Source organism: Linepithema humile, chromosome 3 (genome assembly GCF_040581485.1).
Source record: "Linepithema humile isolate Giens D197 chromosome 3, Lhum_UNIL_v1.0, whole genome shotgun sequence".
NCBI classification, from domain to species: Eukaryota; Metazoa; Arthropoda; class Insecta; order Hymenoptera; family Formicidae; genus Linepithema; species Linepithema humile.
Window position 1 is genome coordinate 20,221,779 of NC_090130.1, and position 139,008 is coordinate 20,360,786.

At 35.0% G+C, this 139,008-nt stretch overlaps 16 protein-coding genes and 1 non-coding gene across 39 annotated transcripts; 7 read left to right on the forward strand and 10 right to left on the reverse strand.

The window, feature by feature from the left end:
• Positions 1-6,076: 6,076 nt before the first annotated feature.
• Rab7 (RAS oncogene family member Rab7) lies at positions 6,077-11,950 on the forward strand. 7 transcript variants are annotated; one of them, XM_067351693.1, is made up of 6 exons: positions 6,234-6,388; positions 7,808-7,993; positions 8,073-8,291; positions 8,462-8,599; positions 8,688-8,821; positions 11,811-11,950. In XM_067351693.1, exons 2-5 carry the CDS (start codon positions 7,814-7,816, stop codon positions 8,772-8,774), a joined length of 624 nt encoding a protein of 207 aa, XP_067207794.1. In that variant the 5' UTR covers positions 6,234-6,388; positions 7,808-7,813; the 3' UTR covers positions 8,775-8,821; positions 11,811-11,950. The 7 variants fall into 7 exon arrangements, with proteins under 7 accessions (XP_012221247.1, XP_067207794.1, XP_067207793.1 ...); XM_067351692.1 differs by lacking the exon at positions 11,811-11,950 and adding an exon at positions 9,876-11,449; XM_012365822.2 differs by lacking the exon at positions 11,811-11,950 and adding an exon at positions 9,876-11,449 and having other exon boundaries at positions 8,688-8,788.
• On the reverse strand, positions 10,901-17,166 carry LOC105671554 (endoplasmic reticulum lectin 1). 2 transcript variants are annotated; one of them, XM_012365818.2, is made up of 7 exons: positions 16,835-17,165; positions 16,560-16,733; positions 15,923-16,447; positions 15,388-15,441; positions 14,749-14,910; positions 14,436-14,675; positions 10,901-14,150 (listed from the first exon to the last, which is right to left on the reverse strand). In XM_012365818.2, exons 1-7 carry the CDS (start codon positions 16,970-16,972, stop codon positions 13,902-13,904), a joined length of 1,542 nt encoding a protein of 513 aa, XP_012221241.1. In that variant the 5' UTR covers positions 16,973-17,165; the 3' UTR covers positions 10,901-13,901. The 2 variants fall into 2 exon arrangements, with proteins under 2 accessions (XP_012221241.1, XP_012221242.1); XM_012365819.2 differs by lacking the exon at positions 15,388-15,441 and having other exon boundaries at positions 16,835-17,166.
• LOC105671555 (mitochondrial import receptor subunit TOM40 homolog 2-like) lies at positions 12,451-14,079 on the forward strand. The gene has a single exon (XM_012365820.2). The coding sequence runs from the start codon at positions 12,451-12,453 to the stop codon at positions 13,426-13,428; it is 978 nt and encodes a 325-aa protein (XP_012221243.1). The 3' UTR covers positions 13,429-14,079.
• Positions 17,167-17,559: 393 nt separating the features above from the next.
• Positions 17,560-25,700, forward strand: LOC105671538 (protein CASC3). 2 transcript variants are annotated; one of them, XM_012365783.2, is made up of 9 exons: positions 17,560-17,871; positions 19,062-19,492; positions 19,562-19,691; positions 19,770-19,921; positions 20,009-20,415; positions 20,745-21,050; positions 21,223-21,255; positions 21,563-21,822; positions 21,908-25,700. In XM_012365783.2, the coding sequence occupies exons 1-9, from the start codon at positions 17,773-17,775 to the stop codon at positions 22,529-22,531; spliced, it is 2,442 nt and encodes an 813-aa protein (XP_012221206.1). In that variant the 5' UTR covers positions 17,560-17,772; the 3' UTR covers positions 22,532-25,700. The 2 variants fall into 2 exon arrangements, with proteins under 2 accessions (XP_012221206.1, XP_012221207.1); XM_012365784.2 differs by lacking the exon at positions 21,223-21,255 and having other exon boundaries at positions 17,561-17,871.
• On the reverse strand, positions 24,216-58,374 carry LOC105671542 (orexin receptor type 2-like). 3 transcript variants are annotated; one of them, XR_001100615.2, is made up of 8 exons: positions 58,040-58,374; positions 52,800-53,936; positions 35,430-35,577; positions 34,605-34,823; positions 32,425-32,584; positions 31,253-31,365; positions 29,861-30,169; positions 25,463-25,603 (listed from the first exon to the last, which is right to left on the reverse strand). XR_001100615.2 is itself a non-coding variant. In XM_012365798.2 (7 exons), exons 2-7 carry the CDS (start codon positions 53,256-53,258, stop codon positions 25,377-25,379), a joined length of 1,326 nt encoding a protein of 441 aa, XP_012221221.1. In that variant the 5' UTR covers positions 53,259-53,933; positions 58,040-58,374; the 3' UTR covers positions 24,216-25,376. The 3 variants fall into 3 exon arrangements, 2 of the variants coding, with proteins under 2 accessions (XP_012221221.1, XP_012221220.1); XM_012365798.2 differs by lacking the exon at positions 29,861-30,169 and having other exon boundaries at positions 24,216-25,603; positions 52,800-53,933; XM_012365797.2 differs by lacking the exon at positions 29,861-30,169 and having other exon boundaries at positions 24,216-25,603.
• LOC136999180 (U11 spliceosomal RNA) lies at positions 49,864-50,003 on the forward strand. The gene has a single exon (XR_010889581.1). It is a non-coding gene; the product is annotated as a U11 spliceosomal RNA (small nuclear RNA).
• Positions 58,375-64,078: 5,704 nt separating the features above from the next.
• Positions 64,079-74,366, reverse strand: LOC105671541 (protein croquemort-like). 9 transcript variants are annotated; one of them, XM_012365796.2, is made up of 10 exons: positions 74,079-74,151; positions 73,881-73,945; positions 68,632-68,764; positions 68,376-68,539; positions 68,153-68,294; positions 67,870-68,073; positions 67,567-67,778; positions 66,961-67,255; positions 66,795-66,868; positions 64,079-66,703 (listed from the first exon to the last, which is right to left on the reverse strand). In XM_012365796.2, the coding sequence occupies exons 3-10, from the start codon at positions 68,743-68,745 to the stop codon at positions 66,436-66,438; spliced, it is 1,473 nt and encodes a 490-aa protein (XP_012221219.1). In that variant the 5' UTR covers positions 68,746-68,764; positions 73,881-73,945; positions 74,079-74,151; the 3' UTR covers positions 64,079-66,435. The 9 variants fall into 9 exon arrangements, with proteins under 9 accessions (XP_012221219.1, XP_012221215.1, XP_012221214.1 ...); XM_012365792.2 differs by lacking the exons at positions 73,881-73,945; positions 74,079-74,151 and adding an exon at positions 74,162-74,366; XM_012365791.2 differs by lacking the exon at positions 73,881-73,945 and having other exon boundaries at positions 74,079-74,366.
• Positions 74,367-74,516: 150 nt separating this feature from the next.
• IFT57 (intraflagellar transport 57) lies at positions 74,517-78,073 on the reverse strand. The gene is made up of 8 exons (XM_012365800.2): positions 77,443-78,073; positions 77,032-77,237; positions 76,673-76,954; positions 76,136-76,301; positions 75,932-76,040; positions 75,647-75,843; positions 75,133-75,277; positions 74,517-75,061 (listed from the first exon to the last, which is right to left on the reverse strand). Exons 2-8 carry the CDS (start codon positions 77,187-77,189, stop codon positions 74,895-74,897), a joined length of 1,224 nt encoding a protein of 407 aa, XP_012221223.2. The 5' UTR covers positions 77,190-77,237; positions 77,443-78,073; the 3' UTR covers positions 74,517-74,894.
• Positions 78,074-84,239: 6,166 nt separating this feature from the next.
• On the reverse strand, positions 84,240-85,808 carry IFT43 (intraflagellar transport 43). The gene is made up of 6 exons (XM_012365803.2): positions 85,594-85,808; positions 85,277-85,458; positions 85,158-85,187; positions 85,057-85,097; positions 84,877-84,949; positions 84,240-84,678 (listed from the first exon to the last, which is right to left on the reverse strand). The coding sequence occupies exons 1-6, from the start codon at positions 85,630-85,632 to the stop codon at positions 84,456-84,458; spliced, it is 588 nt and encodes a 195-aa protein (XP_012221226.1). The 5' UTR covers positions 85,633-85,808; the 3' UTR covers positions 84,240-84,455.
• Positions 85,809-86,052: 244 nt separating this feature from the next.
• LOC105671544 (isthmin) lies at positions 86,053-90,050 on the reverse strand. Its single transcript, XM_012365801.2, has 4 exons — positions 89,633-90,050; positions 88,126-88,510; positions 86,605-86,950; positions 86,053-86,319 (listed from the first exon to the last, which is right to left on the reverse strand). The coding sequence occupies exons 1-4, from the start codon at positions 89,723-89,725 to the stop codon at positions 86,220-86,222; spliced, it is 924 nt and encodes a 307-aa protein (XP_012221224.1). The 5' UTR covers positions 89,726-90,050; the 3' UTR covers positions 86,053-86,219.
• Positions 90,051-94,810: 4,760 nt separating this feature from the next.
• On the reverse strand, positions 94,811-98,398 carry LOC105671539 (bone morphogenetic protein 2-like). Its single transcript, XM_012365785.2, has 5 exons — positions 97,775-98,398; positions 97,399-97,555; positions 97,138-97,283; positions 96,916-97,017; positions 94,811-96,725 (listed from the first exon to the last, which is right to left on the reverse strand). Exons 1-5 carry the CDS (start codon positions 97,982-97,984, stop codon positions 95,700-95,702), a joined length of 1,641 nt encoding a protein of 546 aa, XP_012221208.1. The 5' UTR covers positions 97,985-98,398; the 3' UTR covers positions 94,811-95,699.
• A 1,239-nt stretch (positions 98,399-99,637) lies between these two features.
• LOC105671545 (uncharacterized) lies at positions 99,638-107,175 on the reverse strand. Its single transcript, XM_012365802.2, has 8 exons — positions 106,892-107,175; positions 105,317-105,421; positions 103,561-103,664; positions 101,409-101,622; positions 101,092-101,145; positions 100,844-100,986; positions 100,391-100,545; positions 99,638-99,858 (listed from the first exon to the last, which is right to left on the reverse strand). The coding sequence occupies exons 1-8, from the start codon at positions 106,968-106,970 to the stop codon at positions 99,801-99,803; spliced, it is 912 nt and encodes a 303-aa protein (XP_012221225.1). The 5' UTR covers positions 106,971-107,175; the 3' UTR covers positions 99,638-99,800.
• Positions 107,176-111,023: 3,848 nt separating this feature from the next.
• Positions 111,024-118,986, forward strand: LOC136998644 (ATPase family gene 2 protein homolog A-like). 2 transcript variants are annotated; one of them, XM_067351688.1, is made up of 5 exons: positions 111,024-111,740; positions 115,359-115,540; positions 115,611-116,566; positions 116,624-116,905; positions 117,713-118,986. In XM_067351688.1, exons 1-5 carry the CDS (start codon positions 111,706-111,708, stop codon positions 118,316-118,318), a joined length of 2,061 nt encoding a protein of 686 aa, XP_067207789.1. In that variant the 5' UTR covers positions 111,024-111,705; the 3' UTR covers positions 118,319-118,986. The 2 variants fall into 2 exon arrangements, with proteins under 2 accessions (XP_067207789.1, XP_067207790.1); XM_067351689.1 differs by lacking the exon at positions 111,024-111,740 and adding an exon at positions 114,468-115,285.
• A 1,207-nt stretch (positions 118,987-120,193) lies between these two features.
• LOC105671577 (ATPase family gene 2 protein homolog A) lies at positions 120,194-123,922 on the forward strand. The gene is made up of 6 exons (XM_012365860.2): positions 120,194-120,410; positions 120,626-120,828; positions 120,897-121,082; positions 121,178-122,598; positions 122,656-122,919; positions 123,408-123,922. The coding sequence occupies exons 2-6, from the start codon at positions 120,627-120,629 to the stop codon at positions 123,768-123,770; spliced, it is 2,436 nt and encodes an 811-aa protein (XP_012221283.2). The 5' UTR covers positions 120,194-120,410; position 120,626; the 3' UTR covers positions 123,771-123,922.
• A 240-nt stretch (positions 123,923-124,162) lies between these two features.
• Positions 124,163-127,993, forward strand: LOC105671558 (transmembrane and ubiquitin-like domain-containing protein 1). 2 transcript variants are annotated; one of them, XM_012365827.2, is made up of 4 exons: positions 124,163-124,683; positions 125,374-125,702; positions 125,774-126,047; positions 126,233-127,993. In XM_012365827.2, exons 2-4 carry the CDS (start codon positions 125,390-125,392, stop codon positions 126,687-126,689), a joined length of 1,044 nt encoding a protein of 347 aa, XP_012221250.2. In that variant the 5' UTR covers positions 124,163-124,683; positions 125,374-125,389; the 3' UTR covers positions 126,690-127,993. The 2 variants fall into 2 exon arrangements, with proteins under 2 accessions (XP_012221250.2, XP_012221249.2); XM_012365826.2 differs by lacking the exon at positions 124,163-124,683 and adding an exon at positions 124,690-125,050.
• A 202-nt stretch (positions 127,994-128,195) lies between these two features.
• IleRS (Isoleucyl-tRNA synthetase) lies at positions 128,196-132,699 on the reverse strand. Its single transcript, XM_012365825.2, has one exon. The coding sequence runs from the start codon at positions 132,519-132,521 to the stop codon at positions 128,646-128,648; it is 3,876 nt and encodes a 1,291-aa protein (XP_012221248.2). The 5' UTR covers positions 132,522-132,699; the 3' UTR covers positions 128,196-128,645.
• Positions 132,700-133,540: 841 nt separating this feature from the next.
• On the reverse strand, positions 133,541-137,542 carry LOC105671536 (zinc finger protein OZF). Of its 3 annotated transcripts, none has more exons than XM_067352018.1 (5): positions 137,123-137,542; positions 135,875-136,199; positions 135,496-135,774; positions 135,235-135,432; positions 133,541-135,043 (listed from the first exon to the last, which is right to left on the reverse strand). In XM_067352018.1, the coding sequence occupies exons 1-5, from the start codon at positions 137,285-137,287 to the stop codon at positions 134,673-134,675; spliced, it is 1,338 nt and encodes a 445-aa protein (XP_067208119.1). In that variant the 5' UTR covers positions 137,288-137,542; the 3' UTR covers positions 133,541-134,672. The 3 variants fall into 3 exon arrangements, with proteins under 3 accessions (XP_067208119.1, XP_012221202.1, XP_067208120.1); XM_012365779.2 differs by having other exon boundaries at positions 135,235-135,417; positions 137,123-137,539; XM_067352019.1 differs by lacking the exon at positions 137,123-137,542 and adding an exon at positions 136,793-136,922.
• Between the last annotated feature and the right edge of the window lie 1,466 nt (positions 137,543-139,008).

Below are 139,008 nucleotides of genomic sequence, written 5' to 3' on the forward strand. Positions count from 1 at the left end.
ATTTTTTATTTTTACGAAGCAAACTGTAATGAGTCATTTGCACACACCGAGCTTTCCATGATCAAGGCTGTCGCAAGTCAGTTTGTTGTGTTTAAAGGCTGTATTTCATGATGATCAACAGCAGCTATCAAGATTCGCGACGGCTCTTTGACGATACTTAAAGATTGTTTCTAGAATACTCCATAAAATAATATTTGTCAAAATAGTTATACGCAATAAGCTTTTGCACGAGATGTATCAAGTGCAACAATGATTTATGTAATTCAATTCGATTTAATTTAATTTGATTTATTTAATTTGGTGCTTTTTTCGATACTTTTTTATATTCCGAAGCTTTTTGTATCAAAATTGATGGCTTTTAATAATTGGTATCGTAAATTTTTTATTTTAGTCCTAATATGAGGATTAATGCATAAATAGTACATGATATTTGTAGAAAAAAAATCGTGCAATTTTCCGTAAGAAGAGATTTTTTTCGAAATGTAATCACAATAAAAATTTTCTTTAGTATGCTACTTAAAAGTGCAAGTGTAATTCAGTAAAAGCCAGCATTTCTTATTTTTATGAATTTTTTATTATAATATAGTAATAAGTGTATGTTAAATGGAATTTGTAATTATACAAAAATAATTATTTATAATATTATATCTTGTTTGCAAATATTATTTCTTTATGTCAAGAAAAGGAAATTATATATCTATTATATGTAAATCTCAAATGCAACTTGTAAAAAATTTTAGACAAATGTACTATCTTTGTTTCTTCCTTTCGTTCTATTGTATGTGTGATAATCGTTATAAATTAACATTAATATGAATACATTGCACACGAACATGATTATGGAAAAGATAGAATGGCATAGTTGGAAACAAATACTTTCGCTATTTTTCTTCCAAATGTTTTAGTCCGTATCTGATTCAAAACATTTTTGTTCGAAAATTAATTGTAAATGTAATGTCCCGACAAAAAAAATAAAATTTAAATTTTCGGAACAAAGTACTCTGAAATTTAAATTACATAATTGATGCGATTTTGACTTTAATTTCGTAAAATTATTCTTTGAAGCACAACCTGATGTAAACTAATAACATCACAATACACAGAAATCTTTTATGAGGAAGTATTACAATTTCATGCACTTTTCTTATGCTTGCATCACTTGCTAGTGTAATGCAGAAATAATAACATAACAAAGTAAATTAATAAAATTGATCATTATTCAGCTGCAAGTTTATTGCAATTTTCTTAGCATGTTTTTAATTAATGTCCATTTATGTTAATATCTTTTTTAATTACAATTTATAATTTAAAAAAGGAATTATTTTTATATCTTAACAATTTATCAAAATCTTTAAATAATGAAAAAAAGGAAAACATATCAATAAAATATGTACCAATAAATTAATGATGTTTCAGCAACACAGTTTTAACGAAATTTTTATAAATTGTTCAAAAATCTAATTACAAGTTGAGTATAAATAAATTTATCGCATATCATTTTCATGCAACATGTTAAAAAGTATAAAAGTAAATGCTTATTTTCATATTTCTGTAATCAAAGTAGCAATTGTATTTATCAGTATCAATAAACTGTGCAAATTACATACAATATCCTTATTATTTTATGTAAGTAGTAAAATATTTATTTCGTAAAAATTATTTGCGTATAATTTGTAACATGTTTAACACGGAGTTTTGATTGCCACATAAACCGAATATGCTACCGCGTCTCTTGATATTGATTGGATGGATTTGGCTGACGTATCAATATTTACATTGAAATAATAAACTATACGTCTTCCTTGTCTCTTCTATCGCGCACTTTTCGGTAGAAAGTCTCTTCGATAGAAAGGTTCCTATTCAGTTATTAGTCTCCTGTAAGTTGGAACGGACACAATGTCAATTGTAGTAACTAAAGAAAACTTATGGCAATATTACATAAAGTTGTCGGATTACGACGCAAAATGCAAATTTTGCGAAAATAAATTTAATTATGTGTCCGATACTCAATTTTGGAATAATCATATAAAAATAAAGCATAAAATAATATTTGATCAGGAAAAAGCAACAGGACGACAAGAATGGCCATGGATATTTTTCAAATACGTGTACCGGCCTACGTTCTACGATTTTCGTTCAGAATGTCTTTTGTGTGGTGCAGATTTTTCACCTAGATTTCTATTTTTAATACATCATTTACACGAGCATTCGAACAAAGAAGTGGAGAATTACGAAAATCATAGTTGGTTTTGGAAATATGTTAGAAGAAGTGATGATTTTGAAGTAGAGTGTAGTATGTGTCCTGAAGCTAGAAACAATCTTTACTTGAATTTGACTTTATATTATCATGTAACTGAACATAAAAGCGAATTAGAAAATGCGCAACAAACAAACGACATAATTTTTTCATTAAAATGTGTTTTGGATTCAAAAGTTATAGAAATTAAAAATAACATGTGGGAATATTATAATAATATTCAGCATCATGTAAGCTGCAAATTTTGCAAATATGACTGTCCTTACTTACATTCACAAAGCATCGCAAATTTTCGTAGACATATAAATCATCTGCATACAAAAATTTTTGATTGGGAAAAAGAACACAAGGAACAGATATGGCCATATGCATATTTTAAGTATTGTTATCAATATATTGACGATAAAGAAATATTGTACTCAAAATGTTTAATCTGTCGTGATGTTTTTGTATTTAATGATGTATTAGCAGAAACTCACTTTAAAAACTTGCATTCTGAAGATATAAAACATTTCTCAATCTATGCAAAGGACGATTGGATATTAAAATATTGTCATCAAAGTGGTGATAAGATGAAGTGCAATATTTGTTACAGAAACACGTCTGTCCAGATGTTACTTGCTCCTCTTAATCATACAATTGAAAAGCATTCGGATATATTGCAGTGGAATATGACGCAAAAATTGTGGCAAAATTTCATAAATTTGCGGAATTTTCAAGCAAGATGCCGATTTTGCAATTTTCAATCTTATTACATCGATACAACAAACTTTATTAAACACGTAAAAGAAGAGCATATTGGCGCATATAATTACGAAGAAGCAAACGGGGAAGAATGGCCGTTTAAGTTTTTCAATTATATTAACTCAACTACCGTACAATGTTGTCTTTGTAGTGTTATTCATGAATCTACTGATAAATCAAATTTGATAAAACACATGTGTGAAAAACATATTTCTGAGCAACCGGATTACTTTATCAACTACGGCTGGATATGGAAATACTGTACAAAAGTTAGTGATTTTGAAGTGCAATGTCTTTGTCAGAACAAAATATCTCTTGATGTTCCGTTACAGTATTTCAATCGTCACATTGAAGATCGACATCCGAACAGACTGACAATTAAACAGAGAACGTACGACATAGCTGGACCATCAGGAAGTCAACCTAACTGAAGGAAACAGACGGCTGTAAATTTTATTGATAGTATTGTTAATATCATTATATATAAATAATTTTGTACTTTTTTCGTATCGCGTTCAATTTACGCGTTATACATGTAATGAGCAAAGCAAGTGTCGCACAATTTCTTTTTATTAAATATTTAAAAACATTTATATAGGTTTATCCAGAGTTTAACAATGGAAGTGATGGTAACGACGTTCAAGTAAAATCACAATCGGCGATAACGGCATTCTCTTGATTTTAACGATTCAAATAAAAGTAGACGAGAATAATGGCTTAACTCTGAAAATAGACGTATTTGATATAACGCATGCTGTAACAGATTGAAAACAATTTAATAACATACAAAATTTTGTGTTATAATTGGTTACATTAGTTATTAATTTTTTATATTTTTAATTTATAATACAAGCATATTTAAATTACTTATTAGTTTTATTGGATAAATTAATAAATTCGTTTTTTGTATGTTTACTAAGATATTTTTTTAATTATTAATTTTTAATATATATTTGTATGGATTAAAACATTTTAAAGTACAATAATTTTTAATCTTAAGTTTGTTTACAAATGTATAGTTATTTATATTTAAAAAATGAAAATAAAAATTAGAATAATAGGAATAATAGTAAAAAAATTTAATAAAATGTTAATAAAATTAAACATATTATGAATAGAATGTTAGATTATGTGTAATATAAATAATGTATAAATCTTTTTTAAAGTATTACAAACATATAAAAAATTGTGTTATTTTATTATTTTTATTTATTGCATATTTAAAAATTTATGTCCACTCACATAATGTTGTAATTGTTTGCATGTTAATTTAGTTTCCGTCACATGAGTTTTGCTCATAGAAATGACACATATTTGAATGATGCGTATATAATAATTTAAATATAATTTGAGACTGATAATGAGTATAAACTTGGATATACTTATGGCATGTGATAATAATTTTTATTTTTATAATACGTATACATACATCAAAATAATCGTATAACAAAATTGTGTTTTATTTTATTATATTATGCTTATATTCATTAAACGCATTTCAATAATTTATTTACAAAATCATTAAAAAAATGTGATAGAGAAATATCCAGTTTTGGTTTATAAATATAATGACATCGTGGTAAAGATATTTTTTGTTCTAAAAATTGGCAAACCAATGCGAATACTACTTCGCTAATTTAGTGCAATTTTGAACAAATTGTTGTTGTATGCCTTGATCTTTTCTTGCTTCTCGACTTATTTTGGCAATATTAAAATACTCAAATAATTCTAAAACATTTCGTACATTTTGTTTGAAGTTTGTAGATAATTAAATTAAATTAATTGAATTGAATTGAAAGTGAATTATTAATTAAATGTTAAAAATCATTTGTTTATGTTTTTTGGGCCGGTCGTATAATTCTTTTCGTACATTTTAATTTTATAGCATTTTAGTTTTTAGCAATATCAAAGTAGTCAAACTATTCTGTTAATTGTCACACATTTTTTTTTAACTCTTTTAAAAAATATTTAACGTTTAAACAATTACAAAAGTTTAGTTAGGAATAAGTGGCAAATTAAATAAAAAATGTCTTTCTAAACGCAGATATTCCGACTGTGTAATTTTTGCTGTGCATATTGATTGATTTCTGCTATAAGTATTGAAAAAAATCGAAAACTATTAACATTGATGCGATACGATTTATGCTGTTCTTTTTCATGTTTCTAGAAAATACTTAATGTTTAAAAAATTTTTTTAATAAAGCAGAAATTTGGCCGTTAAATTAATACAAAGCGTGGATTTTTTTATCTTAAATCGATCGACCATGCATTTTTTGTTGCGCGTGCATATTAATTGATTCTATTGATTTTAAATGCTAAAAGAAATCAAAACTATTTTAGAGTTTTTAGAAGATTATTAACGTTTAAAAACGTTTTAACGTTTATAAAAATTGTCACAAAAGCTGCTAATTAAATATCAAGTGAGAAGTGAATGGTTTGTGAAATGGGCAAGCTTTATGATCATTTTTGACATTGTTGAATTGCTTAAAAAATGTTTAACTTAAACAAGTTACACATTTTATTGGAATTATTTCTTATTTTATTGAAAGTATAACTAATAAATTATTAAAAGTATCAATCGGTAGCAAGCTACTAATCTAATTTCAAGAATCGTACTTTCTTCTCTAAATATCGAGAATTAAAATTTAGTTTGTTTATTAATAAAAAAAAATAACGTTGGAAACGAGCTTATTTTGCCAATAAAATACATTTTTTCTTGTAAAGTTTTTTTTCTACTTTATTCGCATTAAAAAAATATTTTTTTTATTTTTATTTACTTGTATATGTATGAATGTATGTGTATATATTGACTGCAGTATATGAACTCAGATCTGTTGGTTTGCTAAATCCAAATAACTGTGCGGTCTAGACATCCTTGTAGGAAATTACGTTTATATTTTTTTATAGTATAGTAGACGACATCTAGGTGCAACGTGCATTGTTAATTGAACAATTGCAGTTTAGCTGACAGACAGCTATTGCCATCTAGTCGCAACGTCAGTACGTTCTGTCACAGTGCAATCACATCTCCGTGGCTTGCGTAAAGTCGCATGTTACTGCGTGATTGATGTGAAAAGGAAACATTTTTTCCGCGACTTAGCCTTGTTTTTAATTTCTTTTATATTTACGTACTTCTAGATTTGCTCGTGAGGCTGATTGACGTTGATGCGATACGATTTATGCTGTTGTTCGAGTATCGATAGACTAACATCGACCTTATGTGAGTACAGTGCGCGAGTAATGCACTCGATTGCACTCGGTCGATAAGGGAGGCGAAGAACAGGTGACGACATCGTTGTCATACTCGTGATTTCATAACACGCCATTTTCTTTGTGTAAAGTGTTGGAGCTGTGGCTTTTCACTCCGTATTTTCTACCGAGTTCCAGGTAACGCACGCAGTGTTTGACGTTTTCGTCGCGCCACCGAACGACGCGCGTCGCACGTACGTGCGTACGATGCATTTTGCGTAGCAATCGTTGCGTGATCAACGTGCTGAATCGAATCGAATAGTTGGCTCGCGTGTGACAGGTTTCGGAGCATCGCGCAGTTGAACGGATTCTGCTTGCGGTGCTACGTATCTCGCTCGCGTTGTCCCGCCTTCTCGTGGTTATTCGCGTTACATTGTGATAATATCAAGGCGGACATCGCGGAATTTCCAGAAGTGTGGTTTAACGGTGACCGCCAAAAAGTCACGCTCAAACAGCCTTCAAAAGAAAGTCATTCCTTCGCTTTTTTTTTCACGAGTGCGTTGTACATACGTCATTGTTATCCGGAGATTCGCTTTCTACATCAACGTCGTTAGATGATTCATATGATCAATCATTTCTTCAAGACACTCAGCCTCGAATTCTTGATGCTGGCATAGTTACTGCTTTATTGTTTTGGTATATACATATAATATATTATGTATATACACAGGAAGATATGGGCAGAATGCAACAACAAAAGCTGATTTTTCTTAATATTTGCAATCTAAAAGGATTTAATGCTTATTCTTTATTATTATAGAATTGTGTAAATGACAAAATTAGAAAAGCTGTTGTTAAAATATACATGATATCTATATGATAATGCAGGATGTAACAAAATATTAAAATTAGATATTGTTTGGAATTGTATCTGAAAAAACTAGATTTAAAAACCTTTCAGCTATTTTAATGTCAAAGTGATACTTAAATTATTAGTCTTGTAACATTATTAAATTATATTAAATTGTAGCAAATTAATCTTAAAAACATCATTAATTAACATCAAATAGATTATAAAGAATAAAAATTCACAATTGCTTGCAAAGATACTTAGAGTTGTTCGAAAAATTATATTTGAATTAAATTTTTAACAAAAAAAGTCGTTTCTTAACTTGTTAAAAAAGTCATAAATATAAAAATGTGTCCAATTTTTAAAAGATCTGTTATATACACATAAAAATAATTAATTATCTACTTATTAAAAAATATATTTTAATATGTATATACTTAAACTTTCATATATATATATGAATTATATTTTATTTCTTACACAAACAAAAATCTTAAAGATGATGGTATAAATTTTTAATAATAATTTTTATTTTTATATATTTTTTCCTTTCTTCTGAATTATTTTATAAATGAGTGATTATGAATCATTTAAAAGTTGAGATTAGAATAATCTATTGTTTCATAATTTGATATGATAATAAGGATGTTATTCCGTATTTGAATTAGTCATATGTATCTATTTAAATTGTATCGTAACAGTTTCTGTTCTAATTCCAAATATTTATTAGCAATAATTAATCTTTAACATTGTTTGATTCTTTACAGTAAAAAATGGCATCCCGCAAGAAAGTACTGCTGAAGGTTATAATCCTTGGAGATTCTGGAGTCGGTAAAACATCTTTGATGAATCAGTATGTCAACAAGAAGTTTAGTAATCAATATAAAGCAACGATAGGAGCAGATTTCTTGACCAAGGAAGTGATGGTAGAGGACAGAATAGTTACTATGCAGGTAATGTTCAGGTTTGATTTAATAATGTTATCCTATTCTTAATATTGTTTTTCTAAAGAAACTTTTTCTTCTACCTCAGATCTGGGATACCGCTGGACAAGAAAGGTTTCAGTCCTTAGGAGTGGCTTTTTACAGAGGTGCAGACTGTTGCGTGCTCGTATTTGATGTATCCGCTCCGACTAGCTTCAAATCTTTAGATTCATGGAGAGATGAATTTCTAATTCAAGCTTCGCCTCGAGATCCAGACAACTTTCCGTTTGTCGTGCTCGGAAATAAAGTAGATCTCGAGTCAAGAGCAGTGAGTAAAATCAATCATTATATTTCATAAATAAGATTTTTAAAATAATTTAATATTTTATATATAATATAGAATAAACTCGCCAAATTTTGACACAAAATTTATAATCTAACCCTTAATAATCTAATTCTTTTATTGTACACGTATTCTTCCTGCGTTTTATATTCTAGGTGTCGAGCAAGAGAGCACAACAGTGGTGTCAATCAAAGAATAATATTCCATACTTCGAAACTAGTGCAAAAGAGGCTATCAATGTCGAGCAAGCTTTCCAAACGATAGCTAAGAATGCTTTAGCTCAAGAAAGTGAAGTAAGTACATTAGGCGCAACAAAAAGGTATCTTGATTTTAATGCATTCGAATCTAATCTCTACATTTCGTGAATGTCGAACGTTACAGGTCGAACTTTACAATGAATTCCCGGATCAAATCAAATTGACCAACGACCAAAGAAGCAACGGCAGAGGTGATTCATGCGCTTGCTAGGTCTTGGCACGGTGGTAATATCTGGGATGACTAATAAATATGCACAGGTCAGATTGTACATTCACGTCATCCGCGCGTAAAGGACGTGGGGAATATATTGCGATGAGCTTTATGTGTGCGGGAAGTCACGAGTACTTTTTCTTTACTCTCAACGTATTATTGTACACATGCAAAAAAATCCTTCTCTGTCCATATAAAAAAATGTCTTTAATATTCTCGAAATAATTTTGTTGAAAATCGTCGTTAGTGCACAGCAAAAAAGTTAACACGTTTAATTCATACGTAAACAAATGTGTACAAACTCATATCGACATGCGTGTATACATATAATTGTTTTTGTAAACCGTATGTGGGAGGGGAGGGGGGGAGGGAACTGACTTCCTGTCCTGAGATATCGCAATTTTGAATTATGTACTCCCGCTGGACTTGACTTGTCATATATAGGTCCTCTATCTCTATGTTATTTCTTAAGTCAAGGATTCGCATTCTCGTTTTTAAGTATTATAATGCTCTCTTATCGGGTATGGCAAAACATATAAACTGTCTTTTTTTTTTTCCTTTTTATCACGGTCTTGATTTACTGTTGATCTATTTTTATCGAAACAATATACAACAAGGTTTTCAGACGATATACAGGAGTCGTTGTTGCACCAGAGAGGATAATATATGGGTCGGGAACACAGTTAGCGGTACTGTTAGCGAATTATAAATAAAACAATTTGCTCATAATTTGTTAAGTACAATTGCATTTACAGAGGAGCCCTAGTACATAGCTTATTATTCTTAGAACTGAATATTTGCTGTCAAAGATGATTCGTATGAAATAGAAGAAAAAAAAATTAAGATAAAGTTACAATAAAGTTATTAAGATACTTTGTAGTGTGTCTGGTGTAAGCCATTTTAACAAGTTTGAAATGCAGGCGGATGCATGGTGTGAGCCTCCTAAAACCATTCTTTTTTATTCAAAGTCCACAATTGTTATATTGAAAATATAAAATTATATTACAGAAATTTCGACTTGTGCATATATATATATATATATATATTAATAATAGATATATTATTTTGTTCATATAAATAATTATGTTACACCGTTTCTAGGGATGTTTATATGGCCATCTCGATTTAGAAAGAAGAAAAAGAAAATTCGTTGCAAATGTGACTTAGAAAAAAAAAAATTACCTGTTGCTGGATGTGTTATCTGTAACACTTTCTACGGAAAAATACTTTTGAAATTTTCAAGCGCTTTTGCGAAGTCCCGGATTCTTCTCTTCTGAAGTGAGATTCCTCTTCTCGTACCGCGATGCACGTCGTTTTTTAAGATTTTTTACTGTAACGGAAAACAATGAGATCCCGATGCGCGGTGAATTAATCGTCAATTGTATGGTCTATCGAATAATTCTACGCAGACTATATTTTGTAAATAAGACAACATATATAACCCACTTAGGACAATTTAACGTTATAAAAGATGAATCTTTATATCCTGATAGCCATATCAATAAGTATGCGCTTGTAATATTTTAATTCTATCTATATAGTCCTTATTAGAGCAGTAATTAATCCTAATGGCGTGTGATATTTATTTTGATGAAAGAAGCGAGCTTTTACATAGTTCATGCAGACACGAGGAATATTTACATGCTGTATCTCAGATTTTTGTAGTAAAAATAATTGTGCGCCCATTAAGATGTGTTAAATGTCTTAAGATTCGATTTCCTCGAAAAAAAAAGGAAAAGAGAGAGAGAGAGAGAGAAAGCAAGGTAAGCATACTTTCCGCAGTAGTATAGCACGATAGTATTATGCATCGCGGTACCGGTAATTGCCATCCAAGTTGCGATTGTGATCTTAGATTGATCTCCAGATTATAGATTAACTTCGCAAGTTGTACCAATTATAAACATACGATCCCTAATCCTTTGGAATTACGTTCGGTTAACGAGGATCACACGGCCATCAGTGGACGGATTGACGCTGAACGCGCGATTTCGCACTAAATTTTCCCCTGTGCGAATCTCCCACGAAAATCTCCGACTCCACACACTTGAACTGCTAAATCTGTTCCAAGCTTCGGGCTTGCATGAAATTTTCACTAAGAAGCAATCGAACTCAATTACTGATATCCGCTATTTCTGGGCAACCCTGTGTATATAATATTCTTACGAAATAGAAAGAAAAAAAAAAAAAATTTAGCGCGTGAAATATATACATATGCAGGGTGTCCCGAAAATTGCGCACATTTTCTAGATTATAGATACTGGACGCCGAACGCTGCTAATTAGCCTGATAATTGTAGAATAGCTTTTAATCGTTGAACGATTAGCATTTAAAGGGTTTTGAGCGAGTTGCGAGTTGTTTTAGAAGCGCAAGATATTTGATACGCGAGGTGCAATGAGATGTAAAGGACGACGTCGAGTTAAATTTTTACCGAGGAAACTTTTTGAATCTGTTCGAGGAATCTGTAGTCTGAGAGGTGTGCACGACTTTTGGGACTATTCTGTATATACGATGGTGGAACACCCGCAAAACACTGTCGGGTGTGCTTTCATGGGTCTACGCATATATACGTATGCACGTGTATATAAGTGAAGATAATCATGACCATGGCGATTATAATTAATGATATGTATAATTCTATCGAAGTATGTTAATGATAAATATAATTATAAATAATACTATTGTTATTATTGCTGTATCTACTGCTGCTGCACTATTGCATTCGCTAATTAATCGTAAATTGCTATTATGCATTTTTTTTAAGTGAACAATAGGTGAAGAGAAAATTTAAAATAAAAATTTTTCCGCAAAAAGAAACATTTACGTCATTTTGCAGTGAATTTATGTGCATGCTTACAAATTACTTTCTAACGTTACATTTCTACGGAAAACGGAAGCGTTTTGTAATGTAACAAAAATACAAGCGAATTATGAAAACGTCAGAATTAACGAATCTATACGATGAAGAGATAAAACTGGATCGAATCAATTGAATTTCTTCCCTGAGAAAAATCTTAATAAATTCTTTTTTTTTTGCAGATGGAATCACAAGAGATCAAAAGTTTAGCATTCCTGTTAACTATTAACCGTTTCTTCTACAATGTTATGTTGAAAATAATTAATACAATTGCACCTGCGATTCACATGAAGATTTATTACTAATAAGTTTCTGTCAGTAATTTCTTGTAAAGTATTTTTCTTCCGCTGCATTTGACGAATTTCATATTGCATGCACGCATGTATAGCGCATTCTACATGATAACAGTATCGCCTGAGAGTTCGGTAATCTTCTCTCGCATCCATAGAAAAGTTCTTCAGACTTTTTCCATACTTCAGTTGCTTCAGTTTCCGTACTTCCTCAAATAAAATCAAAAGCTCACACAGCTTTGATCTTCTTGTGAAGTTTGTAATTTTATATCTGAAAATCACATTTTTTGAGATTTGAAAAAAAACAAGATTTCTTATTAAATTACTATTATTAATTTATTATTTATATAGATCGTGAACATTTTTTTAAACCGTAATAATACATCACCTCAAAAAAAAGAGTTAAGGTCAGCAATATATCTTTAAAAAAAAAAATACAGAATGAAGGTCGACGCGTATCGAACACGTAGATTGATAGAGCTGCTAATTAAGATACATCGGCCGCTCGTTGAAAGCCGATATCCCCGTCATTATGGGCATCGTGCAGGCGCTTATCAGCAAACGCGACGAACTTTTCGTGACCCCCGTCGGTACGGACGGTCCGCCGTGTGTTCCCTGCTTCGAGAAGGTGGACAGGAAACCCGGGAATCCCAGCAGCTTCGAGGACCTTCACGCGAAAACGAAGGAGCTCTATCCGCAAAACTTCGAGGGCGCCTACTTGCTGCTGCGAAAGACTCTGAGCAAGCACTTCAATGTGACGTATAAAATGACGCTGAGCTCCGTGACGCCGTACGGCCTCAAGTTCGGCGTGAATTACGTCGGCACCAAGATGGTGGGATTGTCGGAAAAGTATCCGGTGATCTCGGGCGAGATCACGCCGGGCGGCAACATGAACGCCAGCTTCGTGCACACGCTCGGTTGTAGATACAGATTCAAGCTCGCGACGCAGATCGTCGACAAGAAGTACAGGGCGTTCAGTTCCGGTTTGGAGTACCGCTCGGACGACAGCACGCTCGCGTTGACCCTGGCGAATCCGGACTTCTTTAGGGGCCACGGCACGCTGGTGCTGCATTATCTGCAGGCCGTCACGCCGAGGCTCACCCTCGGCGCGGAGATCGCGTGTCTGCGCGGCTCCCCGATACCAGGCGGTCAGCAGACGGTGATGTGCGCCGCGTTCCGGCACAGCACTGGTCCCACCACGCTGTCCGCCACGTTCGGCGAGGCGGGCATACACGTCTGCTACCACCGGAAGGCGAGCGAGCAGCTGCAGCTCGGCGTCGAGATCGAGACCAATACGCGAATCCATGAATCCGTGGGCGCAATCGTGTACCGGGTCGACATACCGTACGCGGACTTCGTCTGCCGTGGATTCGTCAATTCGGAGACCAGCGTGGGCGCGGTGTTCGAGAAGAAGCTGCACCCGATTCCCGAGGCGTCGTTAATCATAAGCGGCTTTTTGAATCACAAGAAGCAACAGTTTCGCGTCGGCATCGGCCTGAATGTCGGATAGCGATTAATGTTCTTTGAGGTGATCTAGAATTACAAACGTTCGACGCCTCAAATTTTTAATGTCTCTGGAAATGTCGCGCCTTCACCCGCTATTAATTATCGCCCCTGATTTAGCCTAAAAAAACAAATCGAAACATTTATTAAAAATTGCGGCTCACATATCGCGGCATATTTTAAAACTCCATTGCACGTTTAAGAACTTTTTGATATGCACTCATTTTGACGTGATAAGAGAAAATATCTATGGCGCGGAAACCATTTATATTGTTAGACGGTTTTTATGGAATGCAAGTCTTTTTACAATGCTATCAAACGCAAATGTGTCATCTAATTTTAATTTCGATCACACTTATTAATATTTTATAGAATGTAATTTTACACTGAAATATATACTGAAGACTTTTATAATTACGACGCCCAACAATAATGTCTTTGATGATTTCTCATCGGCATCGTAAAAATAAGTTAATTGTTCTAATCGTCTCCGTTAGCTATCCGTTCGTCGAAATTATCTTGCTCCACATGTAACGACGCAGCTTTCAGTTTGAAATGTGCTTCAAACTTTTCACTTAGAAGTCCATATTCGTCGGCGTACTGTAAGATATCACAGATCACCGGTGATTCAACTCCCAGAACATATTCACAAGTTTTTGGTTCCAATAAAAATAACGACACACTAGACGGACTTGCTATCGTATGATTCTCCACGCATTTTAGTTTCACCTGAAACAAAGATAAATGATGAAGAAAGCGTACGAATAAAATTACTCAACAAATTAGTATAATATTCATTAAAAAAAATATTTTAGTTGAGAAAAAAATACAAAACTTATTAATTCAGATAAATCATTTTAAAAATTACTTGCGATAAAAATCTACATGATTTTTCATCCTTATTTAGAAAAATAAGATTTTTAAGAGAATTTACTTCCTCATCGCAATCGACAAAATTATGAAAATGAAAAGGCAATAACATGCCGTTTTCAAATTTGTAATAATAACGCGTACTTCAGTCTGCCTAGCAATTCCAGTCTTATCACAGCTACTTCCGTCACTGTAAAAGTGCGAAAGATGCTTCCTCAATTCTGGCGGTTTGGGTTTCTTGTGTGGATGCGCGGCGATCCACTCCAAGTGTTTCTGTTTGTCAAATCTACCAAGATTGACAATCGTCTTCGTGCCATCTCTTTCTACATGATATTGAACGACAGAGCGTCCATAGCAGAACTCGTACTTCCACCAGCCATTGCCCTAATAATGCATAAAAAACACCGTTAAGAAACGCTTGATAAAAATTAAATAAATAATGACTGCGAATACTTGCCCCGTGCAGACAATTCTTTCCACTGAGAAAATTTTGAACAGGACTAACTTGGGCAGGACTAATACTCTGATCAACTATCAAGTTAACAGGTTCATCGGCATTGTTATGTTTATCCGAAACATCCAGCGGATGTATCTCGACCCTAACTCTCTGCTCCCCATCCTGTAATCAATTCAATTCAATTAAAATAGATTCTTTGTAATGAACAATTAACATATGTAGAAGCACCATTTCTTACTTGATTTAAAAAAAAAAAAAAAGATTATTATATTGTGCATACATACAATTAATATGCAAATTGTAGCATATAATGACATAACGAATCATCCAAACACATTCACAAAATGATTGTATATTGTTATCACAATATCAATGCTCGTTACTTTGTGAGAAGAATGATAAGGACATATATAACTCTATAATGTATGTAATGTAAGGATATGGAATTATGCATTTTATGATAATGACAACTTCACGAATGATAAAAAATTGAAATTTAACATTGGTGGAAAAAAAAATGTTGAAGAATGTAGATAAAGAAGGGACAGAATGGAAAATACCATTTGCACAAGCTAATGATGCTACATAATGATCAACAAACGTTAATCCCGTATTCCTATATATGCAAAATATTCTGACCTGGCCTTCCTTATCTACATGGATGATTGCATACACTTTCTGCTGCTTGTCATCCTGTGCAACAAATAATTAAGAGAGTAAATAGTGAACAAACTGGAACGAGAAAAAAGAAATTATATGTTTAGTGTCTAAAACTAAAAATGTTAAGGAGAATGCTATTGCATAGGTTATTCCTCAAAATTATTCAAACTTTAATTAAGTTCCAAATGTGTTAGTTATCTGAAAGATAGAAATAATATTAAAAGCAGTCTTTCGTAGAGTTCTCAGAATATATAAAAACGTCGAAACACTCTAATATGCAAGATACTTATGCTACGTACTAAAAATATTTCTATCGCAGGCAAAAATTAATAAAAGAAAAGAAAATCACGAACTACTAACACACGTAATAAAAAGTACGTACACTTCAAAAGTTACAGAGAATCAAGGAAATGCTTAATAAGATATGGAATATAAGACAATACAGATAATAGATATTGATAAAATCATTAAAAAATTCAGGGAGCATCAAGTGCTCTTCGCATCTTTGATTTACCCTTGCTTGCTGATGTCGCATTTTTAAACTCTCTTGTTCCATCGCCATGAGCGACTTGGGTTTCTTTGGCGCATTACCGACAGGCTGACATGTGATCTCATTTTCTCCAGTGTCTGACGGTTTATAATCTGGATGAGCGCACAGTACCGGCGAAAGTACTATCGCTTCATATTCACAAGTCATTGTTTCCTTCAGCGAATACACATCGTGTTTACCATGCTTATAACAGACATATAATACCCTGATAATTCTCGGCTTGTTATTCAAATCGCACATTGTACCATCAGTCATCTCAATTTCAACATATGGCATATTGATTCCATCGATCTTCTTAATTGGTATATTTAACTTTCTACTGGGATTCTTTGCTTGCTCATCATAATAAGTAGAAAGTTTCATCTTTTGCGCTTTGTCCAAGGTACCAAGATAATATTCCTGCATTTTAATTTTCTTCCCTTCCCTGTCTTCATGATATTGCCGTACATATCTGCCATGGCACAATTCATAAGTCCAGTATGACTCTAGCTGCAAAAATTGAATCAATTTTGGGATAAAAAGTTATGTAACACACAATAATGCTAAATTTGTTAATAAAAAGAGATTGATAAGGGATCGATTAGTTTCTATAAACATGTACCCTATAGGAGCAACTATTTTGAGCAAATATTGGCTGCAAAAGCTGGACTGGATTTGGTCCGCTATACGTTTCACTGTACTCATGTTCCTGTTCCGTTGCATCAGGAATTATGCATTTATATCGTTCATTATTGGCTGTAGTTATAAAATATGGTTCCACATTCGGATGAGGTTCCTGCAATAAAAACAGAAATAGAACGTTATTTTTCTATCCAATAACGAGAAATACATCACACGCAGAGTCGAGTCAAGTTTAATTGCTCAGTGCACACTTACTAATAACTCCGTGTCACTCTTCCCAGGCCAGTTTATTTTAAATATAACCGTATCGTCGAAGTGCCGAAAGTCGTGTCCGTAAACAATAGGTATTAAAACACACAGTACATTGTAAATGCCCCAATGATTTCTCCACATTTTTCTCAACTATTCTATCATGTTTCGTTTCTCGCATATACGGACATGTGTTAATCGTGTTTAATTGACAACTGTGCCTTGTTTAATTACCCGCACCTATTACGACAAGTAGATGACATCGACAGGAACGAAGCAAATCAGCAAAAAATATCCTCAAACGTTTATTATCACGCTAGAATTTTCCAAGCTGATATCACACTAGTGCGATTGCACGCTTATTTGTCCAGCGAATGGATTGGTCGTTGAATAGAGAAATTTAGATTTTACTTAAAAAACCTAGAAGTTTTTGAACAGCTAGCCGATAGAGTACACAATGGTAAATCAAAATCTACCTTGAATTAAAACTTTGTTTCCAAAACATGCTGGTAAAATTTAATTTTGGATGTATCGTGTATTTGCTATGCGATATGTCGATGATATTAGAAATCGCTATGTATTAATTTTTGCATAAAAAAGCGAAATCATGCCGCATAACACGCCAACCAATAGTCTCTTGATACGTGTCTATTATGTTTAGAAACCAGCAGGGTTGTACGTTACCAGCATTGTCGCTCGCGCGTGGCATTATCGAAATGTTTCCAGAATTTCGCCGCGAGATGTCTTCAAGATCGTCGCAGAGTCGGCTGTCGGCTCATGTCGTTCGTCTCGACGGTGCACGGCCGTTAATTCGTGACAAGAAATTCGGCCTGACGCATTGTGAGCTATCAGCGATCAGGTTTTTCCTTTGCGCGTTTACGATTCTGCACAAGAAGAAAAAGAACGTTTGAAAAACGTAATCTCCTTCGGCCGGAGAGCAAAACATGTCGGATACACGTCGACGTCGAAAATCCGATCAATCGTGCGGATCCGACGATCTCTCGGACTCGTACGAGGAGCTCAATGCGACAAAGGAAACCCAAGTAAGTGTTCGCTGAATGTTTTCCGCGATTGCGGGAGAAATCTCGTTTCTCCCGCATCGAAATATCTACTGTAAACCCATGTACGATTGCGTCACATGATGCTGCGTACGATCTGAATTTATCGCTCGTCAGTCGTGTGCGAACGCGACAGGCACGAGTTTACGATTATGCCGACTTGCATCATCGAATTGCCAATCGAGGACAGACTGTGATTAAATAGGCCGAAGTATTGTGATCGGTTATTATGAATTTTATTATCTCATCACTTAAATTATTATTGCCATGCTCGCTCCTCTGCTCCTTTGATTTATCAGTCGATAATTTTGCTAATATAGAATTCTATAAAAGGCCATGCGTTTGATGGCCCACATTTTTTATCTATATTTTCAAGCTCCAAAAGTGTTTTATTAAGAAGGTCCATTAACAAAATAACCTAGTGTTTGTTGCTTATTGAAGTCAATTTAGTTGAATGTGTCTCTTGACTTCTGTATGTACTGATATATCCAATATACATTCTGGATGGTTTGCAATCATTATCAAAAGTAAAATAATGAAGAACATAATTGTTTCCATTATTTGTTTAAAAGTTTGGATTATAAATAATTAAGAAATAATATGTGAATCAAGCTGAAACAAGATTTTATTTTTTTGTTAATATCAAGTAAGTTTTATCTTAATCACATTTAGTTTTAAACTTAATCGTAAAAATAATTATTAAGATCGATGAAAAACTATTATTTTTTTGCAAAATATTATCTCGTAATTTATTTTATTGTAGAGAAGAATTATAGAGACTAATTACAAAAAATTCACTGATATATATTCTATATTCATTTATATTCACAAAAATATATTAAAAACAACAAAGTATTATTTTATCATTTATTTGTGATTTGTTCTTTTAATTGGCTACAAGATTATTAATGAAAGCATTGTTTTTCTGTGTTTCTTTTGCCAACATGAGTAAATACTGAATTAACAATAGCTAATTGATGAATAGGATAAAAAAACAAGTACTAAATATAAACATAAAGAAAGAAATATTATGTAATATTACATATTATAATTAATGCTAAATGCATGTTAAAAATCTATTATATATTTATGCTTGAAACTGATACATTTTTATAAAGCTCTTGAGGACAACTAATTTAGACATGTCACTGTACTGACTAATCATTTTTCAACAGAGCAGCGAACAGACTGATGGACATCAAGATTCAGAATGTGACATTTACGAAAGTGACTCAGATACCGAATCACAGGAAGGTGGAGAATTGCGAGAAAGTGGGGACGGTCAAGAAGAAGAAAAACCACAGAAAAAGTTGGATGATGATGAGGATAGACGCAATCCGCAATATATTCCTAAACGAGGAACATTTTATGAGCATGATGATCGTACGACTGACGAAGTAACTGATAATAACACAGAAGCACAAACAACTGTGAAGGAGACTAAGGAGAAAAAAGTATGGAAGGATAAAGAGGACAGGTGGGACCACGATCGATACAACGACGAAGAGCAGGCTCCAAAAAGACCCGAAGAATTGATAGCAACATACGGTTATGATATCAGAAATGAAGAAGGGCCACCTAGAGCTAGGAGGAGAAGAAGATATGGGTAAGTAACGTTTTGTTTCTCTTAAATTGTAATTTTGTTAAATATCACACATATTATGTACTTATTTAGCCGTGGACCCAACAAATACACAAGGAATTGGGAGGACGAAGACGCTTATGGAAAGACCACTCCTGGTAGAGGAAATAACAGACGCTTCTTTAAAAATAACGAAGATTTTCCTGCTCTTGGTAATAGTAAGGTAAATGTTGCGAAAGCTGTGATGTTATTTATCAAAATTAATTGTTACAATTTTACTAAATGTCTCTCTTTTCTACAGACCGCTTCCAATAAAGTAGAAGAGCCTGTAATTTCGTCAGCTTGGTATAGCAGCAAGAATAAAACACAGAGCAAAACGCAAAGCTTTCCGCCGCTTCAGTCCCAACAGGATAATACAAAAGCTAAGCCTACTACTGTCCCCAATACAGCCACGTATGTAGCAGTTATTTTTTTGCGCTATATTTACAAAACAGATGTCTCGATGAAAAAAAAAAACTCTAAGCGAAAATATTGTTACAGAAATGAAAACAAAATACCGGATGATCCTACTAATACATCTTGGAAAAAGGATGGCAAACATGCGGGTCAAAATCAAAATACTAATGGAAATGGTGGTGGTGATGCAGAAAAGTCAGCTAATACCAAATTATCACCAAGGGATAATAGCAAGAGGAACGTCCAAGAGTCTGTAAGCTTGGCCACGAGTAGGACGCGCGGAAGAGGTTTCAAGTCCAATGCTAATAACAACATGGTCACCAACAGAATAGTTGAGAATAAATCGAAGGGACGCGGTCCTGGGCCGGTTACAGTCGAGAATAGGAGAAACAATACTGCGCAACACAGTGACGAGCATCAGCTTTCTCATGACATGAAACAAGTCAACATTAACGATGGTAATCAATACCATCAAGCTGCAAGACATAACAGTGAGTTTTTATCAAATATAATAGTATCGTTAAATATATATATGTGTGTGTATATAATTTTTCACTTTCTTGACACTTTGTGACAGCAAGATCTATTTTAAAACAAATTTTTAATTTTCTAATATATATTTGTGAACAAATTAATTTTTAAATATTGTACAAAATAGTTAAATGGTGGAAAAAATTTACTTCGACAAAAGAATTTTTGTTTTAGTCAAAACTGTTATTGCAGTAGCTTAAGCTTACTAGATTTAGGTTAGATTAGGGCTTACACTGATTGTTGGATTGTCTGTAGATTAATCTTTATTTTTTTTCTTAATTTTCTGTAGAAGGCTTTTTTGCATCTTCCAATCAACATAGATCAAGTACAGTACCGCCTAGAATGCAGCAGCAACAATCACATCAACAACAAACGCATTCGCAACAACAAACGATACAACAACAGCAGCAGCAACCACAGCAACAACCTCAACAGCAGCAGCAGCAGCAGCAGCAGCAGCAACAACAGCAAGATGGTTCTGGAAACAGACCTAAACGATACTCCAGTCTTCGTCAGCGACCTACCATTTCTGAAACTTCCGCGCAACAAAATTATCCTTCTCAACATGCCCAGCATGGATATTTTCCACCTCAAGGTAATAATCCATATTTGATACATTTTGTTCTAAATTTACTTCTTATATAAAGTAATTACAATAAATGTATTTCGCACATTGCTGAATTGTTTCTTACGACATATATTCTTATATGATTTAATACAAACATATACTTAACATTAATATGTCATTTGTGCATACACATACGTAGCTGGAAATTCAAGAGCCGTTCTAGAATCACAAGGTAAGAGAGGAAAGTACATATATATATATATATATAAATTATTCTTTTATAAATAAATATCTGTTGAATCTTAAAATTATTAATAAAAATTGTTTAAAATATTACTAAATTGTATGGATAAATGGAAATTATTAATTTACATCAATTTTTCAATGATGATAAGACGCACAATGCCTTTTATGTGCAAATTTATTAGCTAATTAAAAATATTTTTAATTATTTGCATTTATTTTCAATTATTTCACTTCAATTTTAGTTTTAATCACACTTTTATTACATTTTGACTGATTTATCATACCGTTTCCAGGCTATCCGCAAGGTCACTTTGAACAGTCTCCCCCAGTCGCTCCAGCAGCAGCGCCCATGGCAGGGCAACCTGTTATTTCTTTACAACCTGGCGGACAACCTGGTAGTTACGCACCACCACCCTTTCTGGTGCCACCACCGCAATTCATACCACCTCCTCAAACGGCGCCTCCTAGTATAATTAATTACGTTCCTGGTCCGAACGGTCCAACATTTCCACCGAACTTTCAAGGTTATCAGGGATACAATCCTTCGGTTCAGGTGAGAATAATAAATGGATAAAGTAATCTTATTTTATATTTTACAAATTTCAAATCACACTACATAATATTTAAAAATTTTCTAGCCTCCAGGTCCACCGCCGCCCCAAGAGCTGTTCCAACCGCAAGGATGTACTTACTACAGTCCCGCGCAGCAGCAGCAGCAGCAGCAACAGGCGGCCCCTATACGACGGCCAAAAGCTGCGATACCTATTCTTCCGCCACCTGATAATCAGCAGACTAGCCGAGGAAGAGGTAGAAGCACTCAGCAGTATCAACAAAATAATCAATCTGCCGGTGGTGGTATGCAACTGACTGAAAAGGAAATCAAGATTGGTAATATTGTGGATAGTGACGAGAAATCTGTGCCAGGACAGTTCGACAGTGTGCAGATCGAGCAGTTGAGCACACCGGATGAGGAGTCCCCAAAAAGTCAAGCTCCGGATATGATCAGACTAGTGAACGACGCTGACGAGATGATAGAAACGAGCATCGACATTGATGCTCATAAAAAGATTGACGCACCGGCCATTCAGGAAATACAGGTGGACGATAACGTGAGTGTTAAAGAACTGTTAGAAGTAACGTCTAACGAAAAAAATACAGTCTCGCATAGTCCAACGGTGCTGGCAGCTGAGACTGAATGCGAATTAGGTAATATTGAACCCGCGATTCCCGAAAGTACTATTGTCGAAGAAACAGCAGCCTAAAAAGCGTGAGTATTATTATTTTCGCTTTACGTCGATCGTTTTTACCTTGGAATTATCGCAATTTGAACAGAATATCGTGTTATATTAATATGTGTGATGGAGAAAAGTTGCTGTTGCGGAAGCGTTTAAATATTAATAATGTAAAAATGTGGAATAATGATTGATATCTTTAATTATTCAATCATTATTAATTTTGATTATTTATTTTTAATGAAAAATAATTATTAACATTTAAATGCTTCGGGCACGCTTCGGGCACTGTATTTTTTCGCATACGCATCTTGAATGACCTGCAACGCAATACTCTGTTCAATCGTAATAAGTTTGAAGAGAAACTTTTTGTTCAAAACAGTGCATGAATGCGCTACATTGTATAATGGATCAGCAGATTCTAAAATGGTGTTCTTGATCGCAACAACACGCAGTAAACTATTTGAACTAGATATATTGTCTAGTACTATCTGACACATATGTATGTTACGATATATAGTTTTAAAGCCATTGATCTAATACTCCAGTCATATCCTATTATGGCGTTAAAAACGAAAGATTTACATTGCGTCATATATCCAGATAAATTAGTCGATTTGTATTTATATTATGAATTATTTCATATGTAAAAATGCAAAAAAACATGCAAAGCGAATATTTTCTATTTTATTTAGAAAGAAAAGCTTTACTTGGATATAATTGAAGGAAAAGGTTTGCACGATCTCGGCTTTCACGTCATAATCCGACATGGCTTCAGTCACGGATTACGCTGCTTTAAAAGGCTATTCACAATTGTTAGGAGTAAAAAAAAAGTTTTTCAAAGAATCGAGATACGCCAATGATAATATTAATTACGAGTTTCACGCATGTGAAAAGAGAGCGTATTTAACTTATGGTAACTCTAATTCATATTTGTAATAATATCTAAATAGCAGCCTTATAACGCTGACATTATTATTGCCTGGTATAAAATAACTGATGATTTTTTCATATGCGAAGTCTACTTATAACTGGTCACTATTTAGCGAGGAACAGTATCGTGTACTAATGTAATATACTCGGCAGGCTGCGTGGGCCATGACTGTGACACGATATGTAACTGATATAATTCTATATACATATACTTTTTCAATGTTATGACTACTTACAGTGCAGAAATGTTTGTAATTATAATATTAATGAAATACATTTCATTGAGTAACGCAAATGTGCATCTCTTTGCCATGTGTGTAGAAATAAATTTTTGTTTTTTTTAGTACGCAATCAGGAAAATTTAATTTTATGAATACGTCTTCTCTTTCCCTCTGCTTTCTTTACGCATTTCTGCACTCCTTCCTCACGTTTCTTCTCATTACTCGAAAGGACAGACGGACTACGTTAGTTTTACTTTGCAGAATAGAAAGCGTGAGAAAGCACAGTCGGAATGAACAGATCTACTTACACGCTTTTCTTTTTTTATATTATAATAAATCTCTTTCTTCATAATATTTTATTTACATTAGATTTTCAAATTGGCCATTTTCATAAATCCTAGTGAGATACAAATTGGCCATTGTCACAAATAAAAGTGACAGTGATTTCTTTTTTCTTTTATGCTATTTAAGATACGAATGTTAAGGTCTGAATCGAATATAGTAGAGCGCTTTTGAAATGAAAAGATATTATTTTGAAATAGATTAAAACACAGAGCGCATTAAAGTAAAAATAATCAATTTATTTCCTTTTTAACTTATCATGCTAATTATAGAAGTATACAATACGACGGCGAAGTTGTGCAAAGCCTTAAAGAAACAAAATTCTATTAAAAGAAACTTTTACTAGACAATTTATATATGATGAACAACATTTCTGCGTAATAAAAATGTAAATTTCCGTGCAAAATGAATTGAGGAAGAATACGTCATTCGCTGTAGCATATTGTACAGTTTATAAAACAAATACCATATGTAGCTTTATATAATAACTTTAAGATATAGGATTACATACACTTTATTAAACTTTGTAGATATATTTTGATTGATATGTTCAAATGTATTATAGAAAATAAATAATTACAAATGACATAAGAGGGAACGTATTGAGATGCTTTAAATTTGCCAGATAGATAGAATACAACGCTTTATATTTATACTTGCGTTTTATTCCTTTAAATTTTATTATTGTGTTTAAGAGTCTCCACTTTCAGTTATCGTTCTGTGATGTGTACATTGTTATCTACATATATATCTACAGTATAATAAAGTAAAATGTTTAAAGCAACACACTCGACGGTATATTGTGCGGATTTATAATTTACAATAGCCTATTTACATAGCAGTTCAGCACAGTATAAGATTTAGTTTATCTCAATTCAACAAAATTTAAGGAAACATTTCTTGAATGAGATACACTTATCCATATAACAGTATATAGGAACAATTTGATTTCATCTAAGGATACTCTGGCAATTTTACAGAATTATCGCTATACAAAGTGTCCTAAGCTATTAGATGTTTTTTTTTTTAATTACATTATTTTCTTTGACCAATCCAGGTACAATTTTCTCTCAAAAATGAGGAAGCAAGGATCTTTAATACTATGTAGAATGTGTGGAGGAATATTGAATACTGTATATATAATTTTGTCAACTTTAAATTAAGACTCTGTTCGAGTTAATTTAAAATTGGCTAAAAAAAAGATGGCTTTTATGTATTTTTTTTTCTTTCTGAAGCTTAGTTTGTTCTAAAACTTCTATTTCTAATTGTTAATTGTTCAAAAAAAGTATAGATGCTTAAATATTTTTTTTTAAATTGGTCAAAAATCTATTGAAAAGAACATCCGGTATATTTTAGAGTAAAGATACTCTGAAGCATGATTATTCTTGTTTCTCAGTTTGCGGTATATTAACTATAGCACTAAGAGGTATGACTTCAGTACTCTGTCGCACATTATTATTGTTGGATAATGTGTGCATTGATCTTGTGTAAGTCCGAGATCTCAGTTTAGAGGGATCCGAGATGCCTGGGACTCCACGTTTATGGACGCAACTTCTACTATCGTGGGAACATCGGAAAGTACGTTTAAACTCTTTGCGAAATTTTCCTGTAACAAATTACATAAATATTTAGATTACAACGTAAAATGTAAAATGTTATATGGAGTGCCGAAAAAGATACATAAATTATACACAAAAGATTTACATAGTATAAGACTGGATTAAATCCCTGATTTTTATCATTTTTCTTTATAATATAGTATTAATATTTAAGTTTCAACAAATATGATGGATTTTCTAGCATAGAAAAGTAAGTCCACTGCAAAATTAATAGTATAAAATATGAAACATGCAAGAGAAGTAAAATATACAAAAAATTTATGATAGAATTTAAATATTCTGTATGTCAGAAATGACACAGAATATTTTGGAGATCTGTATGTTATTTAGAAAGTTAATCTTAATAAAAAGTAAATTATTTTATTATGCTGGAAGATTTAGAGCAAATAGAAAGAAACAGTTTAATTTTCAAATCACACAGTTTCTAAATTTCGAAGATTAGATATTTAACTTTACAAACGTCTGAAATATTTTATGTGATTTATTTGAATGTCTACAATTAACAAATAATTTAGAAGTTTTGTATTTGCCGCGCTTTTAAATACTATGAAATATTTCAAATCTAGTTCCCATTTTAAAGAGTTACTGTGATTGGCCTGCTGTTTCGACCGCTTCGGAAATACACAACTTCACGCCAGCAGTAACGCAACGCGTAGTGCAACGAGTCGCGGAATCGCGTGCAAATCGCTCTGTATTTTCCGCGATTATCATCAATTAAAAATAAATTTCCGCGCGCAAAGTGTTACCGAAAGTGTCTCATAAAACTCGTCATTAACGTAGATACCGTGTATTATCATTATCATACGCCTACATCACGATTTCGGTATTGGCTCGATACATTCTCTCAGCAAGCGAATCGAAATTGTATGTTTACATATTTCAAATTCTGGAGTGCATCGAAAATGTAATTAGCCCATCGCCAGGTATATGCATTTTCATTGTTGCATTTGATAATGTACTTTTTGCAATAATTCATTATTCTGAATATTTTTAATATAATTATTGAAATATTTCCCATATTTATTTTCTTGTTTTTTCTTGTTTCCAAAACTAGTTTTGGACCGCAGTAGATCGTACAGTGCTTTTTGCGTTGGTATGTGGTTTTTCGCGATTACTGTTGTAGATCGTAATTATCTTCGATCGTAATGGCTTCATATATTTCAAATTTTCACTGAAAGGGTGAAAATGCATTTCGTACACGATTATTATCAGGTTATACACATCGTTTTAGCTATATCGACTACAATTTCGTAATAATTTACTACATATTTTATCATATCCAATATTTGCTAAAATATTTTGAATTTTGCTTCTTTATTTAATATCAAGTTTTAATTGCATTTATCGTGCTCGTTTTCTTCGTTTTTTTTCTCTGTAGATATATGATCGTAGCACTGGGTTGGTGAACAAAAAGGAGTGGCAACATCATAAAATAAAAATCGCGAAGTCAATTTTTATCTTACAATGTTGCAATCTTTATTTCACGACAGATATGTGTTCGTTTTCATTGCGTGTATGACATGCAGTAAAAATGAACAGATCTAGTTGCTGCGTCATGATTGGTTGAGCGCTTTAACTTTATCGACAATTGCAATCTCGCAGTTAAAGATTTTGAATCAGTTAACAGAATTCAGTAACGGAATTTCGCGGCGGAAATTCGAGCCATTGTTATTTCTCGCTATTATTACTGTCTAATAATGAATCTCTGTCTAATAGTAAATTTTCGGAAGTGTTTTATAGAGCATTCGTCGTAACATAAATATCGAGTAGAGTCATCAACAAATATCGTAAGTCGAGTATCGATGATGGATCGGTGACATTTTATATTCGGAGAGTTACAACGCCATTTTTACGTGCTTCATCTACTCCACGTATCATCGAAAGTAGAATTGATGAATAATCATTATCAGGTATATACTGAACGTTTCTATTCTGTAATTAACTGTATCTATTGCACTTTCTGTATAATAATTTTATACAGGGTGTTTCATAATGTCCGTGCCAACGTTCGTCTGCGGATAGAGTGCGGTAAACTGATAGAAACTGATAGAAACCGATAGAAAAATCCTTTACCGTTTTGCAATTTTTGCAATAATAATTAAGTAATTAAAAAGGATTGACGAATAATCGCGCGTTGCACGCGGCTAGACCGTAGGCTGTACACTCTAGGCGTGACAGCAACGAGGACGGTAACGCACAGTAATGAAAATTAACACGTTACTCCTGCTCTCGCCACGCGTTGTCATTTTTCGTTACTCTGCGCGATCCTCGTTGCTGTCACGCCTAGAGCATACAGCCTATCGTCTAATCGTACGCAACGCGCGATTATTCGTCAATCCTTTTTAATTACTATCTCAATTAATTGAGATAGTTCGCAATAATAATTATTATTGCGAAAATTGCAAAACAGTAAAGGACTTTTCTATTCAGTTCACCGCACTCTACCCGCACACGAGTGTTGGCACGGACATTATAAAACACCCTGTATGTAAATTGACTTCGCGATTTTTATTTTATGATGCAACCCTTTTTGTTTACCAACCCAGTGCTACGATTATATATCTAAAGAGGAAAAAAAACAAAGAAAACGAGCACGATAAATACAATTAAAACCTGATAAATATAGAAGCAAAATTCAAAATATTTTATACGATCCAATATTGGATCGATATATTGGCAAATATTGGATACGATCAAATATGTAGTAAATTATTACGAAATCGTAGTCGATATAGCTAAAACGATGTGCCTAACCTGATAATAATCGTGTACTAAATGCATTTTCGCCCCTTCAGTGAAAATTTGAAATATATGAAGCTATTATGATTGAAAATAATTACGATCTACAACAGTATTTTCAAGCAGAAGTGAATTTTCCACATAAAACATTACAGCAAATATTTCGTGTAAAATATTAGATGTTATATCATATTAAACATCAAACGCAGTCACTAATCAATATCATAATTTCAGAATCAACGATATCAATGATTTACTTCTGCGTGGAATTCTGGAATTCTGTGCGGAGTTCTGGAATTGACGTGACCTTTGCAGAGCTTTGTAGAATATCTCAGGATTTTGTAGGATTTCACGTCATTATTTATTAACGTCAAAATGTGCAGCGAAAGTACAATTGATATATATATCCAGGTATGTGCATAATCGTCTATAATCATTTGAGTGGATATTATATTTCCTGCATTATAATTACTAAACATGTTATTGTCATAAATAATTATATAATTATAACAATAATTATATTTCTTTTAATAAGTTATGTAAAAGATAGATTATTATCTCTGAAATTATTATTCTTTTTCTATCTTAAGAGGGACTTCTACTTTGCGGAACAAAAAAAGGTAATTTTTGGAAATTTTTAATAAAAAACCTACTCGACACATTGATCTCAAATTTGGCAGGTTAATTTATTATATCTTTCACAATATTAATAAATGTTTATATCTGAAAAAAAATGTAAAATATAGAAGATAGAGAGCACTAGGGACCTTTCAGAAAAGGAAGACGCGATTTTTTTAAACGTCCCTATTGAGCGCTCTGTATCTTCTATATTTTACATTTTTTTTCAGATATAAATATTTATTAATATTGTGGAAGATATAATAAATTAACCTGAGATCAATGTGTCGAATAGGTTTTTTTATTAAAAACAATTATTAAAAGGTTCGGCTCATAAAAAATTAAAATAATAAAACAGGAGGATCAAGAGCCAATGCAGAGTTTTGGTTGCAATGTTAAAATCCTCTTTTATTCAAAGTGTTCAATGGTAACTTTACCATTCAACCATTACAACCATTGTAACCAAAACCCTGCATTGTCTCTTGGATCCTCCTTTGTTTTATTATTTTAATTTTTAATTAAAAATTTCCAAAAATCATTTATTTTTTTGCTCCACAAGCTAGAAGTCCCCCTTAATATTTGGAAATATAGCATTCATCTCAAATAATACAATATTTCATGATTATTATATAATTATGTGTTTACATGTGGCTAAATCTGAGTCGATACATGACCATGCAAAACTATGGTTATCTATGATTAACCATGTTAATTAAGAATCTCATCTCTGAACCCCCAAGCCTATCTTGATGTAATCATAAAATCTTTATTGGATTTTTGATAGTGTTTTGGAGTTTGAATGTCATGGATGTCAATGATTGATGTCTATCAAATCAATACTAATTATAAGAGGGAGATCAATAACTATCGTATTTACTATAGCTCACCCTAAGCACGATCGATTTAACGAGCCCCGATTTCCGAATCCGTTCTCATTCCGACGTCGAACGCTGTCTCGGCCACGACACTCGTTCGTGCAGGTACGTCGAGGTGTATTTTCGTCGATTTCCACGATAAACGATTTCCTCGTTCCGCCGCGTGTCAAAACGGTTGTGTTCGCACGCTCGTGCCGCAGCCCTTCGTGTATTCGTTGCTACATGTCAGCAGATGCCGGCGGGCGGCCGGCAGCGTAATCATCTGCTTGCTCGGCGAACCGCACTCCCGAAAACTACGACGGAACTCTTGCCGGAACTTACCTGCAAAGTAGAGCACCGTATAATTCCGAGTGACTCGATTTAGCGAGCTCGTTGACGACGTGTGCGCACGGCCTTGTTATGCTTAATTCCGAATTCCGTATCACACGTTTAACTCTTGTTTTGCATAAACCGCCCGTCTGCGGTCCATTAAAAACTTACGTCTCTTTCCGCGCGGAAAACTTTTCTATTTTTTTTTTTTCCTCAATGTCTTGCAATTTTAAAATATTTAATAATCTTATGACATCACATATGCGTGTGTATGTATAAAATATAAAATTGCAAGAATTTATTGTTTTAAACAATTTTATATTCGTACTTGCGAAGAACGTATATATCCTTAATGGACTTGTGCTGTAAGGTTTAATATGATATATAAACTTTATAAGAACTAGCTGCAGTAACGAGAATTTAACTTGTAAAATTAAATAGCTAATCTTCGAAATCGGAAATATCAGACTTTATAACTGAATTACAATTCCTCTCTATTATTTCTAAAAGCAGAAAAATCTCGTGAGAATCGTAAAAAAATTCGCACTTTTTCTGCTCCCTTCTTTGTATTCTTTCAACATAAAAAAAAAATTATAGAAATTCTTCGATTCTGATTAGTTTCAAATATTTGTTGCCAAGAATTAAGTTACATTCGATAGTCAGAAAACACATTCGTTTGCGGTGTGCAGTACCGCATAAATTCATTCAGTGTCTAACGGACTTCGCGGTTTTTTACAAAGCGAAAAAAAAAAAACGGAATGAAATTTTTGGCAAGCGTAGCCGCGAGAGTTAATTCGGCGTGAAGAACGGGCCGGTTTTACACGCCGAAACAGCAGCCGAAACAACCAAGCATGCGAGTGCATTGCGTGCCTCCGACGCGTCATGCATTTTAATAGAAGTCTCGTCGTACATTTGGTAATCTTGTGTACGCCTGTGCACATAAAATAGTACCGCGCACATCCGTACAGGATATCCCGCAGTAAATCTGGTTAAACTCTCGAAGTCGATTTTTTTTTTTTTTTTTTAACAAGGTTCAAGACTCGTGCTAGAGCTCGTGGCATTAAAAGCATCGATTAGTAAAGGCATATTTTTTACCGCTCATAAAATTATAGATGACAGGATTCACCGCGCTGTTGAAATAGCAAAGCCAATGGGCGATTAGGCTAAGGGCGATCGTCCACTGATTTGATGGTAATGTCATGGTACATCTAAAACAGTAAATTCGTTCATGTTAACCGCGAATAATGTAATTGTGTCACATTAGTATAATAATATACGATTTGCCATTGTGGATTTGCGATAAGGTAATACACGGTGGAGTGAAGTGAAATTAAATTAGTAGGTCAAATGGGGGGGGGGGGGAGGGTGCTTGTTTTTATGAAAAACATTACAACAAACAACATGATATGTTGTTAAAAACGCATTTAGCAAGTTGTTTAAAACATTCAACTGTTCAATTTTATTCCTGGTTTCTTTTAACTCTCACGAAAATAAGTCGATACTCGTGTTAATTCATTTATTTCACGTTTCTTTATATAGAGTGTCCCAGATTTAGCCGATCTTTTATCTATTTCTTTGATTGACTTGGAATCAATATTTTCTTAATAAAAGATATCCGACACGATGGTTTTAAGTTAGACATAATAAAAATGGGAAATTTTTGGACTGAATCATAGTGAAAGAATCATAAAAATAAAAAACGGCTACGTCTGGGTTTCACCTTGTAGAGACCATTTCGTGATAAAAAAGCATAAAAAATGATAAAATATGATACGAACAAATATAATTTATATCATATCGGAAAAGCCTTGGCGAAACACCTGCGTTCCGAAAAACTGGAGGTATCATAAACATAAAACCATTTCTATATTTCACGTTTACGTATTTTTGTGAACCGATTATTGCCACTTACAAAGTCGCTTACGGGATCCTATGCGATTAAAGCATATGCAAAGGCAATGAGCCTTAATGATAGTGGTACTTTGATTTAATACAGTGTTTCATCTGATAATATCGCTTTTCCGAAATTAATAAAATATATATCGATAAAATGTCATTTTATATATTATATAATCTTGATGCAATAACAATGCAGGTTTCTCTATCGATTTATATAAAATAATGACAAAATTCCACATAGATAATTATTTAAACGTGATAATTATATAATGTATTAAAACACATTAGCGAAAATTGTGCGCAAGATATTAATGTTATTGTGATACTACATGAGAATATAATAATATTGCAAATATCGCGAAACGCACCTTAGAATAGAGAGCAGATGCACTGGAAAGAAACATATTGCGAATGTAGCGACTACGGCGACTAACATCTTCGCTGCCTTCCGTCGAGATCTTAATTGACCTTCTGGATTTCCACCTCCGGAAAGTGGAATCTCGGTCGAATTGCAGATTCTGGTGGACACTGCAAAATTCAGTAGTGATTAGTTAATGAATTATTTTATGTTTCAAATAAATCAACGTAAAATACATTCTGCTTTCTGAAAGGCTCTTTCTCAATTTCGACAAATTTCTTAAAACTCCATTTACATATTTCATGTTCTAATTAAGAATTGTTTTTTGCAAAATTCAATAATTCTACAAAATTAGAAATAACAACATAGATGGATTTATGTATTTTAAATTTTAAAAAAAATTTAGCTTTTTGAAGAACGATAGATTAAAGTTGTATAAATATTTAGATAACAAATTTGGAAGTATATGAATTAAAGAAATATATATAGTTCTGTTTGGTAAATATAATAAAAAAACTCTGAATTGATCCTCAAATATTGTCCTGTGAAAAAAAAATCGAAGGTATGCAATTGTCGCGGCATATACTTCAATAGCAAGTATAAATAACGAAAAATATCGTAAATTTAAAGAAATATGCGTTGCATTTATGATACGATTTTACCATTCATTAAAAACATTTAATTTTAAAATTGAAATTAATAATTCAATATTAATATTAATAAATGGTAAAATCGTGTAAATCATAAATACAACGCATAATTTCTAATAATATTTCTTTAAACTTGCGATATTTTTCATTATTTATACTTGCTACTGGAATATATGCCGCAACAGTTGCACATGTTTAATTTTTTCACAAGATAATATTTGAGGATCAATCTATTAAATCTATAATTTTGTTTATTGAAAAAAACTTGTTGAGAAACTTCTTGTTGATAAGTTAACAATTGCTTGCAAAAAAACCTAGTACAAAATTCTTAAAACTGAGAAATACGAATTATATATGAAATTATATGAAATATATGAATCAATACGTTCTTAAACAAAAAAAAATAATGTCTAAAGCTCATAAATCCACATTTTGAAATATAATCCCGATAATCTGACCACTTCTCTCATTACCGAGATCATACTGTATTTCAAACTGGGATTTACATCGTGTCACAAATGAAGCAGCTTATATTGTAATCTGAACATTGATGATGCTTCCAATTTCAATCAAAATCGATTTGTCATCACAGATGATCGGGTAGAATTTCATTGGACCATTCTGCGTACCATTTATACGAAATTGCTTATAATCCCACATAAAATCTGTTCATAGATTTCCAATGAACTTTACTAAATATAGAGCTTTATTTATTAGACTTTTAACTTGTACACACGAATAATTGATTCTTTTAATAATACCCTGTTTTGACATAAAAAAATGCAAGTTATATAATTATTTTAATACGTTTATATCATAAGATTTAATAAAAAATTTTTAGTAAGGCTTTGCGTGATTGTCACAATCAATAATGGTTGTATAGAAGCAAAAGAACCAAAGCAAGATTTTTCTTCGTGTATATCGTTTTTATATTCCAATCGTTATATCAGTATTTCGTTATATCAGTATTTATGTCAGATAATCCTTAGTGTCTTTACAATCTGTCGCATTTAGAATGTTTATAATGCACATGAATGTTCAAATCACATATATTTATTCGTAGTGCAATGTAATTAATTTCTTACAGTTTCATATGCTATTATATATGTTAAGACAAAATTTGCATCATAATTTTCAATGGAATAATATATACAAATTTTTTTATATATGTATATTTAGATACATTTCAGCTTGTAAATATTTTGCATCATATTACTTTTCTATTACTTTAAACGTAAACATTTGTTTGAAGTTAAAAACAACAGAAACGTTTGAATATTGATTCATCTCGTTCATAGAAATTTATATTTCCACTAGAATTTCTCAAATATATTTTGAAATGTTTGCCAACAGCTTCAAATGATTTAAGGAAAATAATTTCATATGAGCATAGTAAATAGATCGCGATTCTATCAGCAAAATTAAAATTTTGGAAAGAAACAATTTGCAATAAACTTAGAGAAATGCATTATATTATCTGGAATATCATTTCAGATAATTATTAATGAGAATAATTGTGTTAATGCAAAATCTTGCTCACAATTATGTCCTGGAATATTACTCCTCCAAAGAACACACACGATCTGCCAGTACGCTACGCTCATAAAGAGCAACGGTACGGTGTACAGAAAAATCAGCTTGACAATCGTGAAGGTGGTTTGACTCTCTTGACTCCATGACCAGATACATTGCGTGAATAATATAGTCTGCACTCGACTGTTCGACGGAACTGTATGCAACACTAGCAGTTCTGGAATGTCTGCGAAAGATACAAAATATTAATAGCCTTTTCATCCCACTTGCCGATAAAAGAAAATTTCCCTCATTCGTTCTTGCTAGAAAAAATTAATGCGGATAAATACTGATTTTATACGCACAATTAACTTCCCCAACTTAAATTTATGGCATTTAAAGAACGGAGTTTAAATATTTAAAAAATCGGAAACAAAATACAGCTTCTGCCGTCGGGCAATATGCAGCATGTGCAAAGTTGCCCAGAATCCACATAGAGTGAACACAGCATGTCCTATAAAAATTTGGTGTTACTTTTTTTGTAACAAAAACTGTTTGAATAATAAATTCGTTAAATTTTTTAAAGCGTAAATAAGCAATGGAAGATGTTCACTTCTCATAAATTCTGTATATTCTGGAGAAACTGCATATGTGGATGTTAATATGTATCGTATTTAATTTAATTAAAAGTTATAATACAAGTTATAATTACAAATGATATTCCAATTAATTAAAAATAACATCACTTGCTGCATGTCACAAGTAATAATTCACAATTCAGCGTCAGTTATGCTCAACAAGCAATTGAAATAATACGTAGTTTTAATAAAAGTACTTGTGCATAAATGATTACCAAAAAGCAGCGCTATCATCCAAATTAGTATTATAGCGGTCTTCGCTCGTCCCGTCGTAGATTTGAACCTCAACGGAAAGCATATAGCATACCATCGGTCAATCGATATGAAAGTCAACGTCAAAACGCTGACACTCACCGATACTGTCTGAAACAATAACCGACCATTAGGATAATTATTATGGCGTTGAATCTGTGAATTAAAAATCTTCATTATTCAAATCGCTTACAGTATCATTCGCAAATAATTCGAAAATAATTTATAAAAAGTAAAGAAAATACGACAGGAGAGAAATTTATTTATTTAATTATATTTTTTCGTATTTTACTCATATTCAGTCATTTATGTTTTCACTTATTTATACAAATTAATGATTCATTTTTATTGATATTATTTGTACATAGTATGAATAAGCTTAAGTAGATTTTATGCTATCTCACTTGATGTGCGTCAGAGTGAATACGGATAGAGGAATGGAGTTGTAAAACAAGGTGGAAAGCAGTTAATGAGAATCTGAGATTCGCAAATGTACGCGTTTAATTTTCTCGTTTCGTCTTTCTGCTCGGCGACGAGAAACTACCTGTGACTGTCGATCGACTCGCCAAACAGACTGTGTTCCCAGCTTTGTCTATGTTGTAACTGTCAAATGCAATTGAACAGTTTGACCACGAAATTTGCAGGAAACACCAGTCATAGTATTAGAAGGCCTTTACAATCCTTTACTAATTGGAATAAATTTCAAGCGAAAATAGTAATTACAGCAGGTTTCAGACATAGCAGAATCGTAAAATTTTTTTAAATATCTTGATATTTAGAAATTTGTAATGTGCAAAATATTGAAAAAAATTGGATAAATGAAGAACAGTGACAACAATTAGACAAATTAAACAAATGTTAATTCAACTATTAATAAACTTAATTAGACGAATTAATGTAGAAAAATTTCTCACTTTCTTTTCTTGTTGTAGAATTTTATCTCCAAATTAAAAATGCAGCGATAAAGTGAAAAGATAGGGGAATTAGAAACAACTAAAACAAAATTATAAATCCATACAAATGCCTTTCTCGAATTCGATATTACGAGCCTCGAGGATCGTGTATCCTCGAAATTCTTGAAATTAGTTTGATTTTGTTTGCGTGGCTTCAGCATTTTTTTTTCTTTCGATGCAATTTCGTCGATTTCTTCCAAATATTTCTGTGTATTCTAGAAACACACTTATTTACCTCTTTGTTCTTGTATTTATGCATGAATAATTCATAGATAATGCATATTTAATGAGCTGAATATAAAATAAGTTACACTAATTAAACAGATTAGTATTACATACTTAATCTGATAATGCATACATCTGATTTGTGACACAAATAGTTTGGATAATAAGATTGACGGAAGAGAACATACTCGTTCAGCAAGAAAACATTATGATGCTATATTATTTTAATATACACATACTAAAGTTAATAATAATCAATTAATATTCCTAAAATGTTTTAAACTCCAAACTATTCAGCAAAGATAAAAAATTAAAATTTATGCGCAAAAAAACTTATAAAATTATGATAATGAAAGAAAATAAGAAAATCTGAAAAATGAGAAAAATGCGGAAAATAAATAATCATAAATCATATTTTTATAGTATTTTATCCAATACGGTTTTTGCTTGAAAAGTTTAGAGGTTTCAATCAATCCGGCGTTTTATTGTGTTTTAATTTAGTAAGAAAATATCCGAAAAATTTCCCGATTGACAATCGCAAGCAAACACTTGCGAATACAAAAAATCGCGGAAGAACTAATATTTCTCAAGCGACTATTGCACGTGCGTTATAACGGGATGAGGTGTATCGCTTTTTTAGCCCCGTATCTGACACGAAACAATTTCGCGAACGCTCGCACAACTCTATGTGTGCGGCAATGTAGCAGTTTTAATTAAATCACAGCTATCACTTGCCGCTCGCACTCGCGAGGTATTATGCCACGCTAGTACACGTAATTCGTACGATAGCAGCAATGCCACACGTGGCATGTAATACACGTGACACTTGCTGCGGCGATCACGTTTCTTTGATCTGAAATAATACTCTGACTCTATTACAATCACTGACGAATCTTTTGGGAATTTTATCATTGCGCTTTAATCGTGAACGAATGTCCAAACATTCCAATTAAATAGAGTAAACAAATCAAATTTCTTGCTTAAATGAAAGGGAAACGTTGAAGTAGTGTTGAATATTCAATAAATATTGAAAAACATAAAAACAACCATTATGTTTACAAATCAATTTTTAAGTAAATTAAATTTTAAAGATACAAATTTAATTTCACAAGTTATCGAGTAAATTTTTTTCTTTAGTAAAAATGTCAATAGTTTTTAAATTATAAATGAACGAAAGTAATGAAAGTTAGTTTTTGCACGCTTGTACGCCACGAATAATAACGAAATACATAACATCTGCCAAACAAAATTTTCAAATTTCGCTCACCGAACAATTTTAATTAACTTGTTGTCATCCTAATATAATAGTATCACGCGGAGCGTATTAAAACTTATTTTCATATGTAAATAGTTCCTGGATTAAGTCAAAATTATTTTATATACTCGAAAGCTGTAATCTCGGCGGTTACGCATCGCATTAGCGGAATGATCACGATGATAATTCGCATTGCTCTCAAAATACGGTCTCATAACGCGAAACGCAGCCCGTTTTCCCGATAGCGCCGGGGACGTCGAAATGTTTCCCTGAAAAATTCATCGCGGTCGATCGCGTCGCGAAATAGAGATATTGCGTGTAAAATATCACTCCCGGACGTCGAGCATTTGAGTTGGCATCTGCGTTCTTGATACGACATGCCGCAGTACCTACGCCGCGAGTTTATGCGTTAACCGAGCCGTATTTTTCACACTCTTTCTCTCTCTCTTTCTCTCTCTTTTTTTTTTTACGAGAAACCGCGCTCTCGTACTGGCGATTCGTGGAGTTTAGCACTATCGCGCAGTACGGACTTCAACTTGCCTACAATTTAAACGTCGTAAAAGATGAATGACGCCACATACGCCGCATATGATTCGAGGTAACGATGAAATTATACGCTTGGAAAATGAGAGCGCGTCGATTATACTTTGACTGACGGTTATCGATCCACGCGCAAGGGTGTTTTAACGTCAATAGATGTTTTCTTAAACTGCGGAACCTAATTTGGAATTATTGCGAAGGATAAATTCCTTATACGAGGCTTGTTTCAGGCCCCGTAATTTGTTTTGCAAAAATACAGAGTCCAGCCGAGAAACGTCAGTGTTAAGTATTTACATTTCGGAACAATTCTTATACGAAAAATTATCCTTTTGTCGTATTAAAAAAAAAAAAAAAAAATTTTATTCATTTTTTTTGTTCTAGGTAACTTTATGTTAGAATACTCTTAAACTCTTGTTTTAAAATATTTTAGGATATGTTTATGCATTGAAAGAAACGAAATAATTATTCGAGCAACGTCCTATTTTCTTTATAACCAATTCTTAGTCTTAGTTGATTTAATTTTCGTAATACGGAAGTGAGGTACCAATTTGAAGAGAGTTCAAACTGTGAAATTGGATTAATATAATCACTGTTAAGCGGTACGGACGCGAATCCCGCACGCGGCAATTTCCGCTGCTCTCGTTCGAGTTCATCCGGCCTGGTGTGACGTCAGAATTTAGTGCAACTTCGATCGTTCGCGTAGTTAATGATTAAATTATTCGGCATTTATAAATATATACACAAATAAGTGTATATGCGTCCGTTGCAATTCTGTGCCACAATATTTATATTTACTCCCACATAAATTAAGCGCACGTATTTTTATCTTTGAATATCGCGGAAAAACGTTCACCAAAAGTAATTATTGAAAAATAAGCGAAAAGAAAAAAAAATAGCGAGAACACATAATGCTTGTAATCTTTTCCCCGGCAATTGTAATTATCCTTGCGTTTCTCTTGCTGACATTTCTTCTGACATTTCCGTAACGCGTAGGAAGTTTATTTATTTTAATGATCATTAACTTCAATTGCACATTAGATGTACTTTCAATAGCGCCTTTTGTTTTGCATCATTTAACATTTCTAGATGACCAAGCTCGGACCGTTTATCCTGTAGTAATATACAGAAACCCCTTGTCCTTTATCTTAATTGCATGGCTGTAGATAGCCTCCTTTGATGTGGCGAATTTCATATATCTTGAATGCCGCAATACTCTGTCCTTGCAGTGCTTGCACGAAGCATATATCCGATATCGATTGCTAACGAGACAGATTTTACAATTCCGTAGTTTGTACACACAATGTACAATACGTTTACGCACAAATCAGTTTTCAAGACAGCTCATAGCTATTCACTCCAACATTTTCACCGGCAATCTTAAACGCGCTGAAAATAGAAAAAAAAAATTTAATAAATTCAGTTGATTTAATGTACCATAAAATTCTTTCATCGAATCTGCTCAACTCTGAAATTGAAGTCGTAAAAATAGCTATTTTCTCCATATTTTCTCTATCGCTGATAATTCAAATAATTTTATACTTTTGCCTCGGATTTATTAAGGAATGCACTTTTAACAAATGCTGTATACTTGCTTGTTGACATTGCAGAGTTACCTACGTGTCAAAACGCATAACGTAATGTGTTACGTGTATTGCATTCGTCGACAGTAAGCTCCATCTTTCATTCCGGTACGATTAATCAAACTATTCACATGGGTGAAATCGCCGCAGTTTTGTGCGCTTCCACGTGTCAGCGCTGTGATATATAATATTTCGAGCGAAACTTCTTACTATAATATCTTCTTGTTGTTCGGACAAATCTGCTGTTACGTTCGATTCCTTGTAACTGCTTTTCCCTTTCTTCTGCTAACAACGCACGTTATTTTCTGCTGTGCAATACACGTGCAGTACTTTTTCGAAAGAGCGCGCACCGTTATTCATCATTATTTCATCTTTCGCAATATAAAAGTTATATGTCGTTAAAAATATTTGTATCTCTATTTGAAAAAATAATAATTCGCAATTATTACTAAAGTTTCTTTCTGATATTTTTCCTTTACGAAAATGTAAAAGTCTTTTGTAATTTTGTTGAGAAATTAGTACTTAGTTTGGTATGAAAAACTGTATTTTAACTGACAATTTTTGAATTGCGGCAGTTTTCTTCGATGTCTACGCTACGTGTACGCTCTTCGTTGCCGGTAGTCCGATCCTTTATTTTTCTATGGAGACGATCAATCAAACTATGCATGTAGCGGAAAGTACCGCAATTTTTCCGCACTTTTACATTTCTACCCGATGATGTATAACATTTTAGTGAGAATTTTTGCGCAGCTTTTACTTACTCGATTAATTTACTGTCTTTCCAATTTCTTGAGTAAAAAAAAATAGTTTTATGTTTCTCTAGAGAATCTGTAAACTTTCTTATGATATTACGTGCAAAGTGAGTTTTTCGAAATTGCAATCTATTTCTTATCTAATCCGATATTTCACAAGTATAACCTAAAGAGTTTTCATTAAGACTTATTATTTTTTTATCTTTTCGCGCATGTATAATCTTAAAATATTTTCTTCGTTCAAAACTTCTTGCTAACCGCAAGGCAAGTTTTACTATATTTCGCGATTTTTTAAACATAATACGTTAAATGTAAAATGCATTATTGGATTAAAAAAAAAACATACGCAATTGAGCATACAATATGATAAAAATTATGTAGCACATTTAATACGTTTATACATGTTTTTAATGTTTTATTACATTAAAATTTATGATCTATCATATGACATTTTTTAAACTTTACTTTATCTCGCTACATTTCCGCACATTTTCCATTTGAAAGTTTAGTAATTAAATTAATAACGTGTCACATGCGATAAAATTCCATCTACGTTACCATCCATAAAAAAATCCAACAACAAATCATATTTCGCCCACATGAAATACACGGTTAAAAATAAATGTATATCATTCTTGGCAACGTCATAGGAACGGTATGTTCATTTTAAAGCTCAGACAAAAGATCGGAATATTTTGTCGAATTATTCAAACAATTTGAGACAAAAAAAAATGAACGTCTCGGTAATTCGAAGAATTCGAATATATCTTCAGCACGAAAGATCCAATTTAAAGTTTGATTTCGCGAAATCCAAATTATTAAAATTGCTCTGCAATTTCCAAGTATTACAAATAATAAACAAATGATATTACTCATCTTAAAGTTATTCCCGAAGTTGTTGAAGCTCGACGTTCCTTCTGCTCGTTCTTTCAAAAGTCCATTGATATCTACTCTTTCCCGGCACTTGCGAAAATATTGCGCAATATTTTGTACGACACGCGCAAACTTTATCACATTATGACAAAAGAAAAACCCGGAAGAGCACAAAATCGCACGGAGTTGATCCGTTCGATACTCACGGCGTCCGGAGCAGGCAAACAAGCAGCGGTGGAAAATCGAAAGTTATATATACACAATTAATTTTACGTGTTCCCCCGCGGCTAAGCTAAATCCTGTAAGGTTGCGCCGAGATCGGCCATCAGGCGGCGTCAGCTCGTGGCTGCCCAAATTCGGCTATCGACAAACGGAGCAAGGATCGATATTGCGCGAGCGCGATCACGCGCAGTAATCAAGAAGAAAGGATCGAACTTTCCCGATATTTCGAGAAAGTTCGATGTAGGTTTCCTTATAGGATCAATAATTGGGAAAATCACTCTCTATCGCCGAACGAACAGAAGCGGTCGCAAAACCGAAATTAATAGAGAGACAGTCGGATCGGAAGATTAGCGAATTAGAACATAATCGAATTTCTTGTAAGTATTGTCTAGTTGAAATTATAAAGTTATTAGTTTTCTTAAACTCAGTGTTGAATCATTATAATACCATCGTTTCCAAGTTTCATATCGCGTTGAAGAACATTCGTTTATTTCTCGACCCTAAATAAATAAGGTCGTGCAATGACAACGGTTAAACTTTCGAAATTATTGACGAACGGTATAGATATTTTATAAGTCGTTTATTCATAAATTACAATCGAGTCGGGTCGAATAAAACTGTCGAACGAGATATTACCCTGAAGGAGGTAATAATCTTACAATCCAAAGTATTTTCGTGAGCTTCCGCTCTTTCCAGATATAAATGTCTAGAATATATATCTGCGTTTTAAAGCGTTTACTATTTTGTATCGTAATAAGTGAACAAAACACACAAGTCGCTAATCGCGAGAGCCAATTAATCAGCAGTTCTTTGTAGGAAATCTTACAATATTTGTCGCGATATGAGAGAAAAATAATAGAGCGATTCTTGCTGTTGTCTCTTCCGTCTCTTGAGTACGTCGTGCGGCAGCAAAGTGATAGCTCGCAGACAACAGCGTGTGTATAGGTCACAAACAAGAACAAACAAAGAACAAACTCCACCGAATAGCGCGTTCAAGTGTTTGGTGCTATCTCACGGTGGCTGTTTATTTTTTTTTGTGACTAAGGCGCCGATGTATACAGCGCGCGCTGTTGTGTTTACGCGTTTCACATCATTCGCACGGCGAATATTCTATGAGAGGAAACGACAGCGCAAATTATTTCGTATTATTTCTTAAATTACGATGACACGATACAATTACAAGATCATTTCTTATGCAAATAATTATTGATTCACTGGTTGCACTTAATAAACTTCCGCAATTACCTACTCATAATTAAACACTTCATTCCGGATGAAATGCCGATATCTTATTTGCGTAAACAGCAACGAGAATCGTACGGTCGTTATATCTGAAATTGCGCGACTGCAGTATTAGAATATTATTTCGGACGATCGATTGCTGATTCACAGTGTACGCAATTAACTAGCTTCCGTAATTATTAACTAATGTGAAATAGTTTGTATTGTAATATTATATAGTATTAATTATAGCTCGTGTGTTATTTATATTGGTTTGCTTAAGCAATTGCATACAAGATAATCAATCAAATTAATTATTAACAGTAAGTACTTTAAAATGCAGATATATTCTGTTGTTTATATTCGATAAACACGGAAGCTTGCGAAAATATTTTGCATAGCCGCAATGCATGGTATGCAAAATTGCGTAGGTTTTTCTGCCGTTTTTTTTCAAATATCGGGGATATCGAATGGATCCGTGCGATTTCGTGTTTTTTTTCGAGAAATTTCTCCTTTGTCAGGATGTGATAAAGTTTACACATTGTCGTACAAAATATTGCAAACAGATCATATTTTCGCGAGAAGTGCTACGAAAGAGAAGCTGTCGATGGACCACTGAGAGGAGAAGCAAAAGATTTGAAGAACATCAATCTATGACACAATTTCAGAAATAACTTTAAAGTAAGTGATTTATTATTTGCTTATATTATTTGTAATGCTTAAAAATTTCAGGTGATCGAGCAATTCGCTCGGACAGTTCGGACAATATATGATAAATAAGTATTTATTAATTTTAACAAAATTTGAAGTATTATTAAAGTATTTAATTATGAAATAATTAAACATTTCTCTCCTTTCAGTCTCTCTTATTTTCTGAATTATTTTCACATTCTCTTCATAACTTTTTTTTCTCATTCTTTTTCATATTTTTCATAGTTTCTTATATTTTATTTTAATGTAATTATAAATTATTAGTAAAAGAAATATTAAATGACGAAAAATATATTTTTCCACAAATTAAAAAAAAATGTACAGTTTTAAAAACCGTCGATATTGGCAACGTGATAACATCTGCAGAAAGTTAAGTAAAAACAAAAAGCATTCCGTTTTCAATATTATTTTTGCTTCGCTTTTCTGTATCATCCGAACTGCTTGAAACTGCTTCAGGCAGTTATGAGTTAAACGTTACAAACTTGACCACTGCTTACGTTCGAACTGTTTCAACTATTCGACCATTTCAAAAATGGTCTGAGCACTGGTTCATATCTGATATATATATCTGACATATATAACAACGGTTATTTAAATTAAATTTATATCACATTGTTTTGCAAATAAACAATACGAGGAGAAAATATGCTGTCAATTAAATGCAATATACAATCGTTTTAATAGGTTCATGAAAGTAATTTTTAATTATGTAAAAATTGTAAAGTGAGATGATCTTTTTATTTCTGATTGATCTTTTCTTTCTTTTTTAATGTGGAATTTGTGATTTACGTCACTCACACCTGTTTACGTTACAAAAATTACGTATTTCAGTTTAAAACGATTGTTACGAGTAAGTCAAGATCTAGTAAACTGTGCACAATTTGTCACGAATAACAGGAAAAATAAGTGCTCCTTTTCTAAATGTCACTCTATCTTGAAGAAAATATTTGTTCCGTGTCTCGTGTGATCTCACATTTTAGTATGATCTTTTTACTAGATGAAGTTTACGAAGAATAATGCAATTTATCGTGTATATTATACTGCTCCAAAGCAACGATTCACAATTCGCGATACTGACACGACGGTAATGAATGGAGTCTAATGAGATGGCCAATGATGAGAGACAACACGTTGTAAGACAGTGTAATGTTCATTGATCGTCGGGACAAAGCTGTAACACGAGACACTGTATTTTGTATCTCAAAACCGACATTACATCCTAATATGTGATTGCTATAAAGAAAAAACTTCTCATAATTGAGAATACAACTTTATAAAAAAAAATATATTAAAAAATTGAAGCTTAAACAAAAATTTAATCATACTTGCTATATGTACGAATTTATTCTTAATACTTTATTTTTAATTACAATGTTCTTCCAAAAATTAAAACGGATTCTATATAACTGCATTCGATAAAGAAATGGCAAACAGATGTGGCATATAGAGTTTTGCGAAATAGAATTTTATATCGCATTTTCCTGTATACATTTTCCAGTATGCGCATCATTGTAAATAGATATAAACTAGAATGCATGTTGTATTTATTGCGTATTTACAAAGCAAACAAAAGAATGAATCAGAAAAACCGCTCTGAGCTGTGAAAATCCAGTTATTTATAGCGTCTAAACTTTATTTTTTTAAACGTAGGTTTTGAAGAATGGAACCGGTATATTTTTTTTGTGAAAGTGCGAAATAAAAATCTGGATTTCTGCATTCATCTTACTATTTCTCTGACAAGATTTATCTGCTCGCTTGTGCTAACTGTACAATTTTTATTTAAATTTACGGTTTTATTTACTTTTTTCTTTATTTTCATTTACTGTTTTCTTTACTTTATGAATCCCCGAAAATTTTTAACCATTTTTATGATCACCTTATATGTACGCTTGTGCAGATTGTTCATTCATATCACGCTTTAGAGCGCGTATTGTTCGTAATGTACCGTAGAAATGATAGGTCTTCGATTAATTTACCGGACGACGTTACTCACCGCGCGATCGCCTTTGCTGCCGCTTTCAGCTTTGGTGCTGCGACCACGCAGTTCTGTGAAGGCTGTGGTGGTAGCATTAATGGCCTGCATTATTTTGCCCAGACTCATTAGCGAAAAGGGAGGGATTTTTGTAGACATAATTATGAAAGCGCCAAAAACACAAACGTGTTTTTCTGAGATGAGAATTATTATACAATGTGCGGCGATAAGGATAAATGGGAAAGTTTAAGAGCAAATAAAAGTTTTCATAAATAATGTTTTGCTAATAACGTTATTAAAATATGCAACAAATTGAACACGAGTTTTCATAGCAATTTACGTAACTTTTATATTGATTGTTCGACGAATTTAAAATAAATTTTTTTCCGATATAATAAAACGAATTTCGATATATGAAATATTAGTTTATTATCTTCGGACATAAATCAGTTTAATAAATCACGCTGTGTATGTGGTATCATAATTTACTACTGCGCGGCATCTTCGCACTGGAAGCTGATAAAATATCCTGAAACAACGGGTGATAAAGCAAGTCGATAATACTAGCTAGACATCGTAAACGCGAACGACTTCACGACACGAATATCACCTCCGCACGCATCTAATTGTTTTGCCTCGCGTTGTTATGACTTCACTTTATGTTATCACGATTTCTTCCTCTTGTTCTCGAATTAGAGATGGAATGGGGAAAATATTTATTTAAGTTGATTTTTATCTTAGAAACACGTGAATTTTATAAGAAATATTGCGGGACACCCTTTAAAAAAAATAACCATGCTCGTTAAATAGGATTTACGTTTGCATAAATTAAAAATCGGCGATACTGCTAATCTAGTCCGGAGACGGAAATCAACAATAGAAGACATGAGAGAGAGATTAGTTTTTTTTATTTTTTTTTCTTTGCGATAAAATATACAGAAGATATCTCTCTTGGGTGAAATTGACCCAAAAGAGAAACATCTCTTGGGTCGAAGGGATTATCCGAGAGCTAAGTAGTGTCAGGACCGGTTAGTTAGTGCTTACTGGACAGCAGTCCGCGTGGGAATCCCACGTGCCATTAGCTACATGTGATATTTTCTTCCCACGGATACAAAAACACACATTTTCTGATTTTCACGTTACACTTTTCGATCGAAAATGTCGGATCGCGAGAGCTTAGTGCATTCGTAATACTCGCGCGCGGCGTCAACAATTTATGAAGCGCGTACTAATTCCGATACACTCCGGTTTAATAATTTTCAATGGCGTTAATCAACAAGTGCGATCTGAAAATTGGAATAGCCATGGAAGGATTCTCCTGAATCGCGCACGCGGACGGATCGATACTGAACGCGAATGCGGACTTTCCACCGGTAGTATTTCCGTTCACCGCTTATGGGGCGGAATAATGGTTGTAAAGTTCGTTTGTTCCGAGCCCCCGCGGGCGGTTATTGCCGTGACTTTTATCCGACAACGTTACGTGACACATGAAATATCGGAACTGTCTATCATTCGTATAATGCATATCTGACAGCTCCCGACAGTATTGACGATCCATCTGCCGATACGGAATATCCATGCTTATACATCCCGCGCGGGATTTATGTTAAATGAACGTAAAAACTTTGCAAGTCTTTGCGGGATATCACGTGCACCGCGATTTCGCGGACCGCTGAAAGTACGACGTCGTTTGCCGCATCGTAAAACGGCGCGGAGTGACGTCATGCGATACTTTAGGGCCACGTAATAACGGAGAAATGTCATCGTCCCTCACGTATCTCTAATCGCTTAATCCATTTTCGCGTGTTAAGGATTATCGCGATGACTAATGTGCCGTTATTTTAAAGAATGTGCAATAGGTAAACTTAAGTAAGGTAGGGAAAGTATGTGTACACAAAACGCTTTGGACACATAACGCACCTCGCGATACGTACGCACCAGATTAGAATTTACGTGAGAGCACGTACGCACGTCTAATCGCGACTCTTGTAATCGAGTGAAGTAATAAACATACAAATTCTTGCACTTGAATGCGATATAATAATCGATTAGGGCCGCGACGAATTTCGCTACGATGCACTTGAAAGTGTTCATAAGTTGATTCTCGCGTCGCTTTTAGAACATGTATATTGCACACTTCCATTACTCCGTACTTAACTTTGAAGTTTTTTATAGATACTTTAACTGAGTTTGCTCAGAAAACAATTTGCATACGTCGCAGTACGTGTCGTTTTTACCACGTAACGTAACGTGGTTTAAAACTGTTTTAATTATATATAGCTACTATTAATTATTTGATTATATAGAATTACATTAACACATTCACTTAATCATTTTCAAAGTAGCTAATCAGAATTGCAAATATTTGGAAATACTGCAACAATTTACATTATGATTCGTAAATACTGATATAAATTAAATTTGATATAAAAAGTTATTTAGGAAGAATTATGGTATAAGCTTTATAGGCGTACTCGTGTTGATAGCATACATAATTGACTTATCTGATTAATCAATTTAGCCATACATATAATGAATTTGCATTTATACCGCGCTTGAGAGGTGCACGTGCTAATTATGAATATTCAATACGGACAGTATTATACTTTCTGCATTATGGGATCGATATATCAGAACATACGTCATTTATGACGTACATGATATTTGGTCATAGATGGAAAGATAAAAAACACGCATCAAATGCGTTGCATATACAGAAGTCACGAATTGGTGAAATAATATCTCGATTGTGTCATTGAGTTTTATAGCTCATACACAGCACGCTTAGATCCTTATCTTCACGAATATATATGTCCTACTTGCATTTAAATTTATGTACCACACATTTTAATATATCATGCTATTATTTTATCGTTTAAATAACGTTTAAATAACGTGATCGAATTACTTATGAGTGATCTAGGATTATTATCTTTGTCAATATTATCTTTTTATTATCTTTTTCAACAAATAAAGTACTTATTTTTTTAGTATTAAAGTAGAGAAAAAAAATTACGTGCTAATTGATTATTTAAAAAATTTTACTTTCCCGTATTTAAAAAAGAATCTGCTTTTATTTGAAAAAATTTCATTTCATTTATTCTATTCATTTTTTTAATAGTTTTTTATCTCAATTATTTTTATAACTTGACACGAAGTGTCAATTATCGTGGTATCAGTTTAATGCCAAAAATATCATGGTTTAAAAAACTAACTGCAATACAGAGTTTCAACGATACAGAATTTCGCAAAATAATACAGGTATCCATCGTATCTTTTTTAAAGATACACATATTAATATGTACATATTAATTATAATATTTTTGCATAAAAAAGTATGGATTGTGATATTGCATTTCTATATTTTTCTTTTGATAAAATACAATCTCGATGTATTTGATATTGAGGACATTAATATGTACATATTTTGCATGTGCTCAACATAGCATAACTCAATCAAATTAATGGCGTTGTATAAAATTCTCTCTTAAAAGGTTTCAGCAAACGATTAATTTCTTTAAATAAATCTTTTATTCGTTATATTTGAATCTAACGTCAATATAAACTTAAATTACCAAAAGCTCTTTCTTGCAATCTATATTCAGAATGCATATTTATCTTTTTTAATATATATGGTAATGTTAATCCGAAAGATATTAAACACAAAACAAACCAAACTTCATGCGAATCTTATATGAAGTTGATTTTATCTATCTTTTAATAAATACATTCGTATACATTTTTAAAATTATTCCTTTACTCTTCTCTTTTACTTATTCTATCATTTAATATCCATTTTATTATTAACAAATTTAATTATTACTAATGTTAATCCTTATATTTGAAAACATAACCTGATCAGATGAAACGCTGAATGTTTTTTTTCTAGAAAATAAATCAATAATGATATCTCAGATTTGAGTATAACAGGGAATTATGTCGTCGTAATATATGCTATATAGTATATATATGTAGCTCTCCAATGTAGTAGTTTGTCAGACACGCAACAGATGGCCGAATGAGGTAGTAGCTATCTCGCATTTATTTTTCAAGACACGAGGCTTATAACACGCCGGTGTGCGACGAGCACATCAAAAAGGGTGCTCGCTACTTCAATAGCGCGTCATGGCATCTTAATGGTGTTGTGGCGGGGTATGGCTATCAAGACATACCCAGTACATAATTTTTGGAAACGTGAGGCTGTTGGCTGCCAATTTTAGCACCGGCGCCTCCATAAGCTTTATTTCAAAACAACATATTTAAGCGTTAGTTGCGGTCCACTTAGTGTTTTCACTAGTTCTACAGCAGCAATTTCTGTAACAATTGCTTTTCTTTTGCATTGAAAAAGACTTTTTATATGGTTTATTACGATCATCGTGTTGTGTTGCGACACAATACGACCGCTTTGTCACAATAAATCGAGAACTTTAATTACACGACCGTGTTTTGCAATAACAGTCATCGACTAAAAGCGTAGAATCTCAAAGCGTAGAAAGTATGCTTTCTATAATAAGTCAATTAACTCTCAGATTTATTAGCTCTCTGTGAAGAATTTCACTGCGAAAGCTACAATACATTGACCAAACAAAGTTAGCCATGCACTCAAATAAACATTACTGAAACTCGTTCAAAAGAGCAATTCTCGTAAAGTAGCGTAATTCGTGTGTAAAATGGTAATCAACTTAACAGACTCTGAAAAGGATTTTTATTGCGCAAACTGATTTATCAGCATTGCATGTCCCGGCGGGAGTAAAGTTTTCCCGTAAATTTACGTCTCTATGTCATGCTGTATCATAATTAGGTGGAGACAATTTTGCACGTGGATTAATTTTACGTCTGCGCATTTAAGTTTCCGTGGGACGAGTCTAAGGATAGTGCCGGATAATGTCGATTATCTGAATTGCCAATTATGCAAATCGCTGCTTCAAGTAAAGTGTCTTGAACGCGTTAATTTGTAGCGTTCATATTTTATCAGCACTTTTATATTCATATCTCGCGGAAATTATTTTTTAAACGATCTTTTTTTAAATTTTCACAATGGAACGCACGACAGTAATGTATAATAGTGTGTTTCGCCGATAAGTATTTTTTTCCCGCAGGATCGCTGCGGTCGATTTTGTACCACTGTCCATCTAGATACGTATAACGGTTAAATTATACATGCGGCAAGCGTAATTTGACCTCCACTGGTGACCATAGTTCGTTAAAGAGTTAAAATGTTAATAATATGCAAATGCTGATACAGTTGATACAAGATTCGGGCCAAATGCCAAAATAAATTGAGCGTGAAATATCTTTTAAAAAGTATAACGCGATCCTAGCATACAAAGTTTCCACATACAGCACGTAGGTGTGCTATAAAGCCATACTTTTTTCTCGTCTGAGACACAAAATCGTTCCTTCGATCAAATGTGATTATAAGAAAGAGACGAAAAATTTATGTATTTTAAGAGATCAGCTGCTCATTTTTTAAATAACATTATTCGTGAGGCGATTTCCATTTCCATGAAAATTTTAAATGTTACACACACACACACACACACACACACACACATTTACAATTTCATTTTAGAATTTTTTAAATTTCACTATAGAACCATGGTTGCTGTAGCGATCGATGTCGAAATAGAATAAAAATATGTAAAAGTACCACTGGAGGTGGAAACCAGTTTTGCAAAGTGTATTCCGCTTGGCTTCCTGTCGGAAATTGTGAATTCCGAGAAGGACGAGGACGCGCGTTTGGGAATATCAAGGGGTTTTCTAAATCTGTGGAAAATGCCACGTGTTATCTCCCCGCGGTGTCGAATGCCACTTCTTGTCGGTTTCATCGTGTGCGTTTCAAACCGCCGTATCTGTGAGTCTGTCTTCCGAGGTATTAAATCCAGTAGCAAAAGCGGAGATTAAACCGTAAATTTCTTAGAACATACACATAGGTGGAAATCGCCGGGTCTCACATTACGATGATTTTTATTTCGGATCCTTATCATTTCTACTTCAAGAAACTCTCATATATATATATTACCTTAGAGGACTTCTTTATCGCCACATCCGTACTAAAAATTTTAGAAAGTGAGAAAATATATCTCTTGATAGTAAAAAGATAAATAAAAGTGTCCTTGAGATGAAAAGATATTTATTATATATGTTATAGCGTTATTTACAATGTATCTGTAGCATGTGGACTATTCAAATCATTCGCGACAAGATCTTTCGTAACTAAAAGCTCGCGTAATCAAATAAAAAGAAACCCAATATCAAAATATATTGACATTAATAATAAAAAATTTTTTTAATTTCTTAAATAAGTAAAATACTTTAAAAGATGAAAGTAAGATCAATTAGCACAGTTAATCTATCTAATTTCGGAATATATAAATTTATGATATCTTGAAATTTAATTGAAATTGTCGAAATTTATAGAAAGATTTTTAGAAAATGAATTCGATTTTTGTTTTATTTTTTGTTTGATTACCTCGTTCACACGAATTTAATTTTTGAAGTAATTTTATTTCTCAACGTAGCAGTCTGAGTGCGAAATCCAAGAATCACTAGGCTGTGCTCAAGTAGGTCGTACGAGAATCTATTGCCGAAAGGGGATAATCTCTATTTGTCAACCGCAGACAAAGAGCAATTTGCTAAACCAAGTACCTCTCCAATTCTCCTCGAAAAGGGGTACCAGATATACTAGAGGCGTAATGAGTTCATTTAAATTACAGAACGTAAGACGGTGAGAAGTAATGAGATGTTTCTCATTACTTAAATTTTTTTACATTATTACAAAATCAAAGCGTTAATTGTCTCAAAAAATATATTTAGATGTAACGCGTATAGAAAAAATTATTATTTTAAATTTTTTCTACTATAGTAGAAAATTTATAATAGTATATAGAAATAGATTTTAATTCAGTAAAAATCTACTTGTAATGTGTGTCAGAAATTTTCCACGATCGATTCGATTCGAAGTCGATCCGAGAACGATGCGGAAACATTTTCGATGATTCTCAGGGTAAGAAATTAAATGACACTCACCTGGAGATAAGGCACCGTCTTGCAGAGCCTTAATCCGAGAAACCAGGTTTCCGTGACGTCCCAGAGAACCGTCGGCGGCAAACAGATTAGCAGAACGAGGAGGTCGGCCACCGCCAGGTTGACAATAAAATAATTGGTCACGGTGCGCATCGAGTGATTCCGATAGACAGCCATGCAGACGAGCGCGTTGCCGATCAGGCCGATCACGAAAACGACGCTGTGCATTCCGATTAACACCCAGTCGGAGAATTTCGGGAATATGTGCTGCATCATCAGCCCGATATAGTCCTCATCCGGGATGCAATAGTCGTTGGTGCAGTTCGTGGCGTTGTTGTACTCGAAATCCCCGTCGTCCATAAGCGAGTAGTAATCAGCCGTCTCGTCGAGCGCGTCGCTCGAACGAGGCGTCGCCGATGCCAGCCAGGCGACGATCATCGATTCGAGAACGGCGAGATTCATGTTTCCAATTCTCTTACACCGCCGCGATATTACTGCATCTTCCGCGTGATATATTCAAAAGTCCCACAAATCGCCGCCCGCGCGGCGATGTTGCATGTCGCGTGAACGATTTAAGCGCGATTCGTTTTTGACGTTGTATCGCACAGCAGGAACTCGAAGCAGATAAATCACTTGTCAAACCGAACATTGATACGAGTCATGCTGGCACTAACGTAGATAAATAAAATAAATGTCTTTCACACAGATAGAGTCTTCGGATAAAATCGTGAACGCGCGGGCAGGAATTACGCGGATCCTTACGAATACAAAAGTCTTTAAAACTATCTCTCAGCAGCAATCAGCCGTTCTCAAAGTTCGTAATTCTCTGTTCCCTCTTCTTTCCACGGCCATGACTGTACCCACACGACCTTAGCGTAGAAATTCTTTGAAGCAAGAATTATGCATTCCACCGCGCTTTTCAAAGCGCGATTGTAATCAGCTTTGTCTGCTCACAATAAGGAACACAGTCTGGAAATCCAATCGTCCGTTTCTTATGCCGCGTAAGACGTAATATTTCCACTTTTTGTATTTGAGCACTTCGATAGAGCCACAGGCTTGTTTCCAACAGCACTACGATATGTCAATAGCTGAATATTCCTGCCGAAGACGTCGGATACGAGTAGTTCGAGGCTAAACCTGCTAAACATTCATTGAACTTTTGTTCAGACTCTGTTAGATTGAATTTATCACATATATATTTCAATAATTGAGCTTTTATGGACGAATTACACATGATTAATTCTCAACTAAAAATATTTAAAAATCGATAAAATTAATAATACGATATTTTTTAGCCTTTGACTTCTGCTAACTTTATTTCAAAGCCTTTTAGATGGAATATTGCTTTTATCAATAAACACAAAAGAAAAAAATAGGAGAAAAAAATTGCATTAAAATGAAATCTTCTAATTGTTCATTGATTTTGCGTACAAGCAAGAATTAAGAGAGACATATTTGAAGTTAAATTCAATGCAATACATTCTCGAGGTTATTTAAATAATGTTATCTTCTTCAAAGTAGATGCTTTCTGCATTTCCTCAGTCATCCCAGCAATGTTTCCATTATTGGAAGCACTTCTAGCATTCTTGGAATAACAAGGCAAGATTGAAACTTATATAAATTGCCAAACCAATTATATTAACTGTTAACTTACGGAGCAGCGTTTAATAAACATTAATAAACATTATAGATGTTTAATTAAATCGATCTAATAATGAACCTTCAAATCGCGTGGGTGACACAGGAAAATGAAATTATGGTTATCGGCAAATAAAGCCAATCGGCATCTACGCTGAAAAGCAGCGGGCGAAATAATGGTGGGAGGCAAGAGCGCGAAGCAATAACGATCATATAGCGTATAATGTTTCAAATAAATCAGCACCTATACAGAGCGTTCCAGAATCAGCCGGGAAAAATGGACGTATTTTTATCCCACGTGAAATACAGGATTAATTTTTGCTATCAGGATGGGATGTTTGTGCAGCTTTCCAAATTTCGACGTTCGATATTTTTAGTGATTAATTCACGAATTAAAAGTTTTAATGGTTTGGAAGTACAAACGCCGTACAATATGGCCGTCCGGCAGAAACTGAAAGCGTCTGCAGTGGGGCGCAAATAAAAAGAGTGCAGTCGATTAAGGCTTGTCGCAGTTAATTTACGACATCATTATTTTACGGTGATTAGTGTAGAACTAATAAATCTGGCTGGTATGTAGGGCATTTTTACCTTGTTTGTGAGTAATTTCAATAAAGCTTTTTGCACGATGCCGCTAAAAGCTCAGTAGCCAGCGGTGAAATAGGTCGGCGGATGCCAGACATATTGAATTATGATGAGAAACGTGGGGTGAAATATAGCCGAACGATTTTAGCAAGTCACGATTTTTCGTCAAAAAGCTACCGTCGTAACTTTATTAAGTAGACTCATATGATGCAGTCGCTAACCACGTTGGAGCGTAAAATAATTGTGACTGCGTTTTTCTATGCGTTCCACGTACGTTGCAGTAACAGTGATTGTTTGTACCGTCCATTAGCTCTTTTGTTGAATCTGCAGTTTGATTGGCAAAAAAACTTCTATAATTATAATATGAAATAGTTGTTTATATTTAGTTAGCCTCACACACACATACACACACATTTTTTTGACGTTACAATTCAAAAACTTCTATCTGTAGCGCATAAACATCACTCATCCGTAAAATAAGCTTTTACATTGAATGGCAAATAACGTTCTATTTGCGTTTCTACGTTTAATTTGTGGAAAATACTTCATTTCTAATAGTGTGCGGAACGAGAATTATTAATGCTGAACACTTTTGTCAACAGACACTGATTGCAAATATCACAAACTTGTAAAATTATACCTATATAGTTTCCGTTAATTCAGCATAAATTTTACTTTTTGCGTAGTAATATTACTGATGACTGTTTGTTTACAAATTTGTTATTGAAAATAACAGTAATGAACGATTTTTATACTTTAAAATTTTTTTATATATCTGAAAGAATATTTGAAAGAATATTAATTTGTAGCGTGTGAAAGAATCAGTGATCTCGCGTTTTTTTAATCCGCAGTTATTTTTCTCATGTAAAACTCGTAACAATTTTCTCATTTAAAAATTATCAAAACAGTATTATTTACATTTGCTTGATGAGAAAATACCAAGAAATTTTATCCTCTACTTTTTTAATGACTACCGAGTTTCAAATAGTTATCAAAACTAATTCTGAATTAATTTAATTAGTTACCGAGATATTATATTTCTCAAAATTAATATTTAAGACTTCTAATTTAAAAACTTTATCTTTTAGTTTACTTTAGTCTTTAGTTTATAAGCAAAATAGTTCTTTCAATCTTAATATATGCCGATGCAATTAGTGCTTTATTCAAAAACTTTCTATCGTTACTTTCGATTTAATCACCGAAAGCGCTAGTAAAAGAGATGCTAAAGTTCTGTTGAACACCCTTTCTCTTTTTTATTGTATCGTAATACAAACAAGAGACGTCTATTTGTAAAACTCTTTCGATCCTGTCGAGAATAATTGAGATGACACTTTCGTATTTTTTTTTTTTTTTTTTTTTTTTTGTTACAAGTTAAACAAATCTACTTTTAGTTTATTGAAATATAAATTCTATCGAGGGATTTGATAAAAGCTTTTATATTTACAAAAGCGTTTTTATCGAGTTTTTCCGTTTCTTACGAACATGAGGCAGTTGAACCGTGCAATTAACTATGCAAGCGGAAAGATGTGCTTCTCAAGTATCACAGGAAATTGGACCGTCTAGTGTGAGTGTAAGCGAACACTATTTCCGCATCCTTTTGTGCACGTGTACCTATCTGGAATTAACCTGACTTTCAGTATACAGAGAATGGTCTGTTATCGAATAAACATGGGAAAAGAATAATTCTCGTAACAAAAACTATCTTTTTTTTAAAAAAAAAAAAGGAAATAAAAGATATGGAATAAATTCTTCTTACATAAAGTTTTTTGTTTCACTCAGTCTGTATAATGGGAAACAAACGAGCTGATTCTGCACCATCTGGCATATGAAAAATCACATCTACTTTCGCTTCAAGTACGAACGTCGCGGACTTATGATATCAGGTCTCGTAATGTCGCTTCACGTTGATTTATCGTCGCGTGCATCGCACACTCGTTATACCGCACATTTGAAGTGATTGTTAACTGGGCTGATTGCCAAAACATTAAATCCAGTCTGATTTTGCGAAAAGTGGCTGCGTAATGTTTACCGGCATTCCTTTACCGTCCCGCGCTCGCCGTTGAAAGATATAAATGCAGAAATGCGCAATGGAACTTTAAACGTTACCCGCGAAGGTACGGTCACGTTTAGCTATTTCACGGTGAAACGTCACGTGGCTGTCTTCCCCGCGGTACTCGTAACAGTAATGGTCTTTCTTAAGTGAAAACTTGCACCGCGCCTCAAGATCAGTCTCTCACTTCCCGCGTACGCGTCTATAATTGAATATTTAAGCGGATTTTTCGGATGCATTTTTAATTTTCTTTTCATCGACGGAAATGAGACTGCAAAAAGTATCAAAAATATCTTTTACGCTTTTGCATCGCGAGAGAGACTGTTATCTTCTTCACATAATTATAATTCAATATTTAAGTAGATTTATATCAAACTTAGCTCACATTTTCCGTATACTTTCAATCTTTCGGTGAAACTTCTAATCTAAATAATTTTTACAGTGTAATTTAAAGAAAATTCAAAAAGAAAATATAAGTGAAAAATAATTATTGCAAAAAATAAATTACTGCGTATGTTTGGTGATTCTATTGTACGTCAAACTATTTGTGACTAGATGTACTGTTTTTCATATATCACAACTCTTTTTTACATAACAAAATACATAAAAAATTGCAAAAGTAAGTTGAACGACAAGGTAAATGCAATATTACGCGTATAAATACTGGAATAATATCTTCCATTAAGGTTCAGTTAATATATTAATTTAGTGCGCTTGTTTGGTGGAGTTATGCATATTTACAGTTAGTCCAGTAATTATACACAACAAATAATTACTAACTACGATTTCAGTTCCATGTTAACTATGTTGGTAACTATTTAATTGAACATCTAAGAATTTTTAATGTTTATCAATATATCGCTGTTTTAGAACTGCGGCAACGCAACCCTAAAATCAATTTTTCTCTCCAAATTTTTCTTTATCTTTAAATCATTAATCAAAAAAATTCTGACATGCATGTAAAACTATTTACCTGTGTTTGCCGGAAAATCATAGATGAGTATTTGCCGATGACAGCAGTCGCACACGAATTTTTGCCGAACGGAAAGCTGAAGATTAGATTTCCGCGTAGACGACACGAAGTTTGGCCGACTTCGTAAAGTTTTTAACGCGATCTTTCCGACCTGTGTTTTCTCAAAGCACTTTCGCGATGCAGTATGAATCGAATATGTGACACTTGACAGGCTGTCGCGACAGCCGTTTCTTAGGATCGTTACGATGCACGGAGGTAAATATACCCCGACGGAATAACACCGAGACCTCCTTCGACGCGAAAGGATGCGAACGCGACGGCGGACTCTGCGGAACTGAGGTTGCGCCGTTTTAACGAAGTCCGCGCGCGAGAGGTGTGCTCGCCGGTCACGCTGCGTTGCACGATGCGAAAATTGCTCAATCTAAAGAGACCGAAATATTCTACCTGCCTGTACACGCATTTCACGTATTCTTTCGCGATAAGTTTGTGTGCAAGCAAAAAATTTATACGTATTTTATAATTTGTTGTAAATGTCTAAGTAACGAAAATATCGAGGCATCGATAGTTTCAAAATTGTAAACGATTGAAAAACGAAATTAGGAAGCAAAGCAAATAATTGAAAGTTTCTATAATAGAATTTTTATTTCAAAATTAGTTACAAAGATATAAGATATCGAATACTAGAAACTAAATAAAACTTTTTGTTAACAATTTTATATACATTTTACCATTGTATTTTATAAAAAAATTGAATTACGTATCCGTTTGCGATATTTTTTGTACCTTTTATTATAAAAGATAATATAAAATATTACAATATGAAACAATTGGTTAAAATATGTATACGAAAATTGTAGTATATTAATCTTCTCATCTTCTCATTTTGTAAATTAAACCCATAATTTAAAAGTTATTTTATCAATTGAAATTATCATTACATTTTCTTGAAATAATGAGGAGACACTAACATAAAAAAAAAACGCTCTGATTATCGTTTTTAAGAGGCTATTAATTATCTGTATAATTAAATTTTATAATTATGATTTATGATGCTAAATATTCCAGCGCGCGATGTTATTCTATCTACCTCTAATTTCAAAGGCACAAGTAATTCGCGACTGTCGTGTGAGAAGCATTAAGAATAAATTACGTCTGGCACATAAATTTTCATGAAAATGTCTTATTTTTATGAAAATTTTTATCAAAATGTGTTTCGGTCAAGAAGAAATATTATTTAATACAATTTTTTAAGCATCTTAAAGAGATCAAAATTCTGTTAAAAGAAACTCTTTTTAACAGAATTAACAAGAAATAAAATTTTATGTATATCGATTTACATTTCTAAAACTTAATTAGCAAAAAAATGTTTTTTTGATTGTAGATAGAATTGAAGAATTATGCCTATATGACACTTTTGTAGCAGAAAAATGTCTGAAATTCAAAGAATAAATTTGCTGCAAACATTTTATTTCCAGTTACAAATTGCTCTGTAAAACATTGCAAATAGCACACTTAAGATATATATATAACTAAAAACAAGATAATTTTTCAATAATCAGTGAGACTTTTCCATCGAAAGATTTATTCCCTCACTGTTTACTCGATGTTCATTCATCATTCACCCACTGAATCGTCACTGTCGCCGCTATCTTATCTTTACCGATTTATCATGAATCGTATTTTCCCCACTCGTCATTCGTCGATCCCACCTTCGCACAGTCGTGTTAATGCCGCTCCGTTAGAGTTAATTAATCTTATTCCTTAGAGAGTTGTACGACAAACAGGCATGTCCGAAGAAGATTACAAGACTACCGCGATAGATTTTTGAACCCAGAAGTTACTTGATTAATAGCGTTTTACATGTCACTTTTCACGATTTATGAGCTTTTATGAGCTCGTGATAAAAAATTTTTGTCTCGCCGTAAATTCAGAAGTTTAAATATTGCATATAAATTGCATACAAAAAGACGATAGAGACGGTAATAGCTTGACATCTTTAATCATGATTTTTCACATTTAAAATCTTTCCAATTACATGAAAAGATATGATATACTTATATCGTTATTCCTTCGAAAAATAAATTAAAATAATGTTTTGAGAGTATATTTAATATATTTTTATATACATATTTATTTTAATTATTTTATTTCCTCTTTTAAAAAAGGCATGTTACGATACATTTCGATAGCATCGAGGTTCATTGTTGTCGCTTTTCTTCAATTTCTAAGGTTGCGCTCAGTTCATATCGTGAACGGCTGTCATTGCGAAGTTTTTGACAGTTATTATCTCACGCACAAGAACCGTGAAAATAACAATCTCTCTTAAAAAGGACACGTTACCGATATATTTCGATAGTATCGAGGTTCATTGTTGCCGCGATGCCGATTGATTCTTTCGTTGCGCTCAGTTCATATCGTGAGCGGCTGTCATTGCGAAGTTATTCTCGCACACACAAAAACCGTGAAAAGAATAATATTATTATATACAATTTCAAAAACCGCGTCGTGTTACATTTGTGACACTATTTTTATCAATTGTTGTGTATCTTGATAAGCACATATTTTATATTCTTTCCCACTTAAAAAATTAAATGGTGCGTGTGTAACGCGCGTTTGTTAAAATATGCACAACAATTTATAAAAACAATTTATAAAAACAATTTATAAAAACATCGAAGAAATTGATATTTATATATTTATAAACTTTTGACTGACCACAAAATTCTTTCAAGCAAAATATTTTCCAGCACAGATTTCTTTCTAGAGACACATGTGTTCTGAAACAGTATAAAAACACGAAACGCGCAACGAGAAATAAAAAATTCTTGAAACCTACAAATAAAAAAATATATGTAGTGCGGAAAAGCCGATACGCGGAGTGCAGCTAAGCTTCAGCGAGCGCACCCTTTTTTAATGCTCTTTTCTAATCTTTTGAGAACCGCATTCTTTTTTTTTACAACAACTTCCTCCGAATGCCATTAACAAAAGATACCACCACGTCAAGCTTGCCGCTCTGCCAACTCTGTGCTTTACAATCCTCTTCAGAGTTCGATTTGTGCGATCTATATTTCTACTTGTGCAAGCATGACCACTGAGAGGACAGATGATAAGTGAGTGAGTGAAAGTAAATACTTTTATTTCATTCAAGTCCAGTGCCAGTCCTTATCAATCTGAAGTGTTATATCAAGAAAAATGATTATGTGGCGAAAAGTCGATTATCCGGATTGATTCGCGAAAAGAAAGGAGATGAAGGAGAGGATAAAAATAAACACTCATTTTATTTAAGTAAATCCAACGCCAGTCATTCTTAATCAATACGAAATGTGATTCCAGAGTTATTTGCTTTCGAATGCCAATTATCTGTACTAATTAATGATAAAAGCGGTCTGGATACAATCATGGTAAAACATTTGTTTGTTCATATAAAAATTATTATATTTTAATAATAATATATCGTAATGAAAACGTAATAATAATATATAATTTAATAGCAAAGTAATATTATATTACAATAACGAAAAAAGAACCACTTTTAGATCAGTTGCAGTTTAACATAAAATTGAATTATATATTAAATTAACATTTGTGTGGCTTCCGAGATTATATCAGGAGTACAAATTAGTTCGATCCGTTTTTTTGTGTTCAAAAATGCATTTATTTCAAAACAAAATGAATGAACAGATTAATTAAAGTATTGTCCATCGCTGGCTACTACTTTTTCCCATCTCTCAACCAATTTTCGAATTCCATCTCGAAAAAATGACTTGTCTTTGGAGGCGATCCAAGTTTGGAGCCAATTTTCGATTTCTGCGAAAAAAGTGAACCGGTGACCTGCCAAATCGTGCTGCATCTTTCGGAACAACCAGTAATCAGAAGAAGCAATGTCCAGAAAATACAGCGGGTGCGGTAAAACATCCCATTTGAGCGTTTCCAAATATTTTTTTACGATTTTTGCGACATGAGGCCGAGCGTTGTCATGAAGAAGAATAACTTTATCATGTCTTTGCTCGTATTCCGGCCGTTTTTCTCGCAATGCACGGCTCAAACGAACCAATTGAAGCCGATACCGATCGCCCGTAATAGAATCGCCAGGTTTCAGCAGCTCATAGTAAACAACACCCTTTTGGTCCCACCAGATACAGAGCATGATCTTCGAACCATGAATGTTCGGCTTTGGTGTTGATGTTGAGGTCGATGGCAATGATTGACCGGGCTCAGCGTAGTATTTTTTCCTCTTGGGGTTGTCGTAGAATATCCACTTCTCATCTCCAGTCACAATCCGATGCAAAAAACCTTTTCTTTGTTGCCTTTGAATCAGCAGCTTGCAAGTGAAAAATCGCCTTTCAACGTCTCTCGGTTTGAGTTCATAAGGCACCCAATTTCCTTGTTTTTGTATCATTCCCATGGCTCTCAATCGTACAGAAACGGCTTGTTGAGTTACTCCCAATGATCCTGCAAGCTCCTCTTGCGTTTGACTCTGATCTTCTTCGAGTAATGCCTCTAATTCTTTGTCTTCAAATTTTTTTGGCTGTCCAGAGCGAGGCTTGTCTTCAACGCTGAAATCTCCATCCTTGAAACGTCGAAACCATTCCCTACATGATTTATCAGTTGGAGCAGTGTCACCATAAACTTCGACAAAGCATTCGATGGGCTTTAGCTGCACTTTTCTTCCAATTAAAGCAGAAAATTAAAACCTCCCGCAAATGCTGCTTGGTTAGCACAAAATTCGACATTTCGAACACAGTAAAAATCAAGGTTTTTGTATGAAACTCAAAGCGATATAAACTGAATATTATTAGCAGATGTCTAACCTCTCTGAAACCGCCAAAATCAGCTGTCACTATAAACCATTCACAACAGTTAGAGTTATCTTTTGGAAAACGGACCGAACTAATTTGTACTCCTAATAATTCATTGGATTATTGCGGTTCTATTGCGGTATTAAAGAACAGATATTTATTATTTAATAACACACGTATATATTATAATAAAAATCTTAAGCCAATTTTTTTTAATAAAGCTTTGTCTCATCTCTATACTTTAATACTTTACTTTAATAAAAAGTTTCATAAAAAAGAGATCAAGACATTTTCTGCTCATTATCTTTTTGTGAAGTCCTTTGTAAAGACAGCTTGTACAGATCACTGTTCCGAGACTTTGGATATGAGATATTATTTTTCTTTATTACATAGATTTATTATTTATCAAAAAGAATTTCGAAAAGTGAAGAGAATAAAGAAATGCAAATCTTCAGAAAGAAATTAATCTTGTTACTTTGCATAGAAAATGCCGCAGAATAAACAGAACAAATATAACCAATCATCTTTCGTTAATTAGTTATCGACAAACAATGGATGATAAGCTAGGAATTAATTAGAATTCATCCGGAAAATATAATAAAGGTTGCAAAACATTATGCGGTAGAAAGTTTAAAATTTAGGGAGAAAGAAAGAAGTCTGATATGTATCTATATTTAATTACAATTTTAATTAAAGACTAACGTTGAGAAAATAATGCGCAATTGTTTGATTATAAAAACTGTTTCATAATATTATAAAAAAAAGTATCTTTTTGTCAGCTTATTAAATCGCGTTCATCATTGAAAATGCATTAACAGGGTGGTATTAAAATGCTAAATGTGCAGCATTTCGAAGCGAGAATAAATTAAAGAAACTTTTCGATAAATTGTTATGCACGGAGTGTCGTTTCAAAATTAGCTCAGCTGCTGTCAGAATCAATTGTCATCTGGATAAAGCATGACTGGGTAAATGTGACATGCTTTATAACTTAATTAATGTCCGAAAATTCAAGATTATCGAGTTATCGATAAAAATACTTATAAGAAGAATTCTTTCTTTTGTCGTAATTCTAGGCTAATCACTTTAACTATTCCATTAGTTTTCGCAGAAAAAAACCCTTAATTACACCCTTAATTACATAAGCTTCCCTTTTACACAAAACAGTATAAGCTTAAGTAAATTATATTACAAGGATCTCTCATATAATCGCAATAAAGGTACGATGAATAATAATGCGCACTTTCGATAAAATGGTTTTATATTTTTTCACAATATTTTCGCGCACATACATTTTCTCCAGTGAATATCACAGATATTTAGGATTACAAGTATTAAAGTTCAATCGTGCGAGAATACAATATATTTTACTGTGTCCGAAGCTGCGGAAATCATAGTACAAAATTAAGCGAATGTTACAGTGATATGTTAATCTGGATTTACTAATCCAAATTAATTCAGCTGATATTCTTCAGAGCTTTTATTTATAGAGTAAACAGTAGAGTAAACAGTATAAAATAAACAGATCTTTTAATAATTTCATATAATGCGATATTCATTGCTTCTGAACATATCTTCTAAAGTTCCCGCATCTTACTGCAACATTTAATTTTGCCATAATTCAATCATTCAACAAAACTTGCATCAAATGATAAAAATTTTCGCTGCACATGATCCATTAGCGTTGTATTTGTTGCCTATCGATTATTTATGTGGATTCTGAGATTATTAGTGAACAGTTTGCATTTCGTCAGAAGGCTACAATCGTGACAAATAATTGTTAGAAGATTAAACCCAAGATCACAGCCCTTATCGGTCCCTACGATTTTGAGCACTCCAAGATTGTAAACTTTTCTTCCCGAGATTTTATACATGATCAAACAAAAAAAATTGTTGGCTTGGAAAAAGACCGTCGGAATTATTATTTTTTTACATTTAATAAGACATAGTATGTAGATCTCAAAGTAAACGAACAAATATATAATATATATTTGTTCATTTACTTTTTGTTTGAAGCGAGATCCTACTATTTTTGTAGACTATGATATATTTATCACATACAATCTTTTAGATACTCCTTTAACTTTATGACGATATTCTTCCAAACTAACGATTCTTCCATATTATTCGTACTTACACATTTGCACAACATTTATGTTTTACCATATATATGTCGTCAACCTTTATTCGTAATTTTTGATTAAAGAATTAAAAGTAAAAATTAAAAAATAGTAAAATTTCGCCTATTAAAATCTACTTCTTCTATTGAAATAGATTTTTAGACGCGTAATTTTACTATTTCTTGAACTTCTTGCTTAACCAGTTGAGTGGTAATGTATCATATATGTACAAAAAAAAGTGCCAAACGTGGTAATGTGTCATATATGTACATTTTTAAATAACTTCAATAATTTTTAACAAATTTGTATAAACTTTAATACCCTAAGGTTTTTTGGGCTGCTGAATTCGAATTTGATGTCAAAATTGCAAAATTTAAAATGGCGGATCCAATATGACGACTGTTAATTGTTCAAACCAATAATTTCTAACATATTCGCATAGTACTTGGTCCACAAAGGCTTTTTTGAGATGTCAAAATAAAGAATTCTTTTTTACCTCTATCATTAGCTGGTTAAATATTTTAACGACCCCCCACATTTTGGTTTACACAATCATAATCGTCTTGAAAAGCCCTTTCAAATGAGTCCCCACTCGACGATCCACATCCATTCCGAAAAGTAGCTTTTTCGAAAACTTTGAACCCGTGTCTCACCGTTTTTCGATATTTTAACTTTTGACTCTTACCACTTTTGGCACAAACCCTTCGGAAAAGTCTACCACTGAAGTGGTTAATGTTTTCAAGATTAAAAAAATGTAAATAATATCCCTTAAAATCGAAACTCGCGAATTCCTTCACCGTGTAATAAAAGTATGAATACAGTTTTCGGAATGGTAACTCTTATTGCTTAGGCATAACAGAGAAATCGCTAGAATCAAATTTCTCTTATGTACATATTAAAGTTTCAAATGTCTATAAAATTATTCCTGACTTGTTTGAAACAGTCTCTTCTGTAGAGAGCAGGAACAATTTCTAATTTCATTAAAATAATCTCTTTTTGCCGTAATACATATCTAATAAAGTGCCAGTAATATTAATAGATTTTCTTTTACTGCATTTCAAAATATGCATTTGCACATCTCATCAAAAGGATGATCCAACGTGTTCCGCATATTATATCATGAATTCATAGCATTGAATAAAATCTATATTTATTTCGTATCTTATCGAATGTAGAAATAAATTTTTACTTTGTTTTGTTTAACACTTACATCTTATTGACTATTTGAACTACCCTTATTAGTGATTATTTGTTGAATCCCTAGCTACACTAGCAGCTGAAAGTAGGCACTTTTATACTCTTACGAAACTTTAACTGTTTTTCATCAAATATTTATAAGACATTGACACAGTCTTTTCTCTGTTCTATAATTATTTTGCAAATTGAAGAAGGAAGCCTGAATGTCATCGTAAAGGAAGTAAAGTAAAAAGCAAGTAAAAATACCCTATTGCTATCGATGGCACTAAAGGAAAAGCAATTACTATGCGACGGGATTATTCGTAACGTTGTTGTCATATTTGGATAATAACACCTGACCTTCCTCTCCTCGCCATTTTTGTCGAATGTAAATAAAAATTCCGATGAAAAATACCAAGATTCCAATGCCGGCTATTCCGAAGCATGTTACGGTGCCCAGTGTCGGAAGAACTAAAAATATTTTAACTGTACTCGCATAACTGGCAGTTAGATTAGCTTCTTGGGCAAACCACATCATCGGAATATAAGTCTTGTTGATATTTTCGAATATGCTAAAAAATTGAAGATAAATTAAATAAAATGTTCTTAAAGAGAGAGAGTATTCCAAACTATCTGTACCTACAGCTAATCTAGTCTATCTACCTCATATACTCCACTGGTTCCACCAACAAGTTTAATTGCAGTTGCGCCTTAACTCGCAATGGGATACCTGTAGTCTTTAAAAATTTTTTTTCATATAATATCCACACAGTATAATATACTTGCCGTTTCTAACTTAGCTGGTGATATAATTATGTGAAATACTTACTGGTTCTACTATCAGAAGTAGTTGATGCTTTTCTTTATCAGGTGCCATTCCTGATATAGCATTCCTATAACTCGGATCTGCCAGATAAAAGTGCGGCATACTAACAAACGCCGGCGCTCCATATTTACAGTATGAAATATCTAAAAGTCCACTAGGTGCGCAATTCCCGTTGGGACAATAACATTTTCTCGATGGCACAATTTTACCATTATCAAGCATTGTTTCATCTCCAATATATTTCTTCCCTACTATACCCTCAAACGTCGTTGTATTTGCGTATGCTAACTTCAGAAATCTAAACAATAAGTGGATTATGTTAATTTAATTTCTACTATTAATATAAATAACTTATATGCACAAACAATACTTATATAAGAGTATAATTGGCAAATTGTAACTCAATCTATCCAAAATTTAACATCAACTTTTTTAAAACCAAGAAAAATATATTTCTGAGATAAAGAATGATAGCAAGATCTGCGTAATTAATATAGAAAATGTATGATTGATATTTAAATTCAAGTATTTATTTTGATAGTTTTATCTGCTTTTGTATTAAGTGAAGTGTAATATGTATTATTCTCTACAATACATTTTGCTACTCACGTGCAAATGTCAGGCACAAAGAGAGATACATTATGATTTTTCGGTAAAGGTGGCCAAAAATCGCCAGCCGTTCCAGATATCATACCACATGAACTTTTGTAATAATCCGTTCTGTTACTGTAATTCCATTCTTTTATCTCTCCCATCTTATAGAAGCTATTTATTCCAGTCAGCATATTGAATGTACCATCGTAACTATCAGAACCATTCCTCTGTAAGAAAGGAAAAAGATTATAGTTTACATTTGAAGGGCTACATGGAATTGCTTGATGCATGATACATCATTAGATTCACTACACTCACCGCGTAAAACCATGCAAACTTATCATAAGGTAATTTAGTCGCTTTCATCTGTCGCGCAAGTTCCAACAACGTGTCATTGAATCCCTCGAATATTAGCGTGTTTACACTCTTAGTTATTACTAACTTCTCTCCTAGACGTACTATAAACCCATTCGCCAACTTACGTACAAACGAAGGTTTATCTTTTACGAAATGTCCAATCGTCTAGAATTGGAGATCACTTGTCATGTAACACGCACAAGAAATTATACATTTCAGTCGCCTACATACAATAATGCCTTACCGCAACTATTGGATTTAGATTGGTTACTTGATCAGATAGGCTCCCATTCGATAATGATTCTTCGAAAAACCAAACCTTTCTTCTTTGAAATGTGACAGTTCCGTTATCATTCCACACCTGGTTCACTTTATAATCAATTTCTCTGCAAATAAATATATATGATCTCTTTCTAACCTTGATGTCACGTTAAATATCGCAACAAATTTTGCAGAAGTAACGCTACCGAAAAACGTAAGGCCCCATTTGCTCAAAATGTGGTTTCGCATCCCTTGATGATTGAAACTCGTGTGGATTTGTCCAGTTGAACATATAAAACTTTAAATACATTGGAATCGGAGTCTCCTTCCACATAGAGTAACTTATAGATGTTGGTGTTAATGTTAATATCTACATAAAAATGTGTGCATTGAACATATTAAACATAGATTATCTAACATATATGAATAATTTGATAACCTTTTCATACTTCTTAAGCTTACCTTTAACATAGTCCAATTGTATAGATGAGTAATCCAAACCGATCCCAGAACTATGCCAAGAATCATGACTATTATACCGACTGTTGAGGTAACTATAACTTTTTTATTCCCCATTTTTGCCGGAATCACAGGTCTAAAAAATAAACAAATTATCAGTAATTTTATTTTATAACATTAGAATTGTACAGTAGCGTTTACACAGTGCACACACAAAACGTTTCTTACAAAATTAAGTAGCTTGATTTGTGTTTGTTTGAATTAATGAGTACTATCTGTAAAAAATTACGCAAACTGTATTGCATCGAAATATTTTCAAGATAAACTTCTACAATCTCAAGTTTTAGACTTGTCCACTCTTATCCACTCTTATCCACTCTGTCTAGACTAATCTGAAGTGATTAATTACTAAGTTTTAAAAAATCTCTTGTAAATAGAATCTGATGTTGCAAGAAAGAGTAGTGATTGTACAAAAGTAGTGATTGTGTACAAAATCATTCATGGAACAACGAGTACTTCTAATAGTGTGCAAAAATATCTAATGAAATAATATATTCTAGCATGTACCAGGTCAAGGCAAATATTCTTTATGAAATATTTGCATATAGTATATGCAAAATAATAAATACAGCAGTTCTAATTAGGCATAAAATAAACATTCTGGGGTCCAGTATGTTTTGCATGCCTGTTTTATCCATAATTAAAAAGGTCAAACATGTTTACATAGCTTTTAGCTAACAGTGTCCTTTCTTATAAAACACCCTAAAATAACGTTGCATAATTTGGATGCATCATATGTTAATTGAAATGTAAATAAATATATTTTTTATATATTTATAAAACTGATATATGTGCGATTGGCTCGATGTTATGTAAATTCTTATATTGGGTGTGCTAACCCAACACTAACCTACTTCGTCGTATTTATCTCGCTATATTGAAGGCCCACTGGTTGGAACGAAAGGAAAGTTGTCTCGCATTAAAATATTTGCAATACAGTTTACGGCACACATTGATTACGCAAAATTGTAATTTTTGCACATATGTACATGAAAATTTCATAGTGCACGCGTCACGCGCGTCGGAAGACTTGTGGGTTATAAGTCTGGTTTTCAGTCTCTTTTATTACTTCCTTCTGCTAATATTGTGTTGCACTTTCTACACTCAAAACTAATATAACACAAGCAAAAAAGAGCAAAATTAATTTTTTTAACGCGATGTGCCGTATAATTAAATATTAATTAAGAGGAAAAAATGAATAAAGATGAAGATTTGAAAGACAATAGAAAATTTGTGGCTAAAAAAAGGCAGCGAAAAATAACAGCAAGGAAAAGCAAGATAGCACACGCTGTTCTCAAAAAATAAATCGTGAATAAATGCATATAATTTAATGTTACAAATTAAATTTATTATAATATAATAATTAATATTATATAATATAATATATTATATAATATTATATAATATAATATATTATATAATATAATAATTAATATAATATAATATTAAAGTGTTTAGATTGTGAAATATTCTCCGCTTTATAGCCTTGTGATGTTTGCAGTCTCAACATTAAAATTTAAATACTATAAATTTTTCAGCTTAAACTTATCTTTTACTTTATGTTATTTTTACACGCGATAAGGAAAATGTTACAAAAATATTTTGTTAAAGAGCAGAAGAAAAATTGCTCTGGAAGTAAAAATCACGTAACGTGGCGTGACGTTACATAATGTTATTTTGACATTATTGTTTGTTATGTTATATTCTGCAGTATTTTTCATAAGTGAAAACGTTAATAACTAAATAACATGTATGTGACGTCTAGATAATTTGCATGCTATTGGAAAAATTATCTTCAAATGAGTAACTATTTAATTACTTCGTTCATTTTTGAATTTCAAATAACAGTTCTGTAAAAAACGAGATAATTTTTTTGAATTTAGTGTAGAATAAACTAATAAGTTCGAACAATACAAAAATTTATTTTTAATTCTGTATCGGAAGATTTTTAACAATTTTAAGAGTTAAGATAAAAGACAATTTTAAGGATTGAGATAACGACAGGCGAGCGGAATAAATAAAAACAAATTTCTTGAAGTTATTTTGCAGCGTAGACGTATGGTCATGTTTTCGATACTTTAAACGTTGTACCCAATTTGTGATTTAAATTTAGAATTAGCTAAAAAATCGTTGAATTAATTATTCGGTTGTATCGAGATATTCTGCACAGATATATTCGCGAAAATTCTTACCGCACAGATGTTTTCGAAGCAGTCGCATATCTGCGTGCATTAGGACTTTCTGGAACAACTGATTGATCGATCATTTTACCAATTTTTTTTTAACGACAGATTGCTTTTCCTCGAGAAACTAATTAGACGTGATTCATTAAGTGCGATCACGAATTTTCACGATTATTTTCATATTATAATGCGCGATGCTCTCTTAATTTATGACGAATTTCCGACACGTTAAAATCGTTATTTTATTTCTGTGTATTTTTTCGCAAACATTTATACGTATATCGGAATCCAGTATTAGAATATAACCGTCCGGCACAAAGTCTGACGACTGAATGTGAATATCAGTGACATTAACAACAATGTCAGATTTCAAGTATTTCATCCTGATAAAATTAAATATTGGGCAAAGCAATCATCTCATTTTTATCAAGCTAAGATAAGATTCCTTAAAAGTAGGTACAAGACACCTTTTCTCCTTTCAACTGCGGTTGAAAACACGGAAATAATATTTTACAATAATGTGTAGTACGAGCTTATGTTCGACTTTTCTAGATATCAGACAAAGTAAACAATTATTTTTTATATACAGTTATCTTTAGACAATTTTTTCGTACATATCTTATTTATTGCGTAGTAAAATTGCGTTTAAATAAAATTAATAAATAAAGAATATATTATATAAGGATTTGTTATCTATTTTACACTTAAGAAAAATACCACTTTTAACCGTTTATAGAAGCAAGTCTTTTTATCTATGTTTATGAAAACTTTCTTATTTTTAAATCTTTAAAGCAAAACTGCAAACATGTGATTTTTTAACATTTTTGTATTTATTAAACTCGCTATGCGATCACTTTTTCTCTTTTTGAAAACGTTAGAAAATTTCCTGGTAAAAATTTATAAAAGATTGAAGTAAACATGTGAGATTTCAGATATAATTAATCAAAGCAAAGATCTGAAAAAATACACTGATTAGAACAGATATATTTTTACTTCAATTGAGTTTATTTGAATTTCTCAAGCATTGTCAATGTGGATGATGTTTGCGTAATAATTAAGCAACTTGAATGATAAAAAGTGAATTAGACCGAAATTTCTTAATAACCAAGAAATCGATACGATTATATCTATCGTGTTTTTCTTAGCACATATGATTTCATTCTATGAGAATCTACGTCTAGTGAATTTACATCTTACTTTACTCTAAGAGTCGATGTGTCATCTTCTACGACAGTCATCTCGATAATATCGGTCATTTTTTGAAAACTATAACGTATAACCTTCAAGGAAAAATTGTAGGCGGATTAGACGGCAAGCGCAATGCTTTGCAAGTACTAATTCGTCGTTCGATAAATCGACAATGACTAATCATTCAGCAGTGAATATGCAAGTGGGAGAACTGCATTCTTTTACGATCTACTTTTTTATAAATATATTTCATGATCATCGCTCAAAGTTCGCATTTATTCCAATGTTCGCAACCATGAATACATGTATGTATAACAGATGTGCTGGTAAATCATTCAAACTGTAGATAAAAATATCCGTGGAACGATAGTTTTTTATTCACACATGTGTACGTTAAACGGGGATGAATCAACGGGCGTGACTCTTTCCAAAGATCTTTTTAATAAGAGATAAATATTCACGATGACACATAGCAGAAATGATTTCAAGAACGTATTGACATACAGCATGTTAAAGCAATATTTAAATTAGAAATTCAAATAACTTTGAACAAGAAATTTACATCTTCTTAAAATCTATTTTAAAATTTCAGTAAAAAGATAACACAATTCTGCAAGTAACTGTTAATGCGCGGCTTCTGAAGAAAAATATTTGAAAAAGTTATCGAAATTTAATATAACAAATTAAAATGTTGAAAATGTGAATTAAATTTAATAAATATTATGTTGTAATTTATATATATTTGTGCATTCTAGTCAGACACTTTCTGCGCATGATTATAAAATGTTTTGTGATATTTTTATCACGTTTGTTTTATTTATAATCAGCTTTGTTATGCGGATGTCAATCGACATCGCGAAATAAATTTTTTTTCCTATCAGTGAACATAAAAGTACGTATTTTTGAGTTTAATAAATTCGTAGCTATTTAATCTTTTTATATTTAATCGATATTTTTTCATTTTTAGTGTGTTTTCTTATCGGAGTATAATTTAAATTAGTTATGTATCTCTTTTCTACAAAAAAAAAAAAATGCATGAGTTTAAATGCAATGCAAATAATTTATTTATGCTAAGTTTGTTTTCGCAGTTGCTTTAGTATTATTTTTGGAATAAACTGTTGTAATACATACTGCTAAAATGTGCTCGACAGAAAATCATTTCAAGATAAAAATATTGTTATTTTTTCATATGTTTTATTTATTATATTATTATAATTCTTTAGCGTACATCGCAATATATCAACGATTGCTTAACATGTTCCGCGTCAGATACGCGTAAAATAGAAATGCGAACAAATTACTGAAGAGAAAGTGACGAGGAGAAAACACTTTACCAGTCTGCGCATAGCATAATAGCACCGAGCAAATCTGTAAAAAATTTACATCCTATTTTATCGCATCCTGTCAGCCGACAGAGATAAATGAATCTGAGTTTGTTGCGAACTGAAGTTAATATTAATAGCTGCTAATTCAAATGTAATCTTTGTCAGTGATAAGAAATATAAGTTATCATTTCTAATATCTCTCGATTTGCACTTTAAATGTGCATTGTTTTTCAAATAACGAGAAGTTTATGAGAAGTAAAATTAATAAAAAATAGTTTTCTCGTAAATTTTAGATTGTTTTGAAAAAGATTAAATATATGAATATAATAAAGTTAGATGAGTCATCACAAATTAAATACAAATTTTTTTTATAAATTATAGTGATAATCTTAGTGATGCATATAACAGTTATCTTCATTTGCTGAATTACTTTTTGTTATTCGATACTGAAATACCCGAATTGTACTTAATCGCACAAAGGTGTGTAATTACAAACCTTAGTCGGATAAATTCTTTGTTCGCGTGGCAAACGATAGAAGTGAAACGCCGCAATGCATATATCTGAATCAGTAAATTTCAGATTATTTCGTATCTCGTAAATTTTATTTCAACAATACGTTCTCCGATGAGTATATACGATAATCAAGATATTTCAGTGATAATGAACGTATTTAGTAAACGTATATTATCTCACCTCGATATAGCATACATCGATAACTTGAGAATTTGATAAGAAGTCAGATCGAAGATCAATGATGGACAAACGTTTTTACCCACCCGTCAAAATTAATCCTCAGAGTCGAAGTGCACCTTTCGCGTTTCTTTTTACACCACGCGTCATACGGGTATTCGGCACTCAACTTTGCGCTCAACTCGAACTGCGATGCAAGTCATGAATGCGCTCAATTCGCGCGCCGACTGTGCCGCTTACCAATCCTCGAGGATGTCGAACTCGGACATACACACGCATCACCCCTCTATTCTACATCGTTATACGTGCGCGCGTGTGTTGTCGCGCGACATTATGGACAATCAACAACTTTGAAGGCCGCGATATATATGGAAAGAAGCTTGGAATTTTTAATAAATATAACAGGTTTTCAAGCAAACAAAATAAGATTTCCAACGAGAATAACAATAAGAAAACGATTTATTCAACACAGCGAAATGCAATTAAAACAGTCACTCTGATCATATCAGTTATCAATTACGTGTTACATATAAACGTATAAAGTGCTAACGAAAAATTCGTATGCTCCACACTGGAATTAATGTAGTACGGTCAGTTCTGTATTGTTGCATTATCGTAACTTTATTGAAGGCAGAATAAAATTGGACCCGCGGTAACGATACACGTAACGATTCGAGACTAGACACGCGACTCTTTTCGCGTGTGACATCACATGGACGGATTTCAAGACTAGATACGCGACTCTCTTCGCGTGTTATATTATACGGCCGTCGGACGGATTAGGATATATATATGTAGCAAATAATAAGACTGTACGATTTAAATTATTACTGAAGCACTCGTGCTATTCATATCCTCCCGCAATTGCGTTCGATCTCGTATCCTCGCGCACATCAAACTATATTCCAGTACTCCGATTCGAATATTCATCTCGGAGATTTCATTCTTCATCTTTGTGATTGTCTTTTTTATGTTGATAAGCGGAGCTGCAGATATTTTGAAATAAGATCAACATTGAGATATCCGAATTATTTCTGATATCTGATTTTGTACTTACTTCCATCGGTCATACTAGATCCTCTTTCGTCCATTTCTCTCTTCACATGTTCCAAATCTTCCATTAATTTGTTAAGAACTCTGGTCCGTTCAGTGACACCGCCACTAACATCTCTGTACTGTTCTTTGATTTTTGATAGCTCTTCCTAAATTCATTAGCATTATTGCGGAGTAATGTTGTGTTTGGTGTAATATACGAAAGAAAGTCAAAAAGTAACTCTAAAATTTACAATCCCTTTTCGCCCTGTTAAAGGAATCCCGGAGTCGTCTGTTTTACCGACTTTTTAAAAATACACCTTACTGTTTTTTGGTGTAGAATGAAAAATCCTTTTCTATAATTAAAAGTACATGCTAATACAGTCTGGACGGTCGATTTGAAAGGATTTTTCATTCTACACAGCCAAAAAAAAGTAAAGTGTATTTTAAAAAAGTCGGTAAAACAGACGACTCCGGGATTCCCGGAGGTTTGACTCCTTTTTGGCTCTTCCTTGTATATACGTAAAACGTAAGCTCACCTGCAATGAGCGATATTCTGTTAAGGAGGGTTCCAGTTGTCTATTTAGATAAGTTTCTCTAGTTTTGATCTTATCTAAAGTACCCTCGATATCGGTATGGATCTTATTTAAGTGAGTTTTTGTACCACTTAGATTGCTCGCAATATTTGTACGTAATTGTTTCATTTGTTCGAGATGCGATCTCCAATCTCTCGAATCTGTGAAAAATTGGAATACATAATAGCAATTATTCTGAATGAACACTTCAATTAAAAAGCCGATTTTCCCTATACAATCACACGATACCTGTCTTAACAGTCACTTTCAACCGAGGTAGAACTTTCTCCAACTCTAATTGCCATTCGTCTCTGTTAGTATTAGATTCTAAGATACTGTCTGGTTTTTTCGTTTCGCTCTGAAAAAAAAATCATAATAATAAGTAACATTGCATGTAATAGGATTATCTTCATATGCGATTATCTTCATATCCGAAGATAAAATTCTACATACGACGTTTTGACCGTAAAGTTTCGTAATATCGTCTATGTGCAAAATATCTTGATCGTCATCATCGTAATCAGCCATCATTTCTTCCTCCACTTTTTCTAAAATTAATTCCGCATCATCGTCCTCGATATCTGGCTCTGGTGTAGGTTCGTCAGGTGGAATGTTTACCCTAACGTTTTCAGTTATAAATCAGTAGTATGATTAATCATATACAGGGTGTCCCAGAGACAGTAGTCCAAAGTACATCCAGCGATAGGGGATCATTACTAACCCCCTGAACCAATATAGGATTATAGGTATGGATTCAGCTGAAATTTTTAAGAATAACTAAAATATTTTTCTGCTAAATAAGTTACAGTAGTCTCGTTAAGAAACCCACTCGTTAAGGCCATTTGCGCAGTGTCGATTAGTCCATTGGATTTTAGATAATCCTTTATTGCGCTCAGGGGGTAATAAATGTCCCTTATCGCTAGGTTTTCTTTGGATTATTGTTTCTAGAACACCCTGTATAAAAAATTAAAACAAAGAAACATTAATTACTTTTTCCATTTGAATTTTTCCACCTTTAGAGCATTGTCAGCCAAATTATCCAAAACATAAATTGCATGTTCTCCAGTGCCCTGTTTAAGCTTATTGGGTGGAAATTCTACGGATATGTTAATTTCTCTGAGATAATCCAAGATTAAAGCTATCGTGGAATTAGGATCGTCAGACTCTTGTGGCATCTCGATGCTTTTTCCAGACTTTCTAATCAACCACGCAGCCAGACAAGTGAATGTATAAAACTGTTCGCCGGGATTTGTCGGAATTACAAAGTAGTGCCTGTATATTTCAAATATATGTGATAAGCTTATCATATGTCAAACATAATATATTGCGTTAAAAACATAACGTCTTACCTGTTTATTGGTTTCATTTTTAGCTCTTGCACAAATTCAGCGTCATAATTTAATAATTTTAATTTCTCCAATAAATCTTCCATTCTAATATTTATGACGTATGCGGCTGATGGAGCAAGCCCATCTTCCACCACAATTTTTTGCGTATCTCTAAACATGTTGCTATATTTGCTTATATGTTTTTCATGTATTTTTTTTACTCAAATCTAAAAAAAATTAAATCTATTAAATATCTTAAATTAAGATGTGTCAAATTATACTTTTAATTAAAATTACAATAATTATAGCGCTTAAAAGTATAATATATATAATTATTATTTATAATTTATAATTATTTATAATTATTGTTTTAATTTATATAAGTAATTATGTCTTAAATTAACACATTTTCCAAAAGAGTAATGTACTTACTAAATAATTACGGAGCAGCTACTTTGAATCATTTGATACTTATTCCCAAATTCTGGTGGTATATAACAATGTACCGTATCATTAATGTATCAATGTGGATTCAAACACGCAAGAAAGTTAAAAAGTTTAATTTGTCATCACATAATCAATCGTTCGGTACGCGCACACTCACAACACTCGGGTTAAACTAGGTTTTGATAAGCATCGGCACAAATATGAACATTAAATGGACTAAAGAACGTCAATAGTCGCCCACGGTCAATATTCAGTCATCATTAATGAGTTTGACAAACAGGCTTGACTATGATGCGAACACAGTGAACACGCAGTTAATACGCAGAATTTCCAATGTTAACACGTTGTCCCTTATTATTTAGAATTTATAACTGACTGAGGTTATGTTAATTTAGGTTAAAGCTAACAATAAGTGATTATTAGTCACCTTGTTGATTTTCTAATAGTTTCATATTTATTTTTCAATATTAGCTCTCATTAACTCCTCTTTTACATTCTCGTAAATCTTAATTTTAATTTTTCTTCATATATTGTATTTTAATATTCTTCTAATTGACTATAAGGCTAGTGATACAAGCTGATAGCTACAGTATGTGCCGTGCTTTTTCACTCATCGGTGAAAGAACAAGGTTCCATCTGCCACTAGATGGCGTTTGGCTTAATAAATTGTCTTTCAGAACTTAATATTTTAAGAAAAACTCGTAAAATCTTCATTAATAATTTATTAACGGAATTATATCATCTAATAAAATGTCTACAGAGACACTTGAAATAATATTTTAAGGAAATAGAGCTAGTATGATATCTTTTAAAGGATATTCTGGACATTGATTTCTCGCATGTACATTTCAACATGAAGTTCACTTTATATAGTTTGCTACGAAAAGTAATGACGGAAGCGTGTGCTAGTGATAGCACAACTGAACATTGATCGCTAACGTAGAGATATGGCAGATCTGCTCAGTAAGTGTTGTCACGTTGTCGTAAGCTTCAAGTAGCTTGTGTGTCAGATTCCCGATTGCGCATGTATATTCGTGGTAGTTTTATTACGACCTCGGATTTGCACGCCTGCACGGTTGAGTCTTCACGTCGCTCCTCGAAGTACCGCGATTTCCAAATTGGGGGGAACTCGAATAGGTCAGACGAGGTAATTTGTCGCTTCCATATCCAGGCACTGCAGATAGCAGTTCGCCATTTTTTATGGTTTGACCCTTAAATGTTTTTTTGTCTCTTCTCAGCATTGTCCTTTGTCTTCGTAAAAAGATTTCCGTATTATATCTGCATAATCCATATTGACCGCACTTTGGAAATTTACGAATTGAAAATTAAAATTCAATCAAATCAGTCAAATAATCTTTAACTTAGTCTACTTTGTTTAAAAAATTCGGATTTCAGTCCCCAATTTGCAATCATCAATCTTCAATGTACGACTTAAACAATACCCACACAGCACACATATCCAAAGATGTCCAGAAGATATTCCGAAGATATCTTTGAGAGATACGATATATTCGGGATGTCCTCTGAACATCCCCCGAATATGCATGCTGTGTGGGTATTCATATATTTTTGTACATTATGTATCAATTGTATATTATGTATCTTTTGTATCAATTCTGAAACAAAATTGCATCGGCATGGAAAAGAGTAAGTAGTCACGCCGCATTTACCATAAGGCGCAAGCCGGAGCCTTATTTTAAAACCTTACTCCTCAATAACTCCTTACTCCTTATTTCTAAATAACAATATAAAAAACAGCCTAGTTATAGTTGCAAAATAAAATACTTTTAAATATTAAATTCATAACATAAAAATTAGAGGCCACTGAAAAATTTGTAAGTAGTAATTGTTCATTAAATTTCGCCTTTTTGCATCATGTAATGCACGTTGAATTTTATTTTCAATAAACTTAAAAAAAATGCGTATGAATTTGATCAACTGAAATAGACTTGTTCTTTTGAGGCCTCATAATGATGTTGCGCCTAAGACTTCCAAAAGTATAAAAGCGGCCCTGAGCGTACTGATTAAATCATTATTGCACTTGATAAGCCAGTCCCCAGAGACATTAAACAGAAAATAATTCCCAAAAGGCTGTTTATTGTTTTAAATGCTTTATTTAGGTGTAAATATTATAAGTTTCATTTTGCGTTCACGATTTCAGAGCGAAAGATAGTAAATAATAAGCTGAAATATGTATGACTTTTCACTTTTTGTGCTATATCTACGAAACTATGGAGAAATTCGTAAAAGTCGTAGAATACTTTTATCTTCTCTATTTTCGTACAAATAATATAATACCAATCAGAGCTCTGTGCGACAAATAATTTCAGAGATACAGCGGTTCAAAGTTTGAGTAAAAAAAATTAGAAATCGCTTGAAAATACCAAGTTTTTACATTTTGCCTTCGTAAACATTTCCGACGTCTCGGACGAGGAAAGTGCATAGGACATTATTGTAAGTAGACTTTATGACGAAAAAAATGCGACTATGGGGAGCTATCTGCGATTAACAGAACCGGAGATATGAAGTCGTGAAGTTGGGTCTAAACGTGTCGCGCGCTGCCCGCCAACGAAGTGAACGGAGGTATGTAAGACCGAGTTCCCACCACACTGAACATTTTCGTCAGCTTTACTCACCATATGTGTCAAAAATCCACCTTCCTATTCTGAACTTCGAACGCGCACAATATCAACCAATATCTACTAAAACATTCTGGGTGACATTAAATCTGAATAACCAGCTGACGAAAGTGTGGTGGAAACTCGGTCTTACATACCTCCGGTCACTTCGTAGTTAATTTCCGTTTATTTCCGAGATTATTATTATTATTTTGGCTGTATCGCCACGGGTACTCTTCTCGTCGCGCGCTTAAACTCGCGCGAATTGGCAGATATTTTTTAACTAATTCCTCATTAATTATTGAAAATCGCAAAATGGTAGAGGACTTTTCTACTCGGTTTAACCCGCTCTACCTACACCCGAGAGGTGATTCAGCAATCATCGGCCACCCTGTATATATTTTATAAATATAAAAATTATTATTACATGTCATATATCCAAGTTTGTATTCATTGTCAGTCTCGAATTATTACATACGCGCGCGCGTGTCATCCAAATATGTCATTTCTATTTCTACAACACTCATGTGCCGAAAACTAAATTAATGAAGAATTATAACATTAGGCGAATAGACAAAAAATTTTTAAATATGCATTATATAAAAATAATAAAATGACACAATTTTTTAGATGTTTGTAATTAAAAAATTCAAACACTATTTATATATATTCTTACATTAGATTCATAATATATTTAATTTTAGTAACATAATATACATACATTTTACACTAAATTACATTAAATTTTATTACTATTGTTTCTATTATTCTTACGTTTATTCCTATCTTTTAATCATAAAAATAACTATACATTTTTAAATAAACTTAGGATAAAATTAGTTCAAGTTCCCAACACAGCACAAAACATTGCAGCAACATTGCGACAATATTGCAATATTGCATCAATCTTATATAGATCAAATACAACTAGTAAAATTAAATTGTCATATTTTACCAACAACTGGTGTATTACATTTCCGCGATCTCTACAGAAATTGTAATAGTAAGTTCGTTACGTAAAATACGAGAAATAACGAAGATACATGAACATAAAGATACAAGAAAATAAAATTAAAATTAAGTATCCGTGATGTGGAACAAGTCATCTCGTGTATTTCAAATTATTTGAATCGTCAAAATTAAGATTGCCATTATTGTTGATTGTGATACTACTTGAACGCCGTTATCATCATTCCGTTGTCAAATTCTGGATAAATCTACGTAAATATTTTTAATATTTATTAAAAACAAATTGTCTGGTTATTGCTCTTCTCATTACATATTTATTAAATTAAATACAATTCGAAAAAATTAAAAAATTAATTATAAAAATATTAACAATATATAACAATAATATCAATAAAACATATTGTCACCTGTTTTCTTCAATTTGGTTGGCTTCCTGATGGTCCAGCTATGTCATACGTTTTCTGTGTACTTGTCAGTCTATTGGGATGTATGTCTTCAATGTGACGATTGAAGTACAACAACGGAACATCAAGAGATATATTGCTGCTACAAATACTACATTGCACCTCAACTTCTCCTCTTTTTTCACAATATTTCCATATCCAGCAGTTATAATTGTAATTCGATATGAAAACGTAAGAAAAATGATAATGATATAAGTGATTTATCAAGTCATGCTTATTAAATGAACAAATTAAATTACAGAAGCAACATTGTAAGACAACTGAGTTAAGATACTTGAAATACTTGAACGGCCATTTTTCGCCGTATGCTTCTTCGTGCTTATTTATTTCCACATGCTTTTCTTTTACGTGTTCACTAAAGTTTGTTGTATTGATGTAATAAAATTGAAAATTGCAAAATCGGCACTTTGCTTGAAAATCCTTCAAATCTATGTAATTTTGCCACAGTTTTTGCGTTTTTTTTTTGGAGATATTCCGTTGCAATTCTTCTGGATGCTCTTTAATTGTATGATACATAGCAGTAGAAATATAAACAGATACGTTTTTGCAACAAATGTTACACTTTACTTCATTATTATCATCACTTTGTCTGCAATATTTCCATATCCAATCGTGAAATATTCCCGTGTAATTCTTTAGTTCTTCATCAGAATGCTGGTACGTTAAGTGATTTTTTAAAGATTTCATAGTAAACGGAAAAATTACACAACAGATTAAACATATTGAATAAAATCTGTATTTATTGGAAATATATTGGTACGAATACTTAAAATACATCCATGGCGATTTTGCTCCTTCGAGTATTTTTTCGCAATCAAAGATTTTTTTATGCTCTGTTTCTATATGGCTGTGGAGATTTATAATATCTACGTAACAACACTGAAAGACGCAAAATTTGCATTTTGCTTGAAAATACGGCAAATTGTTATAATAATATTCCCACATGTTTCTTTGAATTTCTATAATTTTTGAATCCTGAACGTATTCTAACGAAGTGACTATGTCATATGTTTCTAGCTCATTTCCCAAATTGTCCGAATGTGTAGTTATATGTTCATTTAAATGGTTCTCCAAAGAAAAATTGTATTTACTTAAGAAACACAAATTACAGTCCATTGTAAAATCAGTACATTTTGTACAATATTTCTTCACCCAATCGTGAAACACGTAATCTTCCAGTTCTTTCTTATTGTTAGAATGATTGCGTAAATGATTTACTAAAGATTCAATAGTAGAATGATCACAATTTACACCACAGAGAAGACATTTTAAATATAAGGTGCATATATTGGATAACGGATGCGTATAACTATACGCATACTTGAAATATATCCACGGCCATTCTTGTCGTCCTTCATATGTTTCGTATTCAAATATTTCTTGATGTGTTCTTTGTATATGTTCATAAAACCATCGATCGTCGATATACATATATTTATTTGCACAAAACTTGCATTTTGCTACCCAATCCGACAATTTCTCGTAATATTGCCACACGTTTTCTTTAGTTACAATAATTTCTGACATTGTGTCCGATTCAACTAACTAGAGCCAGGTAACTAAATACAATACAAACCTTTCTGTCGAAAAATGTTCAGTACAAAAGAATGAAGAAATACTTGGTTTTCTATTTGAATGTAAATATTTATACGTCGGTCAAAATTATTCAAGTTGTGAAAAAAGGCCGTGACATCTCATATCCAGTTGATATCAAGAGATACGGTAGTGTCTCGCGCCAAGTTCACGCGCAGCGCAAGACCGACCGTGTATCTTTACGCGAGCCCGAAAATTGGAACGAGCCGAGATTATCGGATCTCAATAACGGCTGGGCCGATTGAGTTGATAATAGGTTCGATCGATAGCGCATACCCGAATTATATAAAAAAAGTATGCTTATTTTTATTAGGTGCTGTAGAATAGTAATAACTATCCCACGAAAAAGATGTTACAACATATCCTTTGGAATAGTTTTTTAAAAAATAATGCAGAAATAATTATTTATATCTCAAATGAAACTATTCTCAGATAATAACTATATCAAAGAAGTACGCATAACTTGTCGAACTTATTGATACCGAACCAATTAATACATTAATTGGAAAAACAGAAATATTTTACTTTTTCATAATTTCATAAATATTTTGTTAAAAACATATATTGTTAAAAATATTAGAGGTTTTTTGCTATATGTATATCTTATTTTGAATGAAATTAGATAGATATAAATTAAAAACATGAATAATTATTAATAATTATTAAGATAAATATTAATTATAATACCTATCTAATAATCTATCTAATAAATTTCATTAAAAATAAGATATACATATAGCAATAAATCTCTAATATTTTTAACAATATATGTTTTTAACAAAATATTTATGAAATTATGAAAAAGTAAAATATTTCTGTTTTTCCAATTAATGTATTAATTGGTTCGGTATCAATAAGTTCGACAAGTTATGCGTACTTCTTTGATATAGTTATTATCTGAGAATAGTTTCATTTGAGATATAAATTATTTCTGTATTATTAATAATAATTATTTACTTAAGTACAATAAACTTGTAGTTTAATTATTTATCAATTTATTAATCCATAATGTTATATTATGTTGAGTTGTATAATAAGTGATTTCGAATTTTTTAATGAATGATGTTATTATATTTTACACAGCACGTTTAAAAAATAATAAAACGAGTATAAACTTGATCAAACGCAAAGCAAAATACTGCACATTTTTACAGACTTCTATTTGGGAATGTTGAATTACAGTTATGATTAAATATAGCTATTATAGGATTATTTCTATATCTTGGAAAACAATTTATGAATATTACTAATCGGAAGTATATTTATTATATATAAAGTTTTATTTTTTATCTTTAAAATATAAAAATATTTTAATAATAACGCGTTCAAATTTCTACAGTTTTATATTAAAGCTTTAAGTTTCAATTTTTTTCTGCGTCTCGCTATTAATCTCAGAAGAAATTTGCGTGAAAAGAAGATTCCAATTCCAAACTTCGTCTGGTTCTTTCACTAAATTTTCATTATAGAGTTTTTCTGCAAGGAGAGAAAGGCTGACACCATCTAATGATGTAAATGCCGCATTTTTCACCAGATCAGTATCCAATTCCTCGTATGCAGTCACTCTATTTGCGTTGATTCTGAAGGTTATTTTATTCTATTTTAGTTTGCAATTTACTTAGTGAGATTCTATTTATTCCAAATAATCATAGGATGTCATAAGTTATTGAAGAATAATATGTTACATATGATATAAAAGTGTAATCTATAATTTTTAAATAATTATTCCCAATAGAGAGGATTAATTTTTATTACTTAATATAATGATAAATACTTACGTTGGAGCACTTGCAATCTCAGATGAAATATAATCTTCCTGAATCTCATCTAAATCTGGTATGACAGGAATATCTACAAACATAAAGATTAATAATGCTGAAGAGAATGTGTAAATTTTTCCATATTTTTTCTTTGTCGATATAGAATTATTGCCATAAATATACAGAGTCTTAGCTTACCATCTTCTTGCTCCTCCTTTTCAGCTATTCGAAAACGTTCCCTAAGAGACAGTCTATCAGTGACCGATGTCTGATTCTTTAATCTAATGTATTATACTCACTGTTCAATAATATTTGATGTCATCCTTGATCTATGCAATAAAAAAAGAATTGCTGAACTGATTTAATAACTAAATTTTAGTGTTTTTTACACTCTTGTAAATAATGTAAATTTACATACTTGCCACTTTTTAATTCATCGCCCCAGCCGGTTTTCCTCAAACGAGGTGGTGCTACTGGTCTTTGTGCAGGTATAGACTTTCCAGATGATAAGGAAATTGGACTCTCCAGAGGATCGTCGTCAGATCTGTTCTCTTCTTGCAAGTTGCTCTGACCTGCGCGCCTGCCTAGGCGAGGTATCAACTGAAAATTGATTAATATTTCGTACTCGAGCGACCATGCTTGCAATACTTCTAGTTTATCAATTTATCAAATTTTTAAATAATGAATTCTTTTATGGATAATAGGAGTAGATTGATTGAAATCATCTAGAATCACCTTTTTGGAAGTGATTTCGAGATCGTTAGTCCAGTCCATTTTATTCGCGTGACTCTTCAGCTGTGCGCCGCTAAGAAACCAGTATATTAAGTAACGGAACTTCGCGACACACTTTGACAAGTACACAATTATTTCATCTTATTGTTGCAAGCCGTAACCATGGAAACTATCACTACACGTGCATGACGAGCAGCAGGCGTTCTCTAGTGGTAGCGTCACTGAGTCTCGGCCATCTAATGTCAAGTGCAATCACTAGATGGCTTGCGCTGTCCATCAGGCAACTCGAAAAAAATCATACGTTAAAACACGTGCTATGCCATATCAATGTAACGCGTGATTATATTCTCCACAGTGATTGGAGAAGAAAATTGTTTATTTTTGGCCAATGTATACAATATGCTTTAAAAATGCGAGAGAGTTTTCTAAATTACTATGTTGAAGGAAAATAATTAAAGCAAATTTAAAATTGTAATTTAAAATTTATTTTTATTTTACATATGAATTGTTAAATTAATTAAATTATTCTTTCTCTGTGTCTTTCTTTCTCTTTAAGGAACAATTAAAATGGTAATGGCGGTAAACACGAGTATTGCTTTTTTTGGTATAGTTGCGGCAATTGCTATATTTTAAAAATCTTTCGCTTTCTCTACTTGAAGTTGATACACTTCCTCCTTTGGATTTATTTTGCAGTTATTGTCATTATTTGGTACTCTTGCTTTGTTGTATCTGCAATAAAAATATGCAATAGTAATTGTCAATATTTCGCTTTTCTTAGAGATACACAAAACTCGAAAAATAGATATTTCTTTTATCACGGTATCCGTCTTTTATTTGAAAGGCAATAAAAACTAATAGATAAGTGATAGATAGTAGAAAATATTTGATCTAAAAATGAAGATATTACAGAAAATTGCTTTTAAGACGATGGAAACTTGTCCCTAATAATATTTTAATCGAATTTTAATTTATAAGATCTGGCGGAGATGCCGCGTGCATTACGCGAATACGCACCTAGTAAAATCACCCTTGCAGAGTCGCCAAGGTGTTAAGTCAATTTTATCGTGCAATATATACGATACATCCGGACTGACGACGTATGGGGTACCCGCGCCGGAGCCGCGGGTCAACAGTTTTCTATTCTGATCGTAGCAGCAATGTTGCGCCCCAGAATTTGAGGCACTCGGAAAAGATCGCAGACAATAAGCGGCTCCGGGTTTGTAAACCTTGAGCCGTTGTAAGTCACTGCTCGCATCGCGCCACCGAAATTTCATCCGTCGCTTCTTGTCCCAAAGCATGTTCTCGTAAACGATGTCGTTGGGATATCGACAGGGACACGAGGGCAAATCATTGATAGATCCTATAAAATGTACACATATAATGTCCACGAAGTATTTAAACGATCCCGAAGAATTAATGTCTTCCAAATCAGAGCAGATATCCATTTGAAAAAATAATACACAAATAGCGCACACATATAGCATTTTTAACTGAACGGATTTGATTCGATTCGAGAGTGATTAATGACGTCATTGGATCGTCTCTGCTAATAGAAGACTTGAATTTGTATTCAAATTGACGATTAATCGCTCTCGGATCGATTCGAATCCGTTCAGCCGAAAACGCTAATAGAATATAATAGTTAGTAATTTTTTAATAGTACGGATTATAAAATATATTCTCGAAATCAGGGATCCGCACGACATACGCGACAAAATTGTATGCAATTTATAAATGCGCTAAATAACAGATTTATAAAATCGACATTGCAATTAGAGAAAATTAGTACAAATAGATTGTTCAAATATTAATGACTGATTTTTTTAAAGTAGTATAAAAAGCATTTATTCAGAAATAACATATAATATACCTATTATTTTATATATTTTCCTCTTAAATTTGAAATATTTTTGAAAATTTCTTTATACTCTTTTCGAAAAAAAGGTTTTGGTTGAGTACGTACCTAATTTTGCACGCGGACGATGAGGTTCAAATACAAAATCAACTAAAATTTATAAAAGACTTAACAAAATAATTTACAAATAATTTCAAGTGTTTAAGTAGTGAGATATGTTCAAACAAGGACATAAACGCGTCGAAAATGAAATGTATTCTTAACAGCTGCATGCAGTTTGGACTCAGGTCAAAAAGTAAAAAAGGTAAAAAAGGTAAAAAGATAAAAAACTGTCAGAAATTTCGGAAAGATGCCTTGAATTCCAGTGAGAATATATAAAATAACAAGTATATTATTTCTGGAAAATGCTTTTATACTACTTTAAAAAGGAATAAAATAATAAAATAGAGTAAGAATAAAAAAAAAACTGAAAAAAACCGTAAATTGAAAATAATTTAATCCGTTTATGGTGTTATAAATTCTCCAATGTAATTTTAAGAAATTTCAGTTCAGTTTCAGTTAGTTTTGGTTTCGTCGAACGGAGACGAAGGGTCACCGGTTCCGGTTCCGATTTCGATTTGGGTCTCAGCATAAAGCTATTTAAAAGATTAACATGAAATGCAGCGTGAAAGGTAGCTTACCTGGAAAAATAGCTTCTATTTTCTCCCTTTTGTCTAGCCACGTTTGACAACGGTCTTCATCATCATGTATATTTAAAAAATTCGACTCATTCAATACGACAATATTGTCCACTGTGGAATTGTTTGCCAATGACTCGGCTAATGTTTTCAAAAGAGATTCCAAACTTTGATTAAACTGGTCATTGCTTCTCTTTATGCGATTTCGAGAAAGTATATTCTTGAAATCGTTTTTGAATAGGAAATCGTCTTTGAAACCGTTAGAGTAGCTAATAAATGTAGCTTCTCCATTCTCTTCCGAGTCAGTGTTTTTTTTCAAACTCGAGTTTTCTTCCAAGTTCGTGTCCTTTTTCGTTGAGAAAAAATTTCTATTGCTTATATAATCCGTCTGTAAAAAGTGTAAGTTTCTAAAAAAATGTAATCTGACATTTATCTCAGGCAAGACAGTCGTCATCGGTGAATCGTAAAACGGGTAACGATTTTATCTACATATCTTGAAATGCTTTACGCTCGACATTTTTTACCTGAGAAATTGTCCTAACTAAACAAATTTTATAAGTCTAAAGTTACAGCATAAAGTGAGAATTTACCTTTTTTTATATTACGATTTAAATAAAATAATAAAATAAACGAACATTTTTATTCTTTCCGATTTTTTTTGGCACTTGTGTATATTATTGAAATATTTATCTGCATTAAATTTTAGTAACAACTACATTTCTGAGATGACAAATTTGAACTCCGAAAGCACGATGCCTTTGAAACGCTGTTATATGTATTTGTATTTTAATTTGAAAATAGAGAACGCTATGTGAAATCAGGATTTTAAGATCTATGATTCTATATCCGATTAACTTATCGGTGTAATTATCGCGAGCGACATTCTTCGATAGTTCAATAATTAAATATCGACAACGCAATAAAAACCGAGCCCTGTTTTTCTCTTGCGGCGTGAATGATTCGAATCGGAAACACGTTTGCTGCCCGCGATATATCAGAAGACGATTTGTCAAAGGCGAAGAGAGACCGATGACCGCCGTGAGTATGCGCGATACGTAAAAGGCTGACACGGTCGCAACATCAAAGGACGCCGGCGTTTGGCCGCGTCGGATAAGACGCGGTGGCGAAGAAAAGGGACGGCGATTTCCGAGCGGGGAACGTTTACTTCTGAGAACGACGCGCCGCAAGATCGTTTCCCATCAATGGCGTAGCCGCTTGTCAATAGCGAAAAAGATTTTCAAGTAAAACTTAAAACAAAAGGCAGTGAAAAATTTAGCCCTTCGTAAACAAAAATAAAACGATTCGAGTACAGATGTGAATTTTGACGAAAGTGCGATACACACTTCATTTTCAAGACAGAGCTCACCGATGAAAACAAAGTACACGTATTTTTTCCGCCAATAATTTGCATCGTATTTTTCTTACAATTATCTTTTAGATATGAGACGCGCTACGTAATTTTTATGATACGCTTGTTTATGTTTACTCATATGGATCATTTTGTACTTACTTGAAAATTCTCTACCATAAATTTGTAACCGTGCGAAACTCCGAAAACCGGGAAAAATGTTGCGGCAAGACAAATAATGCGCAACGTTGTCATCCTGCTCAGCAGATTTTGATCTCAGGATAACAATGCTCCTTCTTCACGAAATGTTCCAAGCGCCACTTCGTGTTACCATACCGTAATCGATACTAAATCATTTAAACATTCTTCTTCTCCTGTATCAGAGATCCTTGTTTATTCGTTCTTCCCTCTCCCCGGTATGCGACTGTTGACAACTAAATAAGAGTTGACGGCCACTTCGTTTGTTTACCAGCGCCGAATACAAGAGCCTACCGTACGGTAGGAAAGCGAGCACTGTGATGACGCGTGACGTAAAACGGACGATAGCAAAAGAACGAGGAGCGAGGGAATCGTGAGGATGAAAGGTAGGCGCACGCGGCGCGCACCGTTCAAAGGCCTACCGCACTATGTGCATAGTTGTAAACCGGTGTAGTCTGTCCCACTATAATAACCAGCGGTGGACAAATGGAAAGAGAGAGAGAGAAAAAGGTAGCCGCCTCGGATGACAGAACATCGCCGGTTGCGCTATAACACAGCCTTATGCATTATTGGTATGCGATCCGTTTTACAAAAAAAAAATTCATAATTTACATTTATCAATCATTACATCGCAATACATTTATCATTTGGGGGTTTTTTTTCTTTCTTTTGCGAGCATTTGATGTAATTAGAAAGTGACCGTTAAGTGCCGAATGTTATTAATGACTGTACAGTAATCGATTTAAAATTCTTCGATTTCTCTTTTTGAACTTGCCAGACAAAGGTTTTATCACTTCTTTTCCTTTTTTCGCTCGTAAATTTTTTGCTTCTTTTAAGACGCATCATTTTTCTACCTGTCACTTTCTTTCGCATTTTCTAGAGAACATTTTCTAGAAGAAGATATGCGAAGTACGAGAGGATATAAATTAGTGACAATATATTTATATATGTGGCAAACCGTTGGTTTTAGGAACGCAATAAATTTAAGTATCATCCCTTCAATATAATTTTCCATTTATATTCTTTTGTCATACATTTGAAAGTCGCTAGATAAACAGAGTTATTTGCAGCAGTGTGATATCGGCAATTGGCTTGCAGGGCACATTTTCCGTAGAGCGACAAAAATAATGTTCCAAAAAATTTAGGAACCCGCTGCGTTAAGTCTGGTGCTCCTAACAATGAGAAACCGCATGACGCAGTAACAAAAGACGAAATCCTTCGAACAACAGAGCGCTCGTATAGAAGGCTCTGCTAACGATATACAGTGCCTAATATGTGAAAATTTTTAATTTGACAGGAGATTATATTGAACGGATATAAACTTATTCTGTTTCTAGAATAAATGTCGCATATAGATATGTTTAGTCACATATAAATATGTTGTCACAACACACACACACACACACACAACTACTTTATATCCAACCCTCGTGTCTCCTTTTATAGTTCTTTTGAATTTAATTGCAGACTTCAAAATTTTTGCCTCGATTTCTCGGGTTCTCTATTTTTCTGCACCAGTTTTAAAGTCAATTCTTTGTTTAATTAGAGTTTTATTATATTTTAGTGATTGATAAAAATGCTTCAATTTTTTACATGATTTCTAAATTTTTCCTGCGTTTTTTGATTTTGTTTCTTATTGCTCGTCTTAATTTAATCATTTTTAAGTTTTAATTTATTCCCCAGTATGTTTTTCGGTTGCCTATTCTTGTAGGACATTAATTAGTTCCGTGATCTTATGAATATTACAATTGTTCTTATAATTATTCGCAAATAAGTAACTCACGAAAATAGTTTACCGCAACTGTGTTAAATTCGCTATCCACGTGGCGGGATGGGTGTACGTATCTAAGGTCTTATTTCTAAATTAATGTGGTAATTTATTGTTAGTCTAGGATTACAATAAACAGAAAAATTTATTGTTAGTTCAGGATTACAATAAACAGAAAAATTTATATCCAAATGATATGCTGACAATAAAGATATCTATAACGTAGTCTTATACTTTTAACATACACATATATAGATTCTTATACTAAGGACGTTAATTCGCAATATTAATTTTTAAGAGATACAAAGAGTCGTGTTTTATCTTACCTGTATTCACATGTTCTCAAATAGCACTGAAATGCTGCAATGAACTTGGTTGCGCTCTTGATTGCGTCTTCTAATGTGTCATATTTTTGTACCATAAGAATTTGTTTGAATGGAATGTGCAATCCGCATAAGAAACTATCAATTAACTTATTTGTTGCGAAATCTTTTTGTATCATTCTTTCTGTCGGATTAGAATAGTTAGAAATTACAATGATCATATCGGAGTTTAATTTTCTGGCTCTAGTAGCGTAATTCTCGAAGGATTCGTCTGTTTTTTGCCGAAGTTTGTTAACTTCTACTTTCCAATGGTTAAAGCTTTCAGAGTTTCCGAATTCTAATTCTAACGTTTTACACAAATCGTCGAGATTCTTTATTGTAATAAAAACTGATTTTATTAATGTGGCATTTCCTATTAATTTTGTTTGTAAGATCTCGTGAAAAAAGAATACTCTATCATCTGGCTCGATTAAACTATTTATTTTTTTACAAACAGCCGTAAATTGCCTCACTGGAATGTTTTCGCCGTTAAAAACAGGTAGCAGCAATAAGCCATTACGGATGGCGAGATAACTCTTTTTCAACATTAAACATTGTCTGTCTAGGTTTATACCAAAATGATATGCGTCTTGTATCGTTTCTATTTGATCGTTCATTTTGATTATTTCGGCTTCTAAATTAGAGATTCTGCGATTAAGTTCAAAATTTATATCGCTAATATAACTAATTAACGAACTACTTTCCAAACAAGTCGGTATCGTAATGCGCTTTAGTGTCTCTAAAGTTTACAAAATTGATAGACTTTTTACAAAAGTACGATGCGCAGCAAATCTATGATGAAATGATTTCACGCCACTGATAGATGTAGATGAGTTGATGATGATGACGTAGATGGGCTGATGATGAGGATTGATCTTTTTTCCTGCTGGCTGTCCACGGAGTCTCGTTGTTGCTGCTGCCTTTTCCTTCGTTAACTGTGCTCGTCCAGAAGTGTCCTGATGACCTTGTGCTTTTTTCCTCGGGGTAGGTTTTAGACCACGTCGTGGTTTTATCGGCCGACAGACAGGATCTCAGCTGGTTGATCGGAGTGCGCTCCCGTTAAATTCGTCGGGATAGCACCAAATTACGATTGACCTCGGTTCTTCTACTTTGATAACCTTGCTAGGCTACGAAGTTTTCTCAAATTCCGGGTCCCCAACTTCCTTTCACTTGATTTTGACTCGCAGCAATCAGCCCAATTACAGCAAATAAAATTGTTCGCACTTTCACACAGAATATCCCACCGCTGCCAGCAATTGTTACGTGCGAGAAGCTACGTAATAGCTAATTTTAAATAAATCGGGATACGTTTGTGGAAAAGTCTTTATTAGGTGTTGCTGCTTCGTGCTGTGATCGAGAACTGAGCTGATGAGATGGATCTACCTTCCAAGTGCTCTAGGTATTTCGTAGAAGTGGAAAGTTTTATTGAAAGGAAAAAGATTTATTGAAGGGAAAAGCTTTTATTGAAGAGAAAGTGCACGTTACGCACAGGAACAATGGTTAGGCTAAAATACGTTTTTTACAATTATCGAAGGGTCCTTTGTTTAGAATCCGGAAGAAATAAAGATAAAAATGGTCTGAAGGTTCGAAGGTAATTTAAGGAACAAGAAAGTTGCGGCACGTAACAGTGTACATCCGTCGTATGTTTGCGTCCGTGTGTGGGTGCGCGTATTACGACGCGCGAGGATCTAAATGCAACGGTGGAATGCAGAGGAACGCGTTCCGGCTATTTTTAGTCGGGCGAATTCGAAAATACACCCATCGCGGATTAAATATAGCCGCGGGGGATGCATGCGCCGTACGCGGAATGCAACACGACGACACGGCACGGCACGCGAATGATCTCTCGGGTGTCGCGCAGAACGATATGCAAACTCGGGTGTCGCGTGCAGCCTCGCCATATCGAGACGAAATATGGGCGCTTTAAATCGATATCGGTATAAGGCGAAAAAAATGATTAAAAAATACTACAATATTTTATCTCAATATCAAAAATGAAAATATTGATATTTTATCATAAGAAGTCACTTTTTTAATGTTTTTTTTAATGATCATATTTGAACACGACATAAAATACGCATTTAAAAAAATACATACATAATTTTAAAAATGTGAAAAAATATATAATTACATTTTTGCGAAAAAAATAAGTATTTTTTTAGTAATGGATAAAGTACATTACGATGAAACTGTGCAACGTCGATTTTTTTAATAATATAATTTATAGGAGAATTATATAATGAATCGTATAACGAAGACGCTCCCACGCGTCGTTAGAAAAAGAAATGAGAGGGCGTAGATGAATATAAAATTAGAGAACTGAATAATGAGATCTGTTATGCTGGCACGTGTGCTAAAATCGAAGGAGGTCACGCAGGGAAAAACAAGCATCGAACGGATTCATATAATCGTCTGCAATTTCGTTCAATTCTGCGCGAGAATTGTGCGTGATTTCGCTGGAACGGTTATTCAATGAAAATCGCCGCATTATTTTACTCAATCTCGTAAGGCCGATCATGACGTTAATAAAAATCCTGCACAATTTATCGTTGCAGGAATACGAGGCGTTTCTTGTCCGTCTCTTTTGAATATTTGGCAAAACGACATCCGCATCGCGAAGCCAGTTTTAACCGCATAATGATACGAACATAATGATACGAACATAATGATGAAGAAGAAAGACCGATAGCCGCTCGTGCATTCCGCGACTGCGTTTCGGCAATCCGGGCGGCGCCGAGCGCTGTTACCGTCAACCTGCCGCTTCAGTAAATTCTCACCTTGGTTTCTCACACGAAAACAAGCCCGAGAAACATCTAATAATATTTGCGTCTCATCGCGAGACATCACGCGGAACGACATAAAGACAATAATGCATTGCGTGGCGGGATTTAAATCGGGATCGCTGGAAAACACGTCGCGCTTCTCCTTTTGAGAGATTTTTCTTGCACGTCGCATTGCGACGGGGGGGAAAAGTTGTTTGCCGATAAATCAAATCGCACAATCATGGCGCGGTTATCGCTCAAATGTCATTTATTTCTCGTTTGCTCTTTTGCTTGGCTATAAATATATATACACAGTTGGACATTCGTCTAATCCTCCGTTTTACGATTATAGCAATAATTTAACGGCGCTACGACTTAACAGTACTAATATAGATACACATACTAGTTTATACGTGTGATACTACGCGCACTTGGGAATGTTCTTATGTACAAAGTAGCTGCGTGGCATGCCGGTTACAGGATCGTCGGGCAAATCTCCGGGAGAATGTCGCTAAGAGAGTTCATCGTCGATCCATTCGAAGCCGTGTTTTTTACGCAAAGAATTTTCATTCGCGAAAAATATGAATTAGACCGCTGTTGTACTGAATTTTTCGTCGGAGAATTAATTAAAGGAAAACGCAATCAGTCAATAGCATGACTATTTACAATCAAAATGAAGCAAATCTCTTAACCCTTCAGCCGCGAATATTTTATAGATATTTGCGGTGAAAACGGATGAATGATTAACCGCTTTTCGCTGTCAATCATTCGACATCAATATTTCATGCCGTACATTCCAGTATACATTTATACAAATTTATAAATTATATTAATGTATAAACATTAATTTATATATGTTTAGTTTTTTGATGAATTGTTTTTCTATTTCTATTTTTAATTGCTCAGAGAAAGTTGAGATTGCATAGAGAAAGTCTGCATGCCGCGGTTAAAAGGTTAATGATTAAGAATCAGACATACGTTTACAAGTGTAATCTCTCTATTTACTACGACTCCCCCCCCCCTTATTCTTCGAATATCACCGTTCCCTCCCGCAGCATTTTTAATCACGGCTGACACGACTTTCGTAATCGTGTCGCGATCAGGTTCAAAATTCGCGAGACGCGTCGGCGCGACCCTGCTTAACGACATCCGCAACGGTCCGCGATCATGTCCTCGTACATCTTGAGCACGACGTTCTCGTTGTCGTCGTAGAACAGGATGCTGGTGCTGAGCAGCTTGGTCGGCACGCAGCACGGTCTCCCGACGCCCTTCACCAGACCCATCTTGTGCACGGTCGCCTGTATCGTCGCGTGATTCGTCGGCCGTTGATCCTGGCTGAGCGGCGGCTCGCACACGCCCTTGCACTGATAAGCGGAGTAGCCGGCCGGCGCGATTATGGAGGACGACAGCCCGATGTCGCGGAAGTCCACGTAGAGCTCGTGTCTCGTGCACTCCTGCGTCGCGTTCTTCTGCTCCGTCGCGTTTTCGTTGCTCACCGATCGCGCGAGTCGATCACGCTGCCGCGCGCCGCTCGGCCGTCCCGATCGATCGCGCGCCGTCTGGCCCAATTTTTCGCGCAGCATCGCCCTCTCGTAGACGTCCATCGACGTGAGCACCCGCGGGAATCTCGTGCGATCCTCCGACACGATCCGGCCGGCGCGCTTCCGCGACGACGCGGCGTCGCGACGACGTCGCTGCCCCTGCGAATCGTCGTGACGCGCGGCCTCCCCGTCCCCCTCGCGCCTTCTCTTCTGCCGTTGGAAGAACTCCGACTCGCGTCTGTCTGTCAGCAGGACCTCCTCGGACTGACCGCCGTCCCGCTGCCTCTTGTGTCTTCTGTAATGCTCCGCGCGCCCGTAGTCGTTCTCCAGATCGATCTTCTCGCTCTTCGCGCTCTTCTCGTACGCGAGCTCGTCCTTTGGATTCTCCTCGTCGTCCTGCTTCTCGTAAGCGTAATACCGGGGCGCGACATCCGCGGCGGGGCTACGATCGCTACTGTCGTCGTCGAAGAGCACCAATATCGGCTGCTTGCTGTGATGATAATCGTTCCGGCGCGAAAATTCCACCGACGCTTCGTCCTCGAACAGATTCGAGGCTGTCACCAGGAGGCCTAAATTCGGCTCGCCGCTCACCCATCCGAGAACTGCTTCTTTCACGTTGAACACCTGTGGACATTTTTCCCGTTTAAGCATTCGACAGCGATGTTCGTTCTTCCGAGAATGCCGATTTAATGATTCTCGGATTTACAGTTGATCGAAACAAAGAATTCAATCAATTCCTGACATTAGCGAGCGTTAATCAAACGAAAGAGGAAATTAATGGCAGAAATAATAATTAATGTTGAATTCCGCTCACCTGCCAGCCGGAAGCGTGCGCGCCGACGTAACGAACGTTCAGCAATCTGTGAAGATCCGGCGCGTCGAGGCTGCGATCGTCCAGGACTTGGTACACTCTTATCTAAATCGGAATCGAGATATAAAGATGTTTTGACGAGGCGTCACCTCTCCGCCTCGTGTTTCGCCATTATCGTCATTAAGGAGGCGAACCGTGACGGCATTGACAGTGCCGGGCACTTACCAGATAATAAGGTGAAGTGATCGTCAATGGACGCCCGTTTCGCGAAGGCGTTTTCTTCCGGTAGAGATGCAGCTCGGCCTCCAGCACCGATTCGTTTATCTCCAGACCCGAGATGTTGAAGAAGTAGAATTGCGACAGGGAGGTGTCTGCGCGCGACGTGAAAAAATATCGTTAGATCGTGACAATCGATCTTTCATCGCCGGGGGATTCGCAAAACCGATTTTCCCCGTTTTTTTTTTTTTCGAATATTGAAAGTATTACCCCGCTCGACGAAACTGCGCACGACCCTGGCGTTGTAGGGATTCCGGCCTCGCGTGACACCGCTGGGATCGGCGATCGTGTTGTAGAGCTCCATCATAAATTGCGGCGGTACCTTGCGATGCGCCAGATTCTCGCTCTGACTCCGGATACCGAGGATCTGCAACCGTCATTATTTCTGTTAGTATTACTCTTTTCACACAGAAACTTTCGCGCGCGCGCGCGCCGTTGCGAATAGCGTGGAATTTTGGGGGAAAAAATTGCAGCTATAAGAGAATCTCTCCGGACACAATGAACGCAAAGAATCCCACTGTTTTTCGCGAATCGGCGCGGCCAATCGCGTCACTTTGAGTCTGGATTATCGTCGTTTATCACAGACCTCTTGCATCTTCTGCAGAACCTCCTCACGCCGGGGTGCAAGGTCGTTTCCCTCCGCCAGCTGAGCGAAGGGCCACAAGTCCGCAAATCCGAGTCCGTCTCGGTCCCCGGCCGGATCCGATCTCGGGTACGCGTCAACGTCATTCAGAGACGTCAATAAGAACAGCAGCACTAGCGAGTAGGACGGGACGCTTTTCGTCATCACCGTCATCAGAGCGAAGATCCACGCGTGCGAGAAAAGGGCGGCCGAACTGACTTCGTTCACTCGATCGCGTATCGATTCACAATTTTGCGGTGTCGCGCGCGAAAAATCGATCGTTGCCGCATCGACTCACGCCTTCATCACGACTGAAAGGGACAGCGACGGACTTCTTTTCGATCGTCCTTATCGGCACCTTATCAGCGCGGGAGAGAAAGAGAGAGACGAGCCTCGCACGGAGAAGGCTTTGCCGAACCGAACGGGATGCTAAGTGGCATATGGGAGGTCTTGGCCGCGAGGAGTCACCTTTATGCTACGCCGGGAGTTGCCTCCCCCGCAACCGTTCGCTCCCCGCAGCATTGGCTCTTCTCACTTCTCTCTCGCCGCGGCTGCCGCTGGACGCGGATCCGACTCCGCGGATCTTTAGCAGCATTCACTTTCGTCAACATTCCTTGGCCCACTAACAAAACCGCTCGTACGCATCGCGCGCGCATTTGTTTCTTTGCGCGTAAGTTATGAATAATCGAGATATTCGGGAAAATGCGCAGTATAAAATTTCCACGAGAAACATCGAACGGAAAGCTCTTGTAAACGTCGGAAGATGTTTCACTAAAAAGCAATGAGAGACTTGTAATTTATTAACAACATTTATTTTTGCTTCCAAGTATTTTGATGTTGATATTTACGTTCTCTTGATATTTAATACTTTTTTTTTTTTGAGAAAGAACAGTTAATTTCTCCAGTTGATCCGTAAGAGAGGCGATTTACGAGCGTTTTCGGCGATGACGAATTCCATCGCTCGAGATCGATGAAAGAAGCGAGATTCCGAAGCGACCGAGAAAAGATACGAGGTCGCGCTCCGCCGATGACAACGCGGCTATTAAAAAAACAGCTTCCTAAATTCCGCGGATTCGTAAGTGCCGAGTTATGTGTCGCATTCGTCACGCGGCGATATTTAGGCGGATTTGACGTCCGACGATATTTATTACACTCCAACGAGAAACCCGCGGGAGCTATTATTTATCCGCGCGAAACGTCTTGTCGCCGATTTGTATCGGCACAGTTTTCGCACAGTTTTGTTTTGCGGTTCTAATTTCAGCCCCGCCCACCGATCGTTGCATTATCGATAAACATTGGTGTTGTGCAGAGATCGCGCTCGGTTATCAATATCCACCTACATAGGACTGTCGTCGCGTGCTGAAGCTGCAAAAGACGAATCGCGAGGGATTTGTCAACGGTCGTTAAGCGCGCGGTGATGTACTTATAGCGTTCGAGCGGATCGATACGAGAGCGTCATTAATCGTCATTTTAATATAAATTCGAGTCTTTTATCGTTGGAGACGATTCAGTGACGTCGTTGCCAAATCCGTTCGGTCGAAAACACCGCTCGAACTTTTACCGCGTAATTTTAACCGCGTGCGATTGACTCCATTGTGGAACGTCAACAGGTTCTCGCTGACGCGTCCCGCGATAAATTGCGGCAATCAAGCGCCGCAAGGGAGCTCGACTTCCCACGCTAATACAGGTATAATGCGAGAAAGTAGACGACAAATTGCAAAATGCCACTCGTGTCTCCCCATAAGGCAGCCCCATTATACCGATACACATCTCGAATCAGGAATACGCAAGTAGGATGAAGTGCGGGAGGAAGCTTCAATCTAGCTCTTTGAAGAAAACATTGATTTATTTAGCCTGCATGAATTAGTACATGACGTACCTAGGAACATGAGTGTGCGCATGAAATACAATCTAAACACACGTATCTCTCATATGTCATATTTCTCTTCCGCCTTTGACTCAATACGGCGAAGTGATGCACAGTTTCAGTCTAGACGCAGGCACACTGAGTGATCTGAATTATTTCTCTCTTCGCACCTCGTCGAGTTCTACAAGTTTTAAATGTGACATATTAAACATCGATAAAGCGTTCGAAAATATATATAGCTTTTCGAAATATATTGCAGTAATACAAGCCGAATAGGCATAGAAAATATCAGCATATACGACTTTATTAAATACCACAAAACACAATTATTCGTAGAATTTAAAAAAATTACAAAATAAACTACGGGTTCCTTTAATATATTTGTGCACATATAATTTCAAAATTATTAAAACAATAAGCGCTCCTTTATTATATGACAAGATTGTAAGATATGCACAAAGGCAGATGACGTATTACAATCTGGCTAACTAAGGAGTGCCTTGTCTGTAAATTTAAGCTTATATGTATTAAAGACCCGTAAAAGATCCGAGTTACTTCGTAAAATTTCACAAGAATTTTTTCGAATTTTATAACGCATTGGACGAACCGTATATTGTCGTTTCAGTCTTATATACTGATATTATTTCCCAAGTCAACGTGTTGCGAATACGTGCAGAGGCAAAATTTTCACAAATCAATATAATGGACTCTACCTGTATTCGTGCACTTTAAATCTTGCCGGTGTGCAAGTGTACTGCTTCGAATATAAACCGGCTAAACATCTAGATGGCTCCTTTTTGTCACGCAGAAGGCACGTTTCCGTCTCATTTCCCGGACACGTTCCGACGCATTGTCCGACGTTAATTGGCTATTGAAAAAGAAAATCGAGTTGATGGAAGTAAGCAGAGAAACTTGAAATGTTAATGCAATATTGACGCAATAATAAAGAAAAAAGTATTTAATGTTCACTTTTTACTTTTATTTTATTTGCTTGATTAACTTGACTATATACAGAGTGTCCCAGTATTTTATATGAAACAAAAGTTTATCTTTTAGACAAATATTACACAAAATAAAAATTTTTTAAAATGAAATTTTTATAATACATATAGCAACTTTATTTTTTTCTTTTATATTTATTAAATTATATCTTTTAAATTTCTTACTCGAACAACGGGCCTCACGTCAGTCGTGTTTGTGCCCTCTTTGATCGCTACCTCGCTATAATCCAGCACAGTTTCCATGTGGTCCATCCGATGACAATGACCGGCGCAGCCGCATTTCTCGACTACTTGATAGACTTCATCACCTTGAAAACGGCGTGAATCTCAATTTGAAATACTTACAAACAACTTTTCAATTACATTTCAGTGTCCGAGTTTTAGTTTTATATTGACCGATGATGTTCGCTTACCGTTTGGCCCTTTGATGCTAATTGTGTTATTCCGAACCGGCTTGCAGCCCAGATCTTAAAAAATACAACTGAATATTAATTTCATCAGTTCTTACAAACTGAAAAAGAAATTAATTTAAAATAAAATTAGTAATTGTTTCAAATTATTTTCACACACATATTTAATTACGCTTTGTTGGAAGTTTAAACTGTTGCTAGTTTAGAGAAAACATGTGCAAAATTAATTGCGGTGCCTGCCGAGGCTTAAAGCACGGGAGGAATCAACAGGGTTCGCTTCTAGAATTATTAAATATTTGTTATAGGTTTCACGAAGCTACCTTTGGCGCAATGGCCGATGCAAACCCCAACATCCACGATGGCCTGATGCGGCGTGCCGGAATGCACGAGGTGGATGTAGGATTCCCGTTTGCAGGACGTTTCCGGCGAGCACTCGCAGGCATCTATAACTTCGATTATGCGAACACCCTGCAACGTCGACACTCTCTCCAGCTTGGCGGCTCTCGCTCGACAATGGAAGTCCGACGAGCACTTCTAAAAGCAGACGAAAGTCGGTGAGTAATTTTTGCTAGCAAAAAGATATATCTTCCGTTCGCCAATACTTCAGCGTATCCCCAATGTGTCGCGCTAATGGTCCGCGTCGCGAAAACCGGCGATTCAAACGTGCGTCCTCGCGCGCGCTTGTAAAATTTTGATTTATGCGACTCTCGGTCGCTTTATAATGGCGCTAAAAATACGCTTACATTGTTATCGCGAATAGCGCCGGTCGTTTTCATAAATTTCTCCCCCCCCCCCAACCTCCTCCCCCGCGATCGCCATCATCCATCCGCGAGATCCCCCGGGCGCATAATTCCGGGATTTAGTGGCTGGACACTCCGGCGCCGGCCGAGGACAGTGACCGCGGCGATTCGACCTTCGAAGGACGTATTGTACCCGTCGCCACGTATTTTGCGTGCAACGCCTTCCTCTCTCGTCCGGCTTCGCGCCGTCGTGTCGCGCCATCGCCGTCGCGCCATTGTAGCGTGGCTGCTGTAAAATCCGCATCCGTATCCACCGATCTCGCGGATTGCGTCACGTAACGAAAATAACCCTGACCGGCCAAAGATCCGGGAAGATATACGGGAAGGACGAGCGTTCGTCTTCGCGCGAAGAATCCGCGCCACGAGGTGGGACCTTTCCATTCTGAGCGCCCGAGAATGTTTTTTCTTTTTTTTTTGTTAAAATAAAGTTCGACGACAAGTCGATTGCGGTTATTGGATTATTTGTGGCTGACACATGGCCCGTGATGCTTGAATATTTTCGACAAAGATAATTTTGTTGAATGACATTTGTATAACAGATCTGTGGAGAATTGTACTTTCTTGCGTTTATTTTGTTTCTACTGTTGTTCTGATCGCCTTATCTCAATTTTTCATGTCAATTTGAAAAATATCTTTTACGTGTAATAATCGTAATACTTTTTTTTAAATAAAAGAATCTGATTATTAATATTGATTATGTAAAAATATTAAAAATCTTAATTCGGCATTTAACGAAAGCTCTACGTGTACAACATGCTGCAAATTGTCGGCATAAAAATACGGGAAGAAAGTGGCCGGGTGTTATTCGTCGTAAAAGTCGAAAAGATCGCGCGATGGCTGGCGTGGCCGCATTCCAACCCACGATTGGTCCTGAGCCTCATAAATCTGTACACGAACGTTGTTTTAAACCTTTTTTATCCTTCGCATAGCCCTCGGTTGTACGAGGAGAAGGCTTGATGAGTCTAACGAAGACGAAATGATACTAATTCTCGTCGAAAATATTTTAACGAGCAATAGGATCGTAAAAAAAATAATTTCGACGACAGTCTTTTCTTCTAAGTGATCTGCTTGTAGTTTTATTTAGCTGAATATTTTATGTTTAATAAAAAGAATTAATTTATTGCGTTAGGCAACGTTGATAACATTAATATGAAAAGAAAATATTTTAATTAAATATAGATAAAAAAAAATGTTTGCTATACACACAATTGTCGATGTGTTTACAGATAATCTGTAATAATATTATCTTGTAACTCAGTAAATATATTCAAAGTTTAAAATATTCATAATTCGATGACTCCTAACACGAGCGAGCAGCGATCACGCGTTGAATCCTGCAAATATTCTCCGGATAGTTTGGCAAGAATGCAGCACCGAAATTCGTGACTCATGCTCGCAGGATGCACCTGAAGGTACAAAAACAACGTAGGGGCCAATCCTCGCCCTCGTGCGATGATAGCGCATCGCTGTTGCCGCCAAAAGCTTTGCCAAACTAAATTCGGAATTCGCGAGTCACGTGTTGTCCGCAAAATAGCCGCCAGTAACAATTGCTTGTATAAAATTACATTAATTTGTAAAATATATTCTCTTAATTAACGGTTTAAATATATTTATGAATAAGTCGGTAATATTTTACTGCAAATTTTCGAAAGAGAAAAGAACAAAAACCTACCTGAACTGCTGGTCGGCTCGCATCTCCAGGATCATCGGACACGTGTCGCGGGCATAATTTTCGGCAGTGGCCAGCATCGATCTGGATAACTTCGCCGGATATTCCTAAACAAAAGTATTTAAAAAATTAGAAACCAGGCTGTAAGAACGAAGCGTGGGTGTCAGAATGCAAGAGATGGCAGAGATTAATACAAAATGTTATAGCTTTTTCTTGGTTCTCTTCTTTGTTGGTTTTTTTATAAAATTATTCACATTACACGCTTGCGTTATAACAGACACAAAATCCAGGCAGATACACAAAATTGAATATTCCGAGCATAGATTTGACGTAGATATTGTAAACATCCTACGTGTACGGCGCCGAGCGAATAATATTTTCGCGAAGTAGCGCGGGTGTGGATATACTCGGTGTGAAAAATTAGAAAAGAGAGGCGCGGCAGCGAGGTCCTAAGAAGGGGTGGCGCTTGAACGAGGGTGTGCGAATCACGAATGTATAATACAACTCCTGCTATTTTTGGCGCGAACGCGTGGGACTCGGAATGCGGGAGTACGCTGTCGTAGTGTGATTCACGGTTCCTCGCATCTTCGTATACCCGCGCCGCTTTTCCTTTTTTTTCCCCCCTTCCCGTCAATTTGCCTCGCAAATATTTTCGCGCGCAACGCGCCCCGAATCGTGTGTCATAATCTGTAAATCGCAATTCGGCGAAAGGTGGGAGCGCTTTGTTACCGGGTCACGCGAGTTTTTACGCGATTTACCGCACTGCGTTGTAATATCTGTAAATTATTACACATTCATAATATTACAAATATGTAAATCAAAGCTTACGCAAAAATACGTCGGTTATTATTTAAAGCAAACGACTTCGGGATCCGACTGGGCGGTTCGATCGCACGGCGAGAGCCGAACGGTGTTTTAATCGAAATATTAATTTTCATCAAAGCATTCGGACGGTCTCCTTCTTCGTAAGCAGTCAAAGGTCACACTTCAATTGAAGTTAATGAATCGATGAGAGAATCCAAGACGGGCGACGCGCAATGAAATTCGCTCAATCTAGAGGGCGAAAAATATTTTATCTAGTTACATGCGAGCGTACATATGATGTTTTATTTCATACATCAACTTTATAATTTTCCCTCTTATTAAAAAAATTATGTTATTACTGATTATGCCAAAAGATGACATTTAACTGTTAATTTAGAATTATTAGGCTGCAATATATTTTTTAAATTTAGAAAACACCATTTTCAAAATTCAACGAATCTAATATTTAGATTATTTAGTTGAATAATAGATAGACGTTTGAACAAAATTATCTTGGAGCAAAAAAATATGGAATAGAAGATTTTCATTCAAATATAATAATCTTTTTGTAGATTTTTATCATTATTTTCCCTTTTGGGGAAATTTTTTACATTGAGGAACACATATTGTAACAGGATTTTTTTTATGTGACGTCGTGCGCATACATGACGTTACCGCCTTGTTAATCGGTATCGCAAATCCGACGAACCTGTCCGACACGCAAGCACGTCGTAACCGGATGTTTCGTCCCCTTCTCCTTTATTAGAACATCCATTGATTAAGAGGTATCAATTTGCGATACCATACGCGCGAGAAAAAATGTTTTTTCGAACACATTGATATTTTCTTAAATTGTCTCCACAAATGTCACATTTTTTTCTTCTTTTTTTTATAAATGCTGGATTAATATTGGGATTAAAAATATCAAAGAATAATTGATGTTTCACACACTCACCGTATCCGACGTCGATCATTTTTTCGTGCCGGGCGCAACACGTGTGTTGTCGTTGTTCCCCCGAGTGCATCTTTTCCTCGTTACTCGATTCCTTCTCGCAAAAAGCTGAGCAACAAAAATCGCGAAATGAGCATGGATAAAGTTTATCAAGAAACTCAATTCCTTACCATTAGTGCATTTTTGAAACAATGCAAAATTGGATGAAATAAAAATCGAAATTACACCAATTTTAAATAAAAATAAAAGTTACAGTTTCAAATTTTATGTAGCATTTAATTTAGATTAAAATTTTAATACATAATTGAAATTAAACCGCGCCTTTCGAAGCAGACGTAATTTCAATAAATTTGGTTTCTTATTCTGAGCTTGAAAAAGAAACATTATTTCACTAATTTTTATTACAAAAGGACAAGATTCTTTTCACGCGTGACATCGAACTCAAATCAAATCAATTGGTATCGATAATTATTTGAAATGAATTTAATGATGCCGCTTCTTATTAAATGTTATACTTTATACATATGGAAACGATTTTGAATAGAAGTAAACGCGTATATTTTGTACTACTAGGTGCGCAACTAAGTTTCCGGGTTTCACACATGAATGGCGCTAACGATACATGTAGTCGATATACATGTCTAAAGTTGTGTTTTTTTATTAACTTGGACATCTGTCAACAATAACCAGTTATAATACCAACACATATCGCAACGCAAAAATTTTTTTTCTAACAATAAAGATGTCGAGTTTTGTGCCAACTAAACAGCATTTGCGGGAAGCTTTGCTTTTCTGCTTCAACTTGAAAGAAAATGCAGCTGAAGCAGGTCGTTTGCTTAAGAAAGCCTACGGCAAACATGCACCATCGAAAACTACCTGTAAAGATTGGTTTAAACGCTTCAGAAGTGGCGATTTCGACACTGAGGACAAGGAGCGCTCCGGAAGACCAAAAACATTTGAGGACGCCGATCTGCAAGCGTTATTGGATGAAAATGATACGCAAACACAAGACAACAACAACTGATAAATTTGAACCATGCATTGCTCGAAAAACGGCCAGAATGGGACACGAGACACGAACGAGTAATATTGCAGCACGACAACGCTCCGTGCCATCGCACTTCCATCGTCCAGGACACCATCAAAACGCTGAAATGGGATCTGCTACCGCACCCGCTGTATTCACCAGACCTGGCCCCTTCCGATTATCACTTGTTCCGGTCGATGGCGCATGGCTTGGCTGGGCTACACTTGGCCAATTTCGAAGAAGTGCAGAATTGGTTGGATGAATGGTTTCGATTCAAAGACGCGTCGTTTTATCGTCGCGGTATTCATGTATTGCCAGAGAGATGGCAAAAATGTGTAGCTAGCGAGGGACGATATTTTGAATAAACCGTTTTTTGTATTTCTCTTGAAATTTTCCATTTTGCATTGATAAAAAAAACCCGGAAACTTAGTTGCGCACCTAGTATATGTTTCATCAAATTATCTTAAAATCAAATCTGAAAAGTGCTAGATGGAAAAGTGCGTAAGAGAGAAAAGTGGAGCGTGAAAAAAAGGGAGGCGCAGCGACGTTACCTAATCGCAAATTAGCCACGCAAACTACGGCGAAGCCGGCGAGGACGGCCCACCATCCCCTCGTGTTTTGTATGCGCATCGATATTGAGCGGGTGGTAAACGAATAAACGGAAGATTGCGTCTCGCTACGTACTATCTTTACAGCGCGGATGACATACGGTTATACCGGTGACAGGACGATCGCACGCTACCGATCTCTCACGATCTCATCGCGGGAGTCCGCGCGAGTTCCGGATGACTAGAAGAGGAGATTAGGAGATCCGCGCGATACTTTCTCCGGCTGTTACACGTGCGAGATCGAGGAAGATCGATCGCGATCGTGATCGGGTTGTGCTGCCCACGCGGCTTGCGATCTGCGAGAAGACTGGCTGTCTGCCGTAGCCGCTCGGAGAGACGTCCGGGCTGACAGCGGCGGATCTCTATTAATCTCGTTTGGTGGACGGGGTCCGCCTCGTGACGGACGGGCCGTCCATCACCCTCGCCGGCCGCGCCTCACCGGTCATCACCGACCGGCGGTTGCTCGATTTCACGTTCCCGAGCCGCGGACCCGTTCCAATTCGCCGTCTCCCGGGGAACTTTTTACTTTCCACCCTGTTAACGAACGGTGAGAGGCTAAGAACGATCGAATCGGTGGAGCCTCCGTTGTCAATATTTGTATCACTAGAAACTTCCGTTTTTTCCCCTCGCGCGCTATATTTAGTAGTCAGTTGCGCGGAAGCGCGTCTCTTTTTGCCCCGAAGAAGCGTATATCAATCAGGTCGCATTATGCGGAGGCCGATTTCGCGTTCGAACACTCTCGAAACCTTCGTTCAACTTGTCGACGTTACCTGATATTGCTCTATCAATTTTTTATGTTTTTAAAGAACTCCTAAATCTATTTTTATTTTTAATGAATATGAGAGATAAAACTTGAAAGAGAAAATGACCAATCGCTTGTGGATTCATTTAACGATATATTCCCGTTAAAAACTTATCGATATTTATTGAGAAATTATAAATACGCAGGATTATCCGTTAAATGTGCAGCGCGTTTTCACGCGTTGCGAATTTTGCTTGTCCGATAGCACCTTCCGCGACCCCCAGGTACTTGCAGTGTTTGGAATGCAGGGAGGCCGAGAGAAAGAGGGCAAAAAAAGAGGAGAGCTATTCATCCTCCGTGCCTCCTGCGCTTTTTGCGTCCCCGCACCATCGTCGTCGCGGTGCGGGGAGAGATTCAGTCCGTCCGGTTGCGGCATCATCGCTCCTGATTATACCGGGAGGTCTCTCCCCCGGTCTCCGCGCTCGTTAACACACTCCATCGCTACCGCCAAGATCGTTGAGAGGTCCGTGAGAGGTTATTATCATTACTCATAAATTACCGCGCGTGCGAATCTCAATTTCGTTCGTCGTACTCTGCAGTAGTAAGCTGCGGGGAGAATGTTATTTGAACGTCCACACACAGTAAGGGAAATGCAAAGATAGAGAAAAAAGGAAAAAGCGAGAGAAGGAGAGGCGCGTTTATTATAGCCGTAAGGAAAATTTTCTAAGAACAAACAAGTATACAGACAGAGTTCAAACGATTATTCTTAATACCGTTATCGCCATCAGTTGCCGTTGTTGCTATTCAAAAATCATAGGACTTCTATCATTTCTGTTTTATCGTTTATCATTTTATCATTTATCTTCTTAAGTATTATAAATAATATATTAAACTTTTGAAGAGTGTTCTTTTTTATTTAGAATTTCTATAAAAATGCAGAAATTTTTAACGTATAGAAACTTGTTATCTTTAATGGCGAGTGACTAATTAATATCTAGCTTTCATTTTTATTTTACAATATACGTAACGTAAACTGTAGATTTTCAGTACTGGCAGTGAATTTCGGAACACAGCCGTAATCTAGTAGATTACAGTAGATTACAGTTTTGATTATTCAAAAGTAATTATCGCGTTTCATGGAGTTAGTAACTATCTGCGTCGGAAACCACATTGTTATCTATAGTATATGTTATGTGTACTATAGACAATAGATAAAGACTTTCACCACTGAAAAAGACATACCCTCTCTCTCTCTCTCTTTCTCTCTCTCTCTCTCTCTCTCTCTCTCTCTCTCTCTCTCTCTCTCGGCTTAGGTAGGTTGCCCACATTCGAATTGTAGGTCTGTTCTTTATACTCCACATTGGAAGGAGAAAGATAAACTCTGAACTAGTGCAGCCAGTTCAGCTATAAAGAATCTAACCTAACCTCTTGTATTACTAAGGCACTATAAACGTGAGTATTCTCGTCTGCGCTATTTTTTTCCCATTTTCCCACTCCTTGCGCTCTCGCCCCTTTGTCGCTGAGCTGAGAAGTTTATGATGATTAGGTTACCAGGTGTATGCATAAGTTTTTTCCGGTTTAACTAAGAGATAGCGCCAGCGAAAAGTACGCAGCATATTAATTTGAACATACGTCATTTTGTTCGTCTGACATTTAAAACTACAAACACACACAAGTTGAGTCCGCCAAAAACTAGCGTCTTTGTTTTATCGTTCAGTGATCATGTCGAGTTTTGTGCCTGAAAAAGAACATTTGCGGCACGCATTGCTTTTCTTATTTAATCAAAAGAAAAAGGCTGTTGAAAGTCATCGTTTGCTGGTAGAAACATATGGTGAACACGCTCCATCGATTAGAACATGCGAGACATGGTTTCGACTATTTAAAAGTGGTGATTTCAATGTGAAAGACAGTAAGCGCTCTGGTAGACCACAAAAATGCGAAGACGAGCAATTGCAGGAGTTATTGGATGATGACTCAACTCAAACTCAACGGCAATTAGCAGAAGCATTACATGTATCACAAGAAACAATCAGCAGACGTTTACGAGCAATGGGAAAGATCAATAAACTCGGTAAATGGGTCCTACACAATTTGAACGTCAAATGGAAAATCGCAAAGTCACTTGTAAAATGCTGCTTCAACGCCACGAAAGGAAATCATTTTTGTATCGAATTGTGACGGGTGACGAAAAATGGATTTATTTTAAAAACTCGAAGCGGAAAAAATCGTGGCTTTTACTTGGCGAAGCCGGTCCATCAACACCAAGGCCAAATCGCTTCGGCAAGAAGACCATGCTCTGTGTCTAGTGGGACCAGAGCGGTATTGTGTATTATGAACTCTTGAAGCCCGGCGAAACAGTTAATACACAACGCTATCGCCAACAAATGATTAATTTAAACCACGCATTAATCGAAAGACGACCGGAATGGGCCAAAAGACATGGCAAAGTGATTTTGTTACACAATGCGCCGTCTCACACAGCAAAACCAGTGAAAGACACCTTGAAATCGCTTGGATGGGACATCCTTCCGCACCCGCCGTACTCCCCAGACCTGACGCCATCTGACTATCACCTCTTCGCATCAATGGGGCACGCGCTCGCAGAGCAGCACTTCAGCAATTTCGAGGAAGTTGGAAAATGGCTCGACGAATGGTTTGCCGCAAAAGACAAGCAGTTTTTCTGGCATGGTATTCATAAATTACCTGAAAGATGGGCGAAATGTATAGAAGCCGATGGCCAATATTTTGAATAAAAAAAAATTAATTTGAAAATTACGTGTTTTTTTTTACCAAAAAACCGGAAAAAACTTATGCATACACCTGGTATGTCTTCTAAGCTGCTCGAACTTTGTAGGGACCAAGAGGGCAAGGAGTGGGGGAATGGAAGAAAAATGGCGCAGACGAAAATACCTGTATCTTTAGCGCTCTAGTATTACAAGCCCTGTTCTTTTTACCTAAACTGGCTGCACTAGTTCAGAATTTATCTTCCTCCTTCCAACGTGGAGGGAAAAAGATATTGTGGGCAGTAGGTACTGCCCACAATATCTTTTAGAGGTCTAGGCGATAGCAAAATAGGCGATACCCGCCATGATATTGGTTGTGTGCAGACGTCACCCATTTCCAAGATCTATAGAGAGAAGGTTACCTCAGTAAAACCGGTTGAGGGCGAGGGACGATGAAGTAGGGGGGAGCTAGAAACAGCTTGATGGCGAGGGGCGATAAAGGAAGGGGGAAGCTAGAAACAGCTTGATGGCGAGGGGCGATGAAGGAAGGGGAGAGCATGATGATCTCATCGACAAACAGTAGCTGTCTGAGATCATCATTGCCCTTCTTGCCGCTCGGCCCTCTCTGCATTTGCCCCTCTTGTCGCTCGCCCCTCTTTGCATTTTCCCCTCTTGCCGTTCGTCCCTCTTTGCGCATGAGGTAACCTTCTCTCTATAGATCTTGGGGTTGCCCCTCCAGTCCCTTCCACAAACCAGGCCGTGCCCAGTAACGTGTTGTAAGCGTGCGGATCCCAGTAAATATAAATCTAAATTTTTATTTTTTCGATAACACAGATTGAAGACTAAATTTATGAAGAATAAGATAGGATAAAAATAATTATTTAAAAAAAGGAATAGGATGAGAATAATTGTAAAAAAACATTCTTGTATAATTATAAAGAAATACTTTATTTGGCAGAAATTATTAAGAATACCAACATTTGTTGCAAGGGTAAGGAAAACTGCCAAAAACCTTACCAGTATCTGCCTGTTCACTGGGATTGCGCCAAAACTGCACCCACAACACGTTACTGTGATTACCATGGTTACCGCGCGCGCGGCCTAGCCGTTGGAGGGGCAACCCGGCCAGCACTAATGTACAGGGATTATAGGCCTATGCTCCTTCCAGTAGTATATGTTCTAAGCTTAGATATTTTCGCCAAATTCGAACTGACCGGCATAGAGTTAGGTTCTTCACGTGGATTTTAAAATTTCGTGTAGTTTTAAAGTAAAGAAGAAGGAATTTTATTGAAATGGAGAATAAAAGTGAAAACAGTTTGTCTGAGCAGTAAGTAAAAACAAAATTTATAAATTTTGTTAAATATATTAAAATGAAAATGAAAGAAAATTGCTATAATATACGCACTTATTGCATAAACGTTAGATAAATTATTTGTATTGTGTTTTTATCATGAATAAAAAGAAATTTAAATTATTCTTTTTAACCTGAATATATACAAATTATATAATTATATATATGATCAAGATGTTCACCATGTGATCAATGTGGGATTAATTGTGATATAGTATACATTCATATTAGAAAAGTAACGTTACAATTTAATACAATAAAAAATATGTGAAAGATTAAATGAATTATTGTACATATGTATCACGTGTTAAAAATAAAGTTATTACTCTAAAAGCTACTTTTTTCAACGTCGGTTAACTTTAACCAATGGTTACAGAATTGCCAACATAAAGAATGAAATATTGCAATTGAAGGAGAAAATTTCTCTCATAAGCTAAATATTATATATAATATAATAATATAGTGTTAGTATTACAAAACCTTTTTTTTTTTACAGTCAATTTCTATACATTTTATATCAATATACTAAGATTTTAGGATTAACGACATATACAAGTTTCGAGTTTTAAGTTGGCTTCTGAAAAGTCAACGAACGGTTAGACTTAACCGACGTTGGAAAAAGTGGCCCTAAATCATAAACATTTCATTGTGCATAGTCAAAGTGTTCTCCACGTGTTTGATTTTAAAATTGTTAGCATGATTTTTGCGAAATAAATAAGCATTTAAATTTTATTAAATTGAAGAATAAAAGTGAAAGTGTTTATAAAAAATAAAGATGGATTATACTTTATATCATGAACATTTCATTGCACAAAGTCAATAAGTTTGTTCGCGTGGTAAATTCGTAACGTAATACTATAGATTGGAACATATTGGAACGAGTAAAAGTGTTGGGACATGCGTCGCGAACAAACCTAATATTCATATATCAAATGTTTGATTTTAAAATTGTTCGCATGATTTTTACGAAATAAATAAGAATTTGAATTTTATAAATTTTATTAAATTATATAGCTATTATATTTAAATTTATAATTTTATAAATTTTATTAAATTGAAGAATAAAAGTGAAAGTACTAGTAAGAAATAAAAATGGATTATACTCTAAAGTTTGAACATTTTATTGTGCATAGTCAAAGTGTTCTTCACGTGTTTGATTTTAAAATTGTTAGTATGATTTTCACGAAATAAATAAGAATTTTTGAATTTTATAAATGTTATTAAATTGAAAAATAAAAGAAAAAACAAATTTTTATATACAGGGTGTCCCAGACTTACCGTAACACCCGTTAATGGCAGATTTTCGAGATCATTCGGAGATGAAAATTTTAATGCCAAAATGTTAAGGCTGCTATAGTTTTTGAATAGGCAAGGTTTAAAATTTACCAATCAGCGTACACACATATTCGTATGAACGTTTCACACAAATGCTTTAACATTTCGATGCGCATCGCGTTTCCATACGACAATTACTATTATCATCTCGAAATTTGTTAATCTTGCGAACAGTGTACAAAAAAATAAAGTGAATAATAATTTTAAATATTATTATTTTGATCGAGCTGAGTAAAGTGTTATGGAAGAGCCCTTTTGATATGCGATATGCCTGCACTGTTAAATATTAAAGGGTCAAATTTAAAGCAATTTTGTGAGTTAAATAATATTTAGTTATTTTTAACTATTATATGTGTCAAAAATTACTATTTTAACACAAAACATGTGTTTAAAAAAACAACTACATCTAATCAACCTATTTCTGTGGTTGAATTGCTTAGTTTCAAAGTAAGCAGCGCCACTATCCAATAAAATAAATGAATAGCGGTGACATTGCTATGAGCGATAACAAGCCGTGTAGAAAATACCGCCAAATAAGCTGTATATTTCTAAGAGTGCCTGAAGTGCTACTTAATTTATAATAGAAAGAGTGCTAATTTGCGAAAAGAAAAAGAAGAAGAGGAAAGTGATATCTATCTTTTAGATAGATGCAGAATTTGTGCGACGATATTCACAGCAACAAGGAGATGCTCTCTGCAGTGAATTTGGATTGCTTTCAGAATAAAACATATGTACACATACACGCATACCTATTTATATTTACCCTATTTATACTTAAAATGCATTAAAATGTGTTTGTATAATTTTTTAAATATAACTATGAATAATAAGTTTAATTATCTATCACTCTGTGCTTAGAATAACGATAAGAATAGTAATATTTAACCAAAGTAATGAGTAATTTTTGACACATTGCAAATTAATGATATTAGTCAATTAAAACACAATAGTGAGTCATTTTTGACTAAATCAAAAGTTTACAGTAACATATGCACATAGTAAGAAATAAACTAAATTTTAGTCAAATGTAATACATTTTTTAAGTTAAATTATTTAACTTTATTGTCTTAGTTAAATTAACTACATATTTAGTAAGAGCAGTGGCGACATATGGAAATAGTTAAAAGTGACACAATTTGAGTATAATTTGACACTACAGATTTAACAGTGTAAAGGCCGGAGCACAGACTTTTACATAAAGCATAACGCATAAGCATAAGGAAATTGATTGGTCTATATATAAGCATAAGCAAATGCATAAGGAAATGGACCAATCAATTTCCTTATGCTTATGCGTTATGCTTTATGCAAAAGTCTGTGCTCCGGCCATAAGCGCGCAAAATTTTGATAAGCTGATTGGTGGACTTTAAACATTTCCTGTTCAGAAACTGTAGCAGCCTCGACATTTTGGCATTAAGGCCGGTATTCATAGTCCGTTCTTATATTCAAGATCGTCTTAAGTACAAACTTATATTCGCTCTCTTCGTCAGACACAATCTATGTGTGACGAAGAGAGCGAATATAAGTCCGTGCTTAAGACGATTTTGAATATAAGAACGGACTATGAATACCGCCCTAAGATTTTTGTCTCCAAATGACCTCAGGAATCCTCCATTAACGGGTATTACGATAAGTCTGGGACACCCTGTATACAGTAGCGCGTTTACCTATGGGCTTTTGGGGCTTAAGCCTCTGGGCGCCGCAGCTTCTATATATTCATAAAAAAATGTCCCATTTGTAATTTTGTCCTTGTTCTTAAATGTGTTTCGGTAGAATTTAATTAATATTCAAAATCTTAATTATTTACTGTTTACTCATTGTGGGAGGGAGGCTAGATTGAGGCGCTCGAAGATGACAAGCCCCTGGGTGCAAATTTTACAAACGCGGCCCTGCCTGTATAATATACGCTTCTGTTGGAAAAGTAAAGCCCTACGCACAATAGAGAAAATATTAGAATAAGAATAAATGTTAAATATTAGAAGTAGGAAATTGAAATTATATTTTATTTTAAAACAAAAAAATGAAATGGATTAACGTATCGTAAATTAGGAAATAAGAATTAGAAATAATTAATCCATTCCGTTTCTTTGAAAATAATTTCAAATTACTTTTCGTAATATTTAATATTTATTCTTACTCCTAATATTTTTTCTATAGGGCCTAACGTTTTCCCAATTGATAAAAAAGTATTGGAAATATTAGATGAATGATTAAATGTATACGAATATATTTTATTTAAACATTATATTATTTTTGCAGGGTGTCCAGTGAATCAATAAATAGTTTGTCAACTTGGAGTGAATGTCGACAGTGTAAGAGCATTATGCTGGAACAGGATATTCATAAACACATTACAGATCAGTGTTCCTTGAGAAGTGAAGCTGATCTTTTTCATTGTGAAAATATATCTGATAACACAATTTCTAGGATCAAAAAATGCGGTATGTAACAATTTGATTTATATAATTTTTATTTATTTATCTCTCTAATTTATAATTATGTATCTTACAGATTTTGAATCTTCTGTAGGTGGCTATAAAAACCTAATAGATGAAATAAAACAACATGTCGACAATGTACTTCAAAATAAATTAATTAGCCGTATATTATTACACGGTCAGCCTGGTGTTGGCAAATCTGTGATTGCCAAGGCCGTTCTCGCTGGATCTGGGGTGACCATTTTTTCTGAACACAGTTCAAATATACGTAAAAAGTGTCCCCACAATGCCACAAATAAGCTCAAACGCTTATTTAACAAAATAAAGCCACACATTCCAACTCTAATTTTGCTAGAAGACATTGAATTATTGTTCCCCGTATTTGATTCTAACGAAGACATGATTTTTGACGAAATTTCATATTTCTTTGATGACATAAACAGCGATTATAGAGTAGTGTTAATAGCCACAACGAATTTAAATGCTTTAAGCCTAAATCATGCGAGAGATTTTTTTGACGTAGAATTTGAAGTTTGCATACCGAATAAATACACACGTGTAGAAATATTGAGAAAATTACTTGAGAAGATTCCAAATACACTTACAACAAATGATTTAAAGGAAATTGCCAACACCACTCGTGACTTTGTTGGTGCAGATTTGCGCTCTTTGTGTTCAAAAGCGATATTCTATGCAGTGCAATCCGAACCGGACTCTGCGACAAAGCAAGTTGTGTCAAAAGATGATTTTGATGCAGCGTTGCAAGTAGTAAAACCTATGAATACAGTCGTAAAAGAAGATCTGAATGTAAAATGGTCAGACATCTGTGGACAGCGGAAGTTGAAGAATAAATTAGAGCAGGCTCTCGAATGGCCTCATATACATTATGAAGCATTCCAAAGACTGCGCATTGAGCCTCCAACTGGTGTTTTGATAATTGGGCCGCCAGGATGCTCGAAAACTATGATCGCGAAAGCTTTTGCTACTAAAAAGTCACTAAGAAAGAAACTAAACTTTCTGAGTATTAAGGTAAGTTGTTTAAAATGTGCTTATGTTTTCGTTATTTCATTGTAGAATTGTTTGTAGGGTCCAGAAATATTTGCGGATTCGGTTGACGATCCCGAGAAAATGGTGATAGAATTATTCCAAAAAGCGAGAGAAATGGCACCGGCTATTGTATTTATTGATGAGATAGATGCAATAGCTGATATACATTTCGAATCTGGTGGATATAATTATAATAACAATATCTATGCAAGTATAAAGAGACAAGTGCTGACTCAATTACTGAATCAACTTGATAGTATGAAACACAATGGAGTCACCCTGTTGGCGACTACTAATCGATCACAATCTAGTTTGGCCAAAGTAAGTTTCACATACATATATCGATTAAAATGTAAATGAATAGTTATCTAAAGTCAGCGGTACACGATGCGTTTTTGTCTGCTGAATCGCTTGCGAACTAGTAAATTACTAAAAATGTATGCTGTGTGATGCATTTCTAGCATTTTATTAGCTCGCAACCAGCAGACAAAAAGGCATATCGTGTGTCGCTGGCTTGATACAGAATGCGCCGCTGAGTTACGATATTTTTCGCTGCATTATTATAAGAAACTAAAAGGAGTGACGGGAAATTTAACAGTTCTAATCTCTTTGTTATAAAGTGCAGTTTCATTAGCCATAGTATTAATTTTTAAGACATCTGTTTGCTGGACGCCTAATTTCGTAAAATGGCGATTTTAATTGCCCGGCAAGATCGTTTGACCTGATAACATCTGACTATCATTTATGGGGGTATTTAAAATCTCGTTTTTCTGACAAAAGGTCTTGTATACTTCAGAACTTGAAGAATAACATAACAAATGCCATTAGAACAATTGATAACAATTGATAGCAAACAGTTACGCGTAATTTTCGTGAATTTACGTATGCAAGAATGTGTTTAACGCCGCCGTTCGCATTTAAATAATGTAATTTTTAAAAAGTAATTTCTACCAAATTCTATTCTACTAAAAATCGTTACAACTCACTGGCACATCCTGTACAAAATAAATCTTAAAAACCAGTTTTTTTTTTGGTTGCAACTTTTTTAGAATAAGAAAAAATATTTTTATTATTTATTATTATATGATTGTAACAGTGATAATATTAATAATTTATTAATTCTATTAGGATATTTTCCATACTGGACGATTGGAACGTGTAATATATGCTAAATTACCAAATAATTCTACACGTAAAAAAATATTCAAATTAAAATTCCAAAAGATGTCCGTTCAAGAGGATATAAATATCAAAAAATTGATTCAGTTAACGAATGGTTACACTTGTGCGGAACTTGAGGCGATATGTAATGAAGCTAGTATATTAGCATTACAGGAGACCTATTGCATTGATATTATTAAAACAAGCCATTTTCTCAAGGCACTTAAATATGTCCACCGAAAAACACCTCGTGCAATCATAGATCATTATATAGATTTCATGAAATTAGCTAACAGAAACCACCATTTAAGAGATATTTCATCAGATCACCCAACTGATTTAGAGAGAGAAGGCATGTTCAAATCAAATTTCCAATCGATGCTGGTTGAAGAGGATATAAATATTAAAGAATTGGTTGAGTTAACGAGTGAATTTAGTTCTGCGGAATTTAATATAGTGTGCACTCAAGTTGGCATATTAGCATTAGAGGAGAGCTTCTGCATTGATGCCATTAAAAAACGCCATTTCCTTAGAATAATCAACTTGCTACGCTTGCTACGCTTTACATCATGAAAATGAAAATTATGATGAAATTGTGGCAGATATGGAAAATAATGTTCCCGCGATATAACGTATAATGTAAAAAATAATGTTTTGATAATGTTAAAATAATGTTTAAATAATGTTTAAACTTCTTAGAACGCATGATTATATATTTTGTGATATTTGCACATTAAATTCCGCATAACTAAATTCACTCGTTAACTCAACCAATGCTTTAATATTTATATCCTCTTCAACCAGCATCGATTGGAAATTTGATTCAAATATATTAACTGCGATATTATTATATTAACTGTAATATAATATTAAACTTATATTTTTATAAATTTTTATAAATTTAAATAACGTTTTCGACTTCTTAGAACGCATGATTATATTTTGTGATATTTGCACATTAAATTCCGCATAACTAAATTCACTCGTTAACTCAATCAATTCTTTAATATTTATATCCTTTTCAACCAGCATCGATTGGAAATTTGATTCGAACATATTAACTGCGATATTATTATATTAACTGTAATATAATATTAAATTTATATTTTTATAAATTTTTACAAATTTATATTTATTTTTATATTTATATTTATTTATATTTATTATATTTATTTTATAAATTTTTATAAATTTATATTTATAATTTATGTAGATAATAATAAATGAATTTTTTAAAATTATTTGCCTACACTTGATCCATTTATTTATAGGTGTTGTTTTGTAAAGTGAACGTTAATACACAGTTATGTACACACATACACACACACACACGCGCGCGCGCGCGCGCACATATCACGAGCTGATTTACACTGATTGTTTTAGTATTATATTCATACTAATTGGTTTGATTTCATAATAAATACATGAAAAACATATAATGCGAATTTAATATAGATATATAAAGTGTAAATTAATAGTAATTATATAAGCAACAACAGTTTTTTCAATATGTGCTCAAGATATTGTGTATTCATTTCTATTGTGTATTCATTTCTATGATCATATCACAGAATGACGCAATTTATTATCGTCGGAAGTTACCTTATAATAATGTAGTAAATGTACAATCACATTTATGTCAAAGTCAATTCTCCAAAAATTTAATAAACCTTTATCCTAGATTAATCGATTCTTTTTTTTTTTATTACAATGTTTGTCAAAGTTGCAAAGGACAATTTTTAATGTATAGAAACTTGTATTTTTATCTCTAATGGCAAGTGACTAATTAATATCTGGTTTTTATTTTTATTTTACAATTTTTTACGTAAAATTTCTGAACAATTTTTATTTTATAAAAATAAAAAATGTTAATTGTTAAATTTTTTTTGTATATTAGAGTTCAAAATTTGTTTGAAAAAAGGCGAAATCTTTATCAATTTTGAAAATGATATATTAACTTCACTGAGATAAAAAAAGTATTTCAATCATGTAAAACAATGCGTATAAGCAAATTACATTTTCTAATAAAGCTACATTGAGAAGATCACACATAATAACCAATCGCGTTTCTTTTAATATATTAAAATATTACATAGAATAAATAATAACAAACAAAATTAAGAAAATTATAGATTATAGGATTTTCCACAAATGTCGACTAACTTTAATGAATCATTGAAACTTGACAAAAGAGAAAAAAATTTAATACTTTTTTCTCCTTTAATGACGATATTTTATTATGCTGGCAATGTTGTCGACGACGAAAAAATAATCACTCTATGACAGAAATTTAAAAAAATAGTTAAATCGATTATTTAAAAGTCGATAATGGTACGTAATCTAGTGGATTTACAGTTTTGATTAGGCGAAAGTAACTATCGCGTTTTTTGTGTAGAGCTCAATGGTCATACGGAGTAGGGTTTTGGAACGCTTGTAAGTAAAGTTAGGTGATTCTAAAGTTCTAGTCAGTTTAGGTTAAAGTTTAATGTTTATCTCGTTTATCTTGTTAGCCTTATCTTGCATTTGGTTGCAACTCGGTATTCGTAATGTTCGAATTATTCATCACGTGGTTGAATCTTAAAATATTTTGTGTGGTTTTTAAATGAATAAGAAGCCAGGATTTTATTAAATTGCAGAATAAAAGTGAAAACAAATTGTTTATTAAGTAAGAACATAATTTATAAATTTTATTAAATACAGTAGAATAAAAATTAAAGAAAATTACTGTGCATAGTATACGCACCTATTGCATGAACGTTAGATAAGTTATTTGTATTATGTTTTTATCATGAATAAAGTTAAATTATTCTTTTTATAATCTAAATATATACAAATATATGTATACATATATTTTATTTAATCATTATATTATTTCTGCAGGATGTCCAGTAAATCGAGAAAGAGTTTGTCAACTTGGTATACATGTGAAAAGTGTAAAAGTGTTATGCTGGAGAAGGATGCTCACAAACACGTTAAATGTCCATCCACAGAATGTGGGAGTTTTGAAACTGCAGAATCTTGGACTTATCCTTTTCATTATATGAACATATTTCATAGCGCTATTTCAAGGGTCGAGGAATGCGGTATATAACAGTTTGATTTATATAATTTTTATTTGTTTACCGCAGTAATCCATAATTATGTATCACAGAATTACTTGATGAAGTGTCAGCGGCACGTTACGACGATGCAGTGTTTCTATCAAAGTCTGTTATGGATTTGTGTGGGATTGAAGCAGGATCACTATGTCTTCTCGTGACTACCGAAGTACTAAGTGTTAAAATTGCTTATCCAGTAGAAGATCAAAGTTTAACGAGTGTCTGTCTCCCAAAGCGTGGTAAATATATGGTGTTTCATTTTTATTTATTTATTTATTTATCTACCAAGTTTATTAGAAATTGATAAATCGTTCTTCTCTTTTATTATTTTTAGCTGATGATAAAGACCATTTATATGGATTAGTAAAAGTAAAATGTATACCCTCATATGTTATCATCAGTCCTGCTCAAGAGATTGTAATGATTCCTGTAGGAAACCACGGCGTGTCTAATGCAGAAAATGATTTTCAGGATAGAATAAAATTTAGTAATGAATTCAAGATATTTGTTATCGGCAATCTATCATACGTATATCATATTGGAAAAAAGTTATTATACAAAATTATTGACATCAATTCAGAGAAAAATAAGATAAGGAAGAAAATTTCAATAAATGACTACCCAGGGGAAGACATATTAAATCCTGTGGTAGCTTTTAAAAATATAAGGTTCATAGATAATTACCCTATATTTTTCAGAGCAACGTATTCAACGAATTATAAAATTCTGGATTCAGAGAAAGACAAAATTGCAAAGAGTATGTACAGTATTAAAGATATAGGAGGGTACGACTACCTTATATCAAATATAAGACGAGTAATCGAAATCGGTATTGGTAATTACAAGAATTTTGAAAACTTCAACATCACCAAAGGAATAATTCTACACGGTCATCCTGGTGTCGGTAAATCTATGATTGCCAGCGCCATTCTCTCAGCATCTGGGGTTGCTGTGTTCTCTATGCACAGCTCCGATATTTATAGCAAGTCTGTCAATGAAACCGAAGATAATATCAAACAATTGTTCGACAAAGCGATGTTGTACTCTCCTAGTATAATATTATTGGAGGACATAGAGAATTTGTGTCCTAACAGAAGCAACTTTGGCTCGGATCACGAGAGAAGAGTCTTTTCCCAATTGATAACGTTCTTCGACGATATGCAAATCAATCAGAACAATGTCGTATTAATGGCCACAACCTCGAAATTAGATTCTGTGAACAGTTCTCTGAGAAGACCCGGCAGATTTGGCATAGAATTTGAGGTGTGCGTACCGACCTCGGACATACGTACAGAAATATTGAGAAAATTACTTGAGAAGATTCCGAATACGCTTACAACGATAGATGTAGAGGAAATTTCCTCCGTCACCCACGGCTTTGTTGGCGCCGATTTACACGGTTTGTGTTCGAAAGCGATATTCTATGCAGTGCAATCCGAACCGGACCCTTACGCAAAGCAAATGGTGTCGAAGGATCATTTTGACAAAGCCTTACACGTAACGAAACCTTCAGCTATGAACACAGTCTTGGTGGAAAATCCGAATGTGAAATGGTCAGATATCGGCGGACAAGAGTCATTGAAGCAGCTATTAGAGCAGGTGCTCGAATGGCCTCGTGAACATAGCGAAGAATTCCGAAGATTGGGCATTGAGCCTCCTAAAGGTGTTTTAATGTTCGGACCGCCAGGATGCTCGAAAACTATGGTCGCGAAAGCTATTGCTACCGAAAGTTCACTGAACTTTCTGAGTATTAAGGTAAGTTGTTTAAAATGTGCCGATGTTTCCGACACTGCATCGCGGAATTGTTCGTAGGGTCCAGAATTATTTTCGAAATGGGTTGGCGAGTCCGAGAAAGCTGTGAGAGAAGTATTCCGAAAAGCGAGACAAGTGGCACCGGCTATCGTATTTATCGATGAAATAGATGCATTAGGTGGTGAAAGAGCCTCTTCTACTGGTAGTGGCAGTAATGTGCAGGAACGAGTGCTGGCTCAGTTACTGACTGAACTTGACGGTATCACCAAACGCGATGATGTCATGCTTTTGGCGGCCACTAATCGACCGGATAAAATGGACAAGGTAAATTTAAAACATATTAAAACGTAAATAAGTAGTTACGTAAGACAAAATCAAGAACCTGTTTTTTTGATTGCTTTTGTAGAATAAGAACAGGTATTGAAAACAAAATTCCATTGTGTCATAATCATTGAATTGGCATTTAAAATATATTTAAAAGTAATGTACTAAATTCTTTTTACTTTGAATACAATCAAAATTAAATTATGTAGAAAAAAATTGTATATAGAAAAAGTTTCGAAAAGCAGAAAATTTTACATTTTGTAATTATGACTAATTAATGTGTTTAAAGAATGTATCTATAAAATAAAATTCCAAATTTCGTAAAAAAATTAAACTTGAAACGAAAGTTTCTAGTATTTTTTAATTAACGATATCAAGCATTTTATCATTTCTTTAAACCTTATTTTATCTATAGAATTCTGATTATAATAGTTGTTTTTATTATCTATTATTATTGTAACTAATAATATTAATCATAATTCTATTAGGCACTTCTCCGGCCTGGACGATTCGACCGCATAATATATGTTGGATTGCCAGACGAGTCAACCAGAGAAGAAATATTCAAACTAAAGTTCCAAAAGATGTCGGTTGAAGAAAATATTAATATTGATGAATTGGTTAAGTTAACAGATGGTTATACTTGTGCAGAACTTGAAGCAATATGCAATGAAGCTGGCATAGTAGCAATACAAGAAGGACTCAGTGCTAAAACCTACATTGATGTCATTAAAAGAAGCCATTTCCACAGGGCACTCAAACAGCTCCATCCTAGAACGCCTCGTTCACTTATACAAATTTATGACAATTACTGTAAGGAAAATATTTCATATCGTGGGCTTAATTGTTGATGTTTGGACTTTTTATAGAACGCATAATTATATTTTATAATAAAAACTTTTATAATTTTAGTTTTTGATTCTCTCATACTTTTTGCACTTCAGATAAAAATCTAATTCGTATATACTTGTATATAAACTCAATAAACTAATTATCTCTAAAATTTAGCGCACATTTATATTACAATGATATTTATAAAATTTACTTGCATACAAATTTTATCGCAGATGAATTGCGAGTGTTTACATTAAAAAATAAAAGTTATATAAAACATGAATCCATTTTTATTAATTCACAATCGTAATCATTTTATTTTTATGTATGTAGATAATAATATTACAGAGAACTTTTGGTTATTTTAAATTATGATTGCCTATATTTGATACATTTATTTATAGATTTGTCAGCAGAAGTTAATACACAATTATATTCGCACACACATATACATGTATATATGTCAACGAGCTAGTTTATACTGATTGTTTCAGTTTATATTATATTCATACTAATTGGTTTGGTTTTATAATAAAAATAATATGCAATGCGAATTTAATACAGATATAAGAAAATTGATATAGCAATTGTGAGCAACAGTTTTCTCAATATGTTTTCAAGGTAATAAGAATTCTGGATGGTAAATGTACAATCATATTTATGTCAAGGTCAATTCTCCAAAAACTTGATCAACCTTTATTTTATATTAATCGATTTCTTCTTTTTTAAGATCACAATGCTTATCAAAATTGCAAATTACATTGAATAACTTATTTAGACGTACTTACTACTCGACGTTAATATTCTTATTTCGTTCTAATTCGCTTATCAATGTGGAGTACACACGGTATACATACACATACACGTGACGCGTTCACAGTCTCGCACGAGAAAGGGAAAGACGATCACATTAATTATTAATCAATTCAGGTACGTCGCTGTCTGTCACAAACTACTATCTGCGTCGTTTCCAGATGTTTGTCGGTTGGATTTTTGCGTGTGTTTCGCTGTTAAGTCATTGTTGCGTTACACATCCAAGAAGCTGAAAGAACTACGTGTCCGAGAAACACTTCCTCGTCAATAAAAACACGAGCTGTTGGACAGATTTACTGAACGAATGACTTAACGATCAGAACGCTGTTTCTTAACACGCAATTGCTCAGAATCGTCGAATTGTGCCATGAAACGTCGTTCTTCGAGAAAGGAACATTTATTTTGCAACATAAGTCTCTGTTGACAAATCTGTTTCTCGACAAGATAACCTCTTAGAGAATATTATTGCAGTCTTTTTTGCTATGTAAGGCTACGTTTTTGTTTCATAACTATTAATTGCTTTTCAATGTTAATTAATAAATGTGTGTAACCTCGTGAGATTTGTAAAAAACAATTGCCGTTTGTTGCTGACAAAGTGTTTAGCCTTAAAAAGTTCAATCCTGCGGTTTGAAGAAATAATAATAAAATTTCAATGAAAACAGTCTTATAAATATTATCATCTCATAAATAATGCTTAAACAGTTTTAAAATCTAGTGTATTTCTCACAAGAGGTCTTAAATCAATGCTTTTTCTATACGTTAAATAAGGTAAAATGTAAACGATTTAATATTGTTTCTTTTTAACAGATCTATTTTGAATAAGATGTCTTTGATCGAAGGAGTGGGTGATGAAGTCACAAATTTTTTTATTATCATGAGTATACTATTTGTGGGATGGCTCGCTTGGTGTTCAACAAGTATAGCTGATCAGCCTCTAATACGCACAGTACTCATATTGCGTGATCGGACACCAGCACGCATCACGACAATAAGAACAAATCAGCAAAACACAAGTAATCTTAGTCATCAAGCTGGTCAACCTCCCAATTCTGAAACAACAGAAGAAGAAACAGCAGAAGTAGTTTCCAGTGATAGTGATAATATCCAATCAGACTGTCCAAATGCAGCTGCCACGGGTAAATGTTGCCTTCTGTTTCTTTTGTTTTCCTTTGATAAGTTTAATCTTTATTTTATCATGTGATATTAGATACGAGTGAAACTACTCAAGAAATAACCAGACCAGTGGCATCTACGACGGAAGAAGTACTTATCCAAGCTATGGACTCATTCAGTAACGATGGCCCATCGTTGTTACAAAGATCTGTTAAGGCAGATGATTCTGAACAATCATGCACTGATTCATCAGAAAATACAACTTTAAATGAGAATAGCAACGAGATCACCATAAAATTAAAGCTCATGAATGATGATCAGAAGTTAGTGACTGGCAGTCTTAAAGAAATGCTCGGCGATTTCAAAAGGTCAGTCCAAGATTTGATGTAATGCATTATATGTTATTCAAATACATTATAATTGATATCAACTCATATGATCCAAAGTTTCGACAAATTTATAATAAAATTATAATGAAAACGATTTTATGAATCGTCGTAAGTAGTGCGTTTCAGCATATCTAGTTCAGCAATTCAACAATTCTGTTTTGTAGGAGGCACTTTCAAATGGAATTAGAGGCCCATAAATCAGTGCGATTAATATTCAACGGCCGAGTATTGCAGCCCGACACTCAAACCCTTGAGCAATGTGGATTGTTTAACGATTGCGTGGTCCACTGTTGGGTGGTACAGCCGCGGCCAGCCGTTGTACCGTCGTCACAGACGTCCACATTGGATAATTCGTCATCCATCTATTTCAATTCTCAGCCATTGTCGGACCTGCCGTCCGGCACGGGCTTCAGCTCGGTGCACACTGAGTGGGATCTGAGCCGACTCCTAGTAAGCATCTTAACGATCGCTCTAGGTTTCGCATGGTACTCGCGATACCATTACGCTCAACTCTTCACCGCGACGACCACGCTCGCGCTCTATCTGCTAACCGCGATCTTCACCGTTTCCTTGTTTAGTAACTTTTTTCCCGATCAAGATAACATTCGGAATGTCGAATGAAACTATTTTAGTGTCGATGACACTATTATGCTTTGTATATGTTAGCACCTTACATGTAATTGATTTAATATATGATTTAACGTACAATGTACATTGGTTTGAAAGATGATCGATCGAATAGTAGTCTCCGTCACTGAGCATTTGCTTTTAGCGTAATATTTTCGAAAAGTTAATGTACAACACCGACAAATTTAGTACAGTTTGCAATTTCCATCATTCTGATGAATGTTAATCTCGGATCTTATTCCAACGATATTCAAGTTGTTTAACCGAAAAAGAATTGTATAATGTAATGCACATTTCTATTTGCTAAAACTTGTTTTCTACAGACACAGAAAACTAAAATTATCTCGTAAAATTACATATATTTTTTGTAGAAAATTTAAAAGAAAACTTTACAGAAATGATATCTGCCATTTTAACATACATACATTTTGCAACAAATATCACTATATGATGTTTCTAACATACGATATTACATTACATGACAATTGGAAAAAAAATATATATTGTATAATTGAAAAATATATATATATATATTATGTAATTTTTCTTTACAAATATAATACTAAAAGGATAACACTGTCCAATGAAGAAATATGAAAACATTAGTAATGTATTTATTTTGATTATAGTTAATTGTTATCAGTTGTGATTAATTTCAATTGTGTAAAAATATTTTCCAACTGGGTTTAGTTACAATTATTTTTTTTTGTCATTTTTATAATATGTTATATTGTTGGTGCTATGTAAAATCGCACATAATATCAAATTATACGTTGTAAATGTTTTGCCTCGCCGAGTTCAATGGAATTGATTTATATATTTAAGGCAATGCAGAGAAATGTGAGCAATTCTGTCTAATGATATGCGAGTGGCAACTAATATAACACGAGTATAAAGCAAATGCAGTTGAATCGGTGCTGTACGGATGATAAATGGAAAAAATAAGAAAGTTACATCACTCTACGATTTAAAACATCACAAACTAAAAGTATCGGTGCTTGCTTACGCGTGCAATTCATACGTGAGAAGTAATTGCGTAATGCGTCAATAAGGTTAATCCCTTTTGAAAGCTAGATGACTGTGTGGATAGGTGGATATAAGAAACCGATTTCGAGAAGAGCATAAAAACACAAGTATAATTTTTACCAAGTATTTAGGCTATAATGAAACGACGGGCAACATAGTGGTGTATCCTATTATCCCTGTGACTTACTGTATTATATCGTTTGTTAAAGAGTCGAATTCATAATTATATTACGATTGTTTTACCTAATGCTAATAAATGTCTATTTATTTGATATTTTTATTATATATGCTTTTTATTTTCCAGAAGCAAGCATAGAAAGCAAAGTTTGAAGTATATCGAAACATAAATATTTTCCTATCATTAATATTCAGTGATCATAAATTATCTTCCATAATGATCAAATGGAATGTGTATGATGCAAACAGGAAAATAAATATGGCGAAACTGTGGAAAAAAAATTAATAGTAACAATGTGACTTTGATGATCTTTATTTCTCGATTGTGAAAGAATGAATATAAATAAATTTTCATGGAGGGTACTCGTTTAAATTACACAATGCTGTGGTATTAAATTACAGTGCAAATAAATATACACGTAAATATACGTTGCAAGCTATATAAAATAATGAATATTATTTTTTTATAGCGCAAATACTTTAGTTAATATGAAAAAAAAGCGAATAACCTATGCCTCAGCTCTCATTTAACTCTTCAAATATTTCTATATTTCTATATTTCTTTAATTCTTTATTGCTTCTAGTAAAATATTATAAAATGTTATCTTAGGAACCTGAGAAAAATGGTAACAGCATAACTACGCGCTTACGAGATTTAAGCCTTTTCATTTTTTTTACAATATTAACAATGAAAAAATCAATATAAAGTATTACAAAACTCGGAAGTAAAAATCCACACGTGGAACGTTACAATTGTATTTCTAGTCCGCATTTTAAATTTAGAGAATCGTCCAGTTCAAAGTTTGGTTCATCGAAGAGTTTACGTATCCGGTCTTCCAGAGTCGCCGTATTCAACCTAAAACGACCTGTAGGATTTTCTAGAAGAATGGAACACTTGACCTTGCCGTTACAACGATTTATGTTGATAAAGTCGCAAAACGGGTCAGCCACGGACTTGACTTGGTCGATCTTGGATATTCCCGACTTCACGACTAGAATCGTTTTTTTATTCAATTTATCTATCGGCAACATGTCCGTAATCTTCTTATTATCCACGTACAAGTCGTATGAGCAATCGTTAATACCGTATATTAATTCAATCTCCTCTCTCAGGCGTTCGTACGTGATGGGCCCCAGCTTCGGGGAGTCCAGCAAAACCGTGGCCGTGACGTCCAACACGCCGAACCTCGGCTTTATACCGACCAGTAACAAATTGACGTAAGGCGACCAGGGTCCACGGACGCTTGCTCTCCGTTTCGCCAGTTGTTCGTTCTGTTTCGCCAGTTGTTCGTTCCGTTTCGCCAGTTGTTCGTTCTGTTTCGCCAGTTGTTCGTCCCGTTTCGTCAGTTGTTCGTTCCGTTTCGCCAGTTGTTCGTTCCGTTCGGCCACTCTGTAGTTGACCAGCGTGAGCTTTAGGATCTCCTTCTTGATCTTTTCCGTCGACGAAATAATTATATAATTTTTCGCTATTTTCGCCTCGCCTTGCGGGGTCCTGGTCTTGGCCTCGATGAAGTCCTTGTACTCGCGGAGCACACTGCTCAGCCGACTCTTTTCGTCGACTTCGTAGTAGACCTCGGCCATGTCCGTGGCCACCAGCTGAGCTTTCTTCCGCAGCTTCTGCACGCGATTGATTATCTCCCGCGCTATCCCCTCGTCGTACAGCTCCTCGTCCTGAATGATGTCCAGGAGGATCACCATGTTTCCCTCGCCGTGGGCTTCGTAGCGCTTCGACGCTTCTTCCGCGGCCGGGGAGCTCTTGAAGCTGAACATCAGACGCAGATCCTGCTCGCCGAGCTTGTGACCCAGCACGGTGATCTCCTTATCGGCGATGAACTGCTGCAGCTGCTCGTCGGTCAGCTCCTTAATCGCCTGCCAAACTCGCTTGAAGTCGTCCTTCAAGCGCGCGCCGAGTATCTTGTGATCCGGCTCCGCTCTCAGCGTCACGCCGTACTTGTCCTTGTCAAGGGTGGCCGTTAAAGTCCTGACGTTCAGCTCCTCAAGTATGTAGTCTTCTAGCAAGACCTTCAGCCTTTCAGCTTTCTCGTGAATCACCACGATTTCTCGCAGCGGATACTTTGTCGGTATGCTCTTCCTGTCGCGCACAATACGTCCTAGCTCGATGACGGTCTGCATCAGCGACACGGCGTACTCTATGTTCTCGTTGATCAGCCTCGTTTGCGGCTCCGGTATCAGCTGATAGTGCACACTGTCCATGTTCTCCTTGGACGGCGGCAGGTATTTCTTCAAGCGCTGGAACATGAATTCCGTGAGGAACGGCGTGAACGGCGCGTTTGTCCGCACCATCATGTAAAGCACCAGGAACAGGGTCTTCAGTGCGCGCTGACAATCCCGGACGCTGTTAGTCTCGCCCTTGATGCGTTTCCTGTTCATTCTCACGTACCAGTTCGTGAGATGTTCTATGTACTTGATCAAGTGAGGCACCACGGTGTACAATCTGTAAGCCTGCATCTCCTGCTTCACGAAGAGCAGTAGACTCTGCGTGAAGGATACAATCCACTGGTCCATCTTATTGGGGGATACAAAGTTCATGTCTTTTTCGCTGTTGAATTGAAAGAGGATTTTTTCCGATTTCTCGAACCGATCGATATTCTGCATGAGAAACCGGAACGCGTTGTACCACGGCAGAAAGACGTCCTTGATGACGTCGCGGACGCCGTCCTCCTTGAACCGTAGATTCTCGGCCCGCACGACCGGCGAGTTGATCAGATAGAGACGCAGGGCGTCCGCGCCGAATTGCTTCACCACCTCCATCGGATCGGGATAGTTCTTCTTGCGCTTCGACATCTTCTGTCCGTCGGACGCGAGGATCAGGCCGTTGGCGATGAGATTCTTGTACGGTGCTGTGTCGAACAGCGCGGTGGCTATCACGAGGAGCGTGTAGAACCAGCCGCGCGTCTGGTCGATGCCCTCCGCGATGAAGTCCGCTGGGAACCACTCGTTGAACCTTTCCACCCCTGTGCACTCGAACGGATAGTGCCTCTGCGCGTACGGCATGGCGCCGGACTCGAACCAGCAGTCGAAGACCTCTGGCACGCGACGCAACGGCGGGTGTCCCGGGCGCACCGACGGGATAGTTATGTCATCAATATTGTCGCGATGGATGTCGGATATGGAGTAGTCGATGCCGGCCAGACTTTGCAGCTCATCGATACTGCTGACGCAAACGATCTCCTTCTTGTCCTCGGATATCCACAGCGGCATCGGATTGCCCCAGTAACGATTTCTGCTGATCGCCCAGTCGCGCGCATCGCGCAGCCAGTTGCCGAACCGCTTGTCCTTCACGTAATCCGGCACCCAGTGAGTTTTCTCGTTCGCCGTTAACAATTTGTCCTTGAACTGCTCCACTTTCAGGAACCAAGAAGGCACGGCCTTGTAGATGAGCGGCGTGTCGGTTCGCCAGCAGAACGGATAGCTGTGCTTCACCGTGGTGCTGATGATCAGCCTGTTCTTGCTACGGAGATACTTGATGATGTCCTTATCCGCGTCCTTGACATACTTGCCGATGAAATCGGTCACCGGCTCGGTAAAGCGGCCGCAGCTGTCGACGGGACACACGCTCGGTATATCGTCCTTGTTTATGATACCGGCCTCCAGGCAGCATGCAAAATCGTCCTCTCCGAAATAGGGAGCTTGATGAACGATGCCGGTTCCAGTGTCGGCTGTGACGTAAGTATTATTCAGCACCCTGAAAGCACCCTTCTCTCTATAATGCGCAAAATAGGAAAACGGCGGTTCGTACGACTTCCCCTTCAACTCCACGCCCTTCCTTCTGCCTTGCACGGTGTACAGATCTGAGGATTTGAAAACGAGGCTCAACTGAGCCTCCAACATGATGTAAACATTACCGGAAGCGTTGTCTTTTACCTCCACGTATTCCAATTGTGGATTGGCGCACAACGCCAGATTACTAGGCAACGTCCACGGGGTGGTTGTCCATGCCAGAAGCGAGACACCCGGCTCGTCCAGCAAGGGGAAGGTCACGACTATCGACGGGTCAATGACATCCTTGTAATTCTGACCCGCTTCGAAGTTCGACAGCGACGTAGTGCAACCGGTGGAGTAAGGCATCACCTTGACGCCTTGATAAACCAGGCCCTTTTTATACAGCTCGCTGAAGATCCACCAGATCGACTCCATGTACCAAGAATACATGGTCTTGTAGTCGTTCTTGAAGTCTATCCATCGGCCCATGCGATTGATGATTATCTCCCATTCGTTGGCATACCTCATCACGATATTGCGGCATTCAAGATTGTACGCTTTAATGCCCATCTTGGCGACATCGTCGGGTCCCTTGAGGCCGAATTTTGTATCGATCTCGGTCTCCACCGGCAGTCCATGACAATCCCAGCCGAAGCGGCGTTCCACGTGATGACCGCTTTGATACGCATACCTCGTCACGATGTCCTTTATGGTGCCGGCGAGAATATGACCGTAATGTGGCAACCCGGTGGCGAACGGCGGCCCGTCGTAGAAAGAAAATTTCGGCCGATTTTTCGACAAGCGCATGCTTTCTTGAAATACATCACGCTCTTTCCAGAATTCTAAAATCGCCTCCTCTTCCTGCGCGAAATTGATAATCTCCGGCAGTCTCTCGTTCATTATTTCGAAATTAACGAATATGTTACAAGATACTTCGTGCCGGCTGTTATTCTTGCCAAAATCGTTATCTTTCAAACGTCAGCAAGCGTACACGTTGATTGCGTCAGCTTTTCTGGTGAGGTTATGTACATCTTACGAATTCCAACAGGTTACAGTTACATTCCTTATGCTACCAACATAAGAACTATGAAGTTAGCAGATGAGATGCAGTGTTGCGATATGGGACCGGTTGTATGCGCATGTGCGGCTCTGCGCATGTGCGGTAATGGAGATCCAGTGCCGTTATATGTTGTGTGTTGACCGTATGGCGGGACGTTTTGACATGAGGAAGTTAGGTGACTACAAATAAGGTAAGATTTATTTATTTACAAGCATGGAATCTACGGAGCCAGCAGCTAAAAAACCAAGAAGCAGAAAATTTCAAATCAATTTCAAAAAATTTTGAAATATTTTAAATGTAGGGGAGTAACGGTGTCTTGTTTAACTTGTATGAGACACTGTATTGCCGCACATGCGCATACAACCGGTCCCTAATCGGAACACTGATGAGATGGGGAGACAGCTGCAGCGCCACCATAATTTCTACCGCTGGAAATAACGAACTAAAAGTTTAGGAATGAGAATGCGCGCATTTAAAATTTTTTAATAATCAATATACTTAAAAAGTTAGTACAAAAATTAAAAATAGGTTACTAAGTAAATATTTAAAACTGAGTTTTTGAATTGCAATAAATTCCATACATCTGTAGAAAGAATCTCAAGTAGATTTGAAATATTTTAAAATATTTAGAAGATTACTAATGGTTGAAGTAATAAAAAAATTAATTAAAAGTAAACTGCTAAATTAAATATTAAATTAAGCTTATTAAATGTATCGGGTATCGAATTTTCGAGTTCCAGTATATCGATGCTACAATATTTCTTTATCCATTTTTATATTAATTTTTCTCAACAATACTCTTATAGCAAAGATTGTTTTAAAAATAAATTCACATGAACAGGTATAATAAACACATGAGTTTTATTTCAATAAACATATTTATTATTTAACAAAATAATGTAAATTTTGTAAGTGCTCATTATGTTCATTTCGTTTCATTCTGCTTTTCATTAACAACAAATGTACAATAAAAATTGGCTATCGTTTTTTATCGCAGAACACGAGAACACATATGCGACAAAAGGCTGTTTTTGAATACTATAATATCTGATATAAAAATTAAAATAACAGTAAACTTTTGTTCAATTATCTTAAAAAAGTATACTTTTGTCTGAAAAGATTTATACAAAATTTCAATACAAATGTTGATATATACGGCATAAAATTGCCAAGTTGAACAAGATGAGACATATTAATTATAACCGAATGTGCACACGAATGACAAATTTTACATCCTTACACATATTCTTATATTTAAAATTATATACACCAATTACGAATAGTTAGAAACATGTATCATAAAGAATACATGTAAAATCTTACATATCTTTTACTTTTATATATATATATAAGAATATAATAGATGAAATATAAGAATATAATATAATATACTTGTTATCGGCAAAGTCCGAAGGATCGACAATCCTCAGATTGCCTAGGCAAAGGCAAATCTTAGGATTGCTGATTTTTCAGGCTCTAACGGTAACATACTCATTGCTGCCTTAAGTTAAATAATATTAATGTCCTCCATACTGTATCAAATGTGTTAAATACATCTGGCTGTAATATCTCTTTAATATATTGTAAATATTCAAATATACTTTATGATTAATTCAAGACAATCGTCCTATTTGAATCGTCAATCAATCGTCCTATTTAAAAATAAAATCTTGTCAGCTCGTATATTTGAAACTTAAAATTAATAGAGTTCAATAAACCCGCATAATATTCTTTCTTTAATGCCAAATGTATGACTTACGCATAAAGATTACGTAATAATTATAGTAAAATAATCATAAACTTTATCTTATCGATTTTCTTCATTAATGTAATATTAACTGTATATATATATAAAATTTTGTATATATATATATGTATATATATACACATACAAAATAGTATATAATAGTATATATATATAATTTTGACGTAGTTTTAAAGATTTTTTTTAGCCGCTGAATATCCTAGGCAATTAAACAACACGATATTGTTTAGTTCGGTATGACTTTCTTGGGCGCGTGAATGCGACTGTGTCTCAACAGCGAGCTTTTGTCGGTGAAGGTCTTCTCGCACTCGACACACTTGTACGTTCTGCCAGTGTGTGTGACCAAATGCCTGCTCAAACCTGACGCGTGACAGAAGGCTTTCGGGCAGAGCTGGCAATGATGCAGCTGAATATCGTTCGGATTCAGCTTCTGGTGCCGACGCATGTGTACTTTAAGAGCCTCGCGTTGAGTGAAACTCTTCTCGCAGTGTTGACACTGGAACGGCTTCTGGCCGGAGTGAGTCATCAAGTGACGGAACAGGATCTCCTTTTGCGCGAAAGCGCGATGACAGATGTTGCACGGGAATGGTTTCTCGCCTGTAAACATCAAATATGCTATGTGAATTTAATGTTGCTTGTGCAACATTCATTTAAAGACGTGTTATTGTTCAGAAATTGTCCAGAAATATTTCTAGAGTTTTTCTATAAGAATAAAAGTGAAGAAAAAACTTTCCAAACAATTCAATAAGTTTTCTACAATTGCCACATTATTGCGAAATAATATTAACCTGTATGTGTACGTTCGTGTCTGATCAGAGCAGATCTTGTCGGGAACCATTTTTCGCAAGCCTGACATGTGAATCCTCTCTGTGTGGAGTGCACGGACTGATGACTCTTCAGCATTATTCTCCGAGTGAACGCTTTTGGACATTTGTCGCACTTGAACACCTTCAGCTCTGGATTCGCATCAACTGCAATGCATTTGCCTTTTGTAAAAGCAGTTCTAGTTGTATATTATTGTCACTAGGTATTCTCGTATCGTTCCTTACCCATCTGGTCGGCCATAGGCTGTAACTTCAACGATTCGCCCTGACTGGAGCTGTTGCTGGTAAGCTCCATCATGTAAACGTTCTTGTGCGTTGGCTCGGCGTTCGCAATCGCTCTCTGTACTTCGTCCGCCTCATCCTCGGACTCCTGCTCCTGCTTGATGCGCGTCGTCCTTATCGTACATCGTGCCTTGGCGGTCCGTTCCTCGGCTGGTACCAGTGTAATGTTTTCCGGATCCTCCGCAACATTCTCCTCCATCTCCGGATTCTCAGAATTCATTCCTACATATTGAATAATGACGATATACGATATTTACATATATAAATCAAATACCTGTAGACGTTTTTAAGTATCGTTTTGTTTTAGTAAGAAGAAACGTACCCAGGATGTAGCCACCGACAAGCTCCTCCTCCGTCACTTCAATGGGATCACCATCTCCTTCGCCGCTATCACCTTTTGTCGCGACTAGATCAGCCAACAGTTGTTTAACTTGCTTAGATTTGCCAGCAGATTCCATAGAATCATCCCTATTGCTATCCTGGTTCTCGCCCTCTTCGTCCTGCCCAGTCAACTGCTGTATTAACTTCATGTGCTTTCTGAGCTTGGAATCTGCAGCCTGACATTTTTTTCTGAATTGGTAGGATTTCTCCAATTGATATTTACATGGATGACATATCATGTTAGGAAGACCATCCTGCTCATAAATCTGAAAGATTAGTAAGTTCAAAGTTACGACTTCTAATTAAAATATGTTGCACAAAAAGCATAATTCATCTAATTATAGTACTATATCTACATTGATATTTTAATTTTAGCTTTCTACTCGTAGCAACACAGTGCACAATAAACATTTGTAATGCAAAGAAGCAGAGATAAATACGACAAAAATATAAATAAATCTAATAAAATGAGTGACAAAGAGAAATCTCTTCATCTCAGCTAAAAGTTATCAATACAAAATGTTAAGCACATTAATATTGAATAATTCTTAATGCATGTTTAATGTTCAGATTGGGATCCGTGAAATCTGTTTTCTATCATCAATCTATCGAGAAAACATCAATAATCAAGGAATCATGTTGCATCGAATGGTTCTCTAGAAAATTCATCCACGGAGCCGCGGTAGGACGCGTCCGCCTTCTGCGAATTGTTTGCAGTGTAAGGGACAAACACGCCGTTATATATCCGACGTAACATTGCAGATTTCTATAAATCCGTAGGGTAAACGATCGCAACGAGGGGACCTCGCCGTCTGCAGTCTAGGTTTCTGTAATGAGGCGGCGCGCGTAAAAGGCGTACCTATCGCAGCAAGCTCGTCGATAACTCGGTAAAGCCGGTAGTTGCTTTGCGCAGCAAATCGTATCACCGACATCTCCCGTTTCTCTTTCTCTCGCGCCCTCGCCAGTACGTATAGCCGCGTGACGTCACGCCGGTCGGTGTGTGCGTGCCATATTGAAGGACGCGCGCGGTGAGGAGGGAAGATAATGCAAGAGGACGCCGTGCGGCGCGCAGAGAGATAAACTAGATTCCTATTTTTCGATACGAGCCGCCCTCGGCTGATTATCGTTGCTTCGTGGAATCGAACGACGCAGGGGGCAAAAAAATTAAGAGGACCGATCGGCAACCCACCTCGATGTTCACGCAGGCAAGTATACGCAGCGGCAACGGCACGGATTCGTCGTCGTAGATCGGCACCATCTCCTCCTCCTTCGCCAAGCACAGTCGGCACAGCTCGTTTACGTGGATGATCACATTGCTCGGGCTGTCGCCCTTTTTCCTGCTGTACGTTTTCATCGCTGTCGTTTTTCCGGCCGTGGGAATCGTCTTTCTTTCGCTCGCTTGCTCCGCTCGTTAGCCCGCGTTTCCGACTAATCTGTTTAATTCGCTCTCCTCTTTTCTCCCTTTCTCTCTTTCTCCCCGCGTCTCTCCCTTTCGAATTTGCGGCAAGTGCACGACGGAGCGAAACGTCGAAAACGCAACGCGGAGTTTTCCGTGAGAAGTCGCAGTCGTCAGCGGGACCGAGACTCGGTCACTCACAACGGAATCTATAATGGCGGTCGACTGTCCGGCGGACGCGTCGTTCGGCGGCGCTGCCGACGTACTTGGCGGCACTGCGCAACAAAATAGCGGAAGTGGCGAGGGTGCGAGAGAGACGCCGCGATCGGCGGCACGCGAGCGCGAGGGAGAGAGCGCGAGAGTGGGATGGTGAGCGATCGAGCGTAGTGCGAAAGCGCGCGCGGCACGAGCGGTGGGGTGTGCGGCGTCCCGTTGCCGCGAAAGTCGGTAAGGGCGATTGCGATTATTGATTTCCCATTCTTCCCAACGGCGGGAAATGCGAGCCCTTGCCGACCACCCTACGACATTGGTCCCGGACGGGCGAGATTCCTGCCCGGTAAGCAGCCGTCGCTCCTCCTCTTCGCCGCGGCCTTTCGACGGGCCGGCGCGGTCGAAGGTTATGCGAACGCGATTGCAACTGCCGTATCGCGGAAAATGGAAAACAACACTCGTCGCGTCGTCCGCCGCATTTTTTCTCGTGTATCGACAGATCGGTGAGTGTTAATTCCGCCCTCGCGCCGAAAATAATCGCCGATACACGAATCTAATCTCTTCATTGTCAAACCGGTTCGAGAATTAATTTTTGCTTATTTTTTTAATTATTCAGTCCTTGCGTTGAAAAAGACACTGCTCGTAATTACGAATAAATACCGCGGATTGTCACCGGCGGTAGAAGTGTGATTAATCGATAAAATAAAAAGTATCTCGCTTAGCGCATTCTTCGACATTTTTTTATCTCTTCGACAAATTTTTCAAAATGGCACTTACAATTATCGTGCTGTGTATCGCTGCGTCAAATAATGAGTAATGAAATATCTCTCTCTGGCCGATCGGCAATTAGAATTTTATTTCTACAATCAAGATACGGTTTTTCATGTAAACAGTAAATTGTTTATTTTATCTGTGTGCAGGATAAGATCGCAAGTGCATGCTGAAGCACGATTAGTTGCACGGTCGCAGGCGCTGATCTCTTTCTCGGTAATGCAGAAATCAAAGCTTATGAACAATAACTTGCGATAGTGTCGCAGGTTGCTAACAATGGACACCGTGATTTCATTAGAGTATCCTTCCGTATAATTGGCTTTATCGCAGGGTAACACACAGATCGCGGCAGTCACGTTACGTCGTCAGGTGTGTCGCGACAAGGAATATCGAGAAGCGATACAGGAGCGATGATGGAGTTATGCTCCAACATCAATTGGCGTTTGAGTTATTTTGTACGTTACTGTCGAGAGCTGCTGCCGAGACTCTCAAGAGGAAACTATCGGATCGAAGCACCGCTTGCGAACATCTGTTGCGGAAGTGAAGCTTTCAGTGAAATATCTTCGGATGTTCAAACGAATATTTTGACGAGCAACGCAGGAAACGTTGACGACGACCTACGTTTTGCTTCCGCAGCTCTTGCTCAGATCTTTTTTAATATTCAGGCACTCAAAATTTTAAATATGATCAATTAAAAT

What these genes read in the sequence shown, in the direction of transcription:
- Rab7 (XM_012365824.2), top strand. Translation starts at nt 7,814, where the DNA reads ATGGCATCCCGCAAGAAAGTACTGCTGAAGGTTATAATCCTTGGAGAT. An exon ending in ACAGAATAGTTACTATGCAG is followed by an intron (nt 7,994 to 8,072) that starts GTAATGTTCAGG and finishes CTTCTACCTCAG; the next exon opens with ATCTGGGATACCGCTGGACA. An exon ending in TAGATCTCGAGTCAAGAGCA is followed by an intron (nt 8,292 to 8,461) that starts GTGAGTAAAATC and finishes TTTATATTCTAG; the next exon opens with GTGTCGAGCAAGAGAGCACA.
- LOC105671555 (XM_012365820.2), top strand. Translation starts at nt 12,451, where the DNA reads ATGGGCATCGTGCAGGCGCTTATCAGCAAACGCGACGAACTTTTCGTG.
- LOC105671554 (XM_012365818.2), bottom strand. Translation starts at nt 16,972, where the DNA reads ATGTGGAGAAATCATTGGGGCATTTACAATGTACTGTGTGTTTTAATA. An exon ending in AGAGTGACACGGAGTTATTA is followed by an intron (nt 16,734 to 16,834) that starts GTAAGTGTGCAC and finishes TTTTTATTGCAG; the next exon opens with GAACCTCATCCGAATGTGGA. An exon ending in GAAAGAATTGTCTGCACGGG is followed by an intron (nt 14,676 to 14,748) that starts GCAAGTATTCGC and finishes ATGCATTATTAG; the next exon opens with GGCAATGGCTGGTGGAAGTA.
- LOC105671538 (XM_012365783.2), top strand. Translation starts at nt 17,773, where the DNA reads ATGTCGGATACACGTCGACGTCGAAAATCCGATCAATCGTGCGGATCC. An exon ending in TGGATATTTTCCACCTCAAG is followed by an intron (nt 21,051 to 21,222) that starts GTAATAATCCAT and finishes ACACATACGTAG; the next exon opens with CTGGAAATTCAAGAGCCGTT. An exon ending in AGCCGTTCTAGAATCACAAG is followed by an intron (nt 21,256 to 21,562) that starts GTAAGAGAGGAA and finishes TACCGTTTCCAG; the next exon opens with GCTATCCGCAAGGTCACTTT.
- LOC105671542 (XM_012365798.2), bottom strand. Translation starts at nt 53,258, where the DNA reads ATGAATCTCGCCGTTCTCGAATCGATGATCGTCGCCTGGCTGGCATCG. An exon ending in GATGATAGCGCTGCTTTTTG is followed by an intron (nt 34,824 to 35,429) that starts GTAATCATTTAT and finishes TATCTTTCGCAG; the next exon opens with ACATTCCAGAACTGCTAGTG. An exon ending in CATCTATAATTTTATGAGCG is followed by an intron (nt 25,604 to 31,252) that starts GTAAAAAATATG and finishes AATTTGTTACAG; the next exon opens with GAAAATTTCGCAAAGAGTTT.
- LOC105671541 (XM_012365788.2), bottom strand. Translation starts at nt 70,954, where the DNA reads ATGATCGATCAATCAGTTGTTCCAGAAAGTCCTAATGCACGCAGATAT. An exon ending in AGTTTGCATGGTTTTACGCG is followed by an intron (nt 67,779 to 67,869) that starts GTGAGTGTAGTG and finishes CCTTTCTTACAG; the next exon opens with AGGAATGGTTCTGATAGTTA. An exon ending in TACTTCTGATAGTAGAACCA is followed by an intron (nt 66,869 to 66,960) that starts GTAAGTATTTCA and finishes AAATTTTTAAAG; the next exon opens with ACTACAGGTATCCCATTGCG.
- IFT57 (XM_012365800.2), bottom strand. Translation starts at nt 77,189, where the DNA reads ATGTTTAGAGATACGCAAAAAATTGTGGTGGAAGATGGGCTTGCTCCA. An exon ending in GAAAGTGACTGTTAAGACAG is followed by an intron (nt 75,844 to 75,931) that starts GTATCGTGTGAT and finishes AATTTTTCACAG; the next exon opens with ATTCGAGAGATTGGAGATCG. An exon ending in CAGAATATCGCTCATTGCAG is followed by an intron (nt 75,278 to 75,646) that starts GTGAGCTTACGT and finishes TAATGAATTTAG; the next exon opens with GAAGAGCTATCAAAAATCAA.
- IFT43 (XM_012365803.2), bottom strand. Translation starts at nt 85,632, where the DNA reads ATGGACTGGACTAACGATCTCGAAATCACTTCCAAAAAG. An exon ending in TCGAAATCACTTCCAAAAAG is followed by an intron (nt 85,459 to 85,593) that starts GTGATTCTAGAT and finishes ATCAATTTTCAG; the next exon opens with TTGATACCTCGCCTAGGCAG. An exon ending in AAAGGAGGAGCAAGAAGATG is followed by an intron (nt 84,950 to 85,056) that starts GTAAGCTAAGAC and finishes TTATGTTTGTAG; the next exon opens with ATATTCCTGTCATACCAGAT.
- LOC105671544 (XM_012365801.2), bottom strand. Translation starts at nt 89,725, where the DNA reads ATGACAACGTTGCGCATTATTTGTCTTGCCGCAACATTTTTCCCGGTT. An exon ending in TTATGGTAGAGAATTTTCAA is followed by an intron (nt 88,511 to 89,632) that starts GTAAGTACAAAA and finishes CACTTTTTACAG; the next exon opens with ACGGATTATATAAGCAATAG. An exon ending in AATAGAAGCTATTTTTCCAG is followed by an intron (nt 86,951 to 88,125) that starts GTAAGCTACCTT and finishes TACATTTTATAG; the next exon opens with GATCTATCAATGATTTGCCC.
- LOC105671539 (XM_012365785.2), bottom strand. Translation starts at nt 97,984, where the DNA reads ATGACGGTGATGACGAAAAGCGTCCCGTCCTACTCGCTAGTGCTGCTG. An exon ending in TTCTGCAGAAGATGCAAGAG is followed by an intron (nt 97,556 to 97,774) that starts GTCTGTGATAAA and finishes TGACGGTTGCAG; the next exon opens with ATCCTCGGTATCCGGAGTCA. An exon ending in GCGCAGTTTCGTCGAGCGGG is followed by an intron (nt 97,284 to 97,398) that starts GTAATACTTTCA and finishes CGTCGCGCGCAG; the next exon opens with ACACCTCCCTGTCGCAATTC.
- LOC105671545 (XM_012365802.2), bottom strand. Translation starts at nt 106,970, where the DNA reads ATGCGCATACAAAACACGAGGGGATGGTGGGCCGTCCTCGCCGGCTTC. An exon ending in CGAGCCGACCAGCAGTTCAG is followed by an intron (nt 101,623 to 103,560) that starts GTAGGTTTTTGT and finishes GTCTGCTTTTAG; the next exon opens with AAGTGCTCGTCGGACTTCCA. An exon ending in ACGTGAGGCCCGTTGTTCGA is followed by an intron (nt 100,546 to 100,843) that starts GTAAGAAATTTA and finishes CTTTTTCAATAG; the next exon opens with CCAATTAACGTCGGACAATG.
- LOC136998644 (XM_067351688.1), top strand. Translation starts at nt 111,706, where the DNA reads ATGGAGAATAAAAGTGAAAACAGTTTGTCTGAGCA. An exon ending in TTCTAGGATCAAAAAATGCG is followed by an intron (nt 115,541 to 115,610) that starts GTATGTAACAAT and finishes TGTATCTTACAG; the next exon opens with ATTTTGAATCTTCTGTAGGT. An exon ending in TAAACTTTCTGAGTATTAAG is followed by an intron (nt 116,567 to 116,623) that starts GTAAGTTGTTTA and finishes AATTGTTTGTAG; the next exon opens with GGTCCAGAAATATTTGCGGA.
- LOC105671577 (XM_012365860.2), top strand. Translation starts at nt 120,627, where the DNA reads ATGTCCAGTAAATCGAGAAAGAGTTTGTCAACTTGGTATACATGTGAA. An exon ending in TTCAAGGGTCGAGGAATGCG is followed by an intron (nt 120,829 to 120,896) that starts GTATATAACAGT and finishes TATGTATCACAG; the next exon opens with AATTACTTGATGAAGTGTCA. An exon ending in TGTCTGTCTCCCAAAGCGTG is followed by an intron (nt 121,083 to 121,177) that starts GTAAATATATGG and finishes TATTATTTTTAG; the next exon opens with CTGATGATAAAGACCATTTA.
- LOC105671558 (XM_012365827.2), top strand. Translation starts at nt 125,390, where the DNA reads ATGTCTTTGATCGAAGGAGTGGGTGATGAAGTCACAAATTTTTTTATT. An exon ending in TCCAAATGCAGCTGCCACGG is followed by an intron (nt 125,703 to 125,773) that starts GTAAATGTTGCC and finishes ATGTGATATTAG; the next exon opens with ATACGAGTGAAACTACTCAA. An exon ending in ATGCTCGGCGATTTCAAAAG is followed by an intron (nt 126,048 to 126,232) that starts GTCAGTCCAAGA and finishes TCTGTTTTGTAG; the next exon opens with GAGGCACTTTCAAATGGAAT.
- IleRS (XM_012365825.2), bottom strand. Translation starts at nt 132,521, where the DNA reads ATGAACGAGAGACTGCCGGAGATTATCAATTTCGCGCAGGAAGAGGAG.
- LOC105671536 (XM_067352018.1), bottom strand. Translation starts at nt 137,287, where the DNA reads ATGAAAACGTACAGCAGGAAAAAGGGCGACAGCCCGAGCAATGTGATC. An exon ending in TTGCCTGCGTGAACATCGAG is followed by an intron (nt 136,200 to 137,122) that starts GTGGGTTGCCGA and finishes CTAATCTTTCAG; the next exon opens with ATTTATGAGCAGGATGGTCT. An exon ending in TGTCGGTGGCTACATCCTGG is followed by an intron (nt 135,775 to 135,874) that starts GTACGTTTCTTC and finishes TTCAATATGTAG; the next exon opens with GAATGAATTCTGAGAATCCG.